Genomic DNA, 125,481 nt, shown 5'->3' on the forward strand with positions numbered 1-125,481 from the left:
TGCTCCTCCTCTGAAAAGATTTGTTAGGCTACACTCTGCTCTGAAAAAACAACACTTAGTAACTAGATAATTAATGTGGCTGGTAACTAGATCAGCCACAAGGGGCGAATGCAGTGCTCAAATTACGTGGGAGCCAGAGGGAGCCGAGCTCCCATAGAGTGAGGACTGGCTCCCATGAAAGCAACAAAGTCAAAAATCTGAGGGGGTCTCTCATATCTGAAGGTGTCTGCCATATGTGGCATTGTAATTTAATCTTAAACAACGCTCATTATCCATCCCGTTGCGGTCTCTTACTGTTAAAGACGTTAAATTAAAATATAAAATATAGGCTACTACAGGACGTAGACCTGAGCCTACCCTACACTCATGAACGCAGCATGACTGCACTTCACCACCACACCACTAGGCAATGTGAGCAAACCGTATACGATCGATTTGACAGCACTCGCAAGTCCGAAGAAGTCACCTTGCTTTTAGCTTAATGTGCTTTTGAGGTAAATACCACCAATACATCTTAAATAAATAAATCTGTAGCTATCCTCTGCCATTCAGAGCTCCGGAAAAGTTCCCAGATATTTTGAAACACCTGTCAGCAATACAATGCAATCTCTGATGGCGGAATATTCAGTGAATAGGCTACCCGACAACATCGCAGTGCAAATTCCAAAACTGTTCGTCTATTTATTTCCACGGTTCAACACACGAGACGACTGAACACCCAGGTGTTGTTATCACTATGTGTACATTATAAGACTAGAACATAGTTTGGCTGTGCAATGGCTTTATTCATTCCTGCCAGTTAGTGCATTTTCCCTGTGTATAAGTTAAAGACTACATGCATTATGACACTGAGGATATCTGAGACGGTGGTCTGGTTCAAATGAGATACGTTTTAGATGGGGTGGGATAGGGGGACAATAATGTCTGTAGATTTTTATGACTTTATGTATCTGTATCGTATACTGTAAATATTTTGTATTTTATTGCGCCATCTACCTGGACTACGGGCGGAAACTAGCAATTTGCTACAACCTGGCACAAGACATCTATTAATGTTTTTTGTGTACTGTCCCTGTTCAAATAAATAAATTACAATTACAACTTTTAGCTAATCATTTGAACTGTTAAGTAGTCAGTAGGCCTACTTTTAGCTATTTATTTCTAACATTAATTACTTCGCTATATGTTTAAACATCTGTGTTGAGCTGTTTTAGCTGATATATTGTTTTAAATAAATCATAATTTCAATTATTATTTTGATTAGTTAAGCTGCTCTACAATCTTTCCAAGTACCCCCTGGCAACAGCAGAAATACACCTTGCTAGGGAATCACTGGTGTCTCTTTGACACAACACCTCTTTCCTGCTACTTGCGATTTCATTGGAGACGAACAGCCAATCAGAATTGACCTTTAATTCTCCGATTGGTTGGTTTTGTGGTACACTTGTAACGGTGTGAAAATTTGAGCGAGTGTGTCAAGAGGTTGAAAGCGAGGGAGACATGACCGGAGCCCAGCAGCGTCTACCTGCGCGCAGAGAAAGAGTTTGAGAGAGCACATGAGTAAACTGTGTGAGAGAGGGGATAATAGCAAACATGCCAATACATGTATTGAACACAGAATTCAGTAGGTTTTAATTTGCTAAAACAAAATTATTGTTTTAATTTCTGTTCAAAATGCAATGTAATGTGCTTGCAAAATATAGTTCTCTGTGCTCAAAACATACAATTACTCACTCAGGAATGAGGCACATATATAACGCCATAGGGACGCTGGGAAGAATGTGAAGGGGGCTGAAATTGACCGACCGTATTGTATCACTTTAAGGAGTACAGCAGCATGAAACTGTGTGCGTGTGTGTATGTGTGTGTGTTGAATAGGGTGGTGTAGGTCAAAAGGAGGGGGAGGGAAAGGAGGAAAGAATGATGACTTTTAATCACGGGACAAACGTTTGCAGTCCCCCCACACCACACACACACACACACACACACACACACACAATTTATCTTACTGTTATTCATATCTACTGCATGTAGTCAGAGGAAATCACTGATGGACATTACAATGTGCCATGTATCGTCTCAGACAAGCAAACACTCATATGTAGAATATTTGCATAAAGATAAAACTCATCACATTTGGGACAAGCTGGGTATTTTCCCACCTTCAAAAATGTAACCACCATCATTGATTTCTCTCTATCTTGGTCCCTGATTGAAAGCGGTCCTGCCTACCCTGACCCAATACCAACAGAGCTATTTCCCTGGTAGCAATTGCATGGAGGTGTTAACTGTCTCTTTTCTGGAGTGATAAACTTTTGCTGTCAGCAGTAATTTTTTCTCTCCTTTCATGGAATCTGCTAGAGGTCCCAGGTGTTATGGCCTAAAAAATAAGACCTGCATAAATGCAGGACTTTTTTTAGATTTTACTCCACTGTTTGGGTTTTTGTGTTCACATTCCAAAAAAAACAAATTGGGGAGAAATTTAAGTTTAAAATGTATTTTTCAAAATGTATTGAACAGAATACTTAATGTGCTAGGGGCAGAGTTCAAGATGGATCCAGTTCCTAGGAAACAGGCTTAGGGGTTGAGGGAAATCCAGCAGATTCCGAGATTCCGGGAAAGGTATTCAGTTGGATCCAGTGTGTCTCCAGAGGTTGAGTTTGAGAATCCAGAGCCGTGTGTGCAGGAGTGGAGGCGGGAGTCTGACCAGGCCACTAGGGTACAGGAAAACAGAATTCGCAGGTGAGAAGATATAAAGAGGCTGGAACTGACTGGGTAGAGTAGTTTACGATCTGGCGCCAAGTGACGGAATGAACCGTATATATCAAACAGAGTGGGATGAGGCTGATGAATTATAGCAGCTGGCCCTCTGACTCCTGCTCACCTGACTCCACTCCTGTAATCAAACACACGGGGAAGGGGGGGATGAGAGAGAGACAAGGCAGCACTTTTGTTTTTTTGTTCCTAACACTTTTGTTTCTTATACGGGATATTTCTTGTAACCCTGAATCTTGGTTTCAGTCACATTATGGATCCCCAGTAAAACCCGACTTGAGTGGACTGTACTGTATAATATCTGCACAGAGTACAGGTACTGAGACAACAAAATGCAGTTTATCATCCAGCAACTAGAAGCGCAAAAAACAGTAAACTGCAGAGTAAGGTATATTGACCATCAATCTGATACGTTTAAACAATTTAATAATTAAAGATGATTGGAATGTGAGGTATGAAGTCGTTGGTATGCGAGACGTGAAGTCGCTGGTAGTCATCAGTTGACTTGACGTTGACTGCATTGTGGGGAGGCTTCGGTAGGGAATCCATCATAGCACCCGGGCACGATGGAGCCCCAAAACCTTCAGTTACTTAAAACAAGAAAGAGTAGAGCTGATATTGTTGTGATCCGAACGGATGTAGCAGTGGAAAGATTCGGGGCACTTATAGACAACGGTTGTATTAATTGTTCTGGAATACCATTTGAAAGGTCAAGGATGATATGAACGGATGTAGCAGTGAACAATTGGGAGAATCAGCTGGCCATGATTTTTACCAGTATTGTTCAGGGATGCCTTTGAAGATGCCAGAATTGAGTAGGCACTTATGCGGACTCAGAAATGAACAGAGATCTGTCAATGTCACGCTCTGGAATTTCAAGAGTTGCGAGTAGTTTGCAAGAGTCTTGAAAGTATTCAGTGGTAATTGGACTTTAATACAAGGTGAGTATGAGCTGGTGGGATTGATTGGTTTAGCTTGTTTAAGTACATGGTGTCATCTTGAAAAATTAAACTGGAATGCAAGCGTGACATGTGGGTCAAAGTAAGGGGTTGATGCTGTGAATTGGAAGCATCTGAGAAATCTGGAATACCGCAAGAACATGGCTTCTGAGGTTTGAGCAACATGAGGAATAGTGTATCTGAAGCGGATGATGTGTATGCTGACTGTGTCAAGTCTGTGGTAAGAGGAAGACATTGATCTTAAGCTGGCTTTTGGTTTAAAGAACAAGCTAATGACACTAAGTTAAAGGCACACTATGCAAAATTTGTATCTTAATATAACTTTTCAGACGTGAATCATGGCAGAGTCGACGAAGAAAGCGCGGTCAGAAGAATCAAGGAAAAGAAAACGAGAAACTGACTGCGTGAGTCCCACTCGGTCAGGCTTTCACTCGTTGGCGAGAGCTAAAAAGCAGCAAAGGATGCAACAGCGATGCTGACCTGGCGTTCTTGTTGATGGACTAGTAAGTAAATCTCTTATTTGTAAACTTGCTTGTGTTCTATGTTGTATGTTGTTGCGCTTGCTTGTTGTATGTCAGTTTTTACGAAGTTGTTCATTCATCCATTGTTGATCATAAAACCAGTCCACTAATTTCCACATATGTCTAGCTAGCTATCGATTAGCAGAGAAAACACTTGACTCTCTTACGTGTTTTTGCGTTATGTTTTATTGGCTAGCTTGCCACACAAGCAAGTTTACCAGTTGAACTCAGGTGTTGTGAGTTGTATTTATCACATAGTCGTTTGTCTGGTTCCGATTTCGTATGCCGTGTGTACTGTGCTTATGCAAACTTTTGCTGGCTAACAGTGAACTTTCCAACTGAACCTTTACTTGAAATTGTGCTTTTTATGAGTCAATTACATCTGGCCGAGTTACGGAACCCAGGAATTCATACCTAGTTTCACCCTGATTACCCTTGTTCAGTATTACTTCTGTTGCAGAGAACATACTGATCTTGCCCTTTTTATTCTAGTTACCAGCATCAGCAAGTTATGTCAGATCAGGATCAGAATCAGACAGGGCTTTATTGCCAAGTACATTTTTGCACATACAAGGAATTTGTCATGGTGTTGTTGGTGCATGTCACACATTCTCAAATATAAGAAGGATATAAAGAATATAAACAATATAAGTATAAACATATACACACAGTATGTATTAATAACGATAAAATAAATGTAAATAAATAATAAAATAAGTTAAACAGTAGTAAAAAGGAATGCTACAGCAGAGTAGGTACAGTGGCATGAGGAGCCAGAGGTGGAGTGTGGAGAGAGTCAGGGTGGGTTCCGGGCCTTGTTGATAAGGCTAGTGGCGGAGGGGAAAAAACAGTTTATGTGGCGTGTGGTTGAGGTCCTGATGGACCTCAGACTCCTGCAAGAGGGGAGTGGCTCAAAGAGTTTGTGGCCGGGGTGGTAGGGGTTAGCCACAATCTTTCCAGCACGCTTCAGAGTCCTGGTGGCGTATAGGTCCTGGAGCGGCGGCAGATTGCAGCCAATTGCCTTTTCTGCAGACCGAATGACACGCTGCAGTCTGCCCTTGTCCTTGGCAGTGGCAGCAGCGTACCAGATGGTGATGGAGGATGTGAGGATGGACTCAATGATGGCTGTGTAGAAGTGCACCATCATTGTCTTTGGCAGGTTGAATTTCTTCAGCTGCCGCAGGAAGTACATCCTCTGTTGTGCTTTCTTGACGAGGGAGCTGATGTTCAGCTCCCACTTGAGGTCCTGGGAGAAGATAGTTCCCAGGAAGCGGAATGACTCCACAGTGTCAATTGTGGAGCCACAGAGGGTGATGGGGGCAGGTGGGGCTGGGTTCTTCCTGAAGCCCTTTCCAGACAGACACAGAGTTGTTAGTAGAGAACTGATGCTGGAGTTTCTCAGAGTATAGTAGTTTAGCCGTTCTCACTGCCTTCCTAAACTTGTACTTTGCCTCTTTAATTCTGTCTTTGTCCCCACTCCTGAACGCCTCTTCCTTAGCCAGCCTTAACCTTCTGAGTTTGGCTGTGAACCAGGGTTTGTCGTTGTTGTAACTCACTCTGGTGCTTGATGGAACACAGCAGTCCTAACAGAAGCTGATGTATGACGTCACAGCCTCTGTGTACTCATCCAGACTGTTGGTAGCAGTCCTGAACACATCCCAGTCAGTGGAGTCCAAACACGTCTGGAGATCCTCCACAGCCTCACTGGTCCACTTCTTTGATGTCCTCACTACAGGTTTGCAGAGTTTAAGTTTCTGCCTGTAGGTGGGGATCAGGTGGACCATGACGTGGTCAGAGAATCCCAGTGCAGCACGGGGGCGGCGTGATAAGCATCCCTGACTGTGGTGTAACAGTGATCCAGAATGTTCTCCTCTCTGGTCGGGCATTTAATATGCTGTCTATATTTAGGTAGTACGTGAGTGAGGTTTGCTTTATTAAAGTCACCAAGGACAATAACTAAGGAGTCTGGGTTGGTCCGCTCCACACTCAGTATGTCTACACCCAGCAAGGGTCACAAAAACCACCAAAACCACCAGTGTCCAGTATAACAGAGGAGTCAGACTGTGATCGGTATGTTTTTCTGCTCTATCCTAATAATCCAGGCAGACATAGCACATTGTTAACTAACCATTTATCTTTTCAATTAGGGATGAAGATTTCCCTGTACCTGGTATTCAGCCATTGGTCACAGAGACAGAAGAGGTTGATGTTTTGGAATCCAGGTGACATTGCTTTCCTTCTGAAACTGATCGCTGATGTAGTGTCTTTCATTGGATCACAAACACGCATGCAAACATATATATATATATAATTATATATATAATTACTTTGACTCTGATTGCAGCATGCATTCTCTGCGCATAGCGGAAGAACATGACTCTCCGGGTGAGGGGGATGCCAATGACTTGAGGAACAGCTTGTAAGTATTGTGCTGTACTGGTTAATAGGCTCTGTGCACAAGCGTAGTGACGAACTTCTGCTGTAGCCAGAAGTCGGCATATCAGTTTCCGGTTTACTTAAGGCGATCACCTGCGTCGCCCCAAAATGTCAGTTTTTAGTAGATGTCTCCAAGACCTGCAGGAGTGGAAAGCAGAGAAGACTTGCAGTATGTGAGAGAGCAGGACACGGAAGAGTTCATCCGGCCAATTCAGTGCAGAAAACTTCTGGATGCCTGGAAGCCCAAAGGTAATCAAACCTTTTGAGTGTATTTGCAAGCTATATTGTCTGAGTTATAAGATTATTTATCTTAATGAGAGAAGACATGACAGGATAAGAGAAGAGGAAATAAGATGTGACAATATGAAAAGAGAATAAACTATAATAAAAGTTAAAACAAGAGAAGATAAAATACAATGTTACAATAAAAGAGAAGACAATAAGAAAAAATACAACACAATATAAAAAAGAAGAGAATTAAAGGAAAAATACAATAAAAGCAGATATGACAAAAGAAGATAAGCATAGAGAAAATAAATAAATGTGTATCATATTTCTATTAACATATTACACAAATGCAAGTCTCAGTAAATATTTTTTTGTCAACACACTTAGCAAGTGTGTTTCGTATTCCTACCTTCTACAGCCGATAACTAAATACAGTATATTCATATGGTATGTTGAATCTTTTTACCCATTCACAGATGGCTTCTAAAATTTACAGTAACATGTGATAGATCTTAATGTAGCAATTCTATACAAAACTACAAATAAATATCCATATTGGCTATGTCAAAGCATCAAACTGATGTTTGGATAAAAATGCGCAAAAGAGCATATGCACCGACAACTGAAAAAAATGTGAGTGAGGGGTATCATTCTGACTCTACAACATTCCATCTTAAAATTGTATATTTTTTGTCATTGCAGAGCCAGAGAACAGTTGTGACCTTCGCAGGCAGATGTCTGCATGTGGCCCATTGATGGAGACCTCTCCTCCAATGTCTCTACCTCAGCCTAGAATAAGAAACTGGCCTGACACTTTTGAAATTAAGTGGGACACAATGCCCCTTGCCTTGCGTTTAGCCATTCAGAATGGAAAGAGGCCTCTGCCGGGGGACAGGCGACAGTTCATTTGAATACTTGTTGATGACATGAGAAAGTTTGAAGTCAATCCAAGCAGAGCCCAATGTCTGATGATTGCAAAGGCCACAGTGAGACAGTATCCACAGTCGTTTGCAGAGACAATGGATGATGGAAGAACGACAGTAGGAGCAGGATATGAATCAATTTGATCTCAAATGAAAGTACGCATAGAGCATTTAAACAGAACCAATACCCTGGCTCAGCAGAGAAAATCTAAGGCAGTGACTGCGGAAACACCACAACAAGGACCTGCAGACAGTTATGGCTGCATACAATGGAACCCTGAACTTCCACCTGAGGAGACATCAGAAGCTTTGGAAGAGATGAGACAAAGGATGACGGAGATCTTTTCACATGAAGGTTTGTCAGAAGTGTAAAGGGCAGAAGTTATAAACCTTATGGAGACAACATACTACCTGTAGCGTCAAATGATAAATGCCATTCCAGGACCAGCATTTGAAGACTTGAAGCAGCAATGGCCCTACTTGTTTGTGCCAAGATGCATGTGTTCTCATTTTGAACTGCTGACTTATGTTCCAATTGTACGAAAAATCGAGGCCTTTGTCGAAGAGCATGGCAAAATCCTCACTGAATTCTTCAAACAAAACACAAACAATGAAGAAGTGAAAGCTGTTCTCTACAGAGCTGCCTGCAGTGTGACAGCTCCCAGCATCATCCAGCTGTTGATGGCGCATTTCAAAGAACCACTGGACGCCCTCATCATCGAAGTATAAATCTGACAATGTCAGTTTGATTTTAGAACAATTATTGAAGCAGCTATGGAATTATAAATACATTCCTCCTTCCCTCCCACAATATTTTTCCCTATGTTATATTATTTGAAATGTTTGATTTCTATCAAAATGCTAATATGAGGTAATTATTGCATTTTTGTTATGTTTTTTCTTTGTAGATGTCTGCCACTCCAGCCATGATACAGACTGTCCCGCTTTATTTAGATAGCCACATCAATAAAAAAAGGGTTTTCTGCAGTGCATTATAGTTAAGGCTGTCATGACCTAACAAACCATGGGCTATGGGGGAAAATACACTGACGGAAAGTCATCAGGCTTTGTATTTGTTGGGTAAAGCCACAATGCCATAGATGAAACTAATATTTTGCTTTATATTTCTAGTCACCAAATTATAATTCTACCATAGCCATACGTATGAAGACATACAATCAAATTGTGTGGATATGTAAATAAATTCAGATCAAATTAATTCCTGTTCAGTGAAATCATATTGTTGCCATTTCTATTAACTATTCATATTTTTTTTTGGTCCAACTTCGCTGACTGATCAGCGGTGGTTTGTTAGCATGGAGGGCCAGGTTGTCAGTGAGGGAGTGTCCTTTGTGCTGGGGCTTGCTGTTGTAACGTCAACTTACTACAACTTTAACCTGCAATACCAGGACAATGCCACATGCTCATTGGAGTTCATTCAGAGGTAGGAGATTTTCCACACATATACACACCTGGATTTACTTTTTATTGATTAAGTGCTCCAAGATTAGGAACCATCATTTGGATAGGAGGTTTTCCAGAAGAGGACGCACAATTTAGATGACATGTGCTACATATCATCGAGTGTTCTTCATCAACATCCATTGGGTCTTGCATCTACAAATTCAACGGTAATTAAAATCTTATTTATATTGCAAAGAATGTTTGATATCAAACTGATGCTCAGGAGCTTATCTTGCTAGGGATTTGAACCTGTCATTTATCAGTGAGGCTTAGATTTCAATAGCCAAAACAATATTACTTTTGGGTGTTTTTTTGTTTAATTTTGGTAACATTAGCCGAAGGTCTGCATCCGAGGAACAACACTTGTTAATCGGTAAGAGAGGCCAATTGGCAGATGGAGGCAGCAGGAAAATAGCATTATACTGTACATTCCTGATTGTATAGTTTATTTATTATTATGATAATGATTGTTTGTTGTTGTTTGACAGTGGCAACACTGGAATAATGCTGCAGAGAGGAACAGCTGCTACCAAAGTGATGGTCATCTCTACTGGATCCACAAGAACTAAGACGTAAAAACACAAGCCTACCTCACAGGACTATTTTAAGAGGTAAAAACACAAGCTTACCTCACAGGACTTATTTTAAGAGGTAACCTGCAAGTCTAGCTCACAGTGGCACAGGTGCCTACGTTATAGTTTCATCCCTAAATGTTTTTATTGATGAATATTATTGATGCATATTGTCAGAATGTTCTACTGTGCTATAATAGTTTCAAAATGGCCTTAATGCACATTTTCAAAATGTTCTTAAGTTTGTTTTCCAAATGTTGCCAATTCTGCATATGTTCAAAATGTTATTATGAAAGTATATTTTTACAGACAGCAGAGAATATATTGCAGATTACATATGTAAATATTTTAAGTTGACTTTTGAGGAAATTTTAATCTAACTCACAGGGCTATTTTAAGAGGAAAAACACGAGCCTGTGGGCATTGGTTTTCCCAAAATGTACCAAAGATGCTTGTATGCTGAATGTTCTTACTCATATAATCGAAAAGGTCTTAATGTTCCTTAAATGGTCTTAATAGTGTAATTTTCCAAATACTGCTAATGATGTATATTTGTTGCCTTGGTCCTTTTCTTAGACCCGTTGTGTTATTCAAGGTAAAGCTTAAGTTACTGTAGGTAAGATACATCACTTATGACAAGAATTTGGTAATTGTTCAAACTTGTCTTAAATCCCAAAAAAATCAACTATAGGTTATGCCTGTCACGTTTGGTAAGGGTTAGGGGCAGTCTCTGATGAGTCATTTAAGAATTTAAGTTTATTGCCATAGTCTAAAGCAGACACTACTAGGCTGTTTCTGTTTGCTACTTCTCAGTGTTGTCCAACAGGTTTATCTTCTTTTTCCATTTTTTGAAAGTAGCAGTATTCATGTTGACATTGACATTGTTCTTTGAAATAAAGGTATTTTTAAGTTTTTATTGCTTATTTTGCATAATATTCACAATAATGCATATCTTAAGCAATTGTCTATAGCCCTGAGAATAATGAAGTTCATTGCAATCAATATTGATTGCAATGAAGACTGATATTTAAGGAAACTGTTAAATTTAGATATTGTATTATCTACTGTGCCTGTCTACAGTAAACTGTGAGAAGTTAAAGTAACAACCTAAACAGAATAGTAGTAGTAATTTCTAAATAATCACAGAAATGTGCTGCATGTATGTTTTTACTGTATTAGACTGTGAAATCATTTAACAGTGTGAATACAGAAATATACTGTATTTCTGGTTTACAGACTACTACCGTAAAGTAATTTTACAGTATGGATACCGTAAAATTATGGTATATTGCTGGCGTCTTTGCTGCCAGCTCTTTACTGTAAATTATAGAAATACAGAAATATACCGTTTTTCTGGTTTACAGACTACTACCGTAAAAATAACGGTATACTGCTGGCGTCCCTGCTGCCAGCTCTTTACTGTTATTTTACAAGAAAATTATTTACAGTGTAGGTCTGCTTGTGCGCAGCTCATTTGGTGTGCAATTTGCAGCACACAATAGGCTGCTGTACCGTAAGTACCTATTGTCACCCATCACGCTGTAGCGGCAGCCCTGTAACTACCTACCGTCAAACAGCATTGTTACATTTTGTGACATTTCAAAATAAAAGAATATTTTTCCTGCATTAAAGTTTTCTAAAATAATACTGTAAAAACACAGCTCTAATGTTCAGGAAATGTTCTCCACAAATGCAGGAGGAAAAAAGTCAACTTAATACTTGTATTAAGCTTTAAAATATTTTTTCAAGAAATTATATACTTATCGACATTTCTAAATTATTGATAACTGTATTGTTTATTTCCTTTGGAATGTGTACTTATACATTGGTATAAATAATATTATACAGTTTTTAAACTTGTTCAGTAGCTGAATACTACTTGTATAAGAAAAATACAAATTAAGCATGTAGCTCCTTTAACACTGAAAGACTATATCTTTTCCTCCAAAATTAACCGTTTCTTCACTAACCTATAGCATTTGTGTTGTTACATTGTCATTTAGAATCTGCATGGGGATTAATCCTGAGAGAGGATCAAAGGCATACAATGGACAGGCACCCAGCAGAAAAACTGGAAAGATGGTCCAGAAGAAACCATCAACAGTGAACTAGCTGTCTGCACCCTAATTAGGAAGCTCAACGACTTCAAGTGGGACTTTGTTTGATCTTCTCTTGTATTGTTTTGTTTAGCTGCAGATACCATTTCAATCAGGAGAGACTTTGTTGCAGATATGCAAGGTTTATTTGTAAGTTACATATGCAAAATATGAATTGTACATAGTCTTTGGAGATTAGACTCCATCGTATAAAATGTAGATATATTTTAAAGGGTTTAGGAAAACCCGAACATATCCCAGATGAAGTCTAGACACTGGTGGTGGTGGTGAAGGGGGCGCGAAGACCAGAACAAAGGAGTCGAAGGGAGCGGTCAGCCGGAAGAAAACCGAGAGTGCCGTGGGTGACGATGCCGGAGGTGGAAGGGGAGGAGGAGGGTCACACTCTTGCCTGAAATGACAACTGACAGCCGCAGAGGAGAGAACAGATTTAAAACATGGATGTCATGCTGTGATTGGCTTGTGAAATACAAGGCCGAATCTGATTGGTTTAACTGAAAATCTACTCTCTCGAAAGTAGGCCTGGCAAACTCGATTCCTTTTAAGGATTTGGGTTATTCTGAGTCACTCACTAAACTGATCTTGAGTCAGTATTGTATGCTACATCCAAGGCGAGCTTTTGATTTGGATAAAATGCCATGTTTTTATTTTGAATCTTTTTATTTGGAAAATGTTATATCCATAAATGTAAATGGTCTGAAAGAAAACTGAATATTCATTTAAAAATGACATGAAATTATATTTTGAAACTTTAATAGGACTGACAAATAAGAAAGCCATCCGGACTCTGAACATTTACAATGACTTAAAAACTCTGCTGTACCTTTCTTTAAACGTGCTGTATATTCACATGATATTTGCTACAGTATAAATAAAGAGTTAATTAGATTTTGAGTCTTGCCTTTTTTCATTGTTATTTAAGGTAGAATTTAAAGCTGCAGAATTTCTTCCTTTTTCTGGATCAGTATACTGAGATTTTCATAATAGTATTTTTTTGTGCTGCCAACACAAGTGTTGTAAATGTACAGCAAATTCAATACGTTTATTTACAGTAAATCAAAAATACATGAACATAAAATTTGGCAAAGCTGCTGCCAGTAAAATACTATAAATTCAAATAATAAAGTAAGAAACTGTCTATTTACAGTAAAATGCCTTAAATTTAAAATACAGTATACCTACTGTAAATAAACAGTAGTTTACTGGCGAAGCTGCTGCCAGTATATTACTGTAAATTCATATAATACAGTTAGTAACTGCATACCTGTTTACAGTTAAATACTGTATTTTAAAATACAGTATGCGGGGAGATCACGTGACCAGCACCCGCAATGGTCGCAGAAGACTAAGGCTGTCGTACCCACCTCCGCATTTCATTGAATAACCAGGTCTATTACTTTTTCTTCGACGCCAAATTGTTTTATCTGCTATCACAGTGACTCAGTGAATTGCCTGCAAGCGCGAGAAAACAGGTCCCATTGTCGTCTAAGCTACATACTCAGACACAAAATCTGCAAACATGGCGGCGGCTAGCAAACAACACTTTGCGCAGAGCTAACAGTTCACCCTTTGCTACAAATTTATCAGTGAATTCCGGTAGGTTACTCAAGACATGTATTTGTGTAAATTTCGAAGATGGCTGAGCTTTCAATCCTTTCAGTTAACATCAGGGGGCTAAACGGGCCGATCAAACAAGCTAAATATCTGGACTATTTAAGAAAGAAGAACATAGATGTGGCGCTTATACAAGAGTCATATTTACGTGAAAGAGAAGTAAATCGTTTACAAAATAAATACTTCAAGGTTGCTGCCTCATCTAGTGACGACACCAGACCAAGGGCTCCATTGTGTTGCTGTCGCGGAAATGCGCACTCACCGTAGACAAAAATAGTAAAGACCTATCAGGCAGGATATCTTATATATGTACCATGATAAGGAGTAGGAAAATAGCCTTTGTTTTGGTATATGCACCGTCTACATACTGTATGATGAAAGTTTTATCCCGCGCCTAACCAATGAATTGCTTTCTCTCAATGAATATTCACTAATTATAGGGGGAGACATGAATGCAGTACTAGATTTAAATCAGGATACATCAGGGGTCAATCACACAAAAGCCCAAAAACATATACATGTTTAGAGCAGTTGTGGAATCTCACCATCTTACAGATATGGAGCATGCACAACCCTACTAGCAAGGATTACACCTTCCTTTCCACACGTCACCTCACCCACTCCCGCATTGATTATATTTTGTGCTCCAGTGAGCTTAAGGCAATGCTTCACACGATACCAATAGAAACAGCAATTCTGTCCGATCACAATGCGCTGATAACCACATTCCATTGTGATATGTTAGGAGAAAGATCTAGGAGATGGCAATTTTATAATTCCCTTCTCCAGAAAGCTGTGTTCTGGAGAAGGGAATTATAAAATTGCCATCTCCTAGATCTTTCTCCTAACATATCACAATGGAATGTGGTTATCAGCGCATTGTGATCGGACAGAATTGCTGTTTCTATTGGTATCGTGTGAAGCATTGCCTTAAGCTCACTGGAGCACAAAATATAATCAATGCGGGAGTGGGTGAGGTGACGTGTGGAAAGGAAGGTGTAATCCTTGCTAGTAGGGTTGTGCATGCTCCATATCTGTAAGATGGTGAGATTCCACAACTGCTCTAAACATGTATATGTTTTTGGGCTTTTGTGTGATTGACCCCTGATGTATCCTGATTTAAATCTAGTACTGCATTTGATGCAGAATTTAGAGCCAAACTGGCTGAGTTTATATCAATCAATACCGACTCAGTTTCTGACCCTGCATTTATCTGGCAGGCAACTAAAGGACTTAGAGATTTCACATCTTCCTTCGCTGTCAACTTGAAGAGGAAAAGAGAGGCAAGGATTGCGGAGTTGGAAGAACGCTTAGAGCCTCTCTCTTAAGACTTGTTTTTCTAAATCTACACAGTCTTCTAGTCACAAATCGAACAGAGCTAAATGATCTGCCAAGAAGGAGAGCTGAATACATAATGCACAGAGTAAGGCAAAATTATTATTTTAATGGCTATAAACCAAGCAAATTGCTTTCTCTCATCTCTATCTCAACAAATCCTAAGGATATCTTTCTTTTTCAATCCTTCTATTCAAAGTTGTATGAGTCCACCTGCAACCCAAATCCGACACAGTGAAGTTCCTAAAAGAACTAAACCTGCCTCTTCTTGACCCAGAGGAGGCAGAAGAACTGGGTCAACCTATAACGTTAGAGGAACTTAAATCAGCATTACACTGTAAATCCGAATTCGCTAACTCAACCTAAAAAATTTTTGCACTCAAAACTTTTAATTTAGCATAGTATGGTAACATTAAAGTTTTGAGTACACTAAACATAAAATAAATGTGTCACATGAGTGTTATCTGAATGGAAATTTATGTCAGTTTAACATAATTTCTTTAGTCATGCAACAAAAATAATTAGTGTTTTCTTAACATATAATTCTACGTTACATTAACATAGAATGATCAGGTTGCTTAATGTGTATTTATATGTTTATTAAACACAAAAAGTGATGTGTCATAACTTGTTAATTTTATGTACAAACAACAATTAAGTATTGTAATTTTAAAGTAAAATTAACATAATTAGTTTCATTATTCAGCTATATCCCAATTTGCTCACTCTACTCAAATATTGCACACAACGGCTTGCACACAAAACTTTTAATTTAGTACAGTATGGTAACATTAAGGTTTTGAGTACACTAAACATAGAATAAATGTGTCACAATGAGTCTTATCTGAAAGGAAATTTATGTCAGTTTAACATAATTTTTTTAGTCATGCAACAAAAATAATTAGTGTTTTCTTAACATATAATTCTACATTATATTAACATAATTATCAGGTTGCGTAATGTGTATTTTTATGTTTATTAAACTCAAAAAGTTATGGCAGGAAAAGGCTATAGCAGAGATAGCATGAGTGCTTGGGTGTGGCCACCCAAGGGCCCCATGCGAAATAGGGACCATTCTAAAGCCGCTGATCTTGCATCACTTTACACAAAAGGACCACTAGTGAAGTGACACACCGCAGCTTAATGGCTGAAGGAAGCCTATTAATGCTTGAAGTCTAATGCTGCAATACTCCAGCTCTTATCATAACAGTCACTTAACTCATGGTTACAAATGTAAATCAGCACAACAATGACAATTACCAGGCAACAAAAATTCTAAGCAGACACTTTTAATAAATGGAATTCATAAAGTTACATTTGTATTTTGAACAAACTACAAACTTTTCAGCAAATTTTAACACAACTCTATTTACCGCCTTGCATCATGGGAATTGACCAGCCAATGAACCAATTGCATCTGACTGCAGTACGCAGATCGGGGTTGGGCTAAATGTGGGCGGAGCTAAACGTTTGACTTTTGAAAAAAAGTTCATTTTGAGAAGAGTGAAATGCCAAATTCACAATGTTTTTAGTGTGTAAATTGAACACTTTTTAAACATTTTGTTCCACGAGAAAGTAACTGCTTGTCAAATGAACATTAAACAACTGAGTAGATATTTTTACACCAATTTGTATTTTCAAACAACTAATAAAATGTAAACCTAATGCACGAATTCTATGCTGTCCATTGAGCTTAACAATATATGCCATTTTAACACTAAATATTAATGTTGTATCAAATTAAACATTATAACACAAATTTTATGTGTCCCTTCTATTCAAACATTTTAAGTTAGACAAACAAAGAAATGGAAGTTGTTCTCAACCTTTAAATTAAACGTTGCTTTGACTAGTTAAAAATTAATTATATGTACTAAAAAATAATACGTTGGTAAAAACACAAAACATTGTGGCAGTTTCATGTTAAAACAGCACACAATGTTTGTGTTCAGCATAACTCTGGAACTTGTGTTGTAATTATGTGTTTTTGTTGTGTTAAGTGAACACAATATTTTCATTTTGTTGAACATGAAAGTGACCGCTTGTCATATGAACATAAAAACATTGAGTACATATTTTGACAACCTTTTTTTAAGTTTACTTAACTATAAAAATATATGCTAAGTGCACAGTATATGTGTTGTTAGTTGGCCTTGAACTAATGTGATGTTGACGTTATACATTTAAGTAGAATGAACTCAAAAGTCAAAAATTGTTGACTTAACATAAAAAAATTATGTCAACCTCACATGGGATGATGTTGTGTCAAATGAACATAAAGTTTTTATGTTGTTTTGACAATCCTGAACATTTGTGTGGACGTAACATTAAAATTTTGTGTCATCGATGGATTGGGGTTTACAGTGTAAAAACAGTTAAAAAAGGGAAAACACCAGGGTTGGATGGAATTCCATCAGAACTTCTCCTACAGTATTTTGACATATTAGGACCTACCTGTTACACGGGAGACAGAACGGACCCAAATGCAAAGCTCAACTAAACAGGTTTATTTAAATAATAATCAGAGGGAAGGAGGTGTGGGGAGGTGGACGCCAAGGACAGGAGCGAGGGCACGAGGGCTGAGACTGGGGAAGGAGGGAGCGAGGGGAAACCGGGGCCGAGGGGACCGAGGAGGAGGCACTGGAGTCCGGGGAGCAGAGGAGTCGAAGAGGGGAAGGCTGGAAGCGGGAGCGGAGGCAGGATGGAGCAGGGAGCCGTGAGGAGGGGACCGAATTGTGAGGCCAGCTGACTGGAAGCAACAGAGAGGTATGGAGATGATGGCTGCAGGGAACAAACACAAAGAGAGGTAAGAATCAACAACAGACAGCGACAGGTAAGTATAAGATTTTCTCAGAGAGCTTGTAGCGAGTGTCACCAGGTTGGCTGAGACAACAATCAAGCGAAGATGGTGAGTAGATCCGGGGTTCAAATACTGGGCTTGATTGTAGATGACTGGCAGGTGTGCATGGCGGGAGAGGTGATGGTGGAATGACGAGCAGGTGTGCATACTCAGCTGGCAGTAGCAGGCAGGCGGGGAAGGGGGGAAACACAGGAGACACAGAGAGACGCAGAGCCAACAGAGAAACTGACAGTGGAAAACAAAATAGGAACTAGAAAACTAGAAAACAAAACAGAAACTCACAGCCAGCCGACCCCAACCATCACACTACCATTTTACAAGCTTTAACTGCAGCCATAGAGAAGGGTACTTTCCACCAACAAACCAACACTGCGCTAGATTCCGTTATACCAAAAAAGGGCAAAGATCTTACGGATTGCTCAAATTTCAGGCCCATCAGCCTCATCGGGACTGATATTAAGCTTTATTCCAAAGTCTTGGCTCTCCACCTAGAGCACTTTATTCAGAAGCTAGTCCACCCCGACCAATCAGGTTTTATACCAAAGCGTCATGCTGCAGACAATGTACGCAGACTATTCCATGTAACAGAAGAAGCCAAAAGCCTTCCAACAACGGCAGCAGTTTTATCAGTAAATGCGGAAAAGGCTTTTGACCGCCTAGAGTGGAACTACTTGTGGCAAGTAATGGAGAGGCTGGGTTTGGGGGCCAAATTCATTGACATGGTGCGTAATTTATATGTGAATCCCATGGCCATAGTCTCAACCAGCCATTTCCCATTGAGCGGGGCTCGCAACAGGGATGCCCGCTTTCCCCCATGCTGTTTGCAATCTCTCTTGAACCGTAAGCCCAAGCCATAAGACAAAATAAAATATGTAATGTCCAGATTAAATCGAATAGCAGCTCAATATCATTATTTTCAAATGATATTTTGTTGTACATCTCTGATCTTGAGGACTCTATTCCAAAAATTCTTAAGATCTTCAACGAATTTGGCTCAATCTCCAGCTATAAAATTAACTGGAATAAATATAATCTTCTTTTATTAAACAACAGGCATGTGACATCAGCCATTAGTGTTACAGCGAGTTGTCCAGTAGTAAGTAGTGTCCAGTTGGTCTGCGCTGCCGGCATCACTACGGTCCAGGATTGCTGTTGTTAAAATGAACATAGTTCCTCATGTGAATTTCTTAAGTACAATGATCCCCTTACCCCCACCAATACATTTCTGGAAGAAACTTGATACCTTAATTTGGCAGTATATTTGGAATAATAAACAAGCTAGGCTAAAATACTCTACCCTGCAACGTACCACAAACACGGGAGGCCTGACCCTCCCCAACTTTAAAATGTATCACAGAGCCTTTCAGCTACGGGCCCTCAGAGTGTGGATGGACCTCATCTACAGTTACATGGAGAGAAATAGAGCAAAACCTCACTGAAAGTCTAAGACTGCAATACCTTGCCTTTGTAGGTGTGTGTCCAAAAAGGTGTATGCTAGCCTATGGTCCTATTATCACCAACACATTGACCAACTTTAAACAGGTGGAGGAGCAACTACGCTACACCAATAAGTGGCAAGTGAATACCCCAATATGGCACAATGCATACTTAATGTCTGGTAACAAACCCTTTGCTTGTAAGCAGTGGAGTGACAGAGGTATTTATACTTTAGACCAGCTATTCAATGAGAAAGGAATGTTGAGTTTTGAAGACCTAAGAGCTAGTTTTGAGGTCCCTATGACATCCTTTTACTTCTATCTTTGCTTAAGAACAGCCTTAAAATGTTATGGAGTGTCATAGGGAATCAGTCTTGAGGTGCACCCAGTCATTAAATGTTTTTTTGATTCCCCTGTGAGAGGATTAGTGTCCAAGATTCATGCTAAGCTGTTGCAAGTATCCATAGGAGAACTCCCAGTAGTAAAGAAATGGGAACGACAGCTGAGCCCTGACGGGAACACAATTAATTGGGAGGCAGTTTGGGACAACATTTTCCACTGTTCTAAGAACCCAAATCACCAGTATATCCACTTCAACATATGCCTGAGACATATGCTTCAGCTCTCTACAGCAAGGATTAACAAAGCCAAAGCATCAACTATCAACCTATGGAACCTAATGACCTCAATGTCACAAGAACTAGAGGAGAGCGATTAGGCAAGGTGTGATTTCTGTTTGTTTGTTTCTTTTGTTGTCCCCGAGACGGTAGAGGGTGGGAGAGGGTTTTTGTTCTTATTCCATTTGTCTGTTCTGTGCACCATCTGACGTTACCTGGCACTACTCGCGTCGCTACCATTTTAGGTCCAGGCCCGCCCATTTTGACCCAGGCCTATAGTGAGTAGTGAGTGATTTTCATTCTAGCAGTTCATCCAATAAGCAGCCCGAGAAAAGCTTTGAGTGAAAGCTTCTCAGCCAATCAGCGGCTTCTACCCCACGTGTGGACTCTTAAGCCTGCCCACAGGCTGCATCGTCACCAGCAGGTGATCCAATGAAATGAATGACGTTGGCACGCAAGCTTTTCAAGCAAGCTCAATGAGACAGACACAGACGGTAGCTATTAGCTAATATGAAACGCAAAGCAAAGCAAATCAGCTTGTTTTCATTTAAATTCAGCAAGAAACGCTCCGAGGAGCAGGAGGAGGAAACTCCTGCCATTTTAAGTAACGCGGTTACAAGTGACGAGTTACCATCCTGCTCGGCCGCCCTCTCCCCATCAAGTCCTCCCGTAGCCACCCCCTCACACCAGCAAGGCAAGTAGGCAACAGTTAGGCTAACGTTTAGCCGCTTTCCGACCAAGTAGTTACAGGAACGTAGTTATAGGAAAAGTCCACTTCTAAACAGATCTACTAACTACTCTCCCCCAAAACCGTTTTTTCCAATTGCATTCGCACTGGCCAAGTGGCCATAGGGACTGGTAGGAGGGGTAAGGGAGTGATGCAAGCACGGCAACGGTCTTTATAGCGTTAAAATCAGAAAACAAATACACCAAAAAAGTATGAACTAAATACTAAATCTAATATATATAGCATATTTGTCATAATTTAAACAAGTCTCCCGAAGAGAAACGGGTATCTCTCTCTCCCCCGCCTTTGTCTGCTGCGCTGTGGACGTGTGTGTCTGTGACTGTGTGTGTGTGTGTGTGTGTGTGTGTGTGTGTGTGTGACGGCCGGCCAGCTGCAGGACACGCTTGTGGAGTTTAACTCCGAAAAGACAGTTAACCACAGGTTCCCGTTAATCTTATGATGGACATGTGTTGTGATATTTAAACAAACGAACCGTCAACGGCGAAATAAAAGCCTCTTATTTACGAGACCGGTCTGAGAGACCTCCAGCTTACAGCCCGGTCTCTGAGCATAACTGGCCGAGCGATGAGCTAGCGGCCGGGGCAGGCGCCTGCTGGCTATCGCCTCACTTCATGGAGCTCCGAAAACTTTGAAGCAAATTGTCAATTCGGCATCAATTTTCGCAAGACTAGCGAGACTTCGCAAGATATACGCAAGCCTATATTCAGTTAATCAACAGTTAATTTCTCGCCTAAAACCTTGTCATAAGTGAAATTAGTGATGAATAAGATGGTGAAAATTGTCCCGTTGTTGGTCTGTCTGTACCGGAAACCCGACCCTCGTTCACCTAGGTTCATATGCTGAAAAGGGAAAAGAGAAAAGACCCTGCCCTGAAGTAGGAGCTGAAAGAGTTACAGGATCTGCGGCCAGAGGGACTTAAAAATCCCCAAATTGGTCCAGTCGGAACACGGGAAAAAAAGGGTTCTAGGAATTTTATGTTCTAGGAACTGCAAAAATCCCTCCGGTCGGAAAGCGGCTGTTAACGTTAGTGTCTGGCTGTAATAATTCCGTTTCAGTCTTTTTGTGTATTGAACGTTCAAAAGAGATAAATGAAGTTAGGCTTACTGCCAAGGTGTATGTATTTGTCCGCTTCAGCACTGAGCTGAGGACAGCGACACAAGAGCCACACAGGTAGGCTACTGAGTCGCTGTCCTCAGTGCCGAAGAAAAGCGCTGAAACGGAGATGAAGGGGAACCTTTGGCTTATTTTAACTGGCCCATCCAGTTTTCTGGAGGCCCACCTACAATCAAAATCCTGGCGCCGCTAGTGCCTGACACATATTGTGGAATTTGTTCTGTATGTCTGAATGATAAATGGTGCTAAAAATAAAAAAAAAATTAAAAAAAAATGTAACTCAAAAAAAAATTATATTGCCAGTATATTACTGTAAATTTACAGTAAACAGTTTTATAGTGTGCCTAAAATAAGCATCAGTGATGTCCATCGAATCGTTGATGCCTGGTCCCCTGCTCCAACAAGCAAGCACAACAAGGGATTCAGACTCTACGTATCGAGTTATCTGCACAACTACAAGGGTAAGTAGTTTAATGTGGTGTGCCTGCCGGCTAGCGGCTAAGCTAGTTAGCGACGTGTTCATTTTTAGTGTAGTATAAAGCTTGTTTTTCTTCATTTTAAACGCAAACTGTTCATTTTTTGTATTACCATTTGTATTTCTGCCCCTCTCAGTTTCTAATAAAGATCAGGACACAGGGGAAATCGTGGTCAGGGCATTGTCCTACAGGTCCATGAGGAAAGCTAAGAAACCTCACAGTTTGAGCGTATGGTGAAGTTAGGATTGATAAATTCAAGTTCAGGTTCAGCCAACACTTATAATATATCCCTCTATTGCATGAATTATTTTTAAACATGGTAAAAATGTCTTGATGTGTTTTTATGACTCCAAGTTGCTTAAATAATGCAAATGTAAAAAAAAAAAAAATGAAAGGGGTGGGGGAGGGGGTAGTTGGTAATTTGTTGCCATATGGCATATAACAACGTGCATTCATGGAAAGTGCCAAAAAAATCCATTATTTCTTTAAAAACATGCTTTTATTGAAAAAAATACCAAACAAATTCAACTTATATTTATTAAAATGTATAGCCCAATGTGTTAACAGTGAAATTAGTTTAGTTTTAATTGTAGTTTGCGATGATTATTAATAACACTGTAATAAGACCGTTATATACAGCTGAAAGAAGACACACGGATACAATTTACTTGATTTAAAAACTAAAAAAATTAAATTAAATTAAAATTCATATTCATATTCATATCATTCATTCATCATCAGTAAAATCATTTTATGGTCAATGTCAACAAATCCACATTACACAATGCATTCTAACCCAGGTTTTATCTCTGATGAAAGGCCACGAAGCAGTTGCGCTCGTGGGTAATGCAGAGGAAGACATCACATTTGGAGCATTTGCTTCTCACTATGCCTGTACACCCTAACATTTTGCACCTCCCTTTTTCAATTGCATGCAAGGGCCAGTGGTCTGTGCTGTCCCTTCTGACAGGATCTGGGGGCACAAAGCTGTTGCGCCCTCGCTTTTTTTCCAAGACCACAGGTTGAGCAGGTCTCCCCTTTCTTTTGTAGACAATTTTCTTCTCCATGCATCAGAGGGCATGGAAAAGAAATGTTCTAAGGATGAAAATCAACAGATTCAAGCTGACTAAAGGGACAAAATAAGCAGAACACAATGACTACACTTACAATTATTGAACTATATGGCCAATGAAAAAATATTTCTGATACATAATCTTCCTGTAGGAAATCCCTATTTAAACTAGAAGGGTATATTGACTATAAATGTGAGTGGACCAACAGATAATTTGGGTGAGCCAACATGATTTCCTTTGGAATAACTAATTTTTATTAGCGAGCAATTAATTTACATTAGTGTGTAATTAATAGCTCAGATAATATATTAATTACAAAATGGCTGGAATAACAATAAATAAATGTAATATTTTTTCCTTTTGAAATATAAATAATTGCAAACATAGTGTCAGAGTAGCCTAAAGTTATGTAACTCAATCTGAGCCCATTAGGCTGAATGGACACATTTCACTTCAATATTCGCATAATGTTGCCATATGGCAACAAATTAATTTTAGTCTTTTACAGAAAAAATATTGAATTTTTTTTTTTTAAAGAAATGCTTCTAAAATAAAAAAATAAAAAATTACATTTTGGCTGATACTGGAACGCGAGCTTCAGTGTGGCACATTGTGCGGAAAAGGGGCGGGCAAACAGGATTTCCTAGTTTTGTGATGTCATCAAATATATGAAATTTCAAAATAAAAGACACATTTACACAATTAAACAGAAAAACAATGGATTTTATATTGTTGCCTGTGACAAAAACTAAGAAAAATAATGTGTTGCCATATGGCAACACCATGCAATAGAGGGTATAAGCTTGTTACATTAATAACCTGTCGTTCCTAATGTTCCTGGGGATTTAGCTAAGGTCATTTCCGTTTAATATAACTCTCAAATCTAATGAAAACTTCATTAGACAGTAGTACGTTTACCTAGCCGATCCCCTCCGAGTTAAATGCGTTCTTATTCAAGTTTTCCTCAACTCAGTCATTCATTTAAGATGAAATCTTGTGTTTAAGGTATTAGGCTATCATGTTTCAAAGAAAAACTATTATGGATCTTGATCTAATGCAGTTGGCATAGTATACAACATACTCTTGTTGTATCTGATGATTTATAACTTTGACTTATGTTTAATTATGCCTACATATATTCAATTCAAATGTATTCCATATTGTACTATGTTATTGAGGTTATGGTGAGAGAGTTGGGGCCCTGTGTATAAGAGAGGATGCAGATGCTGGGTCTGGAACAATGACAGGAAAGGGGTCCATACATCCTGGTAAATGTGTATTCTGTCATTCTATAGCGAATAACCAGTTTAGGCACAGTCAACTAATGACCTTGGAGAGGCCTACAGGAAACCTATGTTCAACAGTGTATGAGAACATGTTTGTTATAAGATTATGCTATGAGGTTGATTACATTAGCAGAGGGGCCCCAGGAACACACATACACCCTCCCACTTTAGGTCATACAATGCATAGAATATATACCCTGTGTTAACAGCAGAACGGCAGAGCGACAAATTTTGAAGATTGGGTCGGTCGTCTCTCCAGATATCCATGGGTCTGTAAAATTGATGCTGAATCTTTGCTTGTAATAAACCTTTTTATAATCAAGAACAGTGTCGGCGGATTCCTCTTCATACAGCATCACAGCATTACTATTTAAGACACCACAATTTTGGCGACGAGGATGGGATCGGTTGCATCTCCCAGGTCATCGTTTCATCATGGGCACCCAGGGACTGACTCCCGCTTCATTGGTCGACTATGAGGTGAGCTTTCTCACTATTTGGGCGCTGGTCAGTTCATGTGTGGCTCTGTGTGTGCGTTGAGGGATTGCACCGTGTCAAACCTGTGTGTATTTTGTGTAGTGATTGCTGTGTGAGGGGGAAGTTCCGTTTTAAATTATTTGCGTTAAAATCAACGCAGACAGAGGGAAGTGTGAGTTAACATATGAGAAATAAGAAGAAAACAAAGCAAATGCTTTAAGGAAGCTAGAGAAATAGAGAAAAAGGAATATGAGACAAATGAAGCAAAGGCTTAAGGAAGTCAGAGAAACAGAGGAAAAGGAAATTTAAGTGAAGAAATAGAGAAAAGGGAGAAAAAAGTAAGGGATTAAGGAATATTCACATAGACGATGTGAAAAGGTTTTAAGGAATAGGCAAATTGGATTAAAGAAAACAGTTTAACCCTGGCCAGGGCAATTTGGCTTAAACAACATAAAGAAAAAGGAAACAAGAGAAAACAAAAACAAGAAGTAATAAGGAGAAGATAAAAGGAAATAAGAGAAAATAAAAGAATACAGAAAATAACAGGAACAAAGAATACAGGATAACGCCGTTAATCTGATAAAAAGCCCTTTGAAAAAAGGCGATCTTAGGATGGGCCGTAGTCTTGAACTTTTACTAGAGAAAAGTTGAAGTTCTTTTACTAGATAAAAGTTGAAGCCAGTTCAACGAACTGAAGTAGGCTATGGAATGTAGGCCAAATCGATACATTGTTGACGAATAATGTCCGAAGTAGGCTTCCCATTGGACGTCTATATCTAGGTAGCAAAATAACTAAAAAAAAAAAAAAAAAAAAAAAAACAATACGGCGGAAAGCAGACTCTCTTTAGGAATTACATGCATGAATGATGTCGACTTTTGTGTGTATGAGAGAGAGTGCGTGTGAGCAGCGGTGTGTGTGAACAATGGTGTTTCTGCTGTATGTGATAGGCTGTGTATGCGTGATAAGGATATCCTATATTAGATATATATGTTTAGTTTAGTAGGGAAAGATATTCTGTTTATTATGGTTAAAATATGAGTCTCTTTTTCAAGAGAACGTTCTCAAATGTGTTAAAATGCATGAGCCTTCTTTGGGTGGACTTTGTTAAAATAGGTAAAAGACATAAATTGATATGAGCCCCTATGGAGGACTTTTGTGTAAACGATCTATGAGTCTTCTTCGAAGGAGAACGTTTTCAAAAATTGCTAAAAACTTATGAGCCCCCTTCGAAGGACGTGAAAATAGACTAGACTATAGTAAAATTAGGAAGCTTCATAAGTAGGATCTGTGTTTTATGTGTTGTGTTGGTTTGTTCATTTTGTCCCGGGATATTGTTATTTTATAAATGTGGTCTGGTGAAGGAAAAACGGAGAGACAGCTGGTCTGTTTGCTGAGATCGTTAAGTTTTCTTTGACTTTTTGTGATTGTTTAACTTGTTTTGTGGTAGTGTATTGTTGTTTGCAATATCTGCCGTTTAGAAACGGGTAAGATTACGGGATTCTATGTCGAAGTGGACTTGAAGTAGTCTTTAGTTATTCTCCTTGGTTAGTTGTTTACTTCAATGCTGTGGAGCTCTGCTCCCGACAGAATCACACTGGTGTATGGACTGCGCATGTCTAGGAATTTTAGGAATTCAAGTCTTCACAGAAAGTTTAGGCCACTCCTTGCCTGCACTTGAGTGCAGAGATGGAGTAGCAAAAGGAGAAAGGGGGGTTGAATGCAGCCTAGTAAAATTAAAGTGGCAATTGCTTAATTATGAAATTATCTGATTAAGATCTATTAAATTTATAGATAAGAGTTATGCTGATCGATAAAAAAGGGAAATATTATTATAACGATTAAAACGGTTGTTGAGTTAAGTAGATTGATTATTCATAAATCTGTTAATTATTCTTTACCATCTTATTAACTGGTGCTGTATTAACGCATCCTTCACGAGTGATGCAGCCTATTTCATTTTTTACTCTTATTTTTATTCCTAGCACCTTTGAGTGGTGCTAGGAGATGGTTAGGTCTGTGTTGCTTGGCTGTGTTTTGAGGTTTGCATGGTTTCATATACTAAATGTGGATACTATTTGGTGTGTAGCTATGCTAATGTTTTACTGTTTCCTGTAATTTTACATGGCTAACGGGGAAAGAGTTTGTGTTGTAATGATCTGCATGGTGTCTTGCTGATTTCTAGCTGCATAGTCTAACCTGTGTTAATGTTTTGCAATCTTTTGTTGTTTTGGTTTAAAAATCTGGGAAAAAGGACTATAGTTGAAAGTAGCTGGTTAACACTGATATATTTACAGAAATGTAGAATAATGTGTATTGTCCTTTATAAATAGGAATATGAATGAGACTAACTATGATTTTTTATCTAGAGTCTTTAAATTAGTATTTCATAACAATTGTGATTACTTAAATAAATTAACACTTACATTTTATGGTGAATGATCTGGTGAGATAAAAAGATTAAGAATTGCTGTTTGTTTCTTTCCTTTTCCTCCTGTGGGGTGAGAAACGAGAAGAAGGGGAGAGAGACAGAGAGGAGGTGCTGGCCGGTGCGTCACGCGACAACGTGGGCAGTCCTGGATCTGATTTGATCAAAGGCCAGTAACTGTTTTATCCACAAACTCTTAACAAATACCTGCATCCTGATATATATGTGTATGCTCATTTACAGTTATCATTGCTGATGCATATTTGGGTTGCTTTTTCTTATGGGATATTGTAGCTACATTACTCTACAGAAGATATTACATCTGTCTGTGTAGGTTTATGCATAAGATATTCCATATTGTGACTATTTGACAAGAGACTTGGCAACAGACTGATCGATTAATGCATTCGAGAATTATACATGGGAATTTTCCATGTGTATGGGTTGCTTTGTTTGTTGGACATTCAGTGTCGAGATTATTTGGTAAATTAAGGCGATTGGGGGTTTATTGGGTTATTGATTTACTACATAGTAGTGTGGGATCTTTTTAGTTACATAGGATTGAAGTTTCTCTTCTTTATCGGACATCTGTTCTTCTTTTTGATTACCTGTGTGTTTGAATACTATTGTGTTGGTGCTGTAGTATTGCTGAGTAATAAGTGTTTTTTGGATTGCTTTGAAGTTGGCTGGTTCCTTTACCTTTCTATATTGGATGTGGGACACTCGCTGTTTATCAAAATAAATAGACAAGTAAAAATAAAATAAAATAAATAAAAGGAAGGAGGGTAAAGATAAGCTCTATAGTCTAAAGTATTCTTAGTTTAACAATTGGTAGTTTTTATATACAACTAATAATTTACAATAAAGGAATACAGAAGAGTTGCTACGATGTGGAAAAAAGACAGGAAAAAGGGCATTAACAATCAGAAAATAATCACTCCGGTTGATGTAGTACAAAAGAACAATCCTTTAGTTAATGATATCACCAAGTTGTCAGGAAAATGGCACAAACGCTGGCCGGATATTGAACAGCCATGGCCAGTAGAGGGGACTCTTAACCCAGATGTTATTAAAATAATCCAAGTGCTTGTGTCAACGTACAAGGCAGATCAAAAGAAGGGGAAAAAAGGCGAAAAACGTAGAATAAGGAGACAAAAAGAGTTGGGTATGCTTAAGTTGTTTGAGAACGAGGGACAGAAACTGATAAAGGCTACAAAAGATAAAAGAGACAACAGTGTAGAGGAAATGGCAAAAAAGGAGAAAATAACAGAAATATTAATGGCAGAAGTTAATACACCTTTCTCGCATACGGAATCAGTGAAAAGACCTCCACCTTATGAGGAGGAAGCGGAGTTTAAGGATATCTATCCCCAGCTTCCAGTGATCAGTCAGAAGGGTGACTACTGCATCAGAGATGAAGATGACCTAATAATAGAGATAGGACAAGCAGAAACGACTATAAAAATGAATCCAAACTCCAAAAGTAAGAAGAAATTGAAACATCTGGAAACCAAGGGCAGAGTGAGGTTTAGCAAGACAAAGGATGATGACGATGGTGATCAGAGTGAAGAAGAGGAGATCATGGGAGGATATGTCCCTGCAATCAGAAGGGTGCTGGCTAGAGCGGAAAGGAGAGGAGAAGAAAAATGGAAGAAACAACAAGCTATAAGAGATCAGACCTCTGACGAAAGTGAAAATGGAGACGAGAGTGATGAAGAAGAGGAGATTTAAGGAGCTACGGGATCATGTTCTACTACAGCTGAGTTAGAAGAAATTGAAAGAGACATGGATCGGTGTGAGCTATACTTGGAGAGGTCTACTAAACTAGAAGATATAAAAGAACTGGAAAAGCAATTTGAGAAGCTGAAGATAAGGAGGGAAGAATTGCGGAAGAAAGGATCCCGAAAAGTGGAGAAGAAATATACATTGCGCTCAAGAAAGGGAAAGGTAAGCGAGAAGATGCTGCCGGTGTTCATTCGAGGACAGAATTTGGAGTACAAGCCCTTGCAGAACACTGATATGTCAGATATTCTTGATAAGTTGCCTACTCTTCAAGAGGGAGCACATCCTTGGATTGCAAAGTTGGAAGAAATGTCGACAGGAACACAGTTTGCCATAGGAGATATCAAGAGACTTTTGGCTAATCTTGTTGGGATTCCAGCTATGGGAGGAATCTTCCAGAGAGCAGGACTCAATCGATATGTGGGGACTTCTGTATATGATCCTGAGTTGCAAGTAGAGGTCGTCTGTGGAGAGCGCTGAGAGATGAGTATCCAACAAATGTGAATCCAGACAACATCTTGATTGAGCCATTGGGACAAGAAGAAAATCCAAGAGCGTATGTGTCAAGAGCCCACCAAGTGTGGAGAAATATTACAGGAAATGATCCAGAGGTGAGCCAACTGGAAAAGTCAATTTTGCGAACCAAACTGCAGGAGGTGCTGCCCCTGCCAGTAAGGAGTAAACTAGCAGAGGTGATTGGACTTGGAAGCATGGCAAAAGGTGCTTATACAGATCATATAGCCCATCAAGTGAAACTATATAGAAATGAGCAGAAAGAACAAGACCAAGAAACTCCCAGAACACTCAATCAAATGCAGCTGGTGGAGAATAAGAAGAAGAAGAAGCAGGCTTTGGTTATGCAAAATCAATGCCCACCAAAACAACAGTCACCGCCACAACTTCAGCCGAGTCACGTCCAACCGCAATTGCTCCAACCACCATTCATGGTTCCAGTTGTTTATATCCACAGCCAGTTTTTGGACAGATACAGAACTGGAGAGGAAGAGGACGAGGAAGCTTAGGCAGAGGAAGAGGAAGAAGATTTGATTCATACTCTATGCAATCACCACAAGCGTGTTTTACTTGTGGACAGGATGGACACTTTGCCCGTGATTGTATTAGACCAGGAAGAAACTCCAGAGGAAATTACAGAGGAGGACCGGTGAACCCTTATAGGAGTCTGGAACCAGGATTCTAGAGATGCCCAGAAGATCTGAAAGGGGTCTCAGCTGGTGTCATCAGGACCGGAAAGAGATCCAACAATTGAGGATCAGGACAGTCACAAGTTGATACAGATCTGCACAGATGAGCGTTGACATCAGCAGACTGACCAGAGAAAGAGGGAGGAGTGAGAGAGATCGGATTTGCTCTGACGCATCGACGCATCGACGCATCAACACATAAAAAGGAGGTAATGCACCGACAAACACACAATTTGAAAATACACATACTCTAAAGAAGTAATTATTTTTGCTTTTAAAATAGAGTTACTCCTATGTGAACACACCTATGTGAAGGATTGAGACATGCATCTAAATTAAGCAACTTGGTATGAAAACTTTACATTTTGCCAGTATCTGGTGAAATCTATTCTGTTAAATTTGTAATGGCATTCCTGTGACAGCTTCTAACAAGACTAGTGACAAATATGCTACTTTGGTTGCTGTGTCAGGAAATGTTAAAAGAACATTTCACTGTTTTATTTTTGTGCTATAATGACATAGGCAACTTTTGAAGATGTTTCTATTATTTGAGTGTTGCCCAGATAATTTATTGGGAAGTAATCTCATGTATGAATTTGGATTGGATTGATGTAAAGTTGTTACAAACAGCAGATTGAGAGTGCTGTTCTCAGAATTTGGTTAAAAGTAAGCTTAGAACAATTGTGTAACTATAAGTAAAACAGGGATGCATAGAGAATGCATAAAAACATTAGCAGTGATAATGTGAGAAAGGATAAGACAATTCCCAATCACAGATATAGTCTACTCAAATTAAAAGTTGTTTGCATTGGTTTATTTGTTGTTTATAGTGTACCAGTCATTTGTTCATGACTTCTCTCTAAGATTTGCGAATGTAAATCAGTTATTATAGCCCAATGATGGATCAGCATCTTTTGTTATTTATATAGAGGTTTAGAAATCTGATTTGAATTTCACTATTCTGCATAAGTTGCAGTGGTGTTACTTAAGCTTGTAAATGTTAAAGGGTAAAAAATAAATAATAATAACTTACAAAAACTCCAGAGTGAAGCTCTGTAGTTTATTGAATTTTGATAGTGATTACAATTTAATGGAGAGGAACGATTATTCTGCACAGTAGATTAGCAAGCAGACTTGGTTTGTCTTGTGTCTAATTTAAACAGGAATGTCACATAGATGAGGTTGACAGAGTTGGACATGAGGAGACTTATTACACCCACTATCTGGTAACCAAACAGTGAAGAGAGACTTTTGTGTGGTACTTTGTAGAAAGCGAGTAATTACATGCTACAAAATGATTGGCTCTTAACATAAATTTGGTCTTCTCTAATCCCCAATTGGCTACACCAAGACGTGTTAAAAAGGGATGTTTATGATTTAATTTAATTTGTTGAAGGTGTGATTGATGCATCAGGATAAGAGTTATTTTTTAGAAATGATAACTTTTGTTGCTGACTATCAATGGTCGGCAAAGAGGGAATTAGAAATTTTGTTTAAACTGAGGGTTTGGTCTACTGTATGCTTTTTTCACATTTCTTTGAATATTGTAGTGATATTTAGTGTCTTCTTATTAATCGAAGGGGGGAAATGGAATGTGATTCATATTATCATATATTATTTTTGATATTATTAATTTTATTCTTATTTGATGTTTTTAATTTTCATGTGTTGTTTTGCAAACGATACTGGTCAGTGTTTTCTTTTCTTCCAGAGCATATGGGGTAATGTGCAGAGGGAGATTCAGATACAAATATGGACAATATGAAGGAACTAGGAGACCTCTGAACCAGGACGGTGTGGATCTGTTCAGATTTCACCACATCAACATTGCTGAGAAGCTGCAATGTAGTGGACTACATTCCTGTGTTTGTCTGATATATATACATGTTTGCATAAGTAAAACATACTTTGTATCATATTTTTGTATTAATTGAAGCTTTTGTCATGAAGTGAATATATGGAGACCTCAGATGTTTTTCTTTTTTTTTTGACACTTAGGGAAATGGGGTCTAGGAAATAGAAGTCCTTTTTTCGGATCCGAAGGGTCGACCTGCCTGAATTTGGACATTGTTTTGATTTTATTTCATTTTCTGAGGTTTTCACATGTATTTGCTTAAACTATAATTCTACATGAATTGATAAAGATTTATTTTCTAATTGATCTGGAGTACTAAGGTGGTCGCCTAGGCAGAGGGACCGTGAGAGAATTTTCCTATCTTGATTGATTGATGGTTACTTGAAAAGACAGCTGCCAGATGGGTTTTTCGCTCTCACACTCCAACAGTTTCATTTTGTTACACTCTATAAGTTTGTTTACACCCCGAAAGTTATACTATAAGGAACCTGATATGAGAAGTGTTATTCTGTAGTAATTATATTCTTTTTGTTTTTCGAGACTTTATTAAGTCTCGAAGGGGGGAAATATGTTGTATCTGATGATTTATAACTTTGACTTATGTTTAATTATGCCTACATATATTCAATTCAAATGTATTCCATATTGTACTATGTTATTGAGGTTATGGTGAGAGAGTTGGGGCCCTGTGTATAAGAGAGGATGCAGATGCTGGGTCTGGAACAATGACAGGAAAGGGGTCCATACATCCTGGTAAATGTGTATTCTGTCATTCTATAGCGAATAACCAGTTTAGGCACAGTCAACTAATGACCTTGGAGAGGCCTACAGGAAACCTATGTTCAACAGTGTATGAGAACATGTTTGTTATAAGATTATGCTATGAGGTTGATTACATTAGCAGAGGGGCCCCAGGAACACACATACACCCTCCCACTTTAGGTCATACAATGCATAGAATATATACCCTGTGTTAACAGCAGAACGGCAGAGCGACAAATTTTGAAGATTGGGTCGGTCGTCTCTCCAGATATCCATGGGTCTGTAAAATTGATGCTGACCACACTCTAATCCAACATATAGAAATACATGACATTTGGTCTGTGATTATAGAATATTAGATATAGAAAATATTGTAAAAACAAGATTGTGTCCTAAAAGAATGGTTAAACAGTGACCAATCTAAGATAAATAAGTATTTACTATGACATTTTACTTATGCAGGTGGTACTGAAAGATTCCAGTCCTGTGGAGCTGTTTCACTGAAGAGAACAGCAGTGGCACAAGCCCAGAACTTTGGTAAGTTTGCGCTGTAGTTATAGAGCTGTTGGATATATTGTCTAACTATATTTAATTTCTAACTGTATAAGTGCATAACTTGATAGGGTATAAAACCAGGCCCTGTGGATAAGATGGCTGTGCTTTCTACTAAACCAAAGTGTAGAGCAACAACAGATGGTGGAAGGTAAAACCTGAATATTGTCAATTTATTACAATATGTTGCATGTTTGAATTAAAATACCTGTGTGGTGGCCGGGTTGGCTCAGTGGGTAGAGCCAACCCGTTCTCAAGGCACCTGACCAAGCGTCCATATTTTACGAGATGGGTGTGAGAACGTGTTGGTAGAGCAGGCGCACATATACTGAGAGGTTTATACCTCGACGCAGAGGTCCAAGGATTGCCACTTTCCACTCATGTATGTTTTATGTTCCACACAGGAGCACTCTACAAAGGCCTCAGTGTGGATTTGCCTGATCTTTCCGTCCTTAGGGTGAGTAGGGATATCATATCAACCAAAATCTGTATACTAGTATTTCATGATTTTCTTTTTCCTCCCCTTTTGATAAAATGTACTCATCGATTATATTATAATAAGTATTCTGCTTTTGAAGAAAAAAAACGATTGAATCAAATGTTTACACAAGGGTCCTCTATTATGAACTTATTTGTAATGGTGTGTGGCGCTGTGCACCACATTGTGGCTATGAAAATGCAGGGAAAATGTATGGTATGATAATTGTGGTTGTTTGATATTGTGGTATATTGCTAATCATTATATTGTTACATCCCTAGGTGACAGAGGTGTATAAAGATTTCTCTACAGCGGAGGTGCCGATGATCTGCAGCATGGGTATCAGCTGTGAAATTCCCCTGGTTGACTCTGCCCTTGGCAAGGTTCAAGCCGAAAGTCCATTGTCCTACCAACAACCAGCAACAGCAAAGAGAGCCCTGTCCTTCCATGCTGCCCCACCACGTCCATCTGTGCCTCTTCAGAATTATCGCCTACAGCCATCAAGTTGCATGTTTGTCTGTGCTGAACCACAACAGCTACACCATAGGAGTCTGGAGGTCACCTGGGACATGGTGCACAAATTTGAAGGCAGATGCTATCTGGGAATATTGCCAAATGAAAACGGTCAACCACTACCCCTGTGGATTCGTAATTCACCCTGATGCTCCTTGGCTGGAGGTGTCTCCAGACGGGTTAATCTTTGACCCTTCAGAGCCATGTCAGTTTGGGCTGATTGCGATCAAGAGCCAGAACATTAAATGCTATGTAGACTACCCGTATCTCCAAATGAATTTAGGCAAATTGGAGCTAAAACAAAATGCTTACTACTGGCAAGTACAGGGGCAGAAGATTTCACATCTTCCTTTCCGGTCAATTTGAAGAAAAAGAGAGAGGCAAGAATTGCGGAGTTGGAAAAATGTTGGAAATCGTTAGAGCAGTCTCTAAAGATGTGTTTTTCAAAATCTACACATACTCTTTTAGCCACGAATCCAGCAGAGCTAAATGATTTGCTAAGAAGGAGAGCTGAATTCACAATGCACAGAGTGAGGCAAAATTGCTATTTTAATGGTTGCAAACCAAGCAAATTGCTGGCTCTGAAATTAAAACAAAATGAGTCTAGAGCTGCTATCAACAGGATCCACACGGACCAAGGTATCTCAACAAATCCTAAAGATATCACCGCCACTTTCCAATCCTTTTATTCAAAGTTGTATGAATCCTCCTGCAATCCGGATCCGACACAGTGCCAAAAGTTCCTGAAAGAGCTAAACCTGCCTCTTCTTGACCCAGAGGAGGCAAAAAACTGGGTCAACCTATAACGTTAGAGGAACTTAAATCAGCGTTAAAAGCAGCTAAGAAAGGGAAAACACCGGGGTTGGATGGAATTCCATCAGAACTTTCACTCTAGTACTTTGACATACTAGGACCTATCATTGTACAAACTTTAACCTCAGCCATAGAGAGGGGCATCTTTCATAAACAAACCAACACTGCACTAATTTCGGTCATACACAAAAAGGGCAAACTATAGGCCCATCAGCCTCATTGGTGATGATACCACTGATATTAAGCTCTATTCCAAAGTACTGGCACTACGCCTAGAACGCTTTATTCAGAAGCTAGTCCACCCTGACCAATCAGGGTTTATACCAAAGCGTCACGCTGCAGACAATATACGCAGATTTTTGTCACAAGGATCCACCGAGTCTATACGGATGTTTTCATGCCGATCGGACTCACACCCCAGGAGGAGTTAGAAAAATTTGGTTTCTTATAGATCAATATTTTGCATATTATTTCAAAAAATTAAAACAGCGCCATCTAATGGCCGATTGACCCCAAATTTGGCACAGATGCTGAATCGGCCATGAGGAACAATGTTTTCAAGTTTCGGGGCAATAGGTTTGTGTTGCCAAGATATGCAACTTCCTGTTTAGACAAATATAACTTGCGCATTTTTTCAACTATCAACATTCTTTTGATAACTCGTCGTCATGAGGGTCCACAGATACTACCTGCAAAGTTTCAAGAAGATTGAAATCACAGCCTAGGAGGAGTTCCAAAGAATGTAAAACACATGAAAATGCATAAATTAAAACTGGCTGCCTTCCGGTTGGGCAGAGCTAATGAAGGTAAATGGGAAATATGTCCGCAATGGTTAGAGCAATATGTGTAGTAAATCTGGTGAATATCGGAGCAACTATGTCCAAGTTAAGGCTTTCCACGCATTAGGGTGCGCTATGGAGCCCGCTTACAGGTATGGGCGAAATTGCTGTACAGTCTCGCAAAGCTCTCAGGTGTTTATGTGGGCGCCAATTTTTGTGAGTTTTTGTATATATTGAGGCCGTCAAAAATGTGCCCAAGCACTAAAACCAATTAGGGGTTTTAAACCCAATAGAGCAACCATACCACTCCCAAGCCTAAACGTGAACTCAGATCAAAGAATTTACAATTCTGCACATGGTTGCAAAATTTTGAGAGTTTTTGTGCATCCTAAAGTCCTCAAACAAGTGTTCGTAAAATGAAAATCTTCGCACGAAAACCTAGATTTGGGAAATTTTGTAATTTTTTCTAAACATTGCTCCATGGACTTCAAGATGAGACCTATGTTCCCTCAAAATTCGGTATATTAACTCATTACTTTTTTCCGAATTATGGCGCTCGTTAGGGGGCGCTATGGAGCCCCCTGGCACCGCCCAAGCCCAATCACTACAGAACTTTGCAATTTTCACCAGGTTTGACATGTGTGCAACTTTTTGTGAGTTTTCGTGCATTCTAACCCACTCAAAAATGTGACGAAGGACTCGGAAAAATAATAATGCCTACAAAAACAAAAGGTTCCTTCGCACTTTCAGTGCAAGGCACCGTTGGGGCCTTGCACTTTTGTGCTCGGGCCCTAAATATTGGGCAGATGAAATTTGTTGTGGGCATTAAGGGCCTCCTCTGGATGAATAACATTCCATCCAATATTTTTTCCTTATGTATAATCATATGATGTGATAAATGCATTACAGTGTTTTGGTATAAAAATACTAACTACAAAACTAAGTAAGAAAAAAAAATGAACCATCTGAAACAAGAGTAGTTCCAACATTTGTATTTAATGTTACTACAAACATTTTCTGTGGTATATGGACTTCTTTACTGTAGTGTACTGTTGCAATAGTAAGAGTATTTAAAAAACAAGATTATTTCAGAACAGAAAAAATACTCACCTTAACTGATTTGAACATTGTATATTCTTTTGTCGAATTGCACGGCGTCACCGGAAGGCCCGTCCAGCTAGATCAAGATGTTGCAGGCAGCGTCTCACGCGCCAGTGTTGTATTCTGATGTTGCATGATCGCAGGCCTCCTAACACATACCATTCCCCTGCATTTGGGGTGGTTTGAAGGATCTCTCTAGTAATGTCAGTCAAGACCTTGTCAGACATTTCTGTATAGGTCAGTGGTCCAATTTCACCAACCAACTTTTTCGAACTCGTCCTAGGCCGTGCGACGGATCAGCACGAAACCTGGTATGTAGCATCTCCAGATGGACCTGACCAAAAGTTACCCAAGGAATTTTGCTACGTTAAAGTTTGCGCATTTGACGACCAAACGAATTTTCCGAGTTAGCTACCACACACGTATCATATCATATCTCGACCAAATTAAATGTTATCAGCAAATAACTTGAGAGCATTGTTCAGCATCCCACTATGATGCTCTCTACCAAATTTGGCAAAGATCGGCCTTTAGGGGGCGCTATAAGCAACGTTTATTTGTTTTGGCCCATAACTCAATGCATTTGAATGGGGAATTTGCAATTGCAATATCTGTGCCACAGTAAATGCAATCAACACAAAAGTTGTGATGCTCGTTCAGCATGCCACTCTGAGGCTCTGTACCAAATTTGGCGAAGATCGGCCATTAGGGGGCACTATAATCAACGTAGACCAGTTTTGGCACTTTTACTCAATGTTAATGGGATTTTTGCAATGGAAATGTACCACAGACCTTGCAGCTCACACTTCTCAATAATTGCTGATGTTTGCCTCCTACCCTTACATTTTGGTTTTTACTTTTGTGTGCTCCCCTGGTTTTTTACAATAAACAAACTTCTTAACCCACTTGACAAAGTTGCTAAACCTTCACAGTGGACAAATGTAACTCTTTTCTCTCACTTTTTCAATCCAAAATCAACACCATTCATAGGAGCCGATACCGTGCAATTAAACATTGCAGTTGGTGCTAAGTGGAGAGTCTGTCATAGTGTGATTGGTTATGTTGGTGTCATTGATTCTTAATTTCCCACGAAGCACCCACGGAGGAAAACATAAATCGGCGTCTATGACGCGATTTGCAACAACGTGACCACCTCCCATGCTCCTTCAACCACAACACCTGCCTCCCCCCTCCACCCTCTCGGTCACTCTCTCATTTCTCTCTGCTGTCTGCTGCGGTCAGGGGCATTAAGAAGTTTGTGTGTTTTAGAGAATTCTTAAAGGTGGTCTGTATATGCGTGGAGGTGAACTGTTGACCGCTACGTTTGCAACGGTGACGTACCGCAGACGTCGCGGCTCATGCCTCTCGATTTTTATCGACGTTTGCCTCCCCGCTGCTGGGCTTCGGGTTCCGCTTTCGCACGCTCCCCGGGGCGTCGGGGGCGACTGGCGTGGGTGGCTTGGGCCCCGTCATAACTGCTTGCAGTTCTAGTTTTCATTTGAATTGATAATAGAACAAAGACAAGCATATGTAGCCTCTAGTGCATCCAAACTTTCCAGACTGTCACGCCCTCCTAACTGCTGGCTAACCAAAATAAAGGAAAACACTGTCCGTTTGTAAGAATCAAGCTCACCAAAAAATCTTTGCAAAACCATGCTGTCAGGTCCCATGCTCTCAGTTTCCCTTATAATGTCATGAACACACCGCATTGTATTTGTAAAAACCAAAGTAATGTCCTCCTCATTACCATTAACTTCCATAAAAACAAACGGGCCTTGCAAAAGAAGGTAAATAAAATTAAAGCTTGCAAGCAGCGTTGGACGGGCCCTCGCGCCTCTGCGCGTGTTGGGGTTACTGGCAGATGCCGCTCCTTGCGACCGTGCATTTGCTCTCAGACACTGCAAATCGTCACCAATGAAAAGGGAACTCCCTGCTGAGTTCAATGATAACTCACACAAGACTCTACGTCATACAGTTCATTAGCTGTGAAAGGGGGCGTGGCCAAAGCATAGGGTTCGGGGCAAACCTTTACCAATAAAAAAGGAAGTCTCTGCTGAGTTCATTGATACCTCACATAAGACTCTACCTTAAACGGGTCACCAGTTATGAAATTGGCGTGGCTTAAGCATAGGGGGGCGGGCCAAACCATCACCAATGAATAAGGAACTCTGCTGAGTTCAATGATACCGCACACAAGGGTCTACATCAAACTGGTCATAAGTTATAAAAAGGGGCATGGCTACAGCATAGGGGGTGGGTCAAACCATCACCAATGAATAAGGAACTCTCTGCTGAGTTCAATGACACCTCACACAAGACTCTACCTTAAACGGTTCAAATATTATGAAAGTATAGGGGGCGGCTCAGTGTCACATGTACACCACACATAAGTTTCATGTAAATCGGATGATGTTTGTCATATAAGGCTGATTTCCTGTTGCCAGCGGGGGGCGCTATGACCAAAAGTCAATTTTGGCCTATAAATGTCCTCAGGCCTTGAGAAATTTCGGCCAAATTGGACAATGTACACTAAAGTTACACCAACTTCTTCGTTCATCGATAAATGCTCAAAATGACCACCACGGCCACACCGTTGGACGAACAGTTTTGCTTTTAATAACTTTTCATTGTTAAGGTCTTAAGATGACACAGACCGCATTTAAAGTCGAACTGATGAAATCCAAGGGGGTAAGCTTCTCTTCGGATGAATGGCGCCATTTTGATGCTAATAAGCCATCACCTCCCGTTAGCATTCCATTGACTGCCATTCATTTTGGCGCCACTTTGACAGCGAATAACTTTACATCTGAAGCGTTTAAAGACTCTATTTGTCCATTGTTTATTTCTAAAGAAACACGACAATGTATAAAAGACTCCATTACCTTGTACCTCACGTTATGGCTCCGTAGCAGACGTTTTTGTAAAAATAGGCTAACGTTTGTGTCATAACCACGCGACTTACTGTTGCATAGTAGAGGAATTACTGTATAGTACAGGAGAAGCGCGCAGGCAGTCTCACATTAGCTGTTTAAGTGTAATTACTAATGTTAACTAGCATTTTAGTTAGCAATAATTAGCCTGTGCCTATGTTATCTCCTTACATAAACCTACGCTCCGTCTCTGCAATATTCGGAATGATTGAGATTTCTCTTGGCACAGCTACCAGAAGACTTACAACTTTCAGACAGGTTCCTCACGGCACATTTACGTCGTCTCTCTCAGTTTGCAGCTGCGCAGTAACGCTCAGCCATCACCGGAAAAGTGCTTCTAATGGCCTTCACTGGTCTCCGTCCAGAGCAACAGGATCTGTTGGTCCATTCTTATATACAGTCTATGATTAAATATCTAGGAGTAGTTCGTTAAAGTATAGCACCTTGACTTTTAGGCCTACTTCCTGTTGCCACTTACTTTCTATAGACCTATGTCCCTTTTATATATCTATAAGGTAGTATGAAAAGTTCTCCTCAAAATAGTTTGATCATGTCATATTTAAACATTTGTACACTATGACTTTGAGTAAATATCGGCCTTTATATGTCCTCAGGGTTGGACTCTTATAAATCCTGTAAAGTTTCGAGCCAGTTGGACAATGTTTCTGTTTGGATGGCGAAACACACGAAATGGCTGCCCCGCCACGGCCATGCCCTATGACGAAAAGTTTTTCTTTTAATAAATTTCATCTCTAAGGTCTTAAAATGGGACAGACCAAATTTGAAGTTGATCGGATGAAATCTCTATTAGGAGTTTGTTAAAGTACGACGTGGAAATGGCCAAAATCGCACTAATATCAAACTTTCAATTCAAAATGGTGGACTTCCTCTTGGGTTTAGGGTATGGCTCCAATGAGCTTTTTCGTATGGCTTGACATGCTACATATGTCTACCAAGTTTCGTTAGTCTACGTTAAACGTACTGCAGTTTTTATTAACTTTGTAGGGGGGGGTAGGGAGCCAGTTTTGTGCGCCTATTCCCGAAACCCTTAAAATATGTAAATTTTCACCAGACTTCATGCGACCGCCAATTTTGGTGAGTTTTTGAGTATGTTAAGCCCCTCAAAAAGGCAATTCATTGGCCGTAATAATAATAATTCCTTCAGTTTCAATAGGGCCTTCGTCGCTTCAAACGTTTCAGGATAAGTCCCACCCTGAGGACATATAAAGGCCGATATTTACTCAAAGTCATAGCCCCCCTCTAGTGGCAACAGGAAGTAGGCCTAAAAGTCAAGGTGCTATATTTTAACAAACTCCTCCTAGAGATTTCATCAGATCCACTTCAAATTCGGTCTGTGTCATCTAAAGACCTTACCGATGAAAAGTTGTTATAAGCAAAACTTTTAGTCCAATGGTGTGGGTGAGGTGTGGCGGCCATTTTGAGAATTTATCGATGAACGAAGAAGTTGTTGTAACTTTAGTGTACATTGTCCAATTTGGCCGACATTTCTCAGACATCTATACTCAGACTCAGACTTATATGACAGACATCATCCGATTTACATGAAACTTATAATGTGTGGTCTACATGTGATACTGAGCCGCCCCCTATACTTTAACCATGCCCACTTACTCAGGCCACGCCCCCTTCCATACCATTTGAACCATTTAAGTTAGAGTATTGTGTGAGGTGTCATTGAACTCAGCAGAGAGTTCCTTCTTCATTGGTGATGGTTTGGCCCGCCCACTATGCTTAAACCACGCCCCCTTCATAATATTTGAACTGTTTAATATATACCCTTGTGTGCGGTATCATTGAACTCAGCAGAGAGTTACTTCTTCATTGTTGATGGTTTTGCCCGCCCCCTATGCTTAAACCACGCCCCTTTCATAACTGGTGACCCATTTAAGGTAGCGTCTTGCGTGAGGTATCATTGAACTCAGCAGAAAGTTACTTTTTGATTGGTGATGGTTTGACCCGCTCCCTATGCTGTAGCCACGCCCCCTTTCACAGCTAATGAACTGTATAACGTAGAGTCTTGTGTGAGGTATCATTGAACTCAGCAGGGAGTTCCCTTTTCATTGGTGACGATTTGCAGTGTCTGAGTGCCACGCAAATGCACGGTCACAAGGAGCGGCGTCCGACATGCGCAGAGGCACGAGGGCCCGTCCAACGCTACTTACAGCTTTAATTAGGCCCTATTGAAACTGAAGGAATTATTATTATTTTCCCGGCAAATGAATTGGCTTGAGGGGCTTAACATATTCAAAAACTCACCAAATTTGGCGGTCGCATCAAGTCTGGTGAAAATTTACATATTTTTCAGGAAGTCCGCCATTTTGATTTCAAAGTTCGAAATTAGTGCAATTTTGGCCATTTCCACATGTCGTACTTTAACGAACTCCTCCTAGAGATTTTATCCGATCAACTTCAAATTCGGTCTGTGCCATCTTAAGACATTAAAGATGAAAAGTTGTTAAAAGAAAAACTTTTCGTCATAGGGCGTGGCGGGGCGGCCATTTTGTGCGTTTCGCCGCCGAAACAGGAAGTGGGTGTAACTCGAGTGTACATTGTCCGATTGGCTCGAAACTTTTCAGGATTCATAAGAGTCCAACCCTGAGGACAAATAAAGGCCGATATTTACTTAAAGTCATAGCGCCCCCTAGTGGCAACAGGACGTAGGCCTAAAAGTCAAGGTGCTATACTTTAACGAACTCCTCCTAGAGATTTCATCCGATGTACTTCAAACTTGGTCTCTATCATCCCAACACCTTAAAGATGAAAAGATATTAAAAGAAAAACTTTTCATCTGACGGTGTGGGCGTGGCGTGGCGGCCATTTTGAGTGTTGAGCGATGAACAAATAAATTGTTGTAACTTGAGTGTACGTTGTCGTATCTGCCCGAAAATTCTCACGATTGACAAGGGTCCAGGCCTGAGGACACCTACAGGCCATATTTGACTTTTGGTCATAGCATCCCCGCTGGCAACAGGAAATGCGCCTTATATGACAAACATCATCCGATTTACATGAAACTTGTGTGTGGTCTACATGTGATAATGAGCCGGCCCCTATAATATAACCACGCCCACTTACTCAGGCCACGCCCCCTTTCATAACATTTGTACTGTTTAAGGTAGAGTCTTGTGTGAGGTGTCATTGAACTCAGCAGAGAGTTGCTTCTTCATTGGTGATGGTTTGGCCCGCCCCCTATGCTTAAGCCACGCCCCCTTTCATGAATGCTGATCCATCTAAGGTAGAGTCTTGTGTGAGGTGTCATTGAACTCAGCAGAGAGTTCCTTCTTCATTGGTGATCGTTTGGCCTGCCCCCTATGCTTAAGCCACGCCCCCTTTCATAACATTTGAACGATTTAAGGTTGACCATTGTGTGAGGTATCAGTGAACTCAGCAGAGAGTTGCTTCTTCATTGGTGATGGTTAGGCCCGCCCCCTATGGTTAAGCCACGCCCCCCTTCATAACATTTGAACGATTTAAGGTTGACCATTGTGTGAGGTATCAGTGAACTCAGCAGAGAGTTGCTTCTTCATTGGTGATGTTTTGCCCCGCCCCCTATGCTTAAGCCACGCCCCCTTTCATAACATTTGAACCGATTAAGGTAGACCCTTGTGTGAGGTATCATTGAACTCAGCAGAGACTTCCTTTTTAATTAGTGATGGGTTGACCCGGCCCCTATAATTTAGCCACGCCCCTTTTTATAACTGGTGACCTATTTAAGGAAGAGTCTTGTGTGAGGTGTCATTGAACTCAGCAGAGAGTTGCTTCTTCATTGGTGATGGTTTGGCCCGCCCCCTATGCTTAAGCCACGCCCCCTTTCATAACATTTGAACCATCTAAGGTAGAGTCTTGTGTGAGGTATCATTGAATGCAGCAGTTCCCTTTTCATTGGTGACGATTTGCAGTGTCTGAGTGCCGCGCAAATGCACGGTCGCAAGGAGCGGCGACCGCCGGTGACTCCGACGCGCGCAGAGGAGCGAGGGCCCGTCCATCGCTGCTTGCAGCTTTAATTTTAATTGTGCCTTCTAGCTCCAGTTTAGCTTGCAGTGCTCTGGGCAGATACAGGCTTGTTTTTTAAGGCTGTAAGCGAATCAGGGAATGAGGATTTAAACTGTCTTCCTGTTCGATCAAACCAACTTCCTTTTTAATTATACTCTCTCCCACACAGTACTATTTCCTCACATATAAACCATCATAAGTTCTCAAACACACAATTATTGTTCCCTACTTAGATTATCCTGTGTGTCAAGCACAAAACTTTTTTTCTTTTCACATACATCATTTTGTCTTACATACATCTTCAGACTGCATCATGCACACATCACTATACTAACTTACACATCCAATCATCATCTCTCTCACACACACACACACACATTCTATCTTGCATACACATAAGTTATATAGAAAGTATGATGGTGTATGTGTGAGGGTGTGATAGTGTTTATAAGAGTAGCTGTGTGTGTGTAAGTGATTATGATTTATGGCCTAGACAATAATGTGTGTTAGATAATGACTGTGCGTGCAAAAGAGTATGCCAGTTTATGTGCAAGGTTATAATGGTATATATGTGAGAGTATAATGGTATATATGTGAGGTTATGGTGTTTAGTGATGTGCGGATCGATACTAAAGTATCGATATTTACGATCCCAACGTCTCCTGTTCTAGTATCGATTCTCATATAAAAAGATCGATATTTAAACTCAGTAATTTGGAGTGAGTGTTTATGTTATCATAAGTAACTTGTTGTCACCAGAAAAATCTAATTATATCCGGTTAGGGGAAGGAACTACTTCTCCTTCCGCCTCACTCTGTGACGGAGCCGGCCGCTGCAGCAGCCCTTCTTTAATTTCCCGCTAGGAAGACTGCAGACTGCAGAGTGACTATGACTGACCGCAAAAGGAGTCATGTCTGGCTGTATTTTAGCTGTAAAGACAGCAGTGACGCTGTGTGTGATGTGTGTGGAAAGACAGTGAAATACAGTGGTAACACTACAAACCTCGCTAAACATCTGAGGTTAAGTCATAAGAGTGATGAAGCGGCGGTCTGAGGAGGAGGTCCAGGGCGAGAAGACGCAAGGTGCTAGGGCAAGACAGACTTCAATCAGTGAGTCATTTGGCAGCAATAATTAAATAATATGAGAGTAGTTTATTGTCTTGTCATTATGCAGCTATAATTTGGAATTGGTAAGCCTACAGCCTACTTTTTTACTTTACTTTAAACTAGTTGTCACATCACACTACAAATAAAATACGTAAAAAGTATTGGTATTGGTATCGGTATCGGCAATACCAGCCTGGGTATTACTTGGTATTGGATCGAATAGGAATTAAGTGGTATCGCACATCACTAATGGTGTTGTATGTGAGACCAATTATGAATTATCCCGTTACGGCCTCTCATAGTTTCTGCTTTTCTGTTTCTTTTTCAGCTTAGTTGATGAGCCAGCAAATAGAGATAGTGTAAATTCCTTACAGGCACTGTATGTGTGTTTCCGCACCATGCTGAGGGAATATCAGGCCTTGCAGCAAAGTAGGGATTATAATACCCTGGTTCCATCTACAGGGACTGGGATCGAAACACGACCTTCCAATTGGTAGACGACTGCTCTACCAATCGGAAGGTCGGAGGTTAGATCCATGGCCAAGCATTACCATGTCGAAGGGTCCTTGGACAAGACACTAAACCCAGGTTGCACCTTGTATGGCACCCTCAGCCACCATGGTATAAGTTGTATGTGTGAATTGTGCCTGTACACTGTAAAATCGGTTTGAGTAGTCGTTAAGACTAGAAAAGCACTATATAAATGTAGTCCATTTACATTTATAAGCCTTACAAGAACATATACTTCTTCAGCATTGGGAGTATGCTGGAGGTATGACCAACATTACCCTGTACAGGTTCTCATTTGACATAGCTGTATATTCAAGGAGTTGAAGGTGTATTGTCGCTATCTGTATTAAGTATGATGTCTGATTCCAAGGAGTGATACCATTCTTTGCCAGTTCATGCCAATAACCAGACAATGACCTCTGCCCTGTCATAACTGTAGCCATAAGGACTGTAGAAAAAAATGAAAATAATGTATTAGCCTATATAACATTTAGCTGATGCTTTATCTAAAGTAATTTCCATTCACACACAGAGAGATTTGGGGTTTAGTGTCTACTCTTAGGACAATTGGAAAGATTGCTAGACTTGGGATCCATTTGGAAGACAGGTGCTATACCAACTCAGCTAAAGCTGCACCTCATTTGCATATTAGCCTGCACAACTTTTTATCTTGCACACAGACAAGTTTTTGTGCGAGAAAGTAGTGAGAAAAAGTATTGTATGTTTATGCTTTTTTTGTGTGTGCGTGAGAAAGTGTTGTATATGCATGCTTTTAATGTGTGTGTGCGAGGTGAAATTGGTGTATGTGCATGTTTTTTACATGTGTTCGTGAAAAAAACTGGTGTATGTGCATGCTTTTTATGTGTGTGCGAGGTAAAAGTTGAGTATGTGCATGCATTCTTGATATATGGCCTAAACAGCCCCTCATATTACTGTCCCCGATGGCCCACCTTTGCACTTGTATATGTGAAAGGAAATTAAACCTATATGTCAATGTTCACTGGAACAAATCATTTTAAGTAATTAATAGCCTTGATACAAGTGATCTGCATCATTCTGCTTTGTTTCAAAGTACTAAGGCACGAACATTCCTTAAAGGGATACTTCACCGATTAGCATTAAGCTTTGTATCAGTAGAAACCTGGTAGTATTTTCAAATTACCTTGCTTCCCTCCCTCATGTCCCCCTGAGATGATAGATCTCTGTATTGTGTGTCTGGAAAAAAACCTCTGATGACTCAAAAATCGTAATTTTGCGTCATCGGAGGCTTTCTCGGCCAGATGCCATAGACTACAGCCAGCTAGTTCCACATGTTTTCAACCCGCCCATAGGGGGTGGGACTGTCACTACCAAGGGAGTAAGCTTTGCTTCAGAGCTCGAACCTCCTATGGCGCCATTTTGATGCTACAAAACGATCACCCGACGTTAGCATTCCATTGACTGCCATTCATTTTGACGTCACTTTGACAGCAAATAACTTTACATCTGAAGTGTTTAAAGACTTTATTTGTCCATTGTTTATTTCTAAAGAAACACTACAATGTATAAAAGTCTGTAAAAGGCTCCATTACCTTGTACCTCAAGTTATGGCTCCGTAGCAGACGTTTTTGTAAAAATAGGCTAACGATTGTGTCATAACCACGCGACTTACTGTCGCATAGTAGAGGAATTACCGTATAGTACAGAAGAAGCTTGCAGGCAGTTTTGACTTACAAGGATGGACTTAAACAGCTAATCTGTTTAAGTTTAATTACTAATGTTAACTAGCATTTTAGTTAGCAATAATTAGCCTGTGTCCATGTTATCTCCTTACATATACCTATGCTCTCCGTCTCTGCAAGATTGGGAATGATTGAGATTCCTCTTGGCACAGCTACCAGAAGACTTACAACTTTCAGACAGGTTGCTCACGTCACATTGGAGGCTGCGCAGTAACGCTCAGCGCTCACCGGAAAAGTGCTTCTAATATCCTTCACTGGTCTCCGTCCAGAGCAACGGGATCTGTTGGTCCATTCTTATATACTGTCTATGGTCACTACCCGATGCGAGTCGAGTGTCAGCCATCTTGAAGCTAAGCTAACAGGCTCTCTCTTTTCAGCAGCAACCTTGCAATTGTATGCATTCAAACTACCGTACATGTGTACCACTGGGATACATTGGAGAATATGCAGGAAACTTTATTACAGACGGAATACTCAACACACTACGCAAGTTTTGCCTGCTACGCAGACCAGCACCTCAGCCTGCGGTGACGCTTGATGCCACTAGCCGGGGAAGGGGACATCGAAAGCGATGTGCGAGAAAGCGGAAACGCGGAATGAGGGCAGCTAGGTGGAAAACTAATGCTAGCCGGCCACCTGTCCCATCCATCCTGCTTGCACATGTCCACTCATTAGACAACAAACTGGACTACATCCAACTTCAACGAAATTCCCAATGCGAGTTCAGAGACTGCTGTATTTTTGTTTTTGTGGAAACATGGCTGAACAACAGTGTACCGGACTCCGCTATCCAGCTACCAGGCCTGCTAGCCTTCCGAGCAGATAGAGATGCTGCTCTGTCGCTGGGTAAGACTTGTGGAGGTAGGCTGAGTTCACACGGACTGGTGCAGAAATGCGGTGCTTGTATCCAACTACTGCTCACCGCTGGTGGAGTTTGTGAGTTTGTTTAAATGCCGACCATTCTACATTTCCACGCAAATTCACGGCTGTGTTTATACTTGTGTTTACATCCCACAAGCGATAATGCTACCAATGCGTTAGCTGAACTTTACGGAGCTATCAGTGAGTTCCAAAGCGCACATAAGGATGGACTATTTATTGTTGCTCGTGATTTTAACCACGCAAATCTCAATAAAGTTCTTATATTCTACCTTCACCTCACAGTGAACCTAACTGAAAACAATCAGTGCTCTGTTACAAGTCTACTTATGCCCTGTCTTTTGTTGTCTGTCCTGTCCTTTGTCTGTCTTAAATGCTCTACTTTAAGTATTAATTGCACTTCATGTATAGTCTATAATGTGTGTGCACTAAATGTCTCGTATTTCATTTTTATCTAATGTCGTTTTTATATAATGTCGTTTATTGTTTTGTTACACTATATGCAGTGTATATGGTTGAAATGACAATAAAACCCACTTCACTTGAGTTGACTCACTTGACTGCACTCTGGGTAGGCGTGGCTTGGGAGTGACCTCGTAGGGAAGCGAAGTCTTTCATCCACATGAGCCAAAAATACATTTTCTGGGTTTTCTCGGTCTAGAAGGCACCAACTTCTAAAATTATTTCACATTTCTACTACATAAATGACCCAATTTAAATACATAGTCATCTTTCCAGCTGTGAAATATCCCTTTAAATAAAAGCAGCTGCATTAAAACAAAATGGCTTACAAAAGTTGGAAAAGAAAAGCAACATTTGTTCATAACATAATGTTATATATGTTTTTGGAGTGTTATAAATGCAGTCCATTTATATTTTATATATTATATATATATATATATATATATATTATTGAGAGAAATTCCATCAAAAACCCTCGGGAGGACTACATGAGTTGCTCATCTCCGTGTGTGTGTGTGTGTGTGTGTGTGTGTGTGTGTGTGTGTGTGTGTGTGTGTGTGTCAGATGGGGGCAGCCTACAAAATGAGTCAGCTGCACTGGAGGAGCAAATGTGAGAGGCACACTGTAGGGGCCAGACGCGCTGCGATAATTAGCTGTTATAATAACGGGAATAATCGGATTATGAAGATTTGAGGAGGCGAAATCGTCAGAATACGTCATTCAAGCGAGGAATTAAGTTAGGGGTCTTCACTCAACTGGTCGCCGTTATGGGGATAGACCGGCGCCGGAGAGCATCGTTGGCTCTCACGTTTAACTTCCTCGCTTCGCTACTGGCAGTGTTGGCTCTCACCACCAGCTACTGGTGCGACGGGACGCGGAAAGTGGTCAAGCCGTTCTGCAGGGGCCCGGTGACTACCAAGCAGTCGTTCTGCATCAGGTTCAACAGCTCCAACATCAACGATACGCGGCTGGTGCAGTACATCTGGGAGACCGGGGAGGATAAGTATGTGATGAGGAAGTTTCACACCGGCATCTGGTTCTCCTGCGAGCAGAACATTAACATGATCGGTACGTATTTAAAGAAAGGCACCGGGCCGATGTTGGAACCGGAGCGCAGCGGGGCGCGCGGGCTGTGGTCAGCACTCGATCCAGTAACCCATAAAAATAAAGCTAATAGCTAAGTCCTGCTTCTAGTAAAATCTTCATTCATACAAAACAATCCTGATATATCTGAGAAATTAATTTCACAGTTACATTAAAAATATCAGAAACGCATCTCAAATCACACCTAGTCATCAGCTTTGAAAACAAAAATAGATTATTGTGGTCCTCCTAAGGATATTAGATGCAGGGCGGTTTTATTCAACTGAGAATGAGGATGTGAGGTCCATGAAATGTCAGAAAATAGTAACAAAAAAGTACAATATCCAAGTTGACATATAGACCTATATTATGTTTTGTCTGATCAACATCTCATCCACATTTGAGAAGCTGACACCAGAGATTGTTTGGCAAATGTGATTAAAAACACTAATTTATCAAACGAGGTTAACTAACTTCCTGTCAGTTGATTAATGGAATCAGCTCTTTTTTGATGTCACTGGAAAACACAGAAAAAGAGGGGTTTAAAGGCTGATTATGTCCACTTCAAAGTTGATGTTTTATTCTTTTAGCTACAGCATTTAGTGTTGCGTGTGAAAACTGTTCAACTGATTTATGGGCCAGTTCCAGATAAACCCACTGAGAGCTGCATGGTTCCCCAATTCTGGATCTAGGAATGTGTTCCCAGTATCAGTGTCTGTCTCCACACGCAAAACCCCACTGAATTTTTGACCAGCACACTGCTACTAGCTGAATGATGCAGGAGATTAGGACATGCTGGGGATAGTGGCAGAGCTTGTTTTTACACAAACACACAAAGGAAATCCCTTCTCAGATTGGATCAAATGGTGATTTTTAATTTTACATCACAGTTTTATCTGTGTCACACAAAGTGGAATAGGCTTTCTGTGACTCTCTATCTCAATCTGGAAAATTGATGGAGTACAGATGAAGTTCCTGTCTCACTTATCAGCATGTTTCAGTAGTGGTTATACTGTCACTGAGTGTCAATTAAATGTCTAATCAATCTTTTCCAGGTGAAAAATGCAGAAGTTTCCTTTATGTTGCACCTTCAAATGAAAGAGGTAAGCATATATGTTTTAAAATAATATCACTGACACGCATACAATTCATACATCCTAGTCCATCAATAATTCAGTAGCATGAGCTGGAACCTTTTTTCAAGATTTTAAAGATGTTTGTAAAATCAAGCTTCAAAAGCAGCAAGAATCATCCAATCTAATGAAAAAAGTTTACTGTGCTGCTCACATACACAACGTAAGGGCTGTGTTCTGATCACTCGAAGTAAGCTGTGGTGACCATTTTGACTGAAGTTTAAAAAAAAAAAGGTATTTAAGATCTTTTGTCACTGTAATTAAATACTGGCAATGCTCGTACCAATCAGACAGTAGACCATCTGTCGGCCGCCAAGAGCCACACTTCTTTTCATCTGTAAGCCTACATTAAATTTTAAGCCTTATTAGTAGGCTTACTGCTGGTTACTTGTAATGGAAATATCACTATAAGTTCGTAAGGGGCATTAGCTTATAGTATCCCTGCCTTAAACAAATAATTGATAATAAACATGATCAAGCAGGGGAGGAGCCAGACATTGTAAACATTCAGGGCTCAGCCCAAACCTAGCGGGTGGTCTGGGGGCATGCTCCATTTAATGGCTATGTGCACTATTTTCTAAATCCTAACCCTAAAACCCTAAAAATCTGTACATCCATTGGAAAAAACATGATAGTCGTCAAGGAAAAGAATCTTCCTGTATACATCTAGTGTTGTATCTATCTAATTATCTAATTGTTCTCCAACTGTCCAACTTCCAGAACACAACACATGTTGAGGATGGATAATTTTCACTCCTGCCATCTAAAGTGAGGCACAAATAGCCAGATGTTACTACTTTTAGGTTACACAACCCAGGCAGAGGAGGAATTTAGCATTAACAGCATTACAAATCATTAAACCTATTTTTAGTAGAGTTCAGTAGAGTTTAGTAGAATGAATGGCAATATTTCCCCAGTAATAGAACTTTTGCTCCATTGATTTGCTGGTCCAGTCACAGAGACTGAAGGGAAAGTTAAAGTTACTTTAAACCCTCAAAGATTCGGGGATTTTGAGAAAACATTAGAGGCTAGAGCCCCAGAAATTAGCTTTTCCCCAATGTTTAGCCAGATAATCAGACTGAGTTGTCATTTTCTTTCAATACATTAGTCAGTCTAAAACTGTGTTCATGTTAGCTGTTTTCTGTTAGGGAGGCATTCTGCCCGAATCAATGAGTAGTGAGTGACGTATGCATACCACTAATGGCATTTTTAGTCTACATGGAAGCTGGAAGATGGAAGAGGTTTGTTGATCAAAGTAGTATAATAATTTAAAAGTTGTTATTTCTGTAAGTCAACTTACAACAAATGTAGCTGCCTTAAAGGTTAAGGCTGGGTAATATTCTATCTCTTTCTTATTTTCAAGAATAAAAACCATTAAAAGACAAGAAACAACAATGAATGTATCCTTCTGAAAAGTGTATAGCCAAAGCCTGATATATTTTGTACCTATGTGTCATATTGCTCTATTCTTGTCCAAAAGAAATAAATAGGTTTCTTATTTTGTTTTATGCATTATGTATAGGGCTGGGTTACAATAATAAGTTCTTGAAATAAAATCAATCTTTGTTTAAGTGAACTGATATCGATTTAAAAAAATCCAGAAATCGATCTTTTAATATATGCCTTTTCACCATGGATGTATAAGTAAAAAGTACTGTAAACAAAATCTTTGGGGATACATTTTTAACCTGGTAGATTATTAAAAAATATTTGAAGGTTGCTTCTTGCTAGTACAATTTACAGCATAAGATCTCTGAGAATCTCTTTTATATCCTTTTATAAAACTGGTATTGCAACTGAAATTTCCCTAACCTAATTGATATTGAATCTAATCAGAATAAATTGAATCCTTGTGAATCGGAATCAAATTGATACTGGAAATCATTGGTGATACCCAGCTCTAATTGTTAAAAATTACAATAGGCCTAACAACACTAATAAGCCACACCACTGTGCTGGGTAATATGTTCCTTCATAAATGAATCCCACAAACAGCGTCCTGATGCCGTGAATACTCCGGAATTAATCCACCACTGAAAATAGTCCCCCAACAAATGCATTATTACTACTGCTTACTTACAACTACTGTACATTCACTTGAAAGCATCTGTCTCTTTTGCTGCAATTTCACCTCCATGCTGCTCTCCCACATGCTAGTATCATATTAAAATATTAGATTTATCAAAGCAAAATGAGAAGAAATAGTTTTAAGGAATGGACTTAATTTCTGCCTGTTTTAACACTTTTAATGTCTTCTAATAACATTCTCTTTAATCCTCTACATCCTCCTATACATTTATTCAAAGAAATATTTGCGTTGAATTCAATATAGAGCAGGTAAAAAGACCTTTTAAGCTGAAGAATGTAACTCTATTCATAATTCATACTGAGCTATTTTCGGTAACAGGGATATTACTTTCGTCGACCTTGTGATTATTTAACCACACAATAACTACCTGCCCTTGGGTGATATATGCAATTACATCACAGCTTCCTTTTTTAAGTCTGTTGATATTTTGTCCTACCTCAGACACGGAACTAGGCTCAGGATGTTGAACGTCCCTTGATAGATGATACTGTATATCTTTTCTCTGACTGTGAAGGTTAATGATATGGGTGACAGGGTCACTGGTTCACCTTTCCTGTCTCATTCTCCTCCCTGGCCTTCTTTTTCAGTCCCTATCCTCTCCCTTCGCCCTGACTTACCCATATTCTTTTTCAATGCCCCATCCCCCATCTCTCCTCTCTCTCAATTCCTATCACAACACCCCCTCCATAATTCACTCAACCGTGTCCACCCCACCCCTTTTTCCTCTTTGCTATTCCTTTGCTATAATTAATTCTCTCCGTAGGAGTGCTGTGGCTGTCCATTGTTGCAGAGTGCCTGTACATCCTCCTGCTGGCCACCGGAGGAATTCTCATGTCCATAGAGATGTGTCAATTTGGCAATGTCATTGACGGTCTCAAGCTTAATGCCTTCGCTGCCATATTCACTGTGCTTTCAGGTGAGTAGAATCATGATCTTTGCCATCAAATTGAGTACAGTACAAAATGTTGAATTTAGATGGTCGCAGATAATCAGCAGCAGATAAGCTCCTTATTTTTTGTGTGAGAAATATCATTCAATATTCATTTAATTTATTAAAGGAGGATTCAAATTGTTTTGTATGTTTGTGGGAAAAGTGTGTCCAAGCTTCAGGTCTCGAAATAGAAAACACTTTTGAAACAAGTTGAGGAGCATGCATGAACTTGTCACCACAGATATGACTACATTATTTTGACCATTCATTCTTTTTATCAAAATGTTTTTTTATTGAGCCAAAGATTATTGTACTGGCAGTAACATAGTTGAATCAGTTTTGTAGGAAAGTAAAAGTAAGATTACAATTAATCTGTATATAGAACATTTGGTACAAAAGTACAGAATGACTTGCTCTGTAAACATCTAAAAAGTTGTTTTGAGGTTAAAAAATAAAAATAAATATGTCATGTTTTAGATTAATAGCATCAAGTTTTTAGCATACAAGCATTACAAAAAATTGACAGAATCCTTATATTTTACACTTTCCAAGGTGTTCATTGCAAAATAACATAAAACATTTCACATAACTCAGTCACAGCAGGTAAAATTCCACAGGCAGAGCGCAGACCCAGCCCCCTGTATTTGCATCTCTATTCACATGCCGATTAGTTTCGGTATTGTGGGAGGATCTAATCACACTGGACAATCCTCTCTGTATTGTTCCCAGTCAGGTACATGTGCTGCGTGTTGAACACACTATACCTCTTGGCTCTGCTGTGTGTGTGAAGCGCAGACATCGGCGTTCAGAATCCCGTCCTTCTTCCAAAATACAATGCTCTGGTTTACCTGGGTGTAGTCCAGTGTGATTAGATCCTCTCGCAATATCGAAACTAATCAGCATGTGAATAGAGATGCAAATACGAGGGGCTGGGTTTGCGCTCTCTCTGTTACCTGCTGTGACTGAGTTATGTGAAAAGTTTTATGTTTAATCTAATTTACTTAATTTAAAAAATAACATTATTTGACATTGGACACCTTAGAATGTGTAAAATATAAGGATTCTGTCAATATTTTTGCTCCGCTTGTATGATAAAAACTTGTGAAGCTACAAATCTAAATACATGATATATTTATTTTTATCCTCCTGGTCTCCAGAGGGTTAAATAGCTATTTAGTGTTAACGTTGTAATTAAAAAAATTTAACTTCCTAATCTGCTCATTCCTATATTGTCATAGTCTCCCATTGCTAGACCTATCTCCACAGCACTGTGGAGTAAATTCTGGCTACACCAAAGATGTATTCTGGCATAGGAGAAAAAACGCTCTGGGTTGTTTTAATTTCTTTTTTTTTAGGATCAATTTTTTATTGTTTTTTTTTCTTTTTTTAACATACAGAACAGAAACACAAATTGAACAAGAACAAAAACCCTCTCCCACCCCCCACCCTCTGCGGTCTCGAGGAAAACAAAACAAATAAACAAACGGAAATCACACCTTGCCTAGTCACTCTCCTCTAGTTCTTGTGGCGCTGAGGTCATTAGGTCTGATATTTGTGCTGCTGCACTTTTCCATAGGTCAATGGTCGATGATTTGGCTTTGTTAATCCTTGCTGTAGAGAGCTCAAGCATAACTATGTCTAGAAAATACGCTAACCACTGTTTTATACAAAGCGAGTGGGGGGGAGCCAGCGTTGAGCTATCATCTTCTTGGTTGCAGTCGAGCCGGCTAGCCAAATTTTCTTCTGTCTCCCAAGCAGATGTAATTTAGAGTCGTCACTAAGCAACAAAACAATCGGGTCAGAAGGAATTCGACACCCTATCACATCAGATATTATTGATGTTGTTTTATTCCAGAACTCATGCACCTGTTCACACTCCCAGACCATGTGCAGGAAGGTTCCAGTTTGTTCAGGTTGACAGAATGTGCAGTAGGGAGTGGGAATGACTTTAGAGACGTATCTCTTCTGAGGAGTCCAATATGTCCTATGACATATGTTGAAGTGAATCTGCTGGTGATTTGGGTTCTTGGAAGAATGGAAAATGTTGGCCTGTTGACTGTCTCCCAGTTAATTGCGTTCCCCTCAGGGCTCAGCTCTCACTCCCATTTACTTGCTATTGGGAGTTCTCCTATGGATACTTGCATCAGTTTAGCATAGACCTTGGACGCTAATCCTCTCACAGTCTTGGCCCCAGCACCGAACGCAAAGTCCCACCGCCGCCCTCCGGTTCCTATGTCGTCAACAATCCGTGGCGCGGGGCGGCCCATTTGTGTGTCGCGCCGTCCTCAACTTCCAATTACAGCCAGAATTTCCCGGCTCCGCGGCTGCAGCGAAGGCGAACTCTCTCCCTCCGTGGATTGCTCCCAGGGCGGCCAGGCGGACAAACGCTGGATCGTGAATGTGACACAGTCAGATTGCTCCGGCTCACATACTATAATTTCATTGCATCTCAGGTTCTGCCGATGTGTTGCTGCGAGGCATTCATTTCTGCTAACACTCCCTTCACTGTGTTGTAGACCACTGATTCAAGCATACTTAGTTGCTTTTCCAAGACCTGAGCGATTAAGTCCTCCATGTTAGGGATCGCATTAACATCAGTTGCTACGTAAGCTACCACTCCATTAGCCGCCACCATGCTAGCAGATTTCTCAGAACGAGTAGATAGTCTAGGCAACAACGAGACCTGCTTTTTCGTGCCTGCATGCGTTTCACTGAGTCACCGTGTTAACAAACACGGCATCGAAGAAAAAGTAATAGACCTGGTTATTTAATGAAATACGGAGGTGAGTGCAGGAGCTCTAGTCTCTTGCAACCATAGCGGGTGCTGGTCACGTGATCCCCCGTTTCAATTTCTTTAAACCAATCACAACTAACGCTAACATCTGGAAGCAGCGATGATGCCTTTGCAGTTCCTCGGGAAGGAACTTGTTGTGTGGAAATGTGGAACATTTGCATACCACAAAAGAAAAAGCCACATAAAATATTAAATGAATTTCACAATTCACACAATACAGTAGCAAGAGCTATTTAAATTAGCTGGATACATGGTTAAGCATAATTTGCTTTAACCAGTGTATCTGCATGTGTACTTCGTCCATAACAATCCCCATCAATCGGTTCCAAAATGTCCCATATATAGTAAATTCTGTAAACATATTCCTTGTAAATCTTTACAATCATTCACCCTCACATAGGCCCTCAGCTCTTTTAAATCAAGGCTGAAGACCTTTCTTTTTGATGTTGCCTTTCCCTAATTATTATACTGTACTGTGAATTTTATTCTTGTATTTTTTCTCGTATCAATTTGTATACTGAACTGTGAATTTTATTCTTGTATTTTATCTCGTATTAAATTTGTATTCTTTAATATTTTAATTTTCTATTTTTGCTCTTTGCTTTTTAATGTTTGATGTTTTATGTAAAGCACTTTGAGTTGCCCTGTGCTGAAATGTGCTATATAAATAAAATTGCCTTGCCTTGCCAACAAAACAAGAGTCTAAAGTTTCGCGTTGATAGCATTTATTTTGGCCGAGATATGGCAAAGTTAGTGTTTTCATAGTTAGCTACACAAATTTGTGCGTAATATTTGCAATTTTTATCTTATAAAAATTATTTTGATAACATGTTGTCAGGTTGGTCTGAAGATGCTACCTGCCAAGTTTCGTGCAGATTGGTTGCACGGTCTAGGAGAAGTTAGAAAAAGTAGGTTTACGATAAATCGCGATTTTCCGCGCATAACAGTCTAGGCGGAAATGGGCGTGGCCTATATCAGGAGATTCAGCTGAATTCATTATATATATATTAGGGGTGTAACGGTACGCAAAAATCACGGTTCGGTACGTACCTCGGTTTTAAAGTCACGGTTCGGTTCATTTTCGATACAGTAAGGGAAAGAAATGCAAACATTAAACTGCAGGTTGTTTATTACTATAAACTTTTTTTTAACAATTTGTTTACACTTTTTAAAACACTTTTTAATAAAATATAATAAATAAAATATATATAAAATAAAAAAAAGAATAAGAAAACTACTGCTGCAAAGTTCTCCACTAAATAAAATACTCTGTCTCAAACCAATATCACATAATAAAATATAATGAAAAATATAAATAAATAACTATGGATTACAGTGCAGCATTACCAATCCCAGCTTGTCAACAACCGAGTATGGTCGTAGATCAGCTGCTATAAAAACACCAATTACTTTCGTTATTGCGTTGGCCCGATCGGAATTACCAGCAAAGGTCTGTTTAAATGCCAACGGGAGCTGCGTTTGAATTACGGTCGTTTTTTTCCTTGTAGTAGTGATATTCACACTCGCGTGATGCCTTTTCAAGTGCGTTAACAAGTTTAAAGTGTTGCCAGAAACATACCCGATCATTCCTGAGCAACGTCGGCACACTGCTTTCGTCTTATCGACTAGTCTTTGTCCGTTGACGTATTTCACTGGGAAACCGAAGTGTTCCCAAACAGGAGACCTTAATGATATGGGTGGCTCTTCATGCTCCGGCTTGTCCGTACTGTCTATGGGCTTGTCTGCATTGGCCATGACGCTAGCTAGCGAGAGGGTGGGCTAAAGCGTGCCGTGTATGTTGTTGTACAGCACGCAGTGTTTGATTTTAATTTTTTTCCCCAAACCACTTCAGTGGAAATCCCGCCCTGCAGTCGATTTCATTGGTTTAGGTTCAGATCAGTGTTTGGTGTAGGCAATCTGTACAGTGATTGACATGACCAATGAAAACTTTAGAATCAGCTGCAGGGCGGGATTTGCGCTGAACACGGAGACTTCCGCCACTTAATATGTTCGTGTGGAAACACACGCACACAAAAGATTGCGTTCGGCCGTTCGGTGCACACGTGCACCGTACCGAAAGCCCTGTACCGAAATGGTCCAGTACGAATACACGTACCGTTACACCCCTAATATATATATATATATATATATATATGTATATCATATTTTATATGTGTGATGTACGGTTTGGGAGTTATAAGGCCAAACGTGTTTTTTCTGCAATAGCAATAACTTTTTTTTGTCCGAGGTCCTTGCAGGGATCTGGACCAGTCCTGAATATGGCACCCCCCCCCCCACACACACACACACACATACACACACACACCATGTACGGTTTAGGCTGTAGCATCAGTTTTAGAGGGCTCCGCTGGATCTGTGAACCGCGTTGCCTTGCAAACACGGTTCCCAGCCCCCTCGGGCTTGGACCCCTAATAACTAGAACTGCAAGCAATTATGACGGGGTCCAAGCCTCCTGGTGCCAGTCGCCCTCGACGACCTGGGGAGCGTGCGAAAGCGAGACCCAAAGTGTGACGGTCGGGTGGCAAACATCACTAAATATCGAGAGGTGTGAGCCGCAAGGTCTGCATTACATTGCCACTGCAAATATCCCCATAACAAGGATTGAGTAAAAGGGCCAATACTGGTTCACTAGACTATGGCTAAGTTCACACCGCAAGTCTTAATGCCTAATTTGGATTTTTTTTGCTCAGATCTGATTTTTTGTTTGGCTGTTCACATTACCTTTCAAAATGTGGCCTATATCAGATTCCAGTGTGAACTGTTTGTGGTTTTGAACTGACCCGCATACGCAAAAGAACAAGAACAATGACATCAGATGCAGCATGCTGTTGCACTAAAATTATGGAGGAAGTAAGCATTTTTTATGAGATGTTTTACAAAGCATTTTTGTAATGGCAGCTGTAACATTAATGAGCAGGGGCTGAGGAGGAGAAGAATGAAGAGAAAGAGAGCCAAATTGGCTATTTTGTCCTTTTGCAGGGTTATGGCTGCAAATTCTCTACAGAGTTCTGTGTGGATGCAGAGATGAAGCCAGGAGGGGTGGGACTGTGTTGTGAATAGCTTCACAGTGACGCAGTTTATTCAAAACGTTCGGATGCCTAGTGAAGTTTTTAATTTTACTGTCTGTGTCTAGGGCTAACTCCTGCCGGTGCATAATTGTGAGACATGTCGATTGACGTAAAAGTCGTATCAAATCCGCCTTGGTTGTTCACACTGCAGTTGCATTGAAAAAAAATCAGACCTGGGTCTGATTCAGGACCACATATGGAAGTGGTCTATATCTGATTTGAAAAATCAGATCTGGGTAAGATTTGAGTGTTCACACTACTTCTGAAGAAGTCTGACCAGGGTTCTCATTTATAAAACTGTGCGTAGGATCCTTACTAAAAGTGTACGTACGCCCAAAAGCCAAAAATGGCATACGCCAAAAAAATTCAGATTTATAAAACCGTGCGTACGTACATCTGTAAGCAATGTTCCCTTTATAAATCACAGATTACCCACAAGTGTGCGTATGTGAATCAGCCTCTTATCCCACCCTGTACACGCCCATTTTTAACCATAAATAGTCAATGCAAAGCACCTCATGAATGCTGATCAGTATGTTAGTGACCCTGGCAGTTGTTCTTTTGTTGCGCTGAATCATGCCGAATCATGCCAAATCATGTAGGGAAACCTGATCTATAGAATACCTATATTAATAATACCTTCCAAAACGGCAGGCATTATGGCACTTGGGGACAGCTTCGATATACCAGACCTATATGATAAGATTTAACAGAACTATATATTATATCCAAACAAGCCTTAGTGATAAAGTTGAAGATTATATATAATATTTATATAAAACACTTGTCTGACATTTCCCTCTGGAAACAGCCAGTTGCTCCCAGAGTGGCAAGGACCAGTATTTGGACCAGGATGGCACGGTTACGGCGCGTTGCCCTCTCTACTAGACTCAATTCAGTACAGAGATCCAGGAGCACAGCTTTAGGGAATTTAAATTGGCATATTAGCCATTAGTCATCGTCATGGTCCCTGAAGCCTCTTCTTCTCCTGTTTCTTCCATTGCCGTAGTCCTCCTTGCAGGGCCAGCAGTGCCATCATGCAGCATTATGCACGGGTTAACCGCAGTATTTATATGTTTACAACATATTGTGATTGTTAACACCTTGCCAAAATCACAGCATCAACTTTCGTGGTACCCCCCCCACCCCGAGATACAATCTGAAGATGAAAGTCTAATAGGCAAACACACTTTTCTTCATGCAGGTTTTGTCACAAACAGTATTAAAGTTAGGACCGATAACGAGGACATTAACTGTAACAATTGCGTGAGAGCTTAACGACTGTATTTCCAGACTTTGACATTTGATGATATATGCACAGTATTAAAGACATATTTAGCTATTTACACTGTGTTCTGCCGTCATCTAATACTAGGGTATTTGATGCTATCCTGTAATCCATACAGTCGGGCCATCTCTTCCTCCTGCGCTCCGTAGCAGACAATGTGACAGTGAGACAGCGCCGATTAAACATTAATAACGAATTTTTATTAAAGATTTGAGTTGGATTTTACAAGGTGTTTATGGAACAAGTATCACTTAGTACAAGCACAAATAGCACTGCTGGATTTAATCTTCATTGTAACGTGGATGATATGGAGTGAAAAAAATATGCGTGAGGCACTTGAACATATTACGAGTAATCGTTATTCCCACATTTACTTTCTGAAGTCTGACTTCAATTCACCACCTCACCATCTGCGTCGCCAATTCCCATTGTCTCCAAAATGTGCGTACGCATGGGTCAGAGTTTGCGTGGAGGACCACACATTCTCCCGTCAAGTTTGTTTTTTTATAAATCACAACCTTTACGTGGGAAGTGGCGTACGCACATTTTCAGCCCCGTTTTGTGCGTATGCCACGTTTATAAATGAGACCCCTGGTCACTTGACCCCAAAAAAAAATCTGATTTGGGCCACTTTTGCCTGCAGTCTGAACATAGCCTATAGCGCCCCCTAATGGCCGATCTTCGCCAAATTTGGTACAGAGCATCAGTGCGGCATTCTAAACAAGCATCACAAGTTTCATGTTGATAGCAATTACTGCGGCAGAGAAATTGCAATCGCAAATGTCCCATTTACATGTATTGAGTTATTGGCCAAAACACATAAACGATGATTATAGCGCCCCCTAATGGCCGATCTTCACCAAATGTGGTACAGAGCATTGTAGTTGGATGTTGAACAATAATCTCAAGTTTTTGCTGATAGCATTTCATTTGGCTGACATATGATAAAGTTCGTGTTTGGTAGCTAGCTAGGAAATTTTGTTTGGTCATCAAATGCGGAGTTCTGGACCAGTCCTGAAAATGGCACTCCTCCAACATGTACGGTTTAGGCTGTAGCGGGAATTTTAGGCGGAGAAGAAAAATGAAAAAAAAAAAAAATGGAGAAGAATAATCCTTAGGAAAACAATAGGGTTCCACAGCCCTGCTGTGTGAACCGCGTAGCTTTACTTCCAGCCTCGGGCTTGGATCCCTAATAATACTTACAAAAACAATAGGGTTCTCCCACCACTCGGGCTTGGACCCCTAATAATTTACCAGAATATACAGTACCGTATCAAACAATCCACTGCAGGAATACAAACATTTATAAATACAATCAAATTAAATAACTGCACACAAAATAAATCATAGGAACCTATCTGTTTTATTTATGAATAGTAAAACACAATAATTAAGAAATGAAGAAATTGCATCAAGATATTACTTAAAATTCTACAAACAAACTACTTATAAGAAACAAGTGCAGAAATCAAGATTTTAAATATAATTAAATAAAAAACATATTACAGAAACCTGTCTTACAGATTTTGTTCACTTTACAGTACAAAACACCCCACACAAAATAGGTGGATGATTGCACACACACCTGAATTGCAATATAAACTTAAGTACATGCTTAATGTGACACTGGCCTGCTTCGTTACATCTTGCTCTTCAAGCCTTACAGCAAAGTCATCTATGACATCATCATAGCTGTTGTGAGACAACATGATTGAGACTTATGACAGAAACTCAGCTCAGACGTTCGTGTGCCATAGTTGATCTCAGGTAGGTTTTGATGAGTTTTAGTTTTGAGAAGCTCCTTTCAGCAGCAGCCACTCTCACAGGAAGTGTGGCAGAAATTCTCAGAGCAACCCAAAAATGAGGGCAAATTTCATTCAGCTGCTTCTCATGCAGGAAGGTAGGGCTGTGACAGTATAGTTTAAACACTGCAGCGTTAACTTTAATGTGTCCATCTCAGATTAGAACGGAGAAATGTCTTTGCCTTCCCTACCGTGTATTATATTAAACGTTGAACGGGCACCGGAACTTGACAAAATGTCTAATCTCTCGACCTGATATTTATATAGATTTTTTATATTCTAAATAAATATATTTGTTGACAGGGAAGCTGTGCTCAAGCAGGTGCTCAAGCCCCCTTTGATGTCTGTGTGCGAGCTTCACACCACCTGTTTCTCTCTGTCTCAGCTAGTGTCATCTCATTTTTATCAATTGCCCCTTTGCAAAATGGATCTAAAAATCTTTCCATATTGCTATGTGTGTTGTGTTCCAGGCCAGCCTTATGGGTCTTAAACACATTAAAGCCTAATCTTTCCCTTATGGAAATACAGTGGCAGTAACGTTAATTAGCTAAATTAGGAAACATGGACACTGTCATGTAACTGTTCACATGCTGGATCTAGTTAACGGTGTAAGGTTACTCACATAGTGATGAGGCTGCCACAAGGGGGCGTGATACACATTGCTTAAGGCAGTCGGGAAAATGTCCTAGGATGTAATGCTGTATGCTACGGCCCATACTGTTTACATGTCAGGAGACAAATAAGAGCATTCATTCCGCAAGTAGAAACTAGAAACTAGCCAAGTTAGCCAGCAGGCTAGACCTAGCTCGGCTGAAGCTAACTTCCTCAGCAAAGTGGTGCGGAATCATGCACGCACGCCATCCAAGCAATATGGAGGAAGAGAGAAAAAGGGCGGCAGTTTCCACGGAGGAGGACTGAGGTAGAAAACCACCAAAACCTACTACAAAATGCTACAGGTGTGGTAAGGACAACAAACACACTCAGGGCCAGATGTACGTACATTTGCAAACGTAGCGTTATCAGCGCCATGGCCAATGGCGATATTGTGCACAATACAACAAGCGACAACGATTTTGCACACCTTTTCTGGTGTGTACAGAAGCGTTCCACCTGTACAGTCCAAGCAGCGCATCCAGCTTTTCAAGACCCCAAATATGCGCTCAATCACCCCCCTCGCCTTCTCTTTCCAGCTCTCAGCGAAGGCGGTCGCTTTTTCTCCCTCTCCCTCCCAGGCCTACCCTGCTTGCTATCTTGTCTTGTGTTGTCTGCTGTTAACTTTTTAGAGACTCTCCCTGCAAGGCTCTACAAATACCTAAAAATCATGGAATTGATTAACTGGTCTCTCAACGCAATTGACACTGTATTCTCGAGGAGGAGCACTGGTTCGGGTGAGCCAGCATGTCCTGACGGAACGTTTGCTGCGGGGTATACGATGGACGGCTGGGAGAAATGGCGTGTCGTGTGTCTCTCTGCTCTTTCCGTGGAGGACGTTGAGGATATCTACCTATTTGGAACCCTGATAACTGGAATGTTGCTGATTGGAGGATGCTTCGCTCTGGTTTATCGTAGAATTGGAAAGACTTTGGTAGCTGTCCAAAGCCCAAGGAAGCTGCCTGGCCTGACTGAAGCTGTCGGAAAAGCGATCAGTTTGCAAACTGGAACTATTAATCGCGTGATGGAAACCAACATGGTAATGACCCGCGGCTTGGATACCATCATGAGGAAGGTCATGGATTTGGAAAGAAAAATTGACCAGTTGAACAGTGTGTAGTTGGACAATAGAATGAATGTTTAAATTAGAGCAGCCATTCGCGTAGACAAAACAAATTTAATCTTTCGGCTCCCTTATCCTGAACGGCCTTGCCAAGGCCGTATCTTGGAACAAACAGTCACCCTGTTGGGGCTCTGCAAGCGAGATGCTCTTGGTTCCTCCCCCGTCTTCCCCACTGCCTGCTGATTGTCGTATCGGTTCTGGACTGTTCAAGGGTGTCACCATGGCAACGTGCTGTGTTTTCGCTATAACATTCTGCGGACTGGGTCACTAGTGGGACTGCCGGGCTGTGTGTTTCTCAGCAGGCCAAACTCCCCCAACCTACCCTCTCCCCGGTCCAACGCCTTCGCAGCCAAATGTGCAACTGTACATTTATGTTATGTTATGTTATGTTATGTTATGTTCAGCAGTGCAAATGTACTGTTTGTGTGCCTATGTGCTGAGGTGTTTTTTTTCCTGTTCCCACACTGTTCTTATCTTTATGAGGATAGTCTGTGAGTTGCTTTTTTTTCCCTCTCCTCTCCTCATGTGATGCTGTATTCTCCCTGCGAGAGTTAAGAGAGAGTTGTTTTGGCGCCGCATATATGGCAACTCGGTGTGTCTGTGCGTGTTGCTTTAATGTGACATGCACCTACAGCACCAGGACAAATTCCTTGTGTGTGTAAACGTACTTGGCAATAAAGCTTTTTCTGATTCTGATTCTGATTCTGATTCTGATTCTGAATGTGTGCCCGGTTGTAATTTTGCTGAGCTGCTGTTGTTGGATTGTGTAATGGGGTCATTAGCCATGGTTGTTGGGCATACCCACCATCACCTGCAGCAAAATATAGAACAGAATTAAAATATATTGAAGATAAATTAACGTGTGGTATTAATGCATGGGATGTTTGATAATGTAGCAATGTAGCTGCCTACATTGCTACATTATCAAACATCCCATCTATCTGCATAGATGGCTAGATAAATAGATTAAATATCCAAGGGAAATGTTAGGTTTACTGTGAAACGTCCCCATGCAAACAAATAAAATAAACAATGCTTACCAAGTAGCCACGTCTATCCGAAAGCCCGGTTGCGCAATCTTTGGTAGATGGCACTATTGCGGAATATGAAGCTGTCATGGACAGACCCAATTGGCCACGACGTTTGTTATCACCATGTTTGCGTCACATACAACTTGCACATTCATGGAATATGTATGTTTTCTGTTTCTGTAAATGTGTTCCTGGAGTGACGGGGGGACAGTTGGTATGTGGGTGCAATCAATGGTTCCTATGACGTTCGGAAAGTTGGCGATGTCAAAGAAATCCTGCTTGATGCGTGTCATTTTGGCATTAGTGGTGACGAAATGTATGTATTGACTAGTGCGCTGTAGCAAAGCATTAAGTACTTGTGCTATGATACGGCTGAGTGCAGACTCTGATATTCCCACTGCTGATGCTATGACTGTATGAAATGATCCTGATGCCAATACACGCAATGAACACTGAGTCAGAGATTCAATGTCATCTTTGATTTCTTCCAGTAACTGTAATATTGCGTGGCTGCTTAATCTGTAACGCTTAATGATTTTGTGTTCACTCAACTGAAAAAGTGTGATCCTTGTGGCAAAAATCTTTTCAGCTCGTCTCCATGGCCTATGTCTTCACCTTGCTCGAATTACTGCTGCCATTTCACCAGGAGGCTTTTACCTCAGTGCGGCCTGTTTGTACATACCTCGGCATGCTTTTACGTGCACGTTGCGAAACAAATACGCCTGTAGTGGGCGCTTAGTACACGTTAGTACTAACGTACTGGAGCCCTGGAGGTAAACTGAACTGAAGGCCAGTTCTACAAGTATAAGGTCCATGTGATTGAAACGGCCAACGGCAGCAACCTGTTGGGTCGAAATGTGGCGGTGACAATGGGACTGGTAAAAAGAGTAGATGAAGTACAGGAGAGCCAAAGCACGTTTGGTAAGGATTTGAGACTTTTAAAAATAAAGCCAGTAAAAATATGTTTAAGAGATGAGGCTGAACTGAAGAGGATGGTGAAATGCGGCGTCATCGCGGAAATCACAGAGCCAACGGAGTTGTGTGGTCCTATGGTTCCTGTCCCAAAAAAGACTGAGGATGTGAGAATCTGTGTTGACCTCAAACGGCTCAACAAAGCAGTAAAGAGGGAGAGGTTTGTCCTACCTACGGTGGACGACATACTGCCACGGTTGGCAGAATCTTGTGTGTTCTGCCTGCTCAACGCTGAAAGCGGCTTTTGGCAGATCCCGCTGATACAGCGTTACAGAGAGAAATGTCAGCACTGTTTAGAGGCCAGGAAGGAGTTGAAGTTTACGTGGATGGCATCCTCAAAAACGGAAAGGATGAGGAGGAGCATGAGGAAAGGCTCCAAAACCACTCTGACCCTGGACAACACAGGCTTAAAGATAAACTACAAAAAGTGCCACTTGCATCAAAGGCAGCTAAACTACTTGGGTCATCTCATCGATAGAGACGGCGTCCAGCCTGACCCCTCAAAAGTAGGTGCCATCACAGAGCTACAGCCGTCAGAGGATGTGTCAGGTCTGAGGAGGTTCCTGGGCATGGTCCATTATTTGGGGAGCTATCTGCCCAATCTGACCGATGCACTAAAACCCCTCAACGACCTGCTAAAAGACGACACAACCTGGACCTGGGGTGCTGCACAAACAGACGCCTTTAAAAAGGTAAAGCAACTCGTCACCACTGCACCAACTCTTGCGTTCTATGATATACACAAACCTACAATAGTGAGTGCAGACTCAAGTAGCTATGGGCTGGGTAGTGTGCTACTGCAACAACAACCTGAGGGACTGAAACCAGTAGCATTCTGTTCTAGAGCACTGACTGATACAGAAAAGCGCTACACACAGATAGAAAAAGAGACTCTGGCTGTAGTCTGGGCCTGTGAAGGATTTTCCACTACCTGTATGGCCTAAATGAGTTAACAGTGCACACAGACCACAAACCATTGGTTCCTCTGAGTAATAACAAAGACTCAGACGCAATTCCCCATAGGTGCCAACGCCTACTTATGCGTCTGATGAGGTACAACCCCACAGCAGAGTATGTTCCAGGGAAAACACTGACAGTAGCCAACACACTATCTAGACAGCCACTACCCCTCATACACAGTGAAGTGTGTGAACTAACACATGATGTCTCAGCATTTGAAGCAGCAGCTCACGCAGCCTGGTTTCACTGCTGAAGCTGGGAAGGATCAAGCAGGAGACGAGCATGGACAGAGAACTGCAGGTGGTGAGTAACATTCCAGCTCAAGCAAGAGCATACCACCAGTGGAGAAATAGACTGACTGTGTCAAAAGGTCTTGTGCTTTATGGCGACTACATCATGAGAAGCATGAGAAGAGACATACTGCACCGTCTGCACGATGGGTACCAGGGCATCACTAAATGTTGCGAGAGGGCGCACATGACCGTGTGGTGGCCTGGGCTGGAGAGCGAGATCCAGGACCTGGTAACAACATGCCCAGAATGTATGGAGGTCAGACCAACACAGAGGAAGGAGCCTCTGATAACAACACCGCTACCACAAAGGCCCTGGCAAAAGATTGGAGTGGACATATGTGAGTACGCCAAGTAGACCTATCTGGTCGTTACTGATTATTTCTCTCGCTATCTCGAAATAGCCCATCTGCCTGACATGACGAGTGAGACCACCTGTGCACGGCTTAAAAACATATTTGCCAGGTGGGGGTGTCCAGACGAGCTACACACAGACAACGGAGGACAGTTTTCAAGTAAAGAGTTTAAACACTTTTCTATGACTTATGACTTTACATTACACATTACCTCCAGCCCCCACTACCCTCAGTCCAACGGGGAGGCTGAGAGGGCGGTTCAAACGGCGAAAAGGGTTCTTCGGCAGGCTGACCCGTTCCTGGCTCTCATGAGCTACAGAGCTACTACGCTGCATGCCACGGGTTGCAGTCCTGCTCAGCTCATGATGGGCTGACAGATCAAAACAACAGTGCCCACAGTCAACACAGTACTGTTTCCAAAATGGCCCGACCTCACAAAAGTGCGTAAAGCTGATGTCAAGGCCAAAGGAAGCTACAGGTGTGCCTACAATAAACGCCACGGCGTCAGAACACTTCCACCTCAATCCAGGGGACAGTGTGGCAGTCAAACTTGACAGTGAGTCAGGTTGGACGACAACAGAAACAGTCCAAATGCCACACCCAACTCCGAGGTCCTACCTGATCCAAACAGACCACGGGACACTGCGGAGGAACAGGCGACACTTACGCCCAACAAACAAAACAACAAAAGACATGCAGGTGGCTGAACATTCCCCACCTTCCCGGTCCTCACCTCCACCTTCGCCTGTTAGACAGACTCTTCCACCAGTGCCTGTGGTACAGCTCCCTGTTCAGGCTTGTGTGTCTTCACGGGGGAGAATTATCTGTCCACCAGAGAGACTGAAAGACTTTGTGATTAACACATAGCTTGCCTATTGGAGCAGAATAATCTCCAGCAGCTATGGAGGTGCATGAGCAGTCTCGCCCCTCCCCCCTCCCCCTCCCCCAACCATCTTGTCGGTGATTGGCTGGAGTGGTTTGTTGTATTTTGGTGCACAGCCTGTGCCTCTAGTGTTTGTTTGATGTTTACGCCCCCTGTGTTGTCTCCCAAGACCGGGCTTTTTCACAGTGTATTCAGGGGGCAGGCAGTGAGCGGATCAAGGAGAGATGCCTACGATTTGAGACAAAAATGAAATCGCGCTGAAACCATGCAGGAACTCATAGTGCGCCTTTAAGTATTGGTGAGAGAAAAAAAAGGGAAGAAACGTGGAAGAATGTATGCATAAATGTAAAATGTGGAGAAACTAAAGTAAAAGAGACAAAACTGATAATAAGCCTACAACTCAAAAGGGGGGAGATGTCATGCAGTGTTTCCCACACAGACTAATGTGTGGCGGTGCGCCACACTATCAGCACATTGCGTTTCGTTATTATTTTTTATTTTTTTCCTTTCCCTGCTCTCCTCCGTCTCTCTGTCACTTGTGTCTCGCTCACATACACACACACACACACACACACACACACACACACACAGCTCCTCCCACCGTGCGGTGTTTGGTGTTTTTAGTCCCCAATGTCGCCTTTCAGGCAGCGCGGCAATGGTTATGTCAAAGAAGTTTTGTTAGTGTTAAGGTGAGGGTTAGCTGCCTGTAAGGCGACGTTGGAGGCTTAAAACACCATCGAGCCAGGGGGCGCTGTTGCACAAGCTAGAATGTAGTATATACTAGACTAAACTATAATGGCGGCTTCAAATACTCGAAACAAGTCGGTGGAACAACAGCGTAGTACTCAGTCAGGTACGGCGCCAGCTGCTGCGGCTGGCTCGGCTACCCCCGAGGCCTCGACTAGCAGCACAACGCTAACACCGAAGATGCTCTCTGACACGCTCAACTCGCTCCAGGATTCTGTCTGTGCAAAGATTGGGGTGGCCATTCAGACACTGCGGGATGATATCAAACTGGATATTGACTCGGTGAGGGGCGAGCTATCGGCGGCAATCACTAGCCTGCGGACCTCGTTAGTATCACATGATACCCGACTGAAGGAGCTTGAGAAAGCTGCCGACTATACTGGCGACTGCACTACTGAGCTCCGTGCCACTGTGTCCCAACTTCAAGGTGATGTGAGGGAGCTGCAGGCAAAATGTGAAGACCGGGAAGGCCATTCCAGACGGAACAATTTGCGGCTTACTGGTGTTGAGGAAGGGCTGGAGAATGGTCAGCCTACGCAGTTTGTGTCTCAACTTTTGAAAGACGTCCTAAACCCGAGCGAAGCCCCGATGCTGGACAGAGCTCATAGATCACTACGAGCAAAACCAAAACCCGGGGAACCCCCGCGTGTGTTTATCATGCGTGTGCACTACACGCCTATGAGGGATGAGATACTGCGTAAATCTTCTCAGGGCCCCCTGATGTACAAAGGGAAGATGCTCCATATTTATCCTGACTACACCACCGCGGTGATGAAGAAAAGGGCAGCGTTTGGAGACGTGAAAAGGAGACTGAGATCCATAGAGGGAGCCAAGTACGGGCTACGATTTCCGGCTACACTCCGTGTCACTCTCCCGGGGGGTAAGGAACGTACTTTTGAGGATCCCACCCTGGCACTGGGCTTCATTAACCACACGATGCCATCCCAAGTGAATGAAACATCTGCATCTTCTTCACTGGGGTAAGAAGTACAGCCGCTAATTAAAACAAGCCATGCATCACAGATGTTTTGTGCTGGTCGTCTCCTTTGGACATTACTTTTTGAAGGACTGTTATGGACAGGCTATGAAACTGTACAACTGCCTTTAGATATGCTGACAGCAGACAGGTATGTTTCCCTCTCCCTTTCTATTCCTGCTATTATCATTCATTGCAATGTACACATATGGTTCCGTGATGTGGCACTGTGTGATTGACAAATTCACCAGGACGGGACTACTACTATATATCACCTGGTGCCTATGCACACGATGTTTGACTGTGCACTGTAATGTTGAATTATATACACCTGCATGTGAGTGCTGTTGCACATAGAGTTATGTTGTTCACAATCTATAGATGCTGAATCTGTGACTACAGTAATAAGAGAGCAAAACAGGTTTCCTTTTACTGAGTATATACATTCTTTTCTTGGCAATTTTGACAGATTTGCAGATAATGTGTAGAACAGACCTTAGCTTGCGACTCCTTTGAGTGTTATGTTAATAGAAAGTCTGATGGGATCTTGTATGCACCTACGTTGGAGAGGTGTAAGGGTGGGTTTTTTTTTGTCTTTTTCTCTGTCTGATGACTTTGTTTATTTTTCCTTCATTTTTGTTTGATATATTCCAAAGTACATCTCTTGAGATGAATTCGCAAAGTATTCAGGCAGGAGTCACACTATGTGCAGACACCAAGACTATATAACAGCTCTATTTTATGGTTACAAAGCCCCATAGGAACATCAATAACATTTGCCAGTTGGAATGTCCGTGGGCTGGGGAAACCCACCAAGCTAAATAAGGTTCTCTCTCACCTTGATAGCTTGGGAGCAAAAGTTGCTTATCTGCAGGAAACGCATCTAAACAAGTCAGATCACACGAAGATACGCAGACGCTGGGTAGCACAATCATATCACTCTCTCTTCAATAGCAGGTCAAGAGGCACAGCTATTTTGATCCATAAATCTCTGCAGTTTACCCCTTCAGACATCATTGCAGACCCTCAGGGCCGCTACATAATTGTTACAGGTCGTATTGTTAATGCACCTGTGATACTAGCTAACCTATATGGACCTAATTGGGACAATGATCATTTTTTTCTAATTTGTTATATAGTTTACCCAATTTAGACTCCCACTTTTTAATTTTAGGTGGTGATTTCAAATGTTGCCTCGATCCAGTATTGGACAGGTCTTCAGCTAACCCCTCTAAACAGTCTAAATCTGCCCAAGTGATTAATTCCTTTCTTAAAGACTATGTCGTGTCAGATCTATGGCGAAGCATGAACCCCACTGCTCGGACTTACTCCTTTTTCTCCCAGGTACATCAGACATTTTCCCAGATTGATTGTTTTAGTAGATAATCGTTTACTCTCTTCAGCCGAAGCCTGTTTATACAATGCCATAGTCATATCAGACCACTCCCCCCTTACAGACACTTTTAGGTTTGCGCACAACACTCCTAGATCTCGCTGGAGACTTAGCTCCATTACATTATCCCAGGAGGAATTTGTGCACTTTGTAGCTGACCAAATAGGATTTTTTGTTGAGGTTAATTCCTCTCCGGAAATCTCTTGTACGACTCTGTGGGAGTCACTAAAAGCGTACCTGAGAGGCCAGATAATTTCACATATATCTTATAGTAAAAAGCAAGCTAATCAAAAATTGTCAGACATAACTGCCCGAATTTCACAATTAGAACTGGCATACACAAGCTTCCCCTCACCTGACTTATTGAAGGAGCTTCTGCTTGAGAAAAATAAATTTGACACCTTATCAACCAGTGTAGCAGAGAACATGCTCTGGAGATCCCGACATACATATTATGAATTTGGCGACAAAGCCAGTAAGATTCTTGCCCATCAACTTAAACAAGCAGCTGCCTCGCAACTTATCACAAAGATTGAAACAGATGAGGGTTATACATATGATAATAAAATAATAAATGATATGTTCAGGGATTTCTATAGTTCAGTTTATTCTTCTGAGCATGATTCTTCCTTCGTCCCACATTTGACAGTTTCTTTCAAAATTTGAACATGCCCACTATTAGTGAAGAGTCATGCAGAGATATTAGAAAATCCTAATTACTGCTGAAGAATTAAATGTGGCAATTAAAACACTTCAGAGTGGCAAGAGTCCGGGGCTGGACGGTTTCCTATCTGAGTTCTTTAAGAAATTTTCCACCCACCTAATCCCTCACATGCTGAACATGTACAATGAGTCCCTTGAGTTAGGTGTACTACCCCAATCATTAAAAGAGGCATCTATATCCTTAATCTTGAAAAAGAATAAGGATCCTAGCCATTGTGAATCTTACCGTCCAATCTCACTACTGAATGTAGATGTCAAAATTTTAGCCAAGGTGTTAGCACTGAGATTAGAGAGGTTTTTACCCCAGATAATTTCCCCTGACCAAACAGGATTTATAAAAAATAGATTTTCTTTTTTTAATATCAGGCGACTCTTAAATATAATTTATCATGATTCAGATCCTACCACCCCAGAGCTTATTATGTCCATGGATGCTGAAAAAGCCTTCGATAGGCTGGAGTGGGGGTATTGTTTTATGTATTAGATAAATTCGGCTTTGGGAAATAATATATTAAATGGATTAAACTATTATATACCATGCCAGTAGCATCAGTCTGTACCAATGGGATGTATTCTGAGCATTTTGCAGTTTCTCGTGGAACAAGGCAAGGCTGCCCCCTATCACCGTTACTTTTTGCATTGGCCATAGAGCCTTTAGCGATCGCAATAAGGCAGGACACTATAATGATTGGCCTATTCAGAGAAGGGCTAGAGCAAAGAATCTCACTCTATGCAGATGATATGATACTGTATGTCTCGCACCCGGACATCTCTATGCCCAGGGTCCTCTCCATCCTTGAGAATTTCTGTAAAATCTCAGGGTATAAAATAAACCTTCGGAAAAGTGAGGTATTTCCTATCAATTCCCTAGCCCGCACTTATTCTTTTCACACATTTCCCTTTAAGGTTACTCATGATCAGTTTACATATTTAGGGGTGCAAATTACAAACAGTATAGGCAGACTCTTCAAGGAAAATTTCAACCCACTAGTAACTAAGGTAGAGCAGAATCTTAAACGTTGGATGCCTCTACATCTGTCACTTGCTGGTAGAATACATGCTATAAAAATGAATGTGTTGCCCAAATTTGGATATCTTTTTCAATGTCTCCCAGTGTATATCCCCATGTCATTCTTTAAACGCCTAGACGCACTTATATCCAGCTTCATCTGGAATAATAAAAGTCTGCGACTGAGCAGAGCCTATTTACAACGTCCAAAGGTGCTAGGTGGTATGGCTCTGCCCAATTTTCAGTTGTATTATTGGGCTGCTAATATTCGACCTATTCTCCATTGGCTATATGAGGATCCAGGTGCCGACGCTCCCTCATGGTGCGCTCTTGAAGCTAGATCCTGTGTCCCGTCCACATTGTCAGCATTAATCTATGCACCTCTAGCCTCAGACACCACCCCGTATACAAGAAATATTTTGGTCAGAACAACACTTAAAATATGGAAGCAGGTCCGTCGGCACTATGGATGGCATAGTTTCTCATTGAAATCCCCGATCCATGCAAATCACATGTTTCCTCCCTCCCTTCAGGACAATGTGTTTCTGCAGTGGCAAAACAGGGGACTGCGCACCCAGCATGACCTTTTTATAGATGGTTTCTTTGCCTCTTTTCAGCAACTGCGCACTAAATTTCTTATCCCACATACACACTTCTTTCGATACTTACAGTTGCGTGATTTTATGCGCAAACAGCTGCCTCACTTTCCAGAAATTCCCCCAAGCTCTGATATTCTGGCGCCTGTCCAGTCGTTTAAAGGTATAATATCTAACCTATATAGTGCACTTTCATCCCAAAAAAACCTGTCTCTTGCCACTATTAGACATAGATGGGAGCAGGATGAAGGTGAGATTATACATGATGAAACTTGGGATGCAATACTAAAAAGAGTCCACACCTCCTCTTTCTGTGCAAGGCACGGACTACTACAGTGTAAAATATTGCATCGGGCTCACTGGACCAAAGAGAAGTTATCAGAGAGATTCCCAGACATAGATCCAGCGTGCAATCGTTGTAAAATTACCCCATCCTCATATTTACACACATTTTGGAGCTGCTCCAAGCTGTCGACTTACTGGACTTTGATGTTTAAAACATTTTCGGAGGTCCTAGAGGTGTCTATAGCCCCCTGTCCCGTCATAGCCCTTTTTGGAGTACCTTCTGTTGTCTACAGTTTGAACAACTCTCAGTGTGACTTTCTGGCTTTCTGTACGTTGCAATCTGGCAACCTTTTTTGAGATATGTGGAAGAGAAATCAGAGCTGTATGAAACAATCTAATTAGGACAACCGCTGACTTCACTTTATTTAGGTGATAACCCGCTTGGATTTTACTCTGTATGTACTGTACTTTTCAAATTTCTTTTTTTTTTTTGTTGTTTTTCTTTTTTTGTAAGATTCTCTCAAATTTGACATGCATTGTCTTAGATTTACTCATTTATTTATTTTTATTATTATTATTATTTATTTATCTATTTCTGTTCTGAGTGTTTCTGTGTATATTTCTTCTATTGTGAAAAAAGCTCAATAAACAAAGTTAAAAAAAAAAAAAAAAAAAAAAAACACCATCGAGCCCACCGTGCACACAGCGTCTGTCTCCGTAAAGGAGAGAAGACGGCTGGCGAAATTCACAAGTTGAAAGGTTGATATCTATCTCGTGAACACCTTTACACAATCACACATTCACAATTACTGACCCGACTCTTAGCAAACAAGCGATTGCGCCTGCTTTAGAAAGTTAACTAGTCGCAAGTTTGCGGTAAAATGCAGTTGGGTTGTCGAGGTCAAAACACTATATAACAGCTGTGAATCAAATAAATGTAATATAAATAATGTTATGTCTTTTTTTACTCTTGCTGCTTCAATCCAGATGAGTATTGAAAAGTATTTTCCGCGACTGAAAAAGGAACGTGTTGAGGATAAGAACCAACCTGAACCGGAGGTATCAGTCTGAAACAGAGCTGAACAGTCCGACCAGTGTAATTAGTTATGTTATTAATTTGTTTACAATATTTTCAGGCTTCAACCAGTGAAAGACAGGGTCAGGGAGAGAGAAAGAGAGAGAGATTCGTTAGGCATTGAAGTAGGAGAGGAGGACAGAATCCAACAGCGTGTCCTCCTTAGTTTTTGATACTTGATTGACTCGGGGGCCCCCGCCACAAATTGCTTTCAAATCTGTGGGAAACACTGTCATGTAACTGTTAACATGCTGGATCTAGTTAATGGCGTATGGTTACTCGCATAGTGATGAGGCTGCCACAGGGGGCATGATACATATTGCTTAAGGCAGTCGAGAAAAATGTCCTAGGATGTAATGCTGTTCACGTCAGGAGACAAATAAATGAGAAGCCTCTCGAGTTGAATGAACGTGTCACGGAGCATTCATTCTGCAAGTAGAAACTTGTACAGACACGACTATCACCCATCCATAACAAGATAGCAGATAACTGCAACAGATGATTAATTGATTCAGCACCTTACCTCTGTCTTTTTCACGTTTTTCCTTCTTTTCTTTTCTTCTTTTCGTCTCTGGGCTCCTGAGGGCTTTTGTCTTTTTTAACATAGGTAGTTTATGAACCAGATATGAATTACAATCCTTGTCACTCACTTCTGATAACTCGCCTGCCCTCCTCCCCCATAATGAGCAGGTACTGAGTAGCATGGTTGTGATGCGCCGGGGTCATGTACATTGTGCATCTTCAAAAACAAAAATTATACAAGTAGATTCGAAAAGGCAATCTGAATGGTCAACTAAACATGTAACCCCATAACCCATGTAGAATGTGCTCAAATCAGCATGACAGCCAATACATCCGTGATGACAACACACCCAGAGCAATTTCAGCACACCAGGCTCATCACTTAAAATATTACTCCGCCATTTCCATGTCAACATCACAGAATTGAATCAAAAACTATTTTTGAACATTTGTATTCAAAATAATCAGGAACCACAGTGGAACACACAGAAACTCTCCAACATATTTATATAAAGTGATTTGTTTTAAACGACTCACGCTGTTAATGGAATTGTTTGGATCACATCAGCTGTGCCGCTGACAGGGCACTGTGTTAAAAATAGCTTCTACATGTGAATTTCATGGACGTACAGGAGCTAAATTCATCCATGGAAAAAAACATTCTGCAGATATCTTAGTTACACCACAATGGGGTAGCAAAGCAGTTTTGTGTAAATATGTGCGTTATTTATTCGGTTTGGGAAATCCCACCATCTCTACAAAGCTAACATTTATTTTGTTAGTAACGTTAAATGTTGTATAATCGTGTTGGCTTACAGTTTGAAGAAACCACATCACCTCTGCCCTTTGAGTTTCTGGCAACGATACAAAACCACTCGAAGCAGCCAGATGAGAAGTAGCTAGGGAGTCTGAAATGTTTGTTCTGCTTTGTTGAAACAATGCAGGCCGCTGTGTACCATTTGTTTTAGCAAGCTAATTTGGGATTCAAGGGCTAACACTCCCATGGTCCCTACGTCTTACAGCATAAATTACACATTGTTGTTTCCTGCCGACTCCAACCACCCCTGAAACCTAGCTACCTCACTAGCTAGCTAACGTAACATAAAACTCCTGAAAATGCTGCAAGGCCTCATCTCTAAAAGACTACAAATGGCTACGAAGGTGAGGTAACCCAAAAAAACATAAACAGTGATTTACGGTAGACCATCGTGACCATCAGCAACAAATTGACCCATCATCTTAAAAACAGCAAATTTAATACCTACAGAAAGTAAATTTAAGACATTTTATGACCTTAATTTCACAAAATTTAATTTCAGACATTTGAAGACTTTTTAAGGACCCGCGGGAACCCTGACCAGAGCACGTTTACCTCCCATCCCCGAATGCTAACCTCCTCTTATTAATATCAGATCCTCTTCTAATGAGAGGCATGAAAACCTTTTTTATTGTATTCGTCTGTGGTCTCATATTGTATAATTGTAAATTTGTATTATTTTCAGTATTACATGTGGGTGGCTTCATTGTTGAGCTATGTTTTCACCTGGCATATGTTTTTATGTTATGCTTGTCCTTTTTTGTACTGTTATGAATTTGCAAATTTTTTAAAAATGTTTTTAATGCAAAGGCATCGCAGGTTTCATCAAACAAACAATATACATTAACATCAGGGATTACAACAATAAGACGCACAAATCTGCCAACTATAGGCTTGTATGGCTAAAATCTTTACATTTTTTAAGAATTTTTAGAGATATTACATCGCAAATTATTTTCTAAAAGGAGTTAGGGGTTAAATTAGTACGGAGCCCCAGACATGACATGTGGGAAAAATAAATAAATTGTGGCCACAATATAGGTATAATGTGCGCACGAAATACTAATTTGTGGCCACAACATACTAATTCGTGGCCACAACATACTAATTTGTGCGCACATTATACCATATTGTGGCCACAAAATAGGTATAACGTGCGCACGAAATACTAATTTGTGCGTTTGTTTTAATATCATGCCCATGAATTACCTGGACACACAGAAGCAGGAAGATTTACACGTGCGTAAGGTGAGTGTCTTTTCTTATTCTGTTATCATCAATATGTTGTTGCACAGCATTTAATCATGCGGTTATTTATATTTTATATTTTGTTTCAACGGGCAGCCTTAATGCCTGTTGACGTCTCGCTGCACTTTCGAACTTTATTCCGTTACTAGCTTAAACATTTTGTTAGTATGGGGCCGTAAAGCCATGCTTGTTTGTGTCTAGGAGCCGCAGCACACTACAGAGTGTGCTAAATTGTGTAAATAATAAACTTCGAAATTGTTTGAATTGTTTAATGTGTCACATTACTGTAGCAGGAATAATGTTAATAAAGCCTGGCAGGGTAAACCTATGGAGCAGGAGAACCAAATCTCCCAAAAAGAATAAATAAAAAGACTAAAAAAAGATAGGCAATGGAGTAATATTGAGTGGTTTCTGTTATACCTCATTTATAAGTTTGCGTTATGCTTCTTCTCAAAGATTGAACAACATATTTGTCCAAAACTTTGTTTGAATTTTCACTATAGGGTATTGTGAAAATAATTTTCCAATTAGTAGTGCTATTAGTTAGCTTAGTGCGCCTCTAATAAGTACAGTATATGGTACTATTATTTTTTATTTCCTGTGGTTAACAGGTGAAGGCATGGATGCTTGGCTGTGAGAATTTTTGAAGGTGCGCCAAATTGAACGGGATGTGATCCATAAACTTCAAGATGAAAATTTAAGCCACTGCAGTTGCTGTGTATCATTTTGTCAAGTATGTATGTTAAGAACATGGTCACACCAGAACAGGCACACTGAATGTGCAATGCAAATTGGGCCCGCGTTCAGTTTTTTAAAACATTCATTTGGCAGCAAAAGTGTACACACTCTTAGAAATGTGACATGTTTTATGTAATGAAATCAAATGCACGTGTTATAAAATCAAGTGTGTTTATGCAATAATTTAAAATAATGATCTTTCATCTCAAATTGCAAAAAATATCTAGCAAAATTACATTATACAAGAAAAATAATATCTACACCCTTTACTGAAGCTATATCCTAAATTCCTTAAATATACATTGACATTATATTCTAATGTGTATGGCATTCATTCCTTTATTGATTTAGAGTATCTTATATTTTTTCAGATTGATGAAACTGTCATTCCACTAATGACAGACAGTGACCTGGCCAAGTACATCCCTAAAGCCGGGGATAGAGTCTCCACTGTGGCCTTTTGCAGACAAGCAGCACTAAGACAACAAGCACCATCCAGGAAAGAAACCATCCTATCAAGGCTACGTCAAAGACTCTCCGGAACTGAGGGGACACCTAGAGCTCCACAAAAGAAATCATCTAAGTGGGCAGGAAATGCAAATGCCAAACGGAAAGTGAGGCGGATTGAGGTTGGCTGGATGGATTTGGATGTGAAAGAGCAAAGGTACAAACAGGTGAAGTCTGTAAGCGGTGGAGGAAATGGCCTTTTCAAAAAAAATAAAACTCTTTCCCACTATTCAACTCATATTGAGAGCTCCCAGATACATGTTAAGATGTCCAATAGAGTAGAAGAGTTGTATAACCAAAGCAAGGTCAAAATTCTCAGACTTTATTTGTGCACCAAAAAGAAAACAGGACAGCAGCCCGCAGTAGGAGAGGAGGATGATCTCGCAATAACCCAGCCCCCAGTGATAGATCTCACTGAAGATGAACAGAAACAGGCTGTTGAAGATCTGTTGGTGGAAAACAGAAATTCAGAGTCACCAAATGTCAATGAAATAAATGACTTGATCAGTGCCTTAAAGGACCCAAACATTCTTACAACTGAGGTCAACATCAAAATGCCTTTACCAAATGGAGAGCTTGAACAGGGTGAAGGAATTTTGGATGGATTTCTATGACAGCAGCACACTGGGGGTTGAGGTTAAAGTCCCCTTCATCAGACATGACTTTCAGTGTGAAGAATGGCAGGCTGTAGCTAGAGTTTGTACTAGGGTGGAAACAAGCTGGTTACTTCCCAGTGAAACTTGCAGTACCATTTCTGGAAGAGGTATTGTATAGCTCGACAACCAGTAGTTTCAAGGATTCCCTTTTGCTGTACATATCACAAAAGGAAAGAGCTGTCCTTTTGAAGGCTTTGGAGGACTTTCATTCAGTGGACACAGATGAACTTCTCGATGTACTCGATGCATATGAATGCAAGCAAGTCCCTAACAAGGACACACTGCTCCCTGTTTTAGCACAGATAGGACACAAAGTAATCATCCAGGCCCCAATGTATGTCATTAAGTGTTGGCGTCCTGTTGTGGGCTCTATAGCTAGTTTACTGCCACCAGAGGGTCTGCATCATTACATTGCACAAAAAAACAATTGCAGAAACAGTGAAGCAGCTTCTAAACTTCCCAGAGGAGATGACAACAGCCCAATCAACAGTTTCTCAGTATCTGAAAAGGTACATCGGGGAAATTGATTGCAACACTCTTTAGCTCTTCCTTTGGTTCTGTACAGGATCCGATCTCCTGGATAAGGCCATACTGATTGAGTTCATGGAAACCACCGATTTCCTCTGCAGACCACAGTCCCACACATGTGGATGTGTATTAAAGCTGTCCACTGGTTACCACAGCTATCCAGATTTCCGTAGTGAATTTAACAATATTCTCACAAGCTCAATGTGGGTAATGGATGTGGTGTAGGTAATAATTCAAACAATAACACAAAGGATGTGACAGCTCCTTGCTGGACTGGATGGTGTTGTTATTTTAGCTCTGTAGTTCTGTGAGCCTTTTATGTGTATAATATATATTTATATATTTTATTTAATCTGCTCTGAAAGTAGTTGCTGTGTTCTTTCACATTCAAATGGTTAAAGGGATAATTCATAGTTATATAAAGTATTTATCTCTTGTCAGTGTTTACCTGCAGTAGACAGTGTTCAGCACTCTCACAGTTTGTAGATGCAGAGCATAGTGCAGGAACAGAAACAGAGCAGAACACTGCTATGGACAGAAACCACAACACAGCAACAAAAAACATATTTAAGCCACCTAAAAGAACCCCCACTTTTAAAAAATCATCTGTACGCTATATTTGGAATATCTTCCAGCTTCACCTGGTCATAAAACAAATGTTTCTTTTAACAGTAAAGCTCCTGTATTGTGTAAGCTCATTTGTACCTGCTGCATACTATTACTCCAGTTAGTGCAAAAGGAAACAGATGTTTAAGTCTAGGTAAAGCAATGACAATATTCCAAGTAAAGCATACAGTTAAACTGTTTTGGAAGTGGGACTTCTTTTAGGTGGCAAAAATACAGTTTTTGTTGCTGTGTGTGTGTTCTTAGCAGGGTATCACTCTGCTTTTAAAAACTGGGAGCTTACTGACCACTGTCTACTGCAGGTAATATACTGAGAATGTACCTCATACTACCCCACTTAAAAAAACAAATTATCCCTTTTGTGTTATACAATGTTGTTTGTAGCAACCCCATCAGAAACAAGAATGTGAGCCTTGACTGATCGTTTTAAGGTCTTTAAAACTGAGTGAGTTGTTTACACAAGTTGTTTACACTTTATTTCAAGTAACATTATTTTGTAACTATGAACCTGGCTAACAGAAGGCTTGGAACACAGTTCCTATCCTGTTATTATTCTTGTTAGTGTACATACAAAATACATGTGTTGCTTTCAGTTATAGTGTATTTTAAAAAAGGTCAATAAACTTTTCAAGTTTGTACAAAAGTTTGATGTCATTTTTGTTACATTCTATACATCTTCACACTTTTCTTACGACATTGCTTTAAACATGCTGTGATTTGTTATGGAGGACACAATTTATCCAATGTGGGATTCTTTTGGTTTAATTATTCAGTTTTATTCTTGTCCACCATTATTTAAACATTAGTCTTGCATTGCCAGACCTACTTTCACAGCGCTGCGGAGGAAGAACATCATAATGCATAGGTCTTTTTGTTTAATTGACCATAACAATAGATTTGTGTTGTCATTACCAGTCTGTGTGGTTGCTGTCCAGGGTGCTACTGTCCTTGTTAGAGATGGATCCATTTTTTTCTGTTACCATTTGCATTTGTTTTAATCACAAACTAGCTGATGCCGGTAAGAAGTCTGTTTATGCTGATTTTTTTTTTTTTACTTAACTCTAAAGCAGAATACCAAAAACACATAACAAACATAGCTTTAAAATATATGAACATAAGTATTGTAGCAGTTGTGGTGTTTACAGTTTGACAAGATAATATCAATATGGATCAGCATGAAGGATTATAATTCTAGCTAACAATAGCTATCAGGATGAGTTCAACTATTGACAGATTTCTAAAACAGTATGGTATAAGGTCTTTTCTGATTATTTTGTTTCCAACAAAGATATTATTACAGATATTTCTGTTTATCTAAACTGCCAGCTCAAATAACTGTGGACAAATCGAGTCCCTCAGCTGAACATATAAATCAAGTGACTGGGACATGGTAGATGGGTACTCCAAGCCTGATTCCTCCCCTGATTGTGTTGTTATTGTGCACAAATCAAACACGTCTGCATCACATGGGACTGAACTTAAAAATGTGCAGCTGTCTACATGTGTATGTTACATGTGGTCAAATCTTCAGTAAGTGGAACAAGAAAGTCTTCTGTCCCCCAAAGGTGAGGGGCCATGCACATGACATCAGGTATCCCACTGGGCACGTTAATGTTCTTGGAGGGCCGTATACGGTGAGCATTCCAAACATCCCGTATATCATTTAATACCTCCTAATAACGATTAGGGTATTAGTAGGCCTACAAATTAGTACGCAATTTAAACATGGATTAAGTGAAATGCCCACAAAGCAGGGCTCCTGAGTAAGAAAAAGTATAGTTTTTGTAAGCAAATAATAGTGTAACCCTATCCGTCAGGCCGCAAAGTCTGACTCTGCGTTGTGTTTATTTAGGATGTTGGATATACCAGGGCACGTGGCAGGGACAGGAAAACAGGAGTCCAAATGGTGGTTGAGACAAGCAAAACTCCTCTCATTTATTGAGCCTTTCGGAAAACAAAAGAGACTATCTCGAACAACCAGTTTAGAAGAACAATCTGGCTCATAAATCACATACAGTACAAAATAAACCTTAGCTGCCCCTCTTGACAGTAAGTGCTAGTTACTTAGCTAGCTCCATGTGCCTGTTTAACATGAATAACAGAAATGCTGGATTAAGCTAGCTTGCCACACACACACACACACACACACTTAGCTAGCAACTAGCATTAGCTGTGGATTTCTTAAACATTGACTCACGCTGTCCACATATTCTGCTCAACCATCTACACAATGAAACTTCAAACAGGTGTAATATACAAAATTGTTGCACCAACCAACCTATTTATAATTTAAATCAATGTTTCAGTGTTACAGTGCTCTGATACTCAGCTTACCTTTCGGAAAACAAAAGAGAATATGACCTCCGGTGGCCACGGAGGGTCAAAAAGGCTCCATGTTACGGCAAGCCAAACAGAAAAGGAGCACTCAAAATAAAACAAGGGCCCCATCTGCTGGCCAATATAGAACACTTCCTTACAAAAGAAAATCGTATTGTTAGCCTATATGTCTTGTTTCACAACAGTCTAAAGAACCAGTAGGCCTACATCACAGATAAACATAAATGCAACTGGCCTACATTTCTAAGCTTACATGAAGGTAATGCAAGTTGATGGCAGAGGTTCTGACGCATACTGTCATTATAATATATTTATCTGAATGACTGGCATGAAGCAGTACTGTGTTAAAGCTTTGTCCACAACATCCCCAGAGAAAAAACCCTCATCCTTCAGTTCTCCTTGAAGCGTGATCCATTGTTCGATTCCTTCTTTTCTCATCACTCCCCACCAGCTCTCAATTCTCTGGTTTGCGGTACTTGGCCCTGTGATGTAACTTCTCTCCGCTGCTCATCTACATCATCTCTCCGTAGATACCGCTGAATGTCTCTAACCACCACGTTCTCTGTGCCCAAGTCGGTTCGTACAAGCCTTGGGCAGCCCCCACAGTGCTCCACTGCTTCCACAAAGTAGCCCCCAATAACTTTCGGGTCGCTGTTCGTGAAGGCGGCCCGCAGCCAAATTATATTGCGCGAGAAGCCATCGATGCAGCCATTAATGCATATTCCGTATGGCTTCAATTTGTCGTATGAGTCTATGTGCCACACAAAGTTAGGTCCTTGAGCAAAATACTGCCTCCTTCTGAGACGTCTGGTCTGGCGAGCTTGGGAGCTGATGGGGTCCAGTAGGAGGATCCTGACGTCTTCTTTTCTTATAGAGATGCCTTGTTGTATACACTTTGTATACATCCACCGGTAACTGTGATCCTTTCCAGCGGCTTTCAGTTGGTCAACAATGAAATCTATAATCTCTATCGTGGCCACAAATTAGCATATTGTGGCCACAAATTATTTTATTATTTTCATGTCTGGGGCTCCGTAAAGTTAGTGAGCATGTTGCAATTAATTGAAAACCGTTTAAACTCTTAAATTAACAATTTTTATTCTTAAATAAATGATTTTAGCCATACAAGCCTACGCTGTAAAAAAAAAAAAAAAGAAGAAATCGGAAAACACTTACCGTCAAATGACAGTAAAAAACCTTACATTATTTTACAGAAAATATATATTTTTTAATACAGATATTTCCTGTAAACATTTTCTGTATTTTTACAGTCTAACTATTGTAGAATAAAAAAATCTTGTTATAAAACATTTCTAGAATGTTAAACAAATGTATAAATCTTTATCAAAACTAAGAAATATTGCAGAAATACCTTAAAATTACATAATTTAAATGAAAACTACTGTTTTCATACGGTATTCTTTGGTAAATTCACAGGATTATCCAATCCATCCGCAAGAACTCCCTGTTAAAGTACAGATTTCTGGATGTAAAACACACAAAAATTATGTCAAATGACTTTCAGATACCCTCCTTTAGGTGTTTATTTTATGATTATCCAATCTATTTACAGTTTCCTGTTTAATACTGTTTTTGTACTGTACAAAAAAAGAAGATAATGGGATAATACCTTGCAGAAACATTATGATAATAGTCATTACTTTATATAAACAATATTTGAGAGTATTTACAAGCAACTCTCCAATATATCTGCATACTTTTACCATTAATGTATGTTGTTTACTTTAAATAAACATTGTTTCATAGTAATTTAGAAGCAAATATCCAATATATTTACATACATTACCATTAATATATGAGGTTTCCTTTATATAAACATTGTTTTATAGTTATAAAAAGCAACTATCCAATATATACACATAGTTTTACCATTATTGTATGGGGGTTTACTTTATATAAACTGTTCTTTATAGTAATTAAAAGCAACTATCCAATATATATACATACTTTACCTCATTATTGTATGGTGTTTACTTTATATAAACATAGTTTTATAGTAATTTAAAAGCAACTATCTGGTATATCTATAGACTTTTCCTCATTGAAGTAGGGGGTTTACTTTATATAAACATTATTTGACAGTAATAACAAGCAACTCTCAGTTATATGTACATTCTTCATTCAAAAAGGCTATGTAAAAGTGCATTTGCATCAACTACTTTTACACTCAATAAATATATACTGTACATTTTTCTGCTGACATTTTACAGCATTGTCCAATCCATTCACTGCAGATCCCTTTTTGAGATGTATGAGATTTTAAAATGTATCATAACCAGAAAGTATCATAAAATGACCATTTACTGCTTCCTTTACAAATAAATGCACTATTTAAACAGTGCTATCCTTAAAGTTCACATATGAATAAACTTATGGCAGCAAAAACTGTCTGGTACATTGCATTATAGCAAAAGGGGAACTATGGGCAATTTGGGAATTCATACATGTGTGTTCAAAATGTTAGTGAACATGAACAACTCTCCAAAATCCAAGATCTCAAATTTGTGATGTCATCTGATATAATGTCTGGAGCTTTTCCAAAAACAATGAATTGAAAAAGATTTTAAAGATGACACTGAGAACACAGGGGGATGTTAGGAGGTAACAGGTAGATTTTGTGTTTCAGAAATGAAACGCTGACATAGAATAAACCTCATTTGGGTTTTTTTTATTCTACAAAATTAGTTTCACATTTATTGTCTATAAAGCAGCTTAGTAACCTGATGACATCATAGTTTGAGTCTTACATCTCTGGTTTGTGGCTTTGCGAGAGAGTAGCTCTTACTCACAAATATCAGAGGTGAGAGTAAAGGCCTTTGCACACCAGGGACGTTTTTCTGTGCGATTATTTCGCATGTCAATATATTTTTTTTCAAACTGTTGTTTTAGCCACAAGTAGTGTTTACTTATGAGGATCACCACACAACAACACGGAGCCTGCTGTCCGAACTACAGACTGTACAGTTGGCAAACTTTATTAATCCTTTCAACCTTTACAAAAGCAGCATATGCCAGAAACATTCTTTCCATTTTTACCTTTCACAATAAGCCCTAGACATATGCTACACTGTTTTGCTGAGGGAATTAAGTTGAGTATTAACTGTATACTCAATTAGAGTTAGAGGAAACTCAATAAATAGCTTACAGTAGCTTAGTGTTACAGCTTTTCCTGCTTAGGGGGGAGACAGGGCTGGAGTATCCGGAGCTAACCCCCATCCCTCCACTCAGCAGCCTGGAAACAAGACAGGACACCTCTGGTGCTTTTGAGGAGCTGCAGCATTTATTTGTGCTCAAACACCACATCTTCCGTCACTTTTTCTCTCTCTTCAGCATCTGTCCTACCGACATGGTAGATGAGCTGGTGCGAATATCCGAAACTTTTATTGAAAACATGATTCGCAAATTCACATCACTGTAAATATGCATATTTGCGTTGCTTATTTGTCACGCCCCGTGTCTGTAACGGTCTTAAGTCACACGTGCAAGTCAAGTCTTGTCCTTCACCGTCTTGAACAAGTTCCAAGTCACTGTGTTTAGACTCAAGTAATATGAAGGTAAATATGGTGCAAAAAGGGAGAGCTTGTAGAATACAATGTGAGAACTTGCAGAACAAAAAATCTGAACTTGTATGTTAAAATTTGCACTTGTAAAAATAAAATTTGCACTTGTAAAAAATATTCACACACATGTGATCTGAATTTGAAGTCATACAAAGAAAAAAAACATGAGAGCTTGTAAAAAAAATCTGAACTTGTAAGTTGAAATTTGCACTTGTAGAAAATGTTCACACACCTGTATTCTGAATGTGAAGTTACAGAAAAAATATTCACAAATGTGTAGATTGATATTTACATGAACACAATGACAGCTGCAAACTTATAATGCAACATTTACTCGTATACTTTTTTTTTTTTACTCTGGTTCATTTTCCATCACAACCACAACTCAGTGATTACAACCTCTCGAATCTGTCACTGCAACTTCACATATGTGCTCTCTCGCATCACAAAGTGGCGAATCTGCGCACCTCGACTTTCACAACACTCTTGACGATACATTTGGTGCAAAACTAATTTGTACCTGTGGACTTAGGCTGTGGAGCTCTGAGCTAACGGGAAAAGCAGGGTTTCTATCGCCAGATGAGGGACAACTCTGTCTGGCTTATTTATGTAGCATGGAAACTTGGTGGAATAGCATGCTAGCGTTAGCTAACTAGCAGCCAGCCCGCTTCTAAATAAATACCTTTTAATTGTCTAAACATTTTTAACAGTCAAACTAAAACACTGGCGGTGAGCTCCACGGCCTGCAGCCGCAGACGGACCGTCATCAGTGGGTAACAGGTGCCAAGTTTCGCATCCCTGCCGAGAATTGCATCCACTAGGGAAAATAATGATTTTATAAGGCAAAGTACTGTTTAAAAACTAGGCAATAGTAAATATCTTTGTCATGTTCATCAATAATCATTAGGATTTTAGAAGGTTTAGAGACATCAATGTTTTATCAGACTCTGTAGTAGCATTTCCTTGCTACCTAGATGCAATTTTCGGCAGCAATGAATTCTGCAGAAATTATTGTTTCTGCCCAAGCGGGTGCAATTCTTAGCAGGGATGCACAACATCAGCAAAGCAAGCTCTGGTCATGGCCGGGGGATGGGCCGCTGCTACCGGATGTGGGGCTCTCCGTGTCCCGCTGGAGCTCCGACTGCAGGTCGAGGTCGGCAGCGAAGCTTTCTGGCAAAAGCAGTGTTACTACGCTGGTCGATCCCCATTGATGACAGTCCGTCTGCGGCTGCAGGCCGTGGAGCTCACCGCCAGTGTTTTAGTTTGACTGTTAAAAAGTGTTTAGATAATTAAAAGGTATTTATTTAGAAGCGGGCTGGCTGTTAGTTAGCTAACGCTAGCATGCTATTCCACCAAGTTTCCATGCTACATACATAAATAAGCCGGACAGAGTTGTCCCTCATCTGGCGATAGAAACCCTGCTTTTCCCATAGACTGTATATAAGAAGGCTTTTCCCGTTCTGTTAGCTCAGAGCTCCACAGCCTAAGTCCACAGGTACAAATTAGTTTTGCACCAAATGTATCGTCAAGAGTGTTGTGAAAGTCGAGGTGCGCAGATTCGCCACTTTGTGATGCGAGAGAGCACATATGTGAAGTTGCAGTGACAGATTCGAGAGGTTGTAATCACTGAGTTGTGGTTGTGATGGAAAATGAACCAGAGTAAAAAAAAAAAGTATACGAGTAAATGTTGCATTATAAGTTTGCAGCTGTCATTGTGTTCATGTAAATATCAATCTACACATTTGTGAATATTTTTTCTGTAACTTCACATTCAGAATACAGGTGTGTGAACATTTTCTACAAGTGCAAATTTCAATTTACAAGTTCAGATTTTTTTTACAAGCTCTCATGTTTTTTTTCTTTGTATGACTTTAAATTCAGATCACATGTGTGTGAATATTTTTTACAAGTGCAAATTTTATTTTTACAAGTGCAAATTAAATTTTTACAAGTGCAAATTTTAACATACAAGTTCAGATTTTTTGTTCTGCAAGTTCTCACATTGTATTCTACAAGCTCTCCCTTTTTGCACCATATTTACCTTCATAAAGTAAGGCTGTACCAATAAATAGGGGTGTAACAATGTTACAAATCCACGTTCGGTTGCGACCTCGGTTTGTTTTCTGTTTTTTTTTGTTTACAAGCACAGACCAGGTAAAGCAAGCGTTAACAGTGCAGATGTCATTCAGTACCTCCTTCAGCTGTATGTGGGTTTGTGAACTCCTTTGCTGCCTCTTTCTTAACCTCTGCTGGGCTCCCTCTTGCTCTGGGCTATCCTGTTCATCAGCCATCTGATGCACCAGTAGAGGAGTCTTCAACTTCACCCAGACTGTAAAGCAGGTTCTCAGGCTGGCTGTGAGAGAGCTTTCTGGTCTGTTGGTTCAGCCTTCATTAACTGGTCCTTGGCCTCTTGATCCTTGTCAAAGTGAACACAGAATGAAAGCCATAACATGGGTGAGAAAGATGTGGTAAGGTACAGCTGATAACGTGTGATACTGTATGGTGAACATCTCTTTACTTTAACTTTCTTTATTTCCTTGATTTTCTTAATCTTGGTATCCTCCTACAGATCTAAATACAATTAAATATTGATTGAGGCTTTTTGAGCTGTATCACAGTAACAAAATGCACATTTTCAATCCTGGTACGTGGCAGGGCTGGGTTCAATTAAATGTTTTGAGAAGGTAATTTTTATTCATAAAAAAATAAAATCTTTGGGCATGAAAAAAGTACTATCCATTAATTTAAAATTAAAATGCATGTTTCATCAGTGATTGTGATTATTGTTGTGATGGTCAGTCGAAGTTCATATTGACCCAAATATAATTTTAGCACTGCATCACTGGCAATAAATATGCTTGCAAAATATTACAGTATTGTAGTTTCTATAGAATTACATTGATCCAGCTATATTTGAGAACAATTGATTGTGGGTTTGTGCTGTGGAGTGGTTGAGGCCATGCAGTGAGGGTTCATGTTAGCCTCATTCAATGCTTAAACGGGTATGGCTGGTCCTACCTGTCTCAGTACCTCTGTTAACCCCTCTTCAAATAACTGCAAAGCTAAATACAAGTCCTACTCTGTGGCTAGAATTTAGTAGACTTGCATTAAGAGATACTGGTCAGGATGATGTTTGACAGCGATTAAAAAACTTAACACACAGTATGTATGAGACCACATTGAATAAGCTAAAATGGCCTATACATTATTCCAATATTTACCCTCTGAAGAGTCTCTGATGCATATATTGGATAATTCATTGTAAATACTGTCAAATGTTTTTACAAAGTAAACATACAGTACATTAATGTGATAAGTCTGTAGATAAACTTAGCACAAAAACTAAGGAAATTTGTGTTTGGTAGATATTTCTCTGTGGTAACAATGCTTTTTGGCAATAAATCTTATACCGTTGGAAAGCCTGTGTAGTTCCCTTTCAAGTGGTGCCCCATTTGTAAGGAACATGCTTTTGTGGGATGAGCAGCAGCGCTGAGTATGTGGGTTGCGCCCTTGAAAAAATTGCCAAATCTTCTCTGCCAATGCCGAACAGCTTATTCTGCCATTGACTCGTTTGGTATTTGGTGGACTGGATGATTGAAGTTTGAAGAAGCAAGACATATTGGCAATTGAACAATTTTTTCATTTCACAAACAGGAGCCTCAGTAGCGTGTGGAAGAACCATACACAACAGCCTGGCACCTCCCCATGCTGGTCACCAGCCTGGTCACACTCTGCTGTGGAATGGCATCCCATTCTTCAACCAGCATTTGTCACAAGTCAGCCAACGTGGTTGTGTTGGTCACTCTGTCATGAACAGCACGCCCAAGCTTATCCCACAAGTGTTCAATGGGGTTGAGGTCAGGACTGCTGGTTGAAGAATGGGATGCCATCCCACAGCAGTGTGTGACCAGGTTGGTGACCAGCATGAGGAGGAGGTGCCAGGCTGTTGTGGCTGTGTATGGTTCTTCCACATGCTACTGAGGTTCCTGTTTGTGAAATTAATAAATTGTTCAATTTCCAATATGTCTTGTTTCTTCAAACTTCAATCATCCAATCCACCAAACACCAAACAAGTCAATGTCAGAATAAGCTGTTTGGCATTGGCAGAGAAGATTTGGCAAATTTTTCATGGGCGCAACCCACATACTCAGCACTGCTGCTCATCCCACAAATGCATGTTCCTTACAAATGGGGAACCATTTGAAAGAGAACTAAACAGGCTTTCCAACGGTATAAGATTTATTGCCAAAAAGCATTGTTACCACAGAGAAATAATCTACCTAACCTTCCTTACTTTTTGTGCTAAGTTTATATTAAATAGTTACTATTTAATCACTATAAAGTATTGTTTATATAAAGTAAACCTGATATATTAATGGTTAAAGTATGTAGATATATTAGATAGTTGCTTTTTAACACTATACAATATTGTTTATATAAGGCAAGGCAAGGCAGCTTTATTTGTATAGCACATTTCAGCAACAAGGCAATTCAAAGTGCATTACATAAAAACGATTAAAAAAAATTAAAAACAGATCAAATATGAGAATAAGAAAGAAATTAAACATGAAAGAGCAGTTAAAAACAGTTAAACATTTTTAAACATTAAACATTTTTTGTCATCATATCCACTATTGGTGGTTTACTCTGCTTGCACACATCTTGGTGTGGAAAAGCACTTGTTTTAGTTTTTCTTTGGAAAAACTTCGCAAAAACCCTTTTGATTGAAATTCACACTTTTTTAAATTAAATTTTGATTAGTGATCTCATGTCAACCAGTTGAAATTCACACTTTGTTGTAATTGGTGATCTCATCTCAACCTGAAACCCTATTGATTTGAAATTCACACTTTGTTGTAATTAGTGATCTCATTTAATTTCAACCTTAAACCCTTTACTATTCGTAAAAGGCTGGTTCTTAGTAAAACCCACACAATGAAATCTGGAGTAATGATGACAAAAAAAAAAAAAAAAAAAAAATCATCATATCCACTATTAGTCCCCATGGGGCGTGTGTCTTACTCTGTTTGCCACCCATTCTGGCATGGAAAAAGTACTTTTATTTTAAAATATAGTCGTCACTATAAGTTTTAATTTCTATATTTGGAAAGGAAAAACTTCACAAAATTAATAGAATAGAATTTTTTGAGAAAAGATTTTTTGAGAAAAGAATATTGAACCTGGTGCTTTATACAATACATTTGGCTGCAGAACTGAAGATTTTTCAAGATAGAACACTTATGTAACTTTACAATAATATATATATTTTTTCATGTGCGACATTTTATCGCAAAAACGGATATTCTGGCCTACTGCCCCGTCCGTCGACACGCTCTGGCGCGGCTTTGTCCGAGGTGAGGGTGCCGCCGTGGCGGGGGTGATAGCGTATGTGCCTGTCCTTCGGGCGCCTCCGGGTAACGTTGCCCAACTCTCGGGCGGGGTACATATATTTCAGTATATTCAAGTTAAAGCAGTCTCCGCTTGTCCCGTGCGAATGCGCCACACGAAACTAACTAAACGAAACTTTCTAGCTAAATCACACGCGGTCCCAAAATGATTCTAATCCCGTGCGAATAGGGTTTATATGAATTTGCACTATAACGTTAGCTATATCAGGCTTTGACTTTAAGCTAACATTACCATTATATGCGCATCAATTAGCAATAACATCACATATGGTTAAAAACAGATCACCGGCGAGACCGTTGTGCATACCTACTGTATACGACTGTAACGTTAAATATATATATATATTTTAATCCTTTTATACGGTCTGGTCTGCATAACGTTATTAGTTAGCCCGCTAGCTTGGTTAGCAAGGTGCAATCTAGCTAGCTAACTGATATTAATTGGGATGCTAACGTTGGCTAACAAAAAACAGTATTAAAACAAAATGTAACGTTACTTACCAGAAAAACTGAACTGCCGACTCCTTTGAGTGTCTTGTCGTACAACCGAACGTTGAACAAGACATTATTAGGCAACCAAGTGTCACAGTCACGAAGACGAAAGCTGGTCAACCAAAGTGAAGTTTACGTGCCATGGATAAGCTTTGCTAAACCTGTCATGATTGACAGGCCGCGAACTGTTAATCACATCATAGCCACGCCCTAAAACACCCCCTGCTTTATCGCCGATTTTAAAATCAACGAGACCATAATTAAAAAAATTAACATAATTTTGTGTTGCAGAATACAAACTCTTAATTGAAATGTTTACTGAGGTAATAAATCAAGTGAGAAGTGGGTCATTTCGCCATAGACTTCTATAGAAACCGACCTACTTTTTGCAACCGCACGTGTCGCCCCCTGCTGGAATTCAGATAGAATGCAGGTTTAAGGCACTTGCAGGTTTAAGGCATTTGCCGCATTTTGCTGAACCGGATGCGCTGTCCACTAATATATACAGTCTATGATCCAAACCCTTCTGTCCAGTGGTGAGATACACAATGAGGAAACCCGTCCTGAAACTCCGTCCGTCCGTGTGCAAAACACAGACACCTCCGACCTGCAGCAACATGGGTGGCAGAAACTTGGTGGCAAAGTGGGTTTCTGGATATGTAGTAGCAGTTCGCACATGGCTATGGCGTTAGCTCCACTTCAGTGAAATCTCCGTGGTCGATTTAACCCGCTCCAAAACAAAGCTCACTATCCCGTTTTAACAGGGTTACACACTGACAAAAACCAAGAAAAAAAAAGAATCCCCCCGGCTCTTAAATTTGATGACCAGTAATGTAATCAATCGTACAGAACTTAAAACTAGCTCGTAGCTATCTCTATGTCTTTTTTTTCCTCGTCATTTTCTTTTTTCCGTCTCTCTCTGTTTTTTTTTTTCTTAGTCCCGCCCCCTCAAAAATCAGGTAGGTTGCCAAACTGCGCTCTGGATGGCACTGATTGGATAATCAACAAAACTGACACCTGGCCACCCAATACAAAATAAAATGACAGAAGGTTCAAAGGTTACTCACAACAGAGGATATTTCAACACCTCACAATTGTATAACTCGATAACAAATATGAATTAATATTAAATATTAATAACAAAAAGGGATTACACAACAGCAACCATTGAACTGGCCCATATTTCAGGATGTACTGTATTTCTGGTAACAGAACACAAAATAAACAATATATAAATTTAGCAGGGTGCTACACACACTTTGTTGTAATTAGTGATCTTATTTCATTTCAACCTTAAACACTTTACTATTCGTAAAAGGCTGGTTTCTTAGTAAAACCCACACAGTGAAATCTGGAATAATGATGATAAAAAATTTAGTCGGACAGTAACTATAAAAGTAAAATAATACACAATACCATTACAAAACCCCACATGAACAAAAACACTTAATTTCCTGTCTTCGTCTGCACAACAATTTCGTCGACTTTTGAATTTTGGTCAGAAAAAAAACAAAAAAAAAACTGCAACTTCAGTATAACACTTACAGGCAACATCAAAAAGAAAGGTCTTCAGCATTGATTTAAAAGAACGGAGTTGCGGCGGACCTGCAATTTTCTGGAGTTTGTTTCAGATATGTGGAACATTAAAAACTGAACGCTGCTTCCCCCTGTTTAGTCCTGACTCTGGGGACTGCAAGCAGACCTGTCCCAGACGATCTGAGAGGTCTGGGTGGTTCATAATGTAGCAGCAGATCAGAAATGTATTTTGGCCCTAAACCGTTTAGTGTTTATAAACCAGCAAAAGTATTCTGAAATCAATTCTTTGAGGCACTGGAAGCCAGCGTAAAGACTTCAGAACTGGAGTGATGTGATCCACTTTCTTGGTCTTAGTGAAGACTCGAGCAGCAGCGTTCTGAATCAGCTGCAGTTGTCTGAGTGATTTTTTTAGGGAGACCTGTAAACACACCGTTACAGTAGTCAAGTCTACTGAAGATGAAAGCATGGACAAGTTTTTCCAAATCCTGCTAAGTCCTTTAACCCTTGATATATTCTTAAAGTGATAATAGGCTGACTTTGTAATTGTATTAATGTGGCTGTTGAAATTCAGATCTGAGTCCATGACTACACCAAGATTTCTGGCTTTGTATGTTATTTTTAACATTGTCATTTGAAGCTGAGCACTGACTTTTAATCGTTCCTCTTTTGCTCCAAAAACAACCACCTCAGTTTTTTCTTAATTTAATTTAAGAAAGTTCTGGCACATCCAGTAGTTAATTTGTTCAATGCACTTAGTCAGTTTTTTTATTGGACTATAGTCCCCTGGTGACAAGGTTATGTAAATTTGTGTGTCGTCCGCATAACTATGGTAACTTATTTTGTTGTTTTCCATAATCTGAGCCAGTGGAAGCATGTAGATATTAAACAGAAGAGGCCCCAGAATGGAGCCTTGGGGAACTCCGCACGTCATATTTGTATGCTCAGATATATAATTACCTATAGACACAAAGTAGTCCCTATTCTTTAAGTAGGATTCAAACCAGTTTAGTACTGAGCCAGAAAGGCCAACCCAGTTTTCCAATCAGTCTAGTAATATGTCATGGTCAACCATGTCAAATGCAGCACTGAGATCAAGTAATACTAGGACTGAAATTTTGCCACTATCTGTGTTTAAGTGGATGTCATTAAAGACTGTAACAAGAGCCGTCTCAGTGCTGTGGTGTGGTCGAAAACCCGACTGGAAGGCATCAAAACTGTTGTTCAGTGACAAGAAAAGGTTGAGTTGTTGAAAAAACGCTTTTTCTATGATTTTACTTAAAAATGGAAGGTTTGATATCGGCCTATAGTTGTTCATTAGTGACGTGTCTAGATTGTTCTTTTTTAAGAGTGGCTTGATTACTGCAGTTTTCAGGGCCTGTGGGAAGATACCTGAGAGAAGAGACATGTTTACAATCTTTAGAAGATCTGAAGCCAAACAATTCAAAACATTTTTGAAAACGCCCTTTGGTAGAATATCAAGGCAACAGGAGGACGTTTTCAGATGTTGTATAATGTCCTCCAGGTTTTTATCGTTGATCATATTAAATTGTGTCATATTGAATTTGTTTTGCCTGGATACTGTGACAATACATATCCTGTACTTGATATGGAGGCACTGACTATTTGTCTAATTTTCTGAATTTTGTCTTTGAAGAAGGAGGCAAATTCATTGCAGGCCTTGGTGGATAAAAGTTCAGATGCTACTGGTACTGGAGGGTTTGTTAACCTATCGACAGTAGCAAACAAAGCACGTGAATTATTATTGTTTTTAGCAATAATGTCAGAGAAGAAGGACTGCCTTGCATTCCTTAGTTCCAAATTATAAATGCGAAGTCTCTCTTTATAGATTTCATAATGGACCTGGAGATTAGTTTTTCGCCACCTGCGTTCAGCTTTTCGACACTCTTTTTTCTGTTCTCACCAGTATGACATTTCTCCATGGAGATCTTTTCTTACCAGAGACAGCTTTGACCTTGATGGGTGCAATGGCATCAATAACATTTGTAATTTTACAATTGCAATTATCTACAAGCTCAGTGACTGAGACCCCAGAGAGGGCGGGTGGGGAGGAGAAAAACTGAATGAATGTTTCACCGGTGTTTTCAGTGATATACCGTTTTCTGATTACCTTTGTTTGAACACTTTTGTGCACAGAGATAGTGCCGTTAAAGAAAACACAGGAATGATCAGCGAGAGGAACATCAGTCACCATAATCTTGGAAATGTTTAGACTCTTGGAGATAATCAAGTCCAGAGTGTGCCCCTTATTGTGCGTGGGCTCCGTCAAATGGTGAGTCAGTCCATCGTTCTCAAAAACACAACACAGTTCTTTGGTCCCTCTGTCCTGGGGGTAGTCAACATGATTGTTGAAATCACCAGCAATATGACAAAGTCATAGTTAATACAGATTATAGACAGCAGTTCAGTGAAGTCATCAAAGAATGTTGCACAATATTTAAGTGGCCTGTAGATATTTAGAAATATACTGTAGCTCGAGGGGGGGACCTTATCTGAAGAGCCACATATTCAAAAGAAGTAAAATTTCCATAAGATATTTGCGTACATTGGAATGAGTCATTAAACAAAATGGTGACTCCACCTCCTTTCTTCACTCTATTCTCACTCATAAAACTGAAGTTATGGGGAGCTGAGAACAGCAGCACCGTTATTATGGTCTAACCAGGTTTCAGTTAAAAACATAAAATCAAGATTGTGCTTAATAATAAAATCACTGATTAAAAATGATTTTCCTGCCAGTAGTAAGGCTAGTGTTAGCGTGTTAAAAGAATGATCTGTTTCATAGGACAGGCTGTGGCTGACGAGGAATGGACGCTAAATTTGTTAAGTTTGCAGTTAAGTGCTTCTTCTTACTTAGCAGAGTCACCATTCTTTTTCTATTACCTATCCCAACATAAATTGAGGAAGGATTTAATACACAGGGCCCGGGCTTGTCCTGGAAAGAATCATGAGTGCCACCAGGCGTGCAGCCTGGACCCGGCATATATCAGTTAAAGCTTGTTGCATTTCGTACACAAGCATCCTTATCAGTCTGGGGAGAGGGAATTTGCTGCCATCCTGGCAGAGGTACCTGGGGTTCCACTTTTGGCCAGGGGCAAATGATGGGAGAAGGAAGGGGGGCAGACCTGGTTCCAGCATCCACCAGCTGCCTCATCCTGCCACTGAACTCCAACATGGTGCAGGGGGAAGGAGGGGAAAGGGTGAGTGGAGAGTGTTGGATGGGTGAAGGGGGGGGGGGGTTTGAGATTTCTCATATCTCCCATGGTCAAATCTCTGCACAGGTGGGGGCTGTGGTAGATCACTGCCGTGCTTTGTTATGTCTTCCTCTTGTTTAGATTCCTCTTGTCTGGTGTCCTTGACTGAGAGAGCAGATGTGTGGCGCAGAAGGTAAAGTAGGTTGGAGGTGAACAGCTTTACTCCTGGCTTGTCCATCTGCTTTAAAAAAGATGTCTGCAGTCCCAGAAAATGTTAAAATGTTCAATGAACTGCAGAGAATGGATGGTACATGCAGTTGGAAGCAATTTTTTCAGTGCTAACAGTCTGCTGAATCTCTCAGCTCCTCTTCTGACTGGCGGTAGAGGGCCACTGATAAACACCTTCGCGTTTAGGGAGCTGACTGTGTTCAGCAGATCCGTAAAGTCCAGTTTCTGCAATTCAGACTGTTGCTTTACAACATCATGTGACCCTATATGCAGTATAATGTTCTTCACAGTTGGGTGTGTTGCCACGATATCCAGGATTCTTTGAGTATTTTGGTGTTTTTATTGCTTTTTACATCTTTTACAGCAGAGTCACCCACAATCAGAGTTTGAGGCCCAGTCGTTAGCTTTCCCTGTAGCTTTTTACTTTTTGAATTGCTCTCAGTCCTTACCTTGCTGTGTGACGATGAGACGTAATCCAGGTAATCAGATGAAGGTCCAGGGTCCTGCGGCAGTGAAGCAAATCTGTTTTCCAGTTGCACACTCAGTTGTTGGGGAGGCATTTTGTTGCTATTTTTCCCTTTTGCAGCTGTCCACGGCTGTGTCCTACTGAGTACAGGGGTTGAAGAGGCGCTCTGCCTGGATGATAATGCAGGCCAGCCGTTCATATCACAAATCTCAGGGCGCTGTGCCCTGCCCGTTAGTCGTCCTCCCTTTTCTCAGGAAAATGATTTACTCTTGGCTTTGCACCAAAAGAGTTTCAAGGAGGACTGCCACTTTTTGATTTATTACCCGTTCCACAGCCCTCTTGTTTCTTTGTAGCATTGTTGGTGCTAATTAGCTGTGTGTTAGCATGCTTTTGTCCATTGTTTTGGGTCCATGGTAAAGTGGTGTCATTCCCACATGGTCCATTCACTTCCACGTTTACTTCTTAACGGTGAATTTTGGTTTCCAGAACTGCAATCTTCTGAAGGAGTTTGTAGTAGTCAACCACGGAGAAGGGAGGCATCTTGGTGCTAATTAGCTTTAGCTAAGTACCACGTTTCCAGTCACTGTAGGACAGGCTTGAGCTATTGGTAGGCCCCGCTCACGCAGAAAAATTTTGAAATATGGTAATAGCCTACTATGTCTACAAAAAATGTATATTCCAGTGATTTATAAGTATCCAAGAGCTCATCGTTTCTCACAGAGGAAAAGCAAGATTATCAGCAGAAATATGCAAGCAGAGGCAGGAGCAAGCAGCAAAGCATCCGCGCTGTAAGAGGGCATAGAAGCTAATAAATAAAGTAAACCCTTATACAATTACGGGGAAAAGCCTGTAGACATATTGAAGAGTTGCTTGTAATTAATGATAAATAATGTTTATATAAAGTAATGACTATAAAATAATGTTTCTGCAAGTTATTATCACATATTGTTTTTTTGTACAGTATAAAACCAGTATTAAACAGGAATGTACTGTAAATAGATTTGATAATCATATAAAATAAATGCCTTGTCATCAATCATCTTGTGAATTTACCAAAGAAAACCATATGAAAACAGTGGTTTTCATTTAAATTATGTAATTCTAAGGTATTTCTGCAATATTTTTCAGTGTTTGTTCAGATTTATACATTTGTTTAACATTCTAAATATGTTTTATGATTACAATTCTTCTAGTTGGACTGTGAAAATACAGTAAATGTACAGTAAATATCTTTATTTTAAAAAGTTCTTTGTAGAATAACGTCAGGTTTTTGACGTCATTTCACGGTAAGTGTTTGACAACTTCTGCTGCCAGACTTTTTACCGTTTTTTCACGATTGTTTTTTTAACGTTTCTTTACATTAAATTTAAGGTTTAACTGTAAAAAAAAAACACAGAAATATGCCTAAATTTTACACTCAGTAAAATGATGTTTATTTTTTGTCTTTTTACATAAAATTCAATGTAATTTAACTTTCAAGACCATTAAGCAATGGAATTATCCTGTTAAACAACTACATTGTCTCATTATATCAATTTACAGATTACAACCGTTATTTAATGGGGTTTTTTTTAATTCCAGTGAAATGATTTTTTTTTTTTTACAGTGTATAGTTGGCAGATTTGAAGCTGGTGACACGCTTCACCTCAGTCCCATTGATGAGAATGGGGGTGTGTGTGCTAGCTTTAGACTTCCTGAAGTCCACGATGAGCTCTTTGGCAGACTTTGGGCTTCTTCACTTTGTAAACCTATAACGTGCACAAAAAAGATATATAACACAATAAAGGAAAGGGAAAAAGCCAAAAATCATAATATGAGCACTTTAACGTATATTGTTTGTTTGATGAAACCTGCGATGACTTTATTTAAAAAATATATATTTGTAATGCTTTTTGCAAATTCATAACAGTACAAAAAAGGACAAGCATAACTTCAAAATGTATGCCAGGTGAAAACATAGCTCAACAATGAAGCCACCCAGATGTAATACTGAAAATAATACACATTTACATATATACAATATGAGACCACAGAAGAGTACAATAAAAAAGGTAGTCATGCCTCTCATTAGAAGGGGATCTGATATTAATAAGAGGTTAACCAATATTTTATTATAAATCTTATTTTTCTTCTAGAATTTCTAAAGCTGCATTTATGGATATGAAAGAAAAATTAGATTATAATAAAATATTGGTTAACCTCTTCCTTTCTGAAATCATAAAAACAAAGTACATTTTTAGAGGTGAAGGGACCATTTAAAACTGCATCAGCATTTAAGGTTGACGTGTCTTTAAGCAGTATTACATGAGAGGGTTAAATTTAGAGGTCCGTATATAAGCATCACTAAAGTGTACCCTTGAATGTAATATTGCAATTATACAGTACAACAACTTTATACAACAACGATTACCAACAAAATAAAGGTAATACTTAAACTGTATTCATATTCTGGAACAATTTACTCCCAAAATAAAAATTAAAAAAAAACAACAGACAGGATTTCTAGTCCCTCCCTGTTTAGTCAGCTAGCCAATTTGTAGAGATCGTGGGATTTCCAAAACTGAATAAATCTTGCACATATAAACACAAAACTGCTTTGCTAGCTTAATCGTGTTATAACTAAGACGTCTGTTGAACAAAATTATTTCATTCATTAGCATGATTGCCGTACTGTGTAGTTCAAAAACATCCCAAACACCAAAGTACAAAGACATAGCGGACCAGCTGCAAGCTTTTATTTTGAAAAGTAGAAGCTCGGGGACGGCACCAGGCAGGAAGGCTTGAGACGGGAGGCTCCAGGCTGCAGCCATACAGTCTGGCTTAGAGTAGAAGGTTGTGAAAGGATGTGATTTTCTTTAACATCTCTTGTCCCCTCTCTGTTTGGCAGGTCTGTTGGGTATGGTGGCCCACATGATGTTCACCACAGCTTTCCAGCTGACTGTTAGTCTGGGCCCAGAGGATTGGAAACCTCAAACATGGGACTACAGCTGGTCATACATGTGAGTACACATACAGCATTTTACAATCTGTAGATACAGACAGCAAAGATTGTGGTACAAGTGAATAAAATAATATACTTTGTAACAAGTCAACTTTAATTACATTGTTAATTTAGATCTTTAAGGAGCTTATTATGAATATTGAGTTGGCTTTGTGCCAGTGGTATTGTGGTATTGTCATGTTTAAACAGGAAAAGACTAAATACAAAGTTGGAACTACACTAACATTTCTAAATTAACTTTTATAGGTTTAACATGGAAGGCCATCAAAAATAGGCATGTCATTATTTTAGGTTTGTTAACTTATGTCATATTTCATGTCACATAATATTATTATTGCTTAAATGTGACAGAGATGGGGTAATTGTTATGTCAAGGTAATAAAATAATAAGACAAACTGTTTTGATTAAATATTTATTTTTTTATTTCAAGAAAACAAGCTTCTTTTGTCAAGTTCAAAGAATAAGTTTGACGACAATTTAAAGTTTAAAAAAATTGTCTTTTTATCTTGTTTTTTAACCTCTCTGGCTTCTAGTTCAGGAAGCACTTTTTAAATATTATTTAGTCCATATATTCAGCCCATTTGAAGGGAAATATATTATATCTTTAGAATTAATACATTATTCAGGTTTTAGTTTGTTTAGTTTTTTTCTTTTTTTTTTAAAGCTTCCTGTAGACAGGTGTTGAAAATTAGCAGTGAGCTAAAACACCAATGTAACTTTTGTCCATGTCAAATCTAATCTAATCTGATCTAATCTATATTTTTTTACAATATAACATGATACATCTGGATTAATAATGTCCAAGTTTGAATGAAGAAAAACAGGGTGTAGGGTGCATGCTCTGATTCTGATCATCAAAGAAAAAGTGTCATTGTGAACTCATTTTTTATTCTCTTTTTTTGTTAGTGATGCCCTTTCTGTTGTGGGTATCAATACACATTTTGGCCAATTGCTCGGCTTGCTTGCTTGTATTCCTAAAAAAAACTCTTTTTAGGCGAGTGATATATTACTGTTTTCTATTTTTCTACTGTTTTCTATATGATTTCTATAACTATAATTTTTGTAGTAATAATGTTTCTAGTTCCTATTTCTCTGTTCCACATGTAGGTATCAGACAGCGTTAATCAGCACTGCTCTGATTAGTCCAATTTGGAAGTAGATTGACTCTTAATCATGCAATCACCTGAGTGATGAATGTGTTTGTTTCTATATATTGCTTGTTCTGCTTTGTGATGGTGATTGGACAATGCCTGCAAAGATCTCTGTTAGACTGAAACATTGCACAATTAAAGTTGCTGGGAGTTTTTAAAACTGTGTGCAGATCTTTTTACCTGATTCTTGCCCTAGTTTAAAAGAAGAGGCTCTTTGTTTTATATATCTTTTAGTTTGGCATGGAGCTCCTTCACAGCCTGCATGGCATCCTCTGTTACCACCATCAACCGCTACACCAAAACCATCCTGGAGTTCAAGCACAAGCGCAGGAACATTGAGAAGAACCTGAAGATCAAGCAGAACCTGCTGGAACTGGACTCTCCGGAGCAGGTGTGGGACATGTACATCAGCTCTGTGCCAAGCACTGCCGAGGAGTTGCTAGATCTGTCATCCAATGGTCGCAAACTCTCCAACACCTCCATCTTTCTGGAGCTCAACAACCTGCCCGACCCACAGGGAGAGGAGCACTGCTAGAGGAGCAGCGTGTAGCATTTTTAAACATCAGCAGGTCATTGTCATGTTAAATGTAGTACAATAATATAATTGCTGTAAACTAAATGTGACCATGGTTGAGAGTTCTGGGGTCTCATTTATAAACGTGGCGTGCGCATAAAATGGGGCTGAAAATGCAACCCGTTCTCACTCCAAACTCGTAAAATAAGGACGTTTGGACAGTGGCTGTCAGTGGCTGTCAGCGTCTGATGCGACGAAAAAGGCGTCTTTCAGTGTGTTTGTGTAACGCACAGAGGAGAGCAGCAGTTAGATAGGATTTAGCGAGTAGTATGTAAGGGCGAATTTCCGCGTAAGGAGGTTGGTTGGGGTGGTGGATGGGTCAAACACAGGACTTTCACCCAGGAGACCGGGGTTCTTGTCACGCTTGCTATAGTCGTTTTTTTCTTTACGACCCATTCTTCCCGCGTGTCACAGAACCATACGCCCACCCACGACCCTTTCCTAAACCCAACCGCCCCATTCTTCCCGCATGTAACGGAACCGTATGCCCACCCACGATCCTTTCCTAAACCCAACCGTCCCGTAGTTCCCACGTGTCACGGAACCGTAAGCCCAACCACGACCTTTTCCTTAACATAACTGCGTCAAAAGGGACAGCAATAGTCCCGACCAAGTGCGTTTACTTAAAGCGCTAAAGGGACGACAATAGTCCCGACCAAGCGCGTTTACTTAAAGTGCTAAAGGGACGGCAATAGTCCCGACCAAGTACGTTTACTTAAAGGACAATTCCGGCGCAAAATGAACTTCGGGGTTATTAACAGATGTGTACCCACTCTGTCGCTCTCTGGGACATGTTTTCATGCTAATCGAATGAGTTTTTAGCTTGAAAGACGCTAGCGCGGACCGCCGATTAGCTTACAACGCTAGTATTCGGGGCACAGGGAACGTAAAAGCAAATCGCTATTTATACCACTAAAAAGGCTCAAAATATCACCAAACATCAATGGTAGCATAATGAGGGTTCCTAAATGTTAACCGAAGCATTGAGAACTTTGTAAGTGTACAGACAGTTTATTGAAAAGATAGATTATAAAGACATGCCGCCGCCGTCTTGGAAACCAGTTATGACTTACAGCTGGCGATGCAAACTAACATCAAAAGCAATTTGCTCAATATATCTGAAATAATTGCACTCTGCATAACTTGTCTAGTGTACTTACTCAGTGGATAACTGTCCATCTGGTCCCTCCGGTCTGGGTCGCCGAAAAAGTTTCAAGTACAGCCCTGTTTATCAGAAAGAGGAAATCTTCAGACTGTGCATCTCTTGGGCATCGCGACGCAACAGGTCCCACTCCTTGCAACACAGACACTCCTGTTCGGTGGCCATAGCTTCACAATGTCCGCAGGTACACCACCAGTTTCCCGAAGTACGAAAAGGTTGTGATTTATAAAAAACAAACTTGACGGGAGAATGTGCGGTCCTCCACGCAAACTCTGACCCATGCGTATGCACATTTTGGAGACAATGGGAATTGGCGACGCAGATGGTGAGGTGGTGAAGTCAGACTGCAGAAAGTAAATGTGGGAATAACGATTACTTGTAATATGTTCAAGTATTGATGCCTCACGCACATTTTTTCACTCCATATCATCCACGTTACCATGAAGATTAAATCCAGCAGTGCTATTTGCGCTTGTACTGAGTGATACTTGTTCCATAAACACCTTGTAAAATCCAACTCAAATCTTTAATAAAAACTTTTTATTAATGTTTAATCGGTGCTGTCTCTTATCTCGTTGTCCACTATGGAGCGCAGGAGGATGAGATGGCCTGACTGCATGGAATACAGGATAGCATCAAATACCCTACCATTAGATAACTGCAGAACACAGTGTAAATAACTAAATATCTGTCTTTAATATTGTACATATATCATCAAATGTCAAAGTCTGGAAATACAGCCGTTAAGCTCACGCGCAATCGTTACACTTAATGTCCTCGTTCCGAACATTAATACTGTTCGTAACAAAACCTGCATGAAGAAAAGTGTGTTCGCCTATTAGACTTTCGTCTTCAAATTGTATCTCGGGGTTGGGGATACCACTAGTTTATGCTGTGATTTTTGAAATCACAAATTGTTGTAAACATATAAATACTGCGGTGAACCCGTGCATAATGCTGCATGATGGCACTGCTGGCCCTGCAGGAGTACTACGGCAATGGAAGAAACAGGAGAAAAAGAGACTTCAGGGACCATAATTGTTTTATATAATATTCAACTTTATCACTAAGGCTTGTTTGGATATAATACATAGTACTGTTAAATCTTATCATATAGGTCTGGTATATCGAAGCTGTCCCCGAGTGCCGAAATGCCTGCCGTTTTGGAAGGTATTATTAATATAGGTAGTCTATAGATCAGGTTTCCCTACACTGTGCGAGAACAGGCTGAATTTATAATTCAATTTGCAGCAATTCCTGAATGTCTGAGAAGTTTTTAGCTTTTTCCTCACCAATTGTCATGATTCGGCATAACGAAATGACAACTGCCAGGGTCATTAACATACTGATCAGCATTCATGAGGTGCTTTGCATTTACTATTTATGGTTAAAAATGGGCGTGTACAGGACGGGATAAGAGGCTGATTCACGTACGCACACTTGTGGGTAATCTGTGATTTATAAAGGGAACATTGCTTGTAGATGTGCGTATGCACGGTTTTATAAATCTGAATTCTTTTTTGGCGTACGCCATTTTTGGCTGTTGGGCGTACGTACACTTTTAGTAAGGATCTTACGCACAGTTTTATAAATGAGACCCCTGGTGATTCATTACCCCACAACAACTGAACATCACATACTTTCCATTCTGGGGAAATTATTCCAAGATGCAGGTTTGAAGGACCTCTGTGTTATCACTAAAGGCTTGGTAACTGGTGTGATGAATCACAGAAAGTACAGCGGAGCTGTCAGGCTGGACAAGCATGTCTATGCAGCATTTATGAGGCTTGCCTGAAAAGGCTCCCTTCTGTGGCTAAAGAACAATCATTCAACAGAGCTTTTCCACCTAGAAGTAGCCCACTGCCAGCTTCCATGATGATGTCATATTCACATTGATTGTACTTTATCAGAAATAAGGAAGCCAATATAATCAGTTAGTTTTATTTGAAATAAGCAAGTACAACCAGAAACATCAAATGTCAACTTGGTTGCATGGTTCCTCACACCAATCGGCGGCCCCGTCGCTGGACGTCAGGTTGGCGCTGGACGTCAGGTTGGATGCCCCGTCGCTGGACGTCAGGTTGGTGGGACGTCAGGTTGGATGCCCCGTCGCTGGACGTCAGGTTAGGATGCGATTTATAAGATTATAAAGTACAGGAGATTTTATTATCTTATTCACATTTACAGTAGGCATAACATATATGTGCCACTTTCCATATTGCTCACATTAACTGCTGGGAGTCATTACCTGTGTTTACTGACGGTTTAAATCGAGCCTGAAAAGTTTAAAGCTTTATTTATCAAACGTCTCGAACTTATGTCAGCGTACAGAATGACCAGTGTGGCATACAGTATAAGAGGAAAAGGCTGTTTTCTCCTCTGAGTCATGTATTGAATCCCAGATCTGTGTCACAGGTTCACCATGGCTACTGACCTGAGTCTTTGTGAGTCTAGTTATGAGGGTGTAGTGCAGCGACAGGGATTGAGAATAACCTTTAACGTCTGATGTGTGGTCTGCTGGAGATAAGAGGAAAGGCCTTTCCAGAGAAATAAACTATCGCTTACACTGACACTGGCCCTATCTGAAACTCCTACTACTTCCTTCAAGAATGCAACACAAAGAAGTCGATCACACAATAAAAAAAGTTACAGGAAAAGGCTAGATTCGAAAAGATGATTACCTAGTAGGAAACAATGTGAAACAAATTGAAATCAGTGTGATCATTTATGTGAACCCTGACCTAAACCAATGTCTAGAGATTCCTGGTCCAGAATTAAAAAGGTGAGTTTTGAAGGAATGTAGGGATATAAAAGGTAATAGTTTGTTAAGTGATTAAAAGACCAATCAACACAACATCTTGCGCCGTGGTGTTGTAAAGTGTGTAAATGAGTTTCTGCTAATTTGATTAAATGCAACTTTATTAAGGAATATGTACCATGTGAGCACAGTATAAACTAAGAAGAAGTAATAAAAGTAGAAGTAATAGAAGTAAGTAAGGAGTTAAAATTTGATTTGGTACAGTAATTATAACCTGTGTTTTGTACATTTTTTAGAACATTTTGTATCATCCACAGGTTTATATAATCAATGCACTGAATTAATTTATTAACATGTCTGATACCACTGGTGAGTAATGAAGATCTGTGTATCATCTGCATAACTATGAGTATCGGCTCTAAGAAGCCAAAATATGACAAAACTGTCTCTTGTCAGGAAGGCCATAATATTTTCATAGTATACTCATTATGTGGATAAATGAATAAGTTTCACAATAGCAGTTATCAATGCCAGAGGGAAACTGCAAATGATTCACCAACTCAACTGTTGAGACAAATGGGATTAAGAAGAAAGAATGCTGGTTTTGGGCTTATTTGTGTCGTTTCTTATGCTATACTGTACATGCTATACATATCACACCAACTGAATTTTTACAGTTTGGGAATTACTTTAGGGGTTCAGTATCTTTCTCAGGGCAACTTTGACAGGACTCATGGTGGCTGGTCAAAATCAGTGTTACTGGAATTTATGTTGGTGGGCAATAAAAAGTGCTATATAAAAGATTTGGAGTTGAAATTTTGGAAATATTTTGTACAAAGTGTCTAACTTTTATGATCCCATCTCCTATCAATAGTTAGTCTTGCTTGTTTTAACCATGACCACAATCTTTACCTAACCTTAACCATGTAGTTTTAGTTGCCTAAACCTAACCAAATCTTAACCATAGTGGTTGTTAGGACCAATGTAATGTTTTGTGTACCTGGCTGTTTCGAGAAGCTTACTGTAATCAACTAACTCCTTTTGTCCAATCCCTGATTAGAAAACGCTCAGGGGATTAGACAACATTCATTCATGGCTTGGTTAATAAGGCATTGTTTACGTTTGGACTCTAAATGTTGAGATGATATTTAAACCTGTGGACCTTCAGTTGTGGGATGGTCTCCACAATTTAGTCCACTGTAGCTGTGAAGGCTCCTTTGTAAAAGGCTGTAGAAATCCAATTAAAACTGGAGCTGCACGATATGTAGAAAATATGTGATATGCAATAATGTTGAATATCGCGATAACGATATTACTTGCGATAAATAAACAGATATTAAAGTGTAGATCTGCATTTCTGCTGCTTTCATTATTCTGCTAAAATACAACAAATTGCTTGTTGAATTTAAAACAAACAAAAGGAAAAATTTCTAACATTCTTTTATTGAACAAATTGAACATTGAATATAAAATGCACCACTAAAAAGAATGACATGTAACTTTATAGTTACATTATAAAGCGCAGTTGATTTTTTTTTTTTTATTTTATAAATAGATTTTATTAATTTTTATTACAAAATAGAACATAACCAACATACAAGTGCTCTCTGTGTTCACAAAAATATCAAAACAGGAAGGAAGATAAACCACCATCCAAACCAGTATGACTGCAGGTAGCTCACAACTGTCCTTACCCCAAAAAGTAAAGGTAAAAAAAATATAATAAAAAAAAATAAATAAATAAATAAAATAAAAATAAAGAAAGAGTCTTACTGCCACCCCCAGCTGTCATAACAGTCACCCTATACACATACTGTGCCTTCTCTCATCCATGTATAGTGGAATTAAAATATAAATTATACAAGTACACAAGACAATAACAGGGTGGATGACGTTAATAAAAATAAACAAGTAGATGAAATAAAAACAGATAAACAATAAAATTGAATTGAAAGTACCTAAAATCAAACAAAACCATCAGTTCAACAAAAGTATATATACAAGTAGGTAGTCAGATAAGATCAAAGCGAAAGCAGAGGAGGGGAGATCCAGAGACTGGCAATGGCAGATATAATAACATAAATCATCCAGCGAAAGTGTTCCAGTCTAAAGCATATCTCCCCTTATTTACAGTGTCCCGGAGGGACGGGGGTAAGTACCTCAGAAAGGCTGACCATGTTCCCTCAAATAAATTATCATCCCCTTTCATTCGTGCAGTTAAGTCTTTCTAAGGGTATGACTTTATATGTTTCTTGGTACCACTGTGTGACAGTTGGAGGTTTGTCACTTATCCACTGTTTTAAAATACATCTCCTAGCCAGAAACAAAAGTTTGTCACAAAGTTTAAATTCCGTTCTGCTCAAAGATAGTGTTTTTGAAGGCAAGCTTAATATGAATAGGCCAGAATCCTTTGTAACTTTAAGTGAGAAAATTTTACTCAGTTCCAGGGCTACATTACTCCAAAACCTTGCAATCAAACGGCACTCCCAGAAACAGTGAATGTATGTCCCAACAGACAGTTTACACTTGATGCAAAGGGGAGAGTTCAGATTATCCATCTGGTTAAGAATGAATGGTGTTATGTGGGATCTATGGAGTATCTTATATTGGGTTTCTCTCATTCGGTTGCAAATAAATGTGTTTTTTGCAGAGACTATTGCTTCATGCCAGTCATCTTCGATAAATTGCCCACCAAGATCGCGTTCCCACCTCTGTATCACCTTCCTTATATCTGATGGGTCTAAGGAGTAGAGCAGCGAATAGGAATGAGAGAGAAAATGTCTTGTGTCTTTTCGATTCAGTATAAATAAATCTATATCACCGAGAGAGGGAGTGCCTGTGTGGAGATTTTTCACCTTTGACAGAACAAAGCCACGGAGTTGGAGATACCCGTAAAAGTGTTCAGATGCAATGTTGTATTTTTGTTGAAGTTGTTGAAAGGACATCAGTGTATTACCCTGGTATACATCCGAAATAAGCCTGATGCCTTTCTTATGCCAACTATCAAACATACTATTATTAATTCCTGGGGTGAACTCATCATTCCTAGTCACAGGCGTTAGTGCGAGAGATGAAGCCTTTTCCCCAGAATGCTTTGTAATATCTCGCCGGACTCTGATAGTGTTGTAAATAATAGGGTTACGCTTAATGTCTGGCGACCTCTTTTTTCCGTAATTTGTGAGTTTGCTCAAAAGGGAATAGGGAGAGGAGAACCATTCATCAATACCCACTTCAGATTTTAAATGAGACTGGAGCCAGTCCCAGACTATTCGGGTGTGGCAGGCCCAGTTATAATATCTCAGATTGGGTAGGGCTAAGCCCCCTCGTTCCATTGGCAGTTGTAAAGTCTTAATTCTGATTCTGGGTCTTTTATTGTGCCAAATAAATCGTGAAAAGGCCCTTTCTAGATCCAAAATAACCGTCTTTGGTAACCATAATGGTAACATCTGCATAGGGTAAAGCAACCTGGGGAGTATGTTCATCTTTATGAGACTGATTCTGCCCATCCAGGAGAGGGGAAGATCATGCCATCTCTCAAGGTCATTCTTAACTGTTCTGATTGTAGGTACAAAATTAAGTCGCCTCAGGTCCTCAACATTGGGTGACACTTTAATACCGAGATAAACAAAGCCTGATGTGGCCCATCTGAACGGGAAATTCGTATCTGAGCGTGTGCTATCGTAATTCCCCAGGGGCATGGCCTCAGATTTTGTGTAATTAACTTTATAGCCAGATATGGAACCAAATGAGTTGATAATTGACATAGTAGCCGGGACCGATACCTCGGGCTTGGAAAGAAAAAGTAAAACGTCATCAGCATATAATGCTATCTTGTGAGTAGTCTTGCCCAAAGTAACGGCATGTATTTCCTTACTATTCCTAATGCGTTCTGCCAGTGGCTCCAAAGAGAGGGCAAAAAGGACGGGGGAGAGCGGGCAGCCCTGTCTTGTTCCTCTACCGTGCGGGAAGGGAGAAGAGCGCATGCCATTGGTCAAGACACAGGCCTCTGGAGAATGATAAATAAGTTGTATCCAATTTATAAACTCCTCTCCTAATCCAAACCTGCTCAAGACATCCCACATGAACCTCCACTCCACTCTATCAAACGCCTTTTTCGCGTCCAACGATATAGCTAGTGCCCGGTGCCGCATCTCCAAGGAGTACTGTACCACATTAAGAAGTCTCCTCACATTAGAATACGAGAACCTTCCCCTGATAAAGCCTGTCTGATCGTCATTTGTGAAGGTAAATAATCTCCAATCGTCTGGCCAGCACTTTAGAAAGTATCTTGCTGTCCACATTTATAAGGCTGACAGGTCTATAAGAACCGCACTCATCTGGTGGTTTATTTTTCTTCAGGATTAAAGAGATATTGGCTAAATTTAGAGAGGGAGGGAGACATCTATTCCTGAAGGAGTCCAAAAAAATATCGGTCAGAGGGCCTACCACAACTCTGCTCATTTTTTTATAATATTCCGGCCCATAGCCATCCGGCCCTGGTGCTTTCCCACTTTGAAGTGTGCGAATAGCATCCAGGACCTCTTCCCTGGTAACCGGCCTATTCAGGAACTCCCGCTGTTCTTCTGTAAGAGAGGGAGACTAATTTGATCCAGGAAGGATTTTCTTAGATCATCCAATGTATTGCATTCGGTGGAATATAACTTGTAGTAGAACTGTCTCATAATATTGTTAATTTTTTTTTATTCATGAGCTTTGTCTCCATTACTATCTTTAAGTGATGATATTAAATTGATGGCATTTCTTCCCTTTGCCATTCGGGCAAGCAGGCGGCCAGGCTTATTGCCGTGTTCATATAGCCTCTGTCTGGCAAAAAGGATAGAAGCCTCTGCTTTGCTTGGTAAGAGTTGATTAAGCACCGATCTTGCTGCCTCTAAGTTTTTAAGATTTTGTTTAGATGGAGACCCTTTAAACTTGTTTTCTAAATCCTGGATCGAATGTTCTAATTCCAATTGCTTCCTGATTGTATCCCTCTTATGAGCTGCTGTGTAAGATATAATGGACCCCCTCATGAACGCCTTAGCCGTTTCCCATAACAGGGAAGGATTTATACCTGGTGTGTTATTTGTTACCATAAAAAGTTCCCATTGCTTCTCCAGAAAATCCAAAAATGAGGGGCTACTTAAAAGTGAGGAATTAAATCTCCAGTGGCGCGTGGAGGGATCGAGATAGGGAATAGTCATAGATACCGGGTTATGATCAGACAATGTACATATTCCAATTGAGCATGCTTTGACTCTATCCATTACCTCTCTAGACACTAGAAAATAGTCGATTCTTGATAGAGATTGGTGGGGATGGGAGTAAAAAGTGTAGTCTTTTGCCGTTGGGTTTATAATTCTCCAGACGTCGAAGAGACCTAAATCCGCACACAGCTCCTTCAGCCTAGCGGTCTTTTTTGACATAAAAGCAGGTTTTGATGGAGATTGGTCAATACTAGCATCCTGAACACAGTTAAAGTCTCCCCCAAATACTGTGAAGGGGGTTAAATGTGAGGCTGCCGCTGCAAGCAGTCCAGAAAAGAAAGAGGGCTCGAATGGGATGGATTAGGGCCATAGACAGAACCGATGAGGATACGCTCCCCATAAAGGAAACCTGAGATAATAACAAATCGTCCCTCATCTTCCTTAACAACCTCGTCCAGAGTAAACGGTAACTTCTTATGAATGAGAATGGCTACTCCTCTACTACGTGAATTGAAGGATGAATAGAACACCTGGCCTATCCAGCTTCTCCTTAATTTAATGTGTTCCACATCTGTCAGATGTGTTTCTTGTAGAAGGGCGATTTGTGCATTCTCCCTCTTTAATAAAGAAATAATCTTCTGCCTTTTTACAACATGGCCGACCCCCTTGACATTTAAGGAAATAATCTTAATGTCACTCATGGTTGTTATATGAAAATAAGATATGCCAATAATGCACTGGCCAAATAAGGTTCGGGGTCCTGAGCAATGAAAAAATACTTATATATTCGGCAGGGTATAATGGTGGTGAGGAGGTAGTCTTATAATTCAGAGCACTGCGAACAAAAGAATTGCCTCTGAACGATAGGCATTGAACACAGAAAAAGGCCTCAACAGGCCTAAGAAAAAACAAAAAATACATCCATAATGACCAGGTTTGTGTAACAGTTACAGGTGGTTGTATGACGCTGAAAGCGCAGGTAACACCAAAGAAGAGCAACAGCTTCAATCTCTTCAAAAAACTCCCGCCCCCACGACCCAGATAGATTCACATCCCTTTAGAGCCCAAAGATAATAATTAAAGCTCCTCAGGGGTTATGATGCTCTAACCACAGCTCCAGATTACAGACATCCCTTTTTTATCAGACTAGGCTTAATTCAACTTTTACCCTTTTGGGTTAACATCACAGCCGTTAAAGCCCTGACTAATCATATAAGTGGAGAATGGCTATATTAGCTAAACATTTATTTTTATTTTATTTATGTTTTCCTAAGCTTAATGTGCACAGCTGAATTTAGACTAATACTGCAGTTCAAACTAAAATTACAGAGTGACGTCACGCCCCAAAATATACTGTATATTTACCTAGCGGTAATCATTGCAAAGTTCACGGCAGTCCATCCACAAATGCCTGCGCAGCTCGGAGGGACTGGAAAGCATGTTTCTCTCCGTTGTACGTGAAGGTTAGGATGGCGGGGAACCGCATGGAGAAGTGGATGTTCAGTCCGATCAGACGTTCACACACCTTGTTGAAGTTGCGCCGCTTCTCCTTTACTGAAGCTGAGAAATCCTGCTGAATGTACAGCTTCTGTCCCTCATATGTCAGCTGCTGTCTCTCCCTCAGTGCAGCGATGATCTGCTGTTTCTCCCCGGAGTTGTGCAGCTTGATGATGACGGGTCTGGGGCGATCGCCGCGAGCGGGTCCCAGCCCTCTGTGCGCCCGGTCGATCTTAATTCTGCCCCGTTTAGTATCCAAGTTCAGTATTTTCGGCAGCCAGCGTTCAAAGAAAGCAACAGGTTGCTCACCTTCAACTCCTTCCTATAAGCCAACAACCCTGAGATTGTCCCGTCTCGTCCTGTTCTCCAGGTCGTCTGCTTTTTCATTCAGAGTTTGTAACTTCTTCTCAACTTCCCGGAGCTTGTTTTCAGTGGTAGCTAGCATGTCCTCCAGTGTGGACACTCGGCCCTCAGCTTCGTCCAGTCTTTTACTGTTGCCTTCCACCCGGGTTGTCAAAACTTCCAGTGTGTTCGTAAATTTGGCCAGCTTCTCCTCTAACAACTTACCGATGCTCTCAGTAACTTCCTGAACTAGCTGTGAGGAGTAGCTACCTACACCGGAGCCGCCATCTTGCGCCTCAACGTTCACTCTGCCTCTCGTCGTTCTTTGAGATTTACTTTGAGTTTCGGGCGGAACCGAGCCACTTTCCTTGCTTGACATCGTTAGGAACCTTAGAGCGGTCAGCAAGATATAAAAAAGCCAGTCTGTGGTGGATAAAATTAAAATTACGGTCGATGGGAGCGGGAGCTCAGCGTCAGTCCGACCTCTCAGCTCAGTGACGCCATACCAACCCCCCTGATGTTTTTTTTTAACTAACACAAAAAATATCTGAGAGGCTATCGCGATATGTTGCAGCGTTTCGCAATATTTGATATGTTGATGGCGATTAAAAAAACAATATATTGTGCAGCGCTATTAAAAACAATAAGCACTAGGATTGAGTGTCAGGGTCAGTGTGCCATGCTGGTCCCTTTGCTCAGGAATGCAAAATCTCAAACTGGAACCTCACATCTTCTACTTAGGTGGTAGAGCGGGCGTCTACCAATCGCAAGGTTGGTGATTCAATCCCTGGCCCCTGCAGTCTACATGTCGAAATGTGTCTTTGTGGCAAGGCACTGAACCATGAGTTGCTGCGCTATCGTTCTGTGAATGTGCATGAATGTTTATCTGATTAGCATGTTGTATGGCAACCTTGGCCACCAGTGTATGAATGTGTGTGTGAATGGTGAATGTAGTGTTTTAAGTACTCGTTAAGACTAGAAAACGCTATATAATAGCAGTCCATTTACAGAGCAAAGAAAGTGGCTTTACCTTCAGAACAGGGAGAAAAGATATGTGGCAATCATAATGTTCACATCAAATAGCTGACAAATAGAAAATGTTCCCGGTAGTATGAGCACTCAATTGTTTAAACACAAGAGCCTCAAAGCCGTTTCCCATCGCCTGCAGGCAGTGTTCCGCTCTGTGTGCCACTCCCAAGAGCTGGGAGGAGGCCATGGAAGGTGGTGCCTGCTTTCCCAGTCTCAAGCCCACACAGGTGAACTCCTGTTGGGGAGGAATGCAGCAGGGAGGGGGCCTTGACACACAGAGGTGTGGAGCTTTTAACTTCTAATAGGGTGGGGAAGAGATAGAGGTACAGGAAGTACCTCTCTCCGTCACAGCCACTCACCTGGATACTGATTGGAGAGAGAGAGTGTGTGTGTGTGTGTGTGTGTGCAGAAGCTAGTAAAGGAGGGATCAAGTCACAGTACACAGTCACTCAGTTGCTCTGAGTCTCACTGTCTCTCATATCTCTCCCGTACACACTTAAAAACTCCTGCACACACGCGGACACACACACACACACACACAAATCACACAAATCAACTGACAAGTTGGACAAGGACAAATAAGTAAAAAAAAATAATATTTCCAGGTCCCACCCTGTATTGGTCCCTTCCTGTAGTCATTTTTCACATTTTATCATGCCTCAACAGGCACTTTATTGTTAGTCTATATGAAATTAGCTATATGCCAATAGCAGATGGTACACCAATTTAAAACTGTATGAAAGGAATTACTTAGCCATCTTTTTTATTCCAGGTTTTAAGATATCTGTCTTTAAGATTTCTGCTTTCACCCCAATCAATAGAGGTGATTGGATTTTCGTGTGTCATGCTTTCCACAATCAGAGACCCCATTACTGCATAATCAACGGGTAAGGTTATTTTCTGAAAGTACAATGTCTTTCTGTTCTTCAGCTCCTTTCACAAACTGAGGTGAAGCTAAGGGGAGTGTTCCTGTTCACTTTCTCAAGGGCTTGACTGAGGGAAAGTACAGGTGGTTCAAGTTACACAGTAGTCTGCAGAGATATTACTGGGGGAGAAAAGTCTCTCTCTACCTTTTTGCTCCCTCTCTGCAACAGTGAATTATAGTCGTACTGTACGTGCATGAATGTATTTGTTTGTGTTTCTGTTGCAGGAAGGAGATGGGGAGATGGACATTACATCTCTCAGTGGGGCTTGGGCTTCTAGCTGTCCTGTTAACCTGCTGTTATGCTGAAGGTGAGGAAGCCCAGGCTCATATCTCATAATTTTATTTCACTACAAGTTACTTATTGACATGCTATTTTGTATGCAAGTAGTAGCCTCAATAGGATAGTTGGCCATGACTCACAACATGTTTTTAGTTTTAGAGACTTCTCATCAATGTTAGGAGGGTATTTTACAGTAACTGAATCAACAATTATTTGTCTAAGTCATTTATCAGGGAAATTTGAACCTGAACGTTCAAAGTAATTAAATAGATTAAGTAGTGTATACTCAAAGTTTTAGAAAAAGTTCTTCTAACTTAATTTTGTCAAGTTGGTGTAACAACTTAATAGAATTAAGTAATTACATGCTAAGAATGATTAAGTCCTGTTATTTCTATTGTTTCAAATAGGGATGATTTAAAAATAAACTTAATTTATATAACATATGCTAAAATACAATAAAATCTCAAAGTGCTTCACCAAATAAGTAAAATCGATCATAACAAATAAATTGTAATCAGCCTATTAAAACAGTAACAATTTGATTGGGGCAAATGGACTGAAATGCATTAGACATTAGTGGAAGACAAAAAAAAATGTATTTTTAAAACTAACAATTTGATTGGGGCAAATGGTCTGAAATGCATTAGACATTAGTGGAAGACAAAATGTATTTATTTTTTGTATTTTTATTGTCATCATGTTAATGTAGCCTATATATTTTTTATTTTTACTTAAGTGTTGAGCAGCTGCAGGGATCATTTTTTATGCCAAGTTAATCTGATTAAACCTCCGAAGCAGAAGGTGGCGCTAATTTGCATACTACACTGATTCGCTTGCAGCAGAACGTTACTAACTACGTGGCAGCAGTCAGCATCACTGGACTTACTGTAAGTTTTGAATGTTAATATTTATTCACTTTTACTTCTTTTATACATTTGTTTATGTGTTTGTCTCAGAGACCGTAGACCTTCTCCAAGCCCCCGCCCTTCACTGGCTTATCACGGGAGTCTTGTAGTGTATTGGTACCTTGGTGACGTTAAGTCAGATATAGAGCTACTAAAGGGCTAGCCACTTATCATGACCACTAACATTACACACTCCAGCAGCACAACTAGCGACCTACAGTGGTAGGTCGCTAGTTGTGCTAGCTGGTAGTGACCAGACTCATTGAAGAATTTGACGCCGGATGAATCTAGCAATCACACGCTCATTCTCCGCTTGGAGGTGGTGTTAGAAAATTAGTCGTTAGTAGAAGCACTAACAGACACCTCGTATGTTAGTAGAAGCACTAACAGATACCTCGTATGCGATAGTTAGAGTTTTTTGTTGATGGAAACTTTCAATAGTGCACCACTGAGGTCCAATATCATAAAGGGCATGAACCATAGACAGTATATAAGAATGGACCAACAGATCCCGTTGCTCTGGACGGAGACCAGTGAAAGATATTAGAAGCACTTTTCCGGTGAGCGCTGAGCGTTACTGTGCAGCTTCCAACTGAGAGAGATGACATAAATGTGACGTGAGCAACCTGTCTGAAAGTTGTAAGTTTTTGGTAGCTGTGTCAAGAGAAATCTCAATCATTCCCAATCGTGCAGAGACGGAGAGCGTAGGTATATGTAAGGAGATAACATGGACACAGGCTAATTATTTCTAACTAAAATGCTAGTTAACATTAGTAATTAAACTTAAACAGCTAATGTAAGTCGAAACTACCTGCGAGCTTCTCCTGTACTATACGGCAATTCCTCTACTATGCGACAGAAAGTCGCGTGGTAATGACACAATCGTTAGCCTATTTTATATACAAAAACGTCTGCTGCGGAGCCATAACGTGAGGTACAAGGTAATGGAGCATTTTATACATTGTCGTGTTTCTTTAGAAATAAACAATGGAAAAATAAAGTCTTTAAACGTTTCAGATGCAAAGTTGTCAAAGTGACGTCAAAATGAATGGCAGTCAATGGGATGCTAACGTTGGGTGATCGTTTTGTAGCATCAAAATGGCGCCATAGGAGGTTCGAGCTCTGAAGCAAAGCTTACCCCCTTGGCATGAACGAGCATAATAGTGCCTCAAACTGAGTTCCTACACTGCAAGTCAGCGTTCTCTGTAGCTTCTAGGGACGCTCATTTTAAATTATGTGTGAGCAGACTGAGACACAGAGATTGCTGCTAACAGAACACGAGCCAACTGCCCGTGCCCGCCCACTTGTGCTGCATCAGTTTTAAAACAAACGACCCTGCTGGAAGCAAGCTGCTTTTCATGACAAAGATGAATAAATTAAAAACCCTTACCAGTAAGGCTTTAGTTTGTAGAAATGGCATTATTGTTGATTAACCATGCAGTAAAGTTCAAGTGCTGCTTCTTTTCTTTACAGTAATGTTAATTTTGCTCGATGGCTTTAGTAGCTTGACACTTTGGGGATCAAATGAAAAGATCATAAACAGGGAAAATTTATAAATGGCAGTATTTATAATTTGACACTCTTTGAATGCTTTTAATTATTCAGTTTCAGATCAGTTTATGCCTTTGCATCTCTCTGTTTGTTTCAAGAAGTTAAGACAGAGTTAAGGAAGATAACTGGAGATGTGATAAAGATACCAGGTAATCCAATGAATGTGAATTCTTCTATTAACCACCCCTCTTTCTCCCCCCCCTCTCTCTCTAAATACTAGGGGTGGTACGGTTCACAAAATCCACGGTTCGGTTCGTATCACGGTTTTAGGGTCACGGTTTTCGGTTCTGTACGGTTCTTGTTATTTTTTCTTTTAATCTTTAACACTCCAGAAATATACTTCAGCATATTATATATAGCTAAAATTTGCATATTGAATGCATGTTGCACAATACATGCACACAGTGGCAGTTCTATCTATTGTTTTATTTCCGCTGTCATCATAGGTAACATGAAATCCAAAATGTTCCCACACACCAGACTATATACAACGCTGGCGAAGCCTTCAACTCCGGGCAGCCTTCCTCATCTCTCCCACTTGACATTTCTGCATGTGACGTGACCTGCAGCAGCAGCACTCTGCACTCCACACTCCACTTGAGGAGCAGTCAGCTCGGCACCTCTCAAAATCTGACGAAAATCTTTTAAACTGACCTTTGTCGATCAAAAAAGCAGACAGATTCAGCAACTGTATGGCTTATTTCTCGCTTAAAATGTTTTCAGAAACACTTTTCGGTGAACTATTTTCGTAAAATACGAGATCGTATTCAGAACGAGACGCCATTAGAGTCTGTTTTGAAATTTGGGAGCAGCAAGAACCATGTGACGCGTTCGTCCAATCAGCTGCCATGTGTTGCGTTCGTCACGCTCATCCCCCTCGTCGTTTCCAGTAAGTGTTTTAACATAGGTGTCGAAAGTGGGCACTACGGCAGTAAGTGGTTAGTGCACATTAACAGTGTACTGACAAACCGTGCAGCACACACACGCTCCAAACCGAGACAAGCGAACCGAGCGGTTCAGATGTTTTTTCATGAACTGAAATTTTAGTTTTTTTTTCTCAGACAATGTTTTATTGTGGTAACCCTAAATCATACACACTCCCACATACATATATTGTTTATTCTACTTGCCTGTTTGATCAAAATAAAGCTTTTTGCCGTATTCAAGTCAAAAATGAATGTGTTCTGTTCATAAATACCATCTTCCTAAGTGGTATTTAACCATTGGCACTGCACAGATCATATTTTACTTAACTTTGTATTTGCTTGAAAAAATTGTTGAAGAAGTAAAGAAGACTGAGAAGAACCTGCCCCTCATTAGAAAGATGATGGAGACCACATTTCCCCTACGCCGACAGACCATAGTGATGTCCTGCCCACCAGTGAATGAGCTCATGGACCTCTGGCCTGCTCTCAAAATAGAGTCTGAGGTAATATGGATCAGCTTTCTCTTTTTGAGAGAAAATTGTGATTCTTACTCATTTGGCCGCTATTTTCTGCTTTATAAATGCGTGCTCGATTCTTCAAATTGAACTGTGTTTTTTAAGTGTTGATGCTGTATTCTCCTCCTGCTGTTATTTCAATGTAGTTGTATGCAGAGTTCCAGTGGATTACGAATCATAACCTGCACAACACATTCTATGCTGAGCTTGACCGCCATCTTCCTCGACTGATGACCTTATTCAGACAGAAGACATTAAAAACTGGAAAGACAGCAGATGCTCTGGCTGAAATTTTAAAAATCCACAATGAACAGGTAAATAGATTATTACACATTTCATAGGTTGAACCAGTGGAACATTGAACAGGTTCAATGATACAAATGAGCTTTGTGAATTTTGCAATTAGTCCACTTTGTGTTTGCCATTTGTCTGATTGCATTAAAGCCCATGTTGCAGGTTAACCACCACTGTTGATTAATGGGTACATAAAGCACTCAACATATGTATATCATTGTTAAAAATGTCACCAAATAGTGTTAAAGGCCAGTTTTTACCGTTTTAGTCGTTTAGTGGGTTTTTTAACGCAATTCGGTGATGACGTCACGTTGGGGAGACGTGCCTCAGTCTAGTACTAGAACTATGGTGACTGACTGGGATGAGGAAGAGGTGGAAGAGGTGTTTTTACTGTCAGTGAATAGCACAGACGTTTCTGGATTTTTCAGAACCTGCACAGTGAGTCTCTTTAAGTCACTAACATATTCTACTGTGTATTATGTTAACAGTTCATTAAAATACTAACATGTGTAGGGCATACAGTTTTCGTGTATGGTCTGTTTTCTTTCTCCTCACTACAAATGAACTGTATTAGCGTTTTGTTCAATGTTCAGTAAAATATTTTCTTGTAAATGTCCTTTAGCTTGGTTTCAGTCTATCTCACACCATTTAGATTCTCTTGTAATTTGGCTGATTCACGTGTGCAGAACATGAATCTTATGTTTTTCGCCTCTTACAATGAGACCCAGGCCTCCCTTTTAAAAGAGGTATTGGAATTCAATGGGACTTGGTTAAAGAAAGATAAATGATATGTCATCTGTTCTGTTCCATGCAAGTTTGTGATTAGTATCTCTTTTTCATTCATTCAGGACAAGTCTGATGAGCCAGAGCTTGATGGTGTTGCAGTAGGCCTCCTTACAGTCACAGGGCTCTCAAGTTTTGAAGACAGGCAAGAGTGACAGCTAGCTTCCTGCATTCTGGTGAATTTGTTTGTACCTATTTCTACCTTTTTCTGAATCAATTTATGCTGGAAATGTCTTTTTGTAAAGGGAAACATAGATTATAATCCAAATATAAAAACATAATGGAATATATTGCAATAAGGCTCTGAGGCATTCTGTATTGCTTTCAACTATTTATTCTCCTGTAGATCGACTTTTCTAATTATATCTGAGTCAGCACACATGTAGCCTAGGCATCATTTACTCCTTCCTCCTGTTTTGCATCTTTTGTTGAGGAAGTAACCTCCTTAAAAGGTGACAATTATTCACCTCAATGATACATTAAAGCCCATGTTGCAGGTTAACCACCCCTGTTGATTAATGGGTACATAAAGCACTCAACATATGTATATCATTGTTAGAAATGTCTCCAAATAGTGTTAAAAGCCAGTTTTCGCCGTTTTAGTCGTTTAGTGGGTTTTTTAACGCAATTCAGTGATGACGTCACGTTGGGGAGACATGCCTCAGTCTGGCACTAGAACTATGGTGACTGACTGGGATGAGGAAGAGGTGTTTTTACACTCAGTGAATAGCACCGAGTGAAAGTCAATGTTTTCTTTATATCTAGTGACAGTGATCATGCCGTTAGTTCAGATAAGTACCGGTAAACTTATCTAGATCTAGAAATAGAAGGCATCATGCTAGCATTGGGCTAACTTGCCAGTCAGTCTAACCTGTGAAATCCCCCGACGTTGTAAACACATTTTCGATTAGATATCTCACGTTTTGATGGACCCTACTAGCTCCAGTAACAACATATTTGCCTAGTGTTTATTTATTACTTGGATGGGGATGCTGTTCGGCTTTTCACAAGTTTAGACAGCTAGCTAGCTAACGCTACACCGACGTTTTGCAAACGTTAGCACAACAGCGTTAGCCTAGACTGCTAGCTAGGTAAATATTACGACTACTTTCGTTGTTTCCTATATCTGCGTCCACGTTGTCAACATAAGACATTTGGCGTTAGTGCTCCTTTTGTATCATAATTGTATTGAATGAAATGTTAAGCTTCGCTCCTACGAGATGGGTGGATTTTTGTTAGGTAGCTATGTTACATACAAAGTTAACTGGCTATAGTTAGCCTGTGCTAGCGGAATTAGCTAACGTTGCGTAGCCAGCCAGCAGCTTCGGCAGTAGTTCCGGCGAGCTAACCACGACAGCTAACACATCCACAAGCGTCTCTATTTCAAACATCACTGCAGATTGACTGCTTTTAGCAGCAGAGGTTGATTGTGGGCGACAATACTGTCGTGGTTAGCTCACCGAAACTAATGCCGATTGCCGAAGTTGCTGGCTGGTTACGCAACGTTAGCTAATTCCGCTAGCATACAGGCTAACTATAGCCAGTTAGCTTTGTATGTAACAAAAACCCACCCATCTCGTAGGAGCGAAGCTTAACATTTCATTCAATAACATTATGGTACAAAAGGAGCACTAACGCAACATGTCTTATGTTAAGGTGACCAGATTTCTGAGACAAAATCCGGGGTCATTTTCAGCTCAGAAGCGTAAATACCTCCAAAAAGGTAATGTTTTTATCTTTGTAAAACTTAAAACGGGGACACTGCCCCAGGGGGGGTCACTAGACCTAGAGCTCAGGGGGAGGGGGGGGGGGGGGGGCCATGGGCATGCTCCCCTGTAAGAAAATTTTGTCCATTTTAACATTTAAATGCATCAATCTGTTGCACTTTGAAAAGAAATTCAGAGGTTAGACTTGATTATTCTTATCTATGGATGGAAATATTTGTGCTGTAGCCTGAACTATTTTGCACTTCAGAATTTTAACCATGCACACACAGGTTGAATAGATTTTTTCTTCATATTTTTGCATTAATGTTACTAGGAAGCATACCAGTAGAAATATATATTCATATTTGTGAGTGGAATATAAAAAACTTTAAATTACTTTGTCTGGAATCTGGCAATATAATAACCATTATGGTGGGATACATTGGCTAACAAAAATGTCTGTGTTGACATACATAGTTTACATGAGAATACATTATAATTTTGGCCCTTTGGCTGAGTCTCTATCTGTCAGAGGAAGAGCAGGAGTGCGGTTGTGAAGAAGTTGGTAATTTCATGTTGCAGATTAATACTTTTGCATGCACTATATCCGTGTCACATTCTCATTAGGGGCTGAGCCCCCCTAAAGGTCTGATCCTCGAATCGCCCCTGCTGCTACTTCATACTTGTACTCCACTACACCTCAGAGAGAAATGTTGTAATGTTTACTGCACTATATTTATCTGACAGCTTTTGCTTTATTGCTTCACGCTGGGCTTGTTTCTGCAACAGCTCATTGAGTATCGGATACAATTAAAACTATTGAGGAAATATTTTCCTTTGACAATGGTCCAGTATTAAACGAGATCGCTGCAGTCGGCAACGGTGAAACAAGCTACAATGTAAGTTAATAGGACGTCAATTGTGCCGCTTGTATTTACTCGTTTTGCCACTGACAGTGTCTGACAACATTATGGAAAGGATTTCTAAGGAGGTCGATCTTTCTGTTAAAGAGTAAGATCCTTTTCTAAACATAAAAAGTCTGCGAAATTGTATTCGCTAAACCCACCAGACCAGACCACCAGACAGAAAACAGTAATTTTAGCATTGTAAAATGGGCATTCTAGAACATCTCTGAGCTCTGAGGCTTGCTCTGGCTGTCTTGAGCCTGTGAGTGTAGGGTGCACGACTATTTCATTCCAATTTCGGGTCTGTCAGTCACAGTGAAAACCGGGGACATTTCCGGGGACATCTCCAGCCGGGGACACGTCACCGAAACCGGGGACGTCTGGTCACCCTATCTTATGTTGACAACGTGGACGCAGATATAGGAAACTCCGAAGGCAGTCGTAATATTTACCTAGCCAGCAGTCTAGGCTAACGCTGTTGCGCTAAAGTTAGCAAACGTCAGCGTAGCTAGCTGTCTAAACTTGTGAAAAGCCGAACAGCATCCCCGTCCAAGCTGTGTTTCACTTTCCCTCCAATATTATTATACACATAATAAAGACACATGGACTCGGTCGAGACCAAAAGCCATATTTTGCAACACCAGTGGCAGAGACCGAGACCATAAACAGTGAACAGAGACGGGGCTTTCGTCTGTCGTCTCCCCAATGTGACGTAATGCAATGCATTGTGGGGGAAAAGAGAATCATTGCAAACCGCTGTAAAATAGTACTACTTTTTCGTATTTTATTCCGTTTTGTGATATCCATTGTATTTGATGTTGTTGGGTAACAGTTTAAATGTTTATTACCAACAAGCAAATTGCACAAATTCATTAGAAAAT

The 125,481-nt window shown here is 40.2% G+C and overlaps 1 protein-coding gene and 2 long non-coding RNA genes across 3 annotated transcripts; 2 read left to right on the plus strand and 1 right to left on the minus strand.

The window, feature by feature from the left end:
- Nucleotides 1–43,334: 43,334 nt before the first annotated feature.
- Nucleotides 43,335–63,858, minus strand: LOC118495084. Its single transcript, XR_004897406.1, has 5 exons — nucleotides 63,691–63,858; nucleotides 56,742–56,749; nucleotides 53,668–53,671; nucleotides 53,585–53,589; nucleotides 43,335–43,347 (listed from the first exon to the last, which is right to left on the minus strand). It is a non-coding gene; the product is annotated as an uncharacterized LOC118495084 (long non-coding RNA).
- On the plus strand, nucleotides 49,519–103,881 carry LOC116067482 (germ cell-specific gene 1-like protein). The gene is made up of 5 exons (XM_031323928.2): nucleotides 49,519–49,980; nucleotides 51,051–51,098; nucleotides 53,981–54,133; nucleotides 101,979–102,090; nucleotides 103,479–103,881. The coding sequence occupies exons 1-5, from the start codon at nucleotides 49,680–49,682 to the stop codon at nucleotides 103,777–103,779; spliced, it is 915 nt and encodes a 304-aa protein (XP_031179788.1). The 5' UTR covers nucleotides 49,519–49,679; the 3' UTR covers nucleotides 103,780–103,881.
- Nucleotides 103,882–119,561: 15,680 nt separating this feature from the next.
- Nucleotides 119,562–121,163, plus strand: LOC116067507. Its single transcript, XR_004109232.2, has 3 exons — nucleotides 119,562–119,620; nucleotides 120,763–120,900; nucleotides 121,059–121,163. It is a non-coding gene; the product is annotated as an uncharacterized LOC116067507 (long non-coding RNA).
- The last annotated feature ends 4,318 nt before the right edge of the window (nucleotides 121,164–125,481 follow it).

This window comes from Sander lucioperca, chromosome 5, assembly GCF_008315115.2.
Source record: "Sander lucioperca isolate FBNREF2018 chromosome 5, SLUC_FBN_1.2, whole genome shotgun sequence".
In the NCBI taxonomy this organism is placed as follows: domain Eukaryota; kingdom Metazoa; phylum Chordata; class Actinopteri; order Perciformes; family Percidae; genus Sander; species Sander lucioperca.

Excerpts from the sequence above, each read along its gene's own strand:
- LOC116067482 (XM_031323928.2), top strand. The coding sequence starts at position 49,680 with ATGGGGATAGACCGGCGCCGGAGAGCATCGTTGGCTCTCACGTTTAAC. Across the intron at positions 49,981-51,050 it reads GCAGAACATTAACATGATCG|GTGAAAAATGCAGAAGTTTC; the intron begins GTACGTATTTAA and ends AATCTTTTCCAG. Across the intron at positions 54,134-101,978 it reads CATATTCACTGTGCTTTCAG|GTCTGTTGGGTATGGTGGCC; the intron begins GTGAGTAGAATC and ends TCTGTTTGGCAG.